The sequence below is a fragment of the Alnus glutinosa genome, chromosome 5 (genome assembly GCF_958979055.1).
Source record: "Alnus glutinosa chromosome 5, dhAlnGlut1.1, whole genome shotgun sequence".
Taxonomy (NCBI): domain Eukaryota; kingdom Viridiplantae; phylum Streptophyta; class Magnoliopsida; order Fagales; family Betulaceae; genus Alnus; species Alnus glutinosa.
The window spans coordinates 5,753,795-5,897,973 of record NC_084890.1 but is presented as its reverse complement, the minus strand read 5'-3'; the positions used below and the strand labels follow the sequence as shown (position 1 = coordinate 5,897,973).

The 144,179-nt window shown below is 35.2% G+C and overlaps 8 protein-coding genes and 2 long non-coding RNA genes across 13 annotated transcripts; 4 read left to right on the top strand and 6 right to left on the bottom strand.

Annotated features, from left to right (window-relative positions):
* Nucleotides 1-1,376: 1,376 nt before the first annotated feature.
* LOC133868886 (uncharacterized) lies at nucleotides 1,377-3,431 on the bottom strand. The gene has a single exon (XM_062305890.1). The coding sequence runs from the start codon at nucleotides 3,429-3,431 to the stop codon at nucleotides 1,377-1,379; it is 2,055 nt and encodes a 684-aa protein (XP_062161874.1).
* A 22,273-nt stretch (nucleotides 3,432-25,704) lies between these two features.
* LOC133868885 (uncharacterized) lies at nucleotides 25,705-27,768 on the bottom strand. Its single transcript, XM_062305887.1, has one exon. It carries the CDS (start codon nucleotides 27,766-27,768, stop codon nucleotides 25,705-25,707), a length of 2,064 nt encoding a protein of 687 aa, XP_062161871.1.
* A 5,316-nt stretch (nucleotides 27,769-33,084) lies between these two features.
* On the bottom strand, nucleotides 33,085-38,782 carry LOC133868071 (uncharacterized). The gene is made up of 2 exons (XM_062304874.1): nucleotides 38,589-38,782; nucleotides 33,085-35,416 (listed from the first exon to the last, which is right to left on the bottom strand). Exon 2 carries the CDS (start codon nucleotides 35,394-35,396, stop codon nucleotides 33,216-33,218), a length of 2,181 nt encoding a protein of 726 aa, XP_062160858.1. The 5' UTR covers nucleotides 35,397-35,416; nucleotides 38,589-38,782; the 3' UTR covers nucleotides 33,085-33,215.
* Nucleotides 38,783-50,913: 12,131 nt separating this feature from the next.
* Nucleotides 50,914-55,307, bottom strand: LOC133868069 (uncharacterized). Of its 3 annotated transcripts, XR_009900281.1 has the most exons (3): nucleotides 52,655-55,307; nucleotides 52,485-52,541; nucleotides 50,914-51,212 (listed from the first exon to the last, which is right to left on the bottom strand). XR_009900281.1 is itself a non-coding variant. In XM_062304872.1 (2 exons), the coding sequence occupies exon 1, from the start codon at nucleotides 55,161-55,163 to the stop codon at nucleotides 52,659-52,661; it is 2,505 nt and encodes an 834-aa protein (XP_062160856.1). In that variant the 5' UTR covers nucleotides 55,164-55,307; the 3' UTR covers nucleotides 50,914-51,212; nucleotides 52,621-52,658. The 3 variants fall into 3 exon arrangements, 2 of the variants coding, with proteins under 2 accessions (XP_062160856.1, XP_062160857.1); XM_062304872.1 differs by lacking the exon at nucleotides 52,485-52,541 and having other exon boundaries at nucleotides 52,621-55,307; XM_062304873.1 differs by lacking the exon at nucleotides 52,485-52,541.
* A 3,400-nt stretch (nucleotides 55,308-58,707) lies between these two features.
* On the bottom strand, nucleotides 58,708-69,252 carry LOC133868884 (uncharacterized). The gene is made up of 4 exons (XM_062305886.1): nucleotides 68,490-69,252; nucleotides 67,495-67,651; nucleotides 61,753-62,061; nucleotides 58,708-60,095 (listed from the first exon to the last, which is right to left on the bottom strand). The coding sequence occupies exons 1-4, from the start codon at nucleotides 69,223-69,225 to the stop codon at nucleotides 58,886-58,888; spliced, it is 2,412 nt and encodes an 803-aa protein (XP_062161870.1). The 5' UTR covers nucleotides 69,226-69,252; the 3' UTR covers nucleotides 58,708-58,885.
* Nucleotides 69,253-84,400: 15,148 nt separating this feature from the next.
* On the top strand, nucleotides 84,401-92,725 carry LOC133869553 (uncharacterized). Its single transcript, XR_009900472.1, has 3 exons — nucleotides 84,401-84,676; nucleotides 85,760-85,864; nucleotides 92,599-92,725. It is a non-coding gene; the product is annotated as an uncharacterized LOC133869553 (long non-coding RNA).
* A 4,273-nt stretch (nucleotides 92,726-96,998) lies between these two features.
* On the top strand, nucleotides 96,999-98,611 carry LOC133869426 (probable disease resistance protein At5g45490). Its single transcript, XM_062306418.1, has one exon. The coding sequence runs from the start codon at nucleotides 97,096-97,098 to the stop codon at nucleotides 98,416-98,418; it is 1,323 nt and encodes a 440-aa protein (XP_062162402.1). The 5' UTR covers nucleotides 96,999-97,095; the 3' UTR covers nucleotides 98,419-98,611.
* Nucleotides 98,612-101,600: 2,989 nt separating this feature from the next.
* LOC133869446 (uncharacterized) lies at nucleotides 101,601-107,494 on the bottom strand. Its single transcript, XM_062306452.1, has 2 exons — nucleotides 107,376-107,494; nucleotides 101,601-104,108 (listed from the first exon to the last, which is right to left on the bottom strand). Exon 2 carries the CDS (start codon nucleotides 104,071-104,073, stop codon nucleotides 101,794-101,796), a length of 2,280 nt encoding a protein of 759 aa, XP_062162436.1. The 5' UTR covers nucleotides 104,074-104,108; nucleotides 107,376-107,494; the 3' UTR covers nucleotides 101,601-101,793.
* Nucleotides 107,495-117,390: 9,896 nt separating this feature from the next.
* LOC133867583 (uncharacterized) lies at nucleotides 117,391-121,198 on the top strand. Of its 2 annotated transcripts, none has more exons than XR_009900114.1 (2): nucleotides 117,391-117,662; nucleotides 120,034-121,198. It is a non-coding gene; the product is annotated as an uncharacterized LOC133867583 (long non-coding RNA). The 2 variants fall into 2 exon arrangements; XR_009900113.1 differs by having other exon boundaries at nucleotides 117,391-117,666.
* A 3,815-nt stretch (nucleotides 121,199-125,013) lies between these two features.
* On the top strand, nucleotides 125,014-126,201 carry LOC133868883 (probable disease resistance protein At4g19060). The gene has a single exon (XM_062305885.1). The coding sequence runs from the start codon at nucleotides 125,014-125,016 to the stop codon at nucleotides 126,199-126,201; it is 1,188 nt and encodes a 395-aa protein (XP_062161869.1).
* The last annotated feature ends 17,978 nt before the right edge of the window (nucleotides 126,202-144,179 follow it).

The window sequence follows — 144,179 nt, the reverse complement described above, 5'->3', positions numbered from 1 at the left end:
TTTTTATTTTTAAATCGCAAACCCCCGGTATACCGTATTCGTAAGCAAATAAGCTACAATTGTGTACATACTCAAAAGGGCTGGCCACATGTTACTAAGCCCAAGCCTGGAATTGCCCCCAAAAGCTAAGTCTTGATCGAAAGCCGGACCATTCCCTAAATCATAAGGATATTAGTGTAAAGTAAGCGAGTAATGCTACACATCATCCATTTGTCCTCCTTTTGTCCCTTCAAAATTGATGTGTCTCTTAAAATCAACATTGAATTTTTGATATATGACTATTGGATTTTGATCCAATGGTGATTTTAAGAGGCACATCAATTTTGGGAGGACAAAAAGAAGACAAATAGATGATGTGTAGCATTCCTCAAAGTAAGCATTGAGTTCTTCCTTGCCCTCAACAATTATATTTGTAAAATCAAACAATTTTATACGTAAAAGTTGTGAGTCTGGCCCATAAGCAAATACTGACCATTTGCTTTGTTTGTACATATAACGCAAGTTAAGCAATACTTGCCTTTTTTTTTCTTTTTTTAATTACAAAGTTTGGAATTAGGGATAATAAATTGTCATGTCATGCATATTACTCCGTCTTCTAAATTATTTATGAATTTGATGCTGGGAAGAAACAGATCGAAGAAGGGTAAAATTAGCAATACTTTTTGTAGTGGATCATAATCGTAAACAATTATTTGTTCGAAGTGTAAAGAATTAGAGAGGTGATTATGAGAGACTATTTATGAGACTCACTTAACCAACTAAAAATTAAATTGCCTAACCGCTTAGTTGATTCTCATAAGTGGTCTTTTACAATTACTTGCCTGAATTTTGTGTACTTCGTACAAATAATTATAGACCATAATTCCTCTATATTCTTTTGTCTCTTAATTTTCTTAAGACTTGTAGGATACGTTTGGTCCAGAAAGGATTATTTCCTTAGAAAAGATAAATAACTTTTATTATGAATAAAAAAAAAAGATTGAATAAAATAGTCGTTTTATATACTTAATTTAAGGCATAGTCATTTTCTGATTGGCAACCAAAGTAATTATTCCAAGACTATTCTAATCCAGTCTTTAATTCTTAATAAAATTAAGTTTTTATTTATTTTTTTAATAGAAATATCCATCGGTACGAACCAATCGTACTTCTACAATACAACCACGTTCACCTAGTACCATTTAAAGCAAAAAAAACCTAAGTACATCAACTACAAGAACTCATCTTTATACTATTTAAGCGAACATCCAAACAAGCTAAAACGGTTTACCACAAGAGCTGAGGGAGACACAGGCCAAATAAGGAACATAAGCAGAAAAGAAGCTCGGAAAGGCAATATACTGATGTGAACTGCTAGCTTCTCAGTCAATTTTAGCCTACTTCTGGGGGACCATTTTCGTTCCAGCTTGGCGTTCCTGCTCGTAGAATTGTGTTCCCAAGCCTAGATGATTCATCAGTAACCAAATGAATGTCAAGAGCTCCCCACCCCGGCTGGGTTGCTGTGCATGTACATTTGGTCTACAATTAATGGCAGCGTAAGACATCAATTCCACCCAAACTTGGCTCATTAGCTTCCATTTGTTTATCTCCAACTTCAAGAGTTCTTGTGCCAGCATACATGCATCAAACAGCACAGATTTGCTTTTATTTCCCTTCACAGCAGCTGGTCTGAATTTCGTTTCCACTCCAAGGATTTTTTCACAGGCTTCAAATTTATTCGATATTGGTGATTTTTTGCCAAAGAATCTTTTGGCTTCTTCGCAAGTGTCCTGGAGGACAATTTGCCAATTACCCAGCACAGGGGTCATCAGATCAGGCTTCATGACAAGAAGATAAAACATATAATCTGAAAGTAGTTTGCATATTTCTCTTCTATCTTCATGATTATCAGCACTAGATTTGATTCTGATTTCCTGGAGATAGCAGAGTTCGGTAGCCAAGTGCCAGAGGAGAGGGCTTTCCGCGTATTGATACTCCACGATGCTCCATTTTAGTTTGAAATAGATATCTCTAGAAGTGTGCAGAAGAGCCCAAGCACCTCTTTGCGAACATGCATCCATGGCAGCTCTCAAGTTGTTTGCAGTCAGGGATTTCATTCTCAGCTGATCGAAAATGAACTTCTTCAGATCTTCGTCGACCGTCAGTGAATGTGAAAAACGCAAGATTGTTATCTTCTCTAGAATTACCCCAGCACCCACATAACCAACCAAATTGTACGTCCATTTTGGAGGATCATTCAAGCAATAGCTTATCATATCATACTGGGAAACAGACCTAGACCACCTTCTTCTTTTCAAGTTGATTCTTCGAAGAATGAATTTTTTTATCCGGCTACTCTTCAGGGCAAGGAGGGTCCTGTCAGAAATAATAAGCATGAAGACGGATATGGCCTCGAGGCCTAATGCCCCAATGAGCAAGGCGCAAGTAAGTATGACATCGAACAACTTATTGCGAAACACAGTCCACTCCTCCTTAAATATTGAAACTGCCAATATTAATGCTCCTAGGATTAAAATAAAGCTAACAAAGCGGAGCGTGTAGCCAGTTTGGCAACGAACAACATTAACCTTGGTGTGGAGAACCTCATTTATGAAATTAAGCTCACGCTCCACTAGTCTGAATGCGTCGGTCGCAGTTCTAGTGAGAAAAAAATCTCGGCTCAATTCTCGGTCTTTGGAGCTCAATAGGAGGCCTGCAATAAGCCCCTTGAAGATTCCAAAGAGGCGATATGCTTCTTCCAGTAATTGCATGTCGTCTAATGGCGACGTAGAACCCACAGGATTACAAACCTCCGGGGTAATTGGCATCACCTCCACATGTGATGCCTCCGCCTTGACCTGGACTGACCTCATAGAAGAGTATATCTCCATGGCTTCTTCATAGTCAAGCCCAGGTTCTGGCTTCGGCAATACTGAACCTCCGAATTGGCTCAAGCTCGCAAGATAGAGAGCACGCGTCCGCTCTGCGTACTTGATAATTCCCACAACAAACACCATTGTAGTGGGAACCCGTAGCTTGCTTTGATGATCAGAAAGCGACTGATAGAAGATATAAGCAGTTGCCAGAACCTGTAATGTAAGCCCAATCAAGTGCCTGAGCCAGAACTCATTATCCTCAAGAGAAAACGAAGTAATGGTATCAGGGCCGCCAAGATGCAGCAAAAGAAAGGAAGCCCAGAATGCCATGAGGTCCTCTCCCCCTTTTGATTCACGAGTGCCATCTTGGCTGTTGGAGACGAGTCCAATGGCAAAGGCAGCAATCCAGTCGGCAACTAAGTATGCCAGCCATATGAACACGAGTAGCAATTTGCTTCTCGTCCGCTTTCTGAAGGGCGACGCTAAAACTAGAAGCGCCTGCAGTAAGAGGCTTAAGATAATACAGACCTTGAAATTCCATGCCTCCCATAGCCTGTTGACATCGTTGAAGCCCATGCTATCTCTCTGAATATCCCTCGTTTTGGTTTATTTCCTCCCCCTCTAATTGCCCTGCTTAGACAACAATATTTATCGTCATCCTAAGCAACTGATCAATTAAATCTTGATCACTCAAATCATGATCCAAGGAAAGAGAATAGTATCTACAACTACCAAGGAAAGAGAATCATATATACCAGGAAGCTGTAGCGTGCCATATATTCAACACAAGTCAATGCAAATGATCAATATATGTTGTATTTTGTATAGAGAAATGCTAAAGCACTTTTTAGTGATTTTTTTGAAGTTTTATGCTGACATGACATTCTGTTTTAAATAAGAGAAATGCTAAAGTATTTTCTAGTTTTCTCCCGACATACATCTGAAATGGTAAGATGTAATTCAAAAATTTACAGCTTAATTTCGCTCTCTTATTTTTATTAAAAAAGGCTGGGCATGTCATGTCAGCATAAAAAAACTCTAAAAGAACATTAGAAAAAATTTTACCATAACGTATTAGGATTCTCTCAAGTTCAACCGACTTGATACCATGTTATAATAGAAAACGGATCCTTTCTAGTTAATTATAAAAAGTGTAAGAATATTTTTGTCTTTTTATATATTTTGAGACAAAAATACCCCCCACACTACAACTACTAGAAAGAGCTCTACGATCCTCATTTCGTCTATTTCTCCATTCCATTGAAAGCACATGCAAGTCTTGGTCGTTTCTTTTTTTCTTTTCTTTTTTTCATTTTCATTTTCTTTTCATACAAATGTCTGGAAACATCATAAAACAGACAAAAAAAAAAAAAAAAAACAAACAAACAAACAAACTAACAAACAAACAAAACAAAACAAAACAAAAATCACACGGCTAGCTAGTGATCGTCGGCTACTAAAAAAGAGCCACCTCTCTTGCCTAAACTACCCCTATAGGACTATATGCTTTTGTTGTAGACGGAGAAAAGTATAACAGTCAACTACGACGACCAGAAACAGATCGATGTGTGTTGCATGTCAATTTTTTTATTTTTTTTTTCCCCTATAAATAAAAAGAATAAGGTCCCCCATAAAATTTGGATAGTTTCACAGAAATGGGTTATGACGCCCAATTTTCATGAACAATTCAAGATGTGGAATACACTTGTTCGGAACATATAAATAATACAGTTATCTTTTATAAAATTATTTAAATTACATGAAATTCGAACAATCAATTATAAATGTAACTTGGATTCAAATTCATTTATAAGTCTGCTAATATATATATATATATATATATATATATATATTCATTTATAAGTCAATAATAGTGTTAGCTAGTCTCCTGTACGTCTCAATCCCTGTTCGACTTTTCTCATCGGTCCCCAAGCCCCCACCCTCTTTTTCTTTCTTATAAAAGTTTGTCTATTTTCATTTTGATTGGCTTGCCCCAAGTTGACTGTATGGCTTATATGATTGAGTCAACAGAATATTGTACAATCGAATAAGATATTTGCACACAACTTGACCCTTTTCTTCCCCTATTTGCCCCTCCATTTTTCAAATTTATTATTAAATTTGTAAGTCACACAAAAAAAAATTAAAAAAAAATTGAAACCAATCAAATTTTTTATGAAAAAATAGTATTAATTCTCTTCTTGAAAACGTACATAGACTATAATAAATTAGAAAAATGATAACAATAGTGAAGACGAGTTAGCATTATGGACAAACTATAAACAGAAGGCGGTAACACTAACACAGATTATAGACTATAATATATATTTTTTAAATTATTTTATTCACATTCGAGTCGCTTTAATTTATTCACTATTGAAACGACTCTAATCATTTGGAGCATTTTTTAGTATAGAACGACTCAAATCATTTGAAGTCATTTAGCTGTTCAAACGATTAGAGTCGTTTTTACCAAAACGACTTTAATAAAAGCCATTTTAACAATAAAACGACTCTAACCCGAAGCCCAAACCTTATGTTTTAAGTCGCTTTCCAACCAACACTATTAAAATGACTCAAAACGAATAGCGTCTTTTTTAGCCCAAAAACGACTCCAAACAAGCTATTCAAAACAGTAATTTTTTTGTAGTACTGATATAAACAGAAGGTGGTAACACATATTATAGGAGAGAAAAAGAAAAAACCATACAACCTTTTGCTGACTGCTAAGAAAATTGATGCAAAGGATAGGGAGGTGAATTTTGAATCTCACGTTTTGTCGTTAAAGAATTGGAAGTTTAAGCTTATAACCTCAACTTGGCCTTCAGTTCACCGACAATATTAGGCTATTAGCTATGTCAGGTCCCAAAGTTCTCTCCATTAATTAATTTCCTATCTTCATAATTTGGAAATGGTTAGGGTTCTACAGAGTTTACTATAATTCCTTTTCAAATTAACGTGATAGTTTATAATCTATAAAATGATTAAAAATGTATTGTTGACAAGTCAATCATTAACTAATTAAATTGATAAGTCAACAACTAATATTTCACCAGTTAAAAACGTCACGTCAGTTTATAAAGAAACACGTAGTAAACGCCACATGCACCTAATAACACTATTCATAATTATTCTGCAAGGAGATGGAGCATTTGGTTTTTTCAAAAAAAAAAATATCAGCTCATGATAAGAACTTGCTTATCTTTATAATGCTATTACCCACGTCTAAAGGAATGGTAGGAATTAAAAATAGTTAAAAACCCAATTTTGTTTAATGCAAATTAGAAATTTCTATGCTACCAATTGAGGAATTAAAAGCAATTAATTAGACCCACCCCAATTTTCTTGATGCAAATTGGAAATCTCTATGCTGCATACATCAGTGACGTTTCATTTAAAAAGCACAAGTGGAAGTCTAGGACCCAATGTAGACAGGGCCGGCTTGACCACTAGGCCAATTAGGCAACTGCTTAAGGCCCCCAATGAAAAAAGGCCCCCAAAATATGAAAAAATTAAGCCAGATTTGTTAAAAAAAAAAAAAACAATTATAGTGCACAAAGATTTTGCTAAAGAAAGGAAAAAAAATGCATTAATTCTCCTTTGAGAGACTCTAAATCTCACGAAAGTCAACTGTAAGCCCAAAAACACAAGATTTTGTCAAAGAAAAATAGGCCTTGTTTGATAAGCATGGTTACGGAACAGGATAGTGCTTGGCACTAGTTATTGTACTTTTTTTTAACAACAATTCACATCAAAATATTCTTATTGTTTTTCACTTTTTATATCACATCAATAATTTTTTATTATTATTCAAATAAAAAAATTCACTACAATACAAATTTTTTTTACTTTTTTATATGAATTTTTTTTATTTTATATCACATCATCACTTTTTACTAATTTCAAAACTAACAACCCACTACTTTGTTCTGTTCTTTGCCAAACAAGCCCATAAATACAATGATTTATCTTTTTAAGAACTCTCGCATAGAAAAACCAACCGTCAAATGCCTAGGAACACAACAATTTTGTAAAAAAAAAAAAAAGTAAAAATAAAAATAAAACATTGCATTATCCCTCCAGTTGAGACTATTACTCCCGTATAGAAAAATCAATAGAAGAAGCAAATGACTTTTTATTTGTTTTGGAAAAAAAAAATACAAAACAATCTCTCTTAGCAAATTACCAAAAGTTTCCGTCGGCAGCCAACTGAGCCAAGAAGGAGCTAGGAGGCGTAGGACCACTGCGTCATTCGGCAATCTCGCACCCAGTTAAAGTGAGGTATTGAACACCGTTGGGCTCTGCTATTTTATTTTTTTAACATCTCTTACACTTTGTTTTCGATCATGGGAAGAGCTTGATTTTTTTGATGGTGGGTTGTATCAGTTCAAATAAAACGTGTGGACGTAGGGATAAGATGAAAAGATGTGGCTGTGAAAGCCACACCTTTTCTTTGTTTTCCAATGCAACTTCAGAAAAACAAAATTTTAAACCAAAAAAAAAAAAAAAAGGGAAAGCCGGAAAGAAGTTAGTTCACTTATAAAATAGTAATTACAATTTTTTTTTTTTTTTTTTTTTTTTTTTTTTTTTTTTATAATTGCACCATTAGTCCCTGTAGTATGCCATAATTATTTTTTACTCCCTATGGTTTAAAAAGTTCATGGGAGGTCCTCGTGATATGCAATAATTACAAATCAATCCCTAGCGTCAAATTCTGTTAAAATTTTTAACAGATTCCGTCAAATGCTACGTCAGCGACACGTGTCGCCATCATGTTCATCTTAATAAAAAAATATAAATTTATTAAAAAATAAATAAAAATATTTATTTTTAAAAAAAAAATTCAAAAAAAAAAGAAAGCTCAAAGGCCACCCCTGGATCTTCCAGGCAGGGCCGGCTCGATATATTATAGGGCCTTAGGCGACAATTTTAGACGTGGCCTTTTTTCATATTTAATATTTTTTTTTAATAATTATTTTTCTTGCTTTTAAGATTTAACATTTTATTGCTAGTAATAAATTTTTCGGCTTATATTATTTAATTCAATTATATTTTTTTTATTCTTCTATGTTTAAAGCTTTTCATAACTAATGCATATTTCTAGCATACATTTATGATTAAAAATATTAAAAATAAAAAGATGACATAAAAAAAATAATAGAATAGAACCTGGTTTATCAAAGATGTTTTTCTCTATAATGAAATTATGTAACACTTTTAACCTGCATAAGACAATTTTGTAATAATTAGTAATTAATTTAATACAGATAAAATAAGAAAATAGCATCCTTTCATAGTTCCATTTGCCTAATATTAGTTTATTAATATAAGTTTTTGTTGAAAAAAAAATGGATAATTGCACCGTTAGTCCCTGTGGTATACCATAATTATTTTTCACTCTCTATGGTTTAAAAAGTTCATGGGAGGTACTCGTGGTATGCAATAATTACAAATCGATCCATGGCGTCAAATTCTGTTAAAATTTTTAACAGATTCCGTCAAATGCCACGTCAGCGACACGTGTCACCAATAAGATGGCGACACGTGTTCATCTTAATAAAAAAAATATAAATTTATTAAAAAATAAATAAAAATACTTATTTTTTTAAAAAAAATTCAAAAAAAAAAAAGAAAGCTCAAAGGCCACCCCCAGACAACTCTGGGGTGGCGCGCAGCCACCCCCAGTGGCTGGGGGCGGCCAGGCACTAAATTGAAGGGAGTTAATTATTGCTCTAAAGTGAACGACTAACACACAGTACACAGCCTAATTATGGGAGAGCGAGCTCCGATCCTTGGTGGAGCTCTCGGTCAGACGATGCATCTAAGGTTCATGGGTTGAGTAATGATAGGCAGGAGCATTTTGCTCGGCTCCTGCCCACCCCTTTTTATTAAAAATGTATTTTTTTAATCAAAAACAATTTTTAATATCACATCAAAAATTGTTTTTATTAAAAAAAATAATTTTTTATTAAAAAAGTCGGGCAGTAGCCGGGGCAAAATGCTCCTGCCTATCATTACTCTCATGGGTTTGATGATGATATTGATCAATACACATGAGGTGATCATGGCTGGACTACTTTCCACTTTCCAGACCCAGAACAGTACTGAGAATATATGAGCCAGTTTTCGGACAAAGAACAAGAATCCCAAAGAGACACCAATAACTCAACAATATTATATATAATTGGTGAGATTGTTTTATTATCTTATATATTCATTATTATTATTATTATTCTAAAAAAAAATATCGCGTTAATTAATAGAGGGAGTTGTCCCTTCAACTATTTCTTATTTTTCCTATTTGATATGTTCAAACCTTTTCTAGTAGAGTTAGTAGAATAAGTACTTGTTGATCCAGCCATTACGCGCGCTTAATTGATTCAGTCTTTCCGGTCTCTGTGAATTCAAATGAATGTGCTTTTTAATCCAAGATTTCTGTACGTAATTTAATACATTAATTAATCTTATGCTAAGTCCACATGCATAGACTCTCAGTTTTCAATAGGTACAGTCACACTCAAGTTAGTCATGAATAAAAAGAATAAGGTCCCCCACAAAATTTGGATAGTTTTACAGAAATGGGTTATGACGCGCAATTTTCATGAACAATTCAATATGTGAGATACACCTAGGGCTGAGCATGGGGCGGGGGGGGGGGGGGGGGGATGGGGTTTTTCTTCCCCCGCACCCCGCAGATTACCCTATGCACCCGCATGGGGCGGGGGGGGATGGGGCGGGGTTGCGGGGCGGGGATCCCCGCGGGTATGCGGGGATCCCCACGGGTTATGATTCATAAAAAAAAAAAATTGGGAAAAAAAAAATAGAACCAAATTTTCAGAACTTAATCACCAATTCTCATAACCGGCTAAAACCCAGTAACAATTCCACAATTAGTATAATAAGGCTAAAATCAATTCACAGGAAATTACACCACAACACTCAACACACACACATACACCGGCGGGCTGAAATAGGGGAGGCACCAATACAGTTCAGCCGTGAATCAACAACAACAAAATACCCATCACCGAAACTTCACCCAAATCAGCCAATAATCATCAACAACCCAACCATAATCACTACATCAAATAAATCAACAATAATCCAAATTAATTAAGCCAAATCACAAGAAATTACCTAGGGATTTTCTGTTGAAACACAGAGAAATCCACCGTGTAAGACCTACTGAAATCGCCAAAAAAAATACTCGGGTCGCCGGAAAATTGCCACTGGAAGTCGCCGAATTTCCCGCCAGAAATCGCTAGAAGTCGACGGATTTCCGGCCTTCCCCTTCCTCTTCTGCGGCCTGCCGATGTGTGAGTCTGTGATGTGTGTTCGTGTGACCATGCGTCCGGCGAGGTGACGACTAGCGAGTGACAGAGGGCATGACTTGTGAGCCGTGAGGGCATGACTGTGTGAGGGCCGGTGACTGGTGAGGGGCCGAGGGCTGTGAGGAGAGTGACCGGTGACTGCTGCCGTGCGTGGGGCGCGCGCAGCGCTTAGGGACTCAGGGAGACAGGGAGGGCCCTCTTTTTGTAGAGAAGAGAAGTGTTAGGGTTAGGTTAGAGAAGAAATTGGCCTTTTGCCCTTTTCTGCCTTCTTCTTTTTCTTTCTTTCTTTCTTTTTTTTCTTTTTTTTTTTTCTTTTTTTTTTTTTTTTTTTCAAAATATGCGGTGCGGGGCGGGGCGGGGACTCGCGAAATTTTAAGGGTCCCCCCCGCAACCCGCCCCGCCCCGCTTCGGGGGCCCAAAAATCGCCCCTAAACCCGCACCATGAGTGCGGGTTTTAGGCTTCACGGGGCGGGGCGGGGCGGTGCGGGTTCTGCGGGTATTTGCTCACTCCTAGATACACCGGTTCGGAACAGATAAATAATACAGTTATCTTTTATAAAATTATTCAAATTACATTAAATTCGAACAATCAATTATAAATGTAACTTGGATTCAAAATCATTTATAAGTCTCTGTTCGACTTTTCCCATTGGTCCCCAAGCCCCCACCCTCTTTTTCTCTCTTATAAAGGTGGCCTATTTTCATTTTGATTGGCTTGCCCCAAGTTGCCTATGAAGAGTGAGGGTAGAAACACACTTTTATTTCTCTTTTATTATTATTTCTAGATGCGTTAGTGTCGACGTAAAATTTTTAATTTATTTTTTTATGGCACTGACACATCAATAATTGTCATACGTAAATGATTGAGTCAACAGAATATTGTACAATCGAATAAGGAGAAACGATACTTACACTCTTTCTTCAGAACAACGGTACAACAGGTTGACGTGGAAAGTGATTTTAATTTTTTTTTTTTAATTTTCTTTTCTTTTCTTTTGGAATTGAAAACCGGTTGGAGGGGATTGAGATTTTCATTTCCCCTCCAACGCCGCTCTCTCTCCAACTTCTGTACAAAACTGCCGTTGCCGCCGCCCACTTGCCGGTCTTCCCCTTCTCGGCGCCGCTTCACTGGCGTTCGGTCTCCTCCGTCCGAAACCGCGGCCTCTCTCTCTCTCTCTCTCTCTCTCTCTCTCTCTCTCTCTCTCTCACCGGTCGTGACCGACCCTCTCGGCGGTCGGCTTCTCTCTCGGTGGTTGGCCACCCTCCACCGGGCCATCCTTCACCAGCGTTCTGTCTCCGGCGGATTTGGCGGCCGGATCTGTCTCCGTCGACGCTAAAAAAATGTACTCTCCGGCGACGCTCTCTCTCTTTTCTCCGACCGGCCGTCCATCCTTCTCCACCAGCCTGCATCTCTCTCTCCACTCGTCAGTTCTTCACCGATGGTAAGATCTGGTTATAACTCTCTCTCTCTCTCTCTCTCTCTCTCTCTCTCTCTCTCTCTCTCCAGTCGTCCTTCACCGGCACCATCTCCACCGGCAAGTGAGACGGAACCAGATCCAACGGAACCAAGGTTAGGTTTTTCTGAAGTTTTTTTGTTTTTTTTTTCTTTTTGTTTTTTTACGCAAGGCACTATGTTCTGGGTTCGATTTGGTTTTTCAACATTCAATGATCTTGTTTTTTTTTTTTTTTTTTTTTTCCTTTGTTCTGGTTTCTCTCTGAATGGACTAGGATTTCAAGACAACCAAAATTGGAGCAGGCTTGGGCTGGAAAACCTTCCATCTAGAACTATGAGGTCGGCATCTCCAACGGTAGGCTCATTTTCTACACAGGTTTCCATGTTTCTTTTATATTGTACAAGTTTGTGAGATGTGCATTTTATAGTCACTTTACCCGAATGTCTAATAATGCAATAATTTTGTGAAGGAGCAATTTTGTGGTTAGTAGTTTCCCGTATATTTAATTAGTGATTCATGTGCAAAGCCTTTATTACCATTTATTAAATTGTTCTTGAGGTTTTTTATTACTTGAAACATCGGTTCAGATTTGTGCAAATTCTTAATATATTGTGGGTGATAGGCTTCTAGTTTTCCTCAAAATTTGGATTATATTGTCAAGTTAGATGCTTTTAAGGTTATTAGCTTAGCTTTTATGTAGTTTAGTTTTCGTGTGGAGTCTGGATGCAGAGCCTTATGCAGGTAAAATAAATAGCTTGAAGGATTTGAGGTTTAATTCAGCTTTCAAAGTAATGGAATCTTTATGTAATTTCACTTTTTTCATTAATTTGTTTGGGGGAAAAGATGCAGGAAGGGATAAAGACTCCAATTTGAATGTTCGATTTTGCATTAGTTTGATACTATGTCATATTTGCTCTTTTCAATTCGAGTACTACCAAAACTTGCTAGCTGTAGCTTTGTACCTTGCTTTAGCTCTAGCTTCCACACTATGCTAGGTTCCACCAAATAATGAAGGGAGCCATTTTCAGATCCTCCAAGTGCAAAGCTAGCAGCAGAGATGTATTAGTTGTTGTTGGTGTTCTTATTCTTTGTTGCCCCTTTGTGATTTTTACATGTAATAGTTGGTTTTTTTTTTACATGTGCTTTTATTTTAAAATTAACATAATGGTTGTTTCTTGGTCATATAACCATTTTCTGGCTGCTATGATGAAGTTGCTCTTGTTTCAAACTCAACATTATGGTTGTTTCATGATTTATTTTATACTTAACATAGTTCCATTTCATTTTGGTTATTGTCAATTTTTTGAAATTATTAGCAAAGTGAATTGATTATTGCAGGTTCTCAGCAATCCAGAAAAGACACATATCCACACTTTCTTTTGTAATAAGAAGAAAATGCATTTTTTATGAACTATGTCTTTAGCTTTTGGCTGAATTGAATTGAAAAGGATTTTGGGATCTATCGATTACTACTTATATTTTTTTGTAAATAAATTTTAGGTGGTATTTTTTCATTTTTGAGTTGAACGAGTGTACTTCTTAATTAGAGATCTTTAAACTAGATTGTTCTATCATGTAACTACAATTATTATCTCTATATGTACTCACCTTACAGAGATATTGGCAAAAGTATAAAGAAAGAAGACAACAAATTTTGCAGGCCGGGATATGGCAGAAGTATGAAGAAGGGAGAAGCTAGATCCTAAAGTATTTAAAAGATAGAAAGCATCGGATTTCTGTGTAATGCTTATTGAGAGATCTTATTTGTAGTGGATAGAAGTTTTGCAAAAATTTAATATATGGAAAGGTTTTGTTGCTGTGTTGAGAGTGTTGAACAAGTTGATCCCATGTATTTTGTTGTGATGTTGAATATTGTGATAGGATGAGAAGAATATAATCAATGAAGTAAGAAAACTCTATTTTTGTAGTTCTCATTCTCTAAAAGACGTGCATTTTTTAGATCAAGACAATTTCTAAAGCTCTTTGAGCAATTTCCTTGTGAATGAGATGAAAGAAACTACAAGAATCATTTTATTTGCTTAGCCATCTACTAATTGTTCGTCAGACATCTACTAATTTTTCACACCATGTATATTCCTCTTTGCAGCAGAGATAAGAAGAGTTTTGTTCATAATTCTTGCCTTATCATTATCCTTGTGCCTTATCACCTGGACCACATTATTCCTCCCACTAGGAACACGATCCATGTTAAAGCCTCATATCCAGTGGAACATGCAAGTTATTTACTGGTGTACATTGTTCACTTTTATGCAACTTAAAAACAGTGTATAGAGAGGTATGCACTAATTTAAAAGGTGCATAATAGTGTGTGCATATTTTCTTTACACTTGTACACAAATGTAGGACACTAAACATCCAACTCCAATTACAAAACAAATCAACTCCATTGCTTGAGTATCAACTTTCAAGTAGAACATAACTTCCAAGATAAAGTGCACAACTGATGCACCAAAAAGATGCCAAAAAATAACCAAAATTTACTAGAAAATGCATGAACTAAGATATGAAAGAATCCATAATATGAAAACATCATTCTAACTTTGAGGCTTCCCATTGGCTGATGAACCTGTTAGAATTTTTAGTTGATCAAAGAAACCAATTAACATGCATCTTGAGGACTGGATTGATAATATAAAATAAACCCAATTAACATGCATCTTAAAGCTAATTACAAGACAAAATAGCATCTAATACTTCAGCATACATATTTCAGCATCTAATTGTACTAGTACATATGAAAATCTACAAATTACAACATAAAAAAAATTCACTTCTCCATAAACAAAAAAAAAAAGAATAAAAAATAACAAAATAACAAAATACATTGTAACTTGCATTCCTTCCATGTACTAGTACTTACAATGCACCCCAAACAAATATGATCTCTCAAGTTTTGACCTCTATTCCAAAATAGTTACAATAAGCAAAACACTAAGAACTATGACCTTCCAAAATGCCAAAATCGGCATGCAAGAATAATACTAACAAATTTATACATAATAAATTCTACTAGTAGTGCAGAAGCTACTAGTATATATGAAAATCTAGTAATTACACCACAAAAAGGCTAAATAGTCAATACAACACAAAATAGTTTCAAAACAACAAAACACATTGTAACTTGCATTCCTTCTATTCCACTTATTCCATTTACCGTTCAAATAGCTCAGGTGGCCATATATCCTGCAAAATTGTGAGCAAGATTTTAGATAATACAAGCCACTTACAAACCACACCGTCAAAAATAGCAAGCAGAAAATCACAGGAAAACAATCAATGTGTGATCATGGTTTCCTAACATGCATTTGGACTATTAGATGTGACATGGAGGGATTTAAAATAATTCCATCATAGCAAATTATAATAAAATTCAGACAATTAAGTTTCTTGAAATCCAAAGGAGTAAGGTGAAACATGGTTTCAAATGCATCTAATGGCTTCAACATGGAAATGATGCAACTTGGTCTCAAACTTAGGAAAGCAATGATGACATTTTAGTTCTAGACTAACCAATATATTTTGTGAAATTTCTAGTTAGTTGGAACAGGAAAGCAGCATCAGGAATGCAATCAAATGTACAAGGACAAGAAAAATGTGTAAATAAACCATAAGAAGACAAGAAAAATTTTCTATAAAGATTTTTTCCCCCAATGTTTAAAATTTTCTACTAAAACAAAATCCAATTTCAAAAACCCATCTAGTAGAAAAAAAAAAAAAAAAAAAAAAGTGAATCTCAAAATGCGGACACTCTGCAGACAGAAACGGACAATATGTGGACACTATGCGGACAAAGAACCTTGAACAAAACCACCCCAACGATATGCAATTCCAGATATGCAATTACAATTATATCTGGACAAAAATTAACCCCAAGACTTCGACGAAATTCAATCCATGCCTCAAGAACAAAGCCAACAAGAATAGATCCTAAGATCTCATACCTTGTAGCCGAAAGGAGAGACAATAAATAGGCAGACTACAATGTGGATTATATGCTCTCTTTTTTTCTGCATTAGGAAAGGTCAGTGTAGGATAATACAGAGATAGTGCAGTTGAGATTAGCTTTAATTAGAAAAGTCATATCTATCTCTATTAAACGAAACCGACACTAACTGAATCATAGTTTGAGAATTAACTAGCATTGGTGGTTGTGAAAGAAATTTTATAAACTACCAAAGAAAGAGACTGCTGATCAATCACCAAAAAAATAGTTTGAAATGTCATGATTATATGCCTCAACAAAAGAGCTTTTTCCCAATCTTCAATTCTCCAAGCCACCCTCTACCTTCTAACAATTCCATCTTCTAATATATATATTTTTTCTCTCATTAATTTCTAAAGAATCGGTTTTGAAACCAACAAAAATTAAAGAGTTCATCTTGAATAACTGCACAAATTAATAGAAAAAAAAAAAAAAAAAAAAAAAAAAAAAAAAAAAATATCTTCAGTGATCTCTACAATCTCAGGTAAAGGAACCTGAGATTTCTTTACCTTGTGTTTTCATTTTCTTGAAAACCCTTAGTTTTGATTACTCTGAGAGAGAACTTAAAACAACACTAACTTATGCAAATTAAACACTAAAACATTTCAAAAAAAAAAAAATTAGACTATTATTTAAGGGCATTATAAAAAATGGGGTTTACAATTTATCTCTTCTCCTAAATATGCATGTGAAATTCAATATGGACATAGATTATGTGTTATTTTTGAAATTTCTCAACTATGATAGTTTTGAAATTTTCACATTATACCCTACTGAACAACATAAGCGGAAAAAGGGAAAAAAAAAAAAAAAAAAAGAAAAAAAAAAAAAAAAAAGAAGAAGAAGAAGAAAAGAAAAAGAAGTTAGTGTTGTAATAAGCCACAATTTCTTTATTTGCATATATATGAGGATCCGAAACTGTAAGCGCTACCCTTTCCTGCAACCAAAATAACACACCAAGCCTCGGCCAAATCTAAATTGGAGATTCCATGCAACAGACACAACCCACATGATAAATTTGAAAACCCATTTGGCCAAATATACAAAGAAGCTAAACTTGATCATAATGTTTCAATTCATGACATTTACCAAACCTAAACAAGTTTTTAGTGTCGGGGAGACAGATTCGACCGCCAAATCCGCCTGTTCAAAATCTTCCAAGTAAGGCAAGCTCACCAAAGGCAATATCAAGCAAAGATCGTGGTCCAGATCATTCAGCCAAGATCTGGTCTAGATCATTCAACCAAAACTACAATCTCAACAAAACAGAGGCAAAACAACCCAAAAGAGCAAAACAGCTAAACCAAAGCTAGACACACAGTAGTTTCTCTAACACCAGAAGCCAACCCCCTACCAAAATAGACAACCGGCAGCAGAAGATATTTACAAATTAGAGTTTGGAAAATGGTTTTGTTATGCCAAAATGGAGAGAGAGAGAGAGAGAGAGAACCCTTTTTATTAGCGTCGCCGAAGACAGATCCTGCCGGAGATGGAACGCCGGTGAAGGGTGGCCGACCGCCAAGAGAGAAGCTGCCGAGAGGGATGGGGACGACCTGCGAGAGAGAGAGAGAGAGAGAGAGAGAGAGAGAGAGAGAGTGCGTCAAAGACAGATCCGGTCTCCAAATCCGCCGAAGAAACTAAACGGCTGGCCAGAGAGAGAGAGAAGGACGATCGTTTCAGAGAGAGAGAACGTGTGCGCCGGAGACAGAGAGAGCCGTTTCAGAGACTGTGGGCGGCGGTTTCGACGAAGGAGGAGACTCCGGTGAAGCGGTTCCGGCAAGGGGACGATCGGACGACGGACTGTACAGTCGTTACAGGGAGGCTGGCCGCTGAGAGAGAAGCTGGCGGAGAGACGACCGGATGAGAGAGGAAATCTGCCGGAGAGAGAGTGAAAATCTGATGGAGAGGGACGCCGGACAACGGATGAGGCCGACCGCCGAGAGAAAAGCCGGCGAAGAGACGACAGTACGTGGGGACTGTACGACGCAGATTTTTTAGAGAGAGAGCGTGGGGGGGGGGGGGTTGCGTTGGAGGGAAAATGAAATATCATTTCCCTCCAACCGGATTTGAAGCTCCAAAAAGAAACGAAAAAAATAAATAAATAAAAATAAATAAATAAATTAATTAAAAAACTGCCTTTCCACGTAGGCTGTTGTGAGAAATGAGTGCAAGTATCATTCCTCTCGAATAAGATATTTGCACACAACTTGACCCCTTTTCTCCCCCTATTTGGCCCTCCATTTTTCAAAAATTTACTATTAAATTTGTAAGTCCCATGAAAAAAAATAAAAATAAAAATTGAAACCAAACAATTTTTTTTATGAAAAAATAGTATTAATTCTCTTCTTGAAAGCGCATTCTTTCCCTTTTCATTGGTGAATGGACAAATCCTTCTCCGCGCGACTGTCAAATATTGATTAAATAATAAATTTACATTTTTCTATTAGATTAAGTTTTTAGGTTAAATTGTGATTTAACATGGTATTAAAGTTAAAGGTCTTGAGTTCGAATATTATCTCGATCAGTTAAGTCACCTCCAATTTCGATTAAATATTTCATTTGTTGGGTCTTACCTATTAAACTATTATTTAAACTCATACATGAAGAACAGTATTAAAGTATTTGTTAAATGGTAAATTTACCTCTTCTTATCAGTTTATAAATTTATCAGTTTATCAGTTTATAAATAATAGTGTTACACATTTTGAATGTGCTACTTTTATTCCACATCTCTCATTCTTATCAATCCTTTGATATATTGTATTGAGATTGAATTTTGAAAAACCTAAAATTTCATATATATTTTTGAATTTGGGGTTTTTCCTCCCTTTGACATGTTTGGATATATGATTTGAGTTGATTTTTCACATGTTGTGTATCTTGTTATCATATCTTCCATGTCAATTTGGATGCTTGCATGGTTCTCCCATTGCATATGTCGTTAAGTGTTTTAAATATCTTAAGGTCTTTATGATTTCAGTTTGATGATTTTCACATTGAGATGTTATTAGGTGATATGTTTTATGCCTTCTCATATTTGAAAATAAATATTGACTTCTAAATAACCAAGTGTGTACTCGTGTGTAACAAAATATCTTAAATACGAAAAATAAAAGAGACAAGATATTTGTTGACGAAGTGGAAACTTTGCGAAGAGAAAAATCACTCTGGGGCGGCCAAACCCAAGAAATTCACTATCCAAAGACAAAGCAAGTTACAAAGCACTCGTACTCACAAAACTTATTGCAGTAGTCATACATTTAACTATAACACGAAACTCATCATGAACGCTTCACAACCAAATCTTCTACTTGAAGGGGTCTTTGATGAATTCCTTTATTTTAGGGCCGACCCCTAAAATATATTTCACACAAACAAGGAGCACATACCGACAACGGCTTGAGAGATAGCGAATCTTCAAATCTCCCTAAACACCCTCTCAAAGTTAAGAGAATTCAATACCGAATTTTTACAATTAACAAGCCTAGAGCCCTCTATTTGTAGGCTTAAAGAAAACCTAATTCTGCTCAAAATCATACTTTGGCTGTGTAGCGTCCGGGCGATCTTCTGTGACTGCCTTCCAGAATAGCGCAATTCTTTCCATAACAGGTCCACGTCCAGACGGCTTGGCCGAGCGTCTAGACGGTCTTCGCTATATCTCCTTTCTGCACTTGTAAAGGAAACCCGGAATATTCTGAAATGCTGGATAGCATCCGGATATGTTGCCACGTCGTTCGGATGACTTGCAGTAACTTTCCAAATAAGTGTCAACTGAAATTCAACTCCGTATAGAAATTGGAGAAGTTTGACCTAGCGTCCGGACAGTGTTGCCCTGACGTCCGGACGTCTTCCTGAAGCTTCTAAACATTACGGGGCGTCCGGACACCTTTAAAGGCCCGTCCGGATGGTTGAATTGGAACCGATTTAGCTGACTTGAAATTTCATATAGAATCTTTATGGATATCTTCTAGAAACTTGTGACAAGGCACATGGATACTGCAAGCATTATTTTTACCAGGCACGCCCTCACACTTCGCAGAAATTTGCAGTTGGATTTCCCTCTGTATCGAAACAGATGGACCTAGCTTCCTTCGCAAGCTCAATTACAGCATAGCAAATTGACGGCTTCATCTTGCAATTCTCTGAGCTTGGTCTGCGCTTATTTTTATTAACGGGCTCAATGATGCCTTTGGAGATAAAATCTCTGAAGAACTCGTTCCCAGTCTCCTCCGCGGTCTTCCCTTCACTACTCGGGGAGTCTATAAATCACTCGCCGACCCACCAGTGGACCAATACTTTCTTCTTTATCACAGCGTTTTCAGGGAACATTGAGAAACAAGCAAACACTTTTTTGATTTCTCATCTAGACCGTCGAAGACCCTCTGAATCATGTTTTGGTCTCGATGCTCGACCGGCCGATCGTCCCTCATAGAAAAGCGGGAACGTTTCAAGCTTTTAGAATCTAAATTAACTGAAGAGAGTTCTGGGGGTGAAAAGATTCGGTTCTTTAACATTGAAACGACATTCTGGATTTTTTCAAGATTATCTTGAAGGAAGTTGGTTTTGGGGGAATTTTGTAGTTCATCTGCTCCATCTTTGAAGGCATCGTCAAAGCACTGGATAATCAACTCTTTGATCTCTTTGTTGACCAGGTCTTCCCATTGCTTTACTCTCCCACAGGCCTTTTTGATGTGATCAAGATCTTTCCCGATTTTCTCAAACATTCCATTTAAACGATCACGTTCCGAATGAGGATGGAATTTGGATAAATTGTGTAGAAAATCCGGCATGACCACGTCGGCAAATATATGAAACGGCATGGTCTGCTCAGATTCCAAGTATGAAAGAAGATCCAGAGATACATAACGCTCAGAAGAAATTGGAGAGGTTTGTCTCAACATGGTGGACGTTTTTTTTTTTTTTTTGAAAATCAACATGGTGGACGTTAACGACAAGGAAATGAACAAAAAATTGACCTAATTAGCTCTGATTGACAAGAAACAATGGAACGGCACAACCAAATAAAGAGAACAGTGGACCAAGAGCCTTCACTTGACAGTAAAGATTGAACAGAACAATGACGCAGGCAGCAGCCTTTGTTTGACTGCAAAATTGTGACAGTCAAAAATGACCCAAGATTCTTTGAATGACCATTAGCGACGGGAGAAGAGACAAAATGATCATATGGTATTAAGAAAAGTATAAAGTATTATTTGTATACTTTCCATAATTTACATGGTATGAAGAAAAGTATAAAGTATTATTTGTATACTTTCCACGAACCCTATGTAAAGTTGACAATTAATTAGTGCCGTCCACAATTTTATTTTTATATTTTGAAATACCCGGATGATTTCTTCATCCTTCCCGATATACTTTTTTTTTTTTTTTTTTTTTTTTAACGGGAACTGGAACTTTCATTAATAAAAGCCCGTAGGCAAATAAAACAGCCCGAAGGCAAACAACCAGCGCGAAAGCTAAAAACACAAGCCCGTAAGCTCAAGGTAGTGACCAGAGATACAGAATCCCTAACCAATAAGCTAGGAAAAAACCTAGCTTGAAGCAGCTACCTAAGCAACAAAACTAAAATTACATGAACATACAATTGAGTCCTTTTTTAACACTCAAGCACAACTCAACTAAAATAAGAGAACCTGGTCTAGCATACATGCCACCTAAAATGTCCAAGTAAATTAAAGTTTATTATAAAGGTAAGCTGTGAAAGATAAGAATATACAGAAAAAAAACAACAAAACTGCCAGAAAACCACAAAAACAGCAGCAACAGAAAATGACGTCTTCGGAGCTGGCGCGTGCAATGCACGCTCCATCATCAGAAGCCCTCCAGCAGCGGACAACAACCGGAACCACCGGTCGACACCAGCCACCACCGCACACGACAGGCAGTGGCCCTCACGCGCAAGTAACAGAAGAAAAGCACCCAGGCGCGTGGTGGCCACGCGCCGAGCAGGAGGCACCACCACGGCCGTGGCTGAACACTACCCAACCGGAAGAAGCCGACGACCACCACGGAAGAGCGCGTGATGAGAGAAAACTAGCCGAAAGCCACAAATCTAGCTCTAAAGAAAATTGCAAATATTACACAGCCAGCCGTAACCTTCGCTAGAAAAACTCACCAGACGACCACTTCCTTCTACCAACAGCAGATGTAGTTTCTGCCAGAAACCAAGAAAGAAAACAACAGAAAAAAAAAAAAAAAAAAAAAAAAAAAAAAAAAAGAAGAAGAAGCTCCATAGCTCAAAAGCTAGGAGAAACAACAGCCACCACCGGCCAAAGCCAGGGGGAACAAAATCCACAGCCCTAGAGGCTAGGAAACATCTAGCCTCCACTGGTTCACACCAGGGAGGGCAAAAAAACCACCATAGCCCAAAGCTAGGGGGGACAGATCCGGGAGGAGGGAGACGAAAAGCCTCCCTCCCCCGGCACAAAGACTTCCAAATCTAACTTTCTCTCTCTAGAAAAGAAAACGAGACCCTCAAGAGAGAGAACCTTGCTCTTAAGTACTAGCAAATCACTTTTAATCCTTCCCAATATACTTAACAAAACTGTGATCTACTTTCTCTCTTTTTTTCTTTTTTTTTTTCTTTTTTTTTTTTTCCAAAAAAGCTAAATTCAAAAATTCATTTATATGTTTATTTTTTTTTATTTTTTATATCACATCAATCATTTTTTATTATTATTCAAATAAAAAATTCACTACAAAACAGTTTTTTTTTTTTTACTTTTTCATAAAATAATTCTAAATTTTTTTATACTTTATATCACATTAATCACTTCTTATTACTATTCAAACAAAAATTTCACAATACAACCATTTACCAAACACCTCCACAATCATTCATCCACTCATTTTTGAACTGAATTCTTTAAGTTGCAGCTTTTGCACAAAATCAATGACAGTGTCACAAATGAATAAGTACTTAATAGAAATGGATAATTGCACAATTGGTTCCTATAATCTTGGGGTTTTAATCTCTATTATCTTCTCAGCAAGTTATCTTTCAAGTTGGTTATTCAAAGTGACAAGTCGAACTGCTGAAAAGTCATTAGGATAAAATTGAACAAACCAAATTAATTTCTCATTGTTAAAAATAGCAAATGTGTAACACACCGCCAAATGCAATTGTTTTATTTTGCGTTACTCATGTGACACTAATACTAATACCTTAAATAATGCAGCAAGAATTTCCTTGTATCTTCTTCTTATTCTTCTTTTCTAAAAAATAATAATTTTTTTTTTTTAAAAGAAAAAAAAAAAAAAAAAACCCTTAACTGAACTATATACTTCAATAACAATCACCAGAGCACCTATCTAAAATGTAGTTTCATTAAAACACGACTTAAATACATGTTCTACCTTGGGTGCGTTTGGTATTGTGCATGCGATTTCGTAGATAAAAAGTACGTTTTAAACAAAATTACAAAAAATGAATCGTTTAGAATTGCGTTTTTAAAAATTAGGGGTAATTACCTTTTCCTCTAAAAAAACTACCAAAAAATGCGCGATACTCCTATGAACTACCAACTCGACCAAAATAGAGTATTCAATTACCAAAGACAACCATTTTCCCCCATTCCGTTAGTTAGAGGGGTTAAAAGAAACAGTCAACGGATCATGTGCCGTTTTACATGGGGGCATGTTGAAAGATGGTGGTAGTTCATGGGGGGAAAAGATGAAAAAAAATGAGGGTAAAACGGTGTGTGACGGTCACGTGGCCCGTTGACCGTTTGTTTTAATCCCTTTAACTGACGGAAGGGGGGAAAATGGTTGTCTTTGGTAGTTGAATACTCTATTTTGGTCGAGTTGGTAGTTCATGGGGGCATCGCCCATTTTTTGGTAGTTCATGAGGGGAAAATGTAATTAGCCCTAAAAATTATAATTTGAAAAAACAAATTTTCTGTATTTTCAAATCGCACACAATAAAATGTATTTTTTTTTTAAAAAAAAAAAAATGTACAATTTAAAAGGCTAAATTGTGATTTTAAATGCCAAACTGCGATTTTGTCAAAAACTTAACTTAATTGCTTTTTTAAAAATCATATTTTCAAATTATACATTTTAAAATCGTTATTTTTAAATCACACTTTTCAAACCCAAACGGACCTTAAATATACATAAGCAAATAAGCTACAATTGTGTACGTGCTCAAAAGGGTTCGCCACATGTTACTAAGCCCAAGCTTGGAATTGTCTCCAAAAGTAAAGGTCTCGTTTAGTTTGCGAAGTAAGTATTTAATTAAGAAATGAAATAGTTATTACTGGAAATAAAAGATAATGGAATGGAATATATATATATATATATATATTCTTTAGTTTAGTTACAACACATATACTTTAGTTGGAATTGAATCAAAATTACTAAAAAAAAACCCCACATTATGTTTAAAAAAAAAAAAAAAAAAAAAAAAAAAAAAAAAAAAAAAAAACCCTGAAAATATGGGTGGCTATCCACCACGAGGTGTTCTAGGGGTGTCGTGGGACCACCCTCAACTCCAATGGGTGGTCGGCCAGCCATAGTTTAACGTTGGTTTGTTTGTTTTTCTTTTTTTCTTTTTTTGTTGAAAAAAAAAATTGATAGAAAATAATAGACGACTTTTTTTTGGAAAACGTAGTCTATTCCTTTAAGAATAACTATTCCTTTAATTTTTTTTAGAGAAATATGTATTCTTTTTAGTAAGAGAATATCTAGTTATTTCAATTGGAATAATTATTTCAAAGAATAAACCTCTAGCAAATAAAGTAATAACTATTACTATAAAATAATTATTTTATTATATGGATGTATTTCGCGAACAAAACGAGGCCTAAATCTTTGATCGAAAGCCAGACGACTCCCTATATCCTAAGGATAGTAGTGTAAGTAAGTATTGGGTTCTTCATTGCTCTCAACAATTATATTTATAAAATCAAACAATTTTATACGTAAAAGTTGCGAGTCTGGCCCATAAGCAAATACTGACCGGCCATTTGCTTTGTTTGTGTATAGCAATACTTGCCTTTTGAGCTTCTTTTTATTTTTTATTTTTATTTATTCTTTGTGTACAAAGTTTAGAATTAGGAATAATAAATTCTCATGTCGCGCATATTACCCTGTCTTCTAAATTATTTGTGAATTTGGTGCTCAGGTAAAATTAACAATACTCGATCTCGGTATCAGATCAGGATCGTTTACAGTATCTGCTCGAAATGTAAAAAATTGAGACAAATGATTGTGATAGAATACTATTTATGAGATTTACCTGATCAACTAAAAATTAAAATGTCCAATAATTCTAGTAAATTTTATATATGATTTTTTACAATTACTTATCCAAATTCTGTACACTTTTGAACAAGTAATTATAGACGATCATAATTCCTCTCTTAATTTTCTTAAGACTTGTAAGATATGTTTGGTACACAAATAACTATTTCATTGAAAATAAATAAATAACTTAAAAAATAAAAAATGAATAGAATAGTCGTGGTGAGTACATGATATGGGTCTATATATCCTTATTATATACTCAATTTAAGGCAGTCATTTTCTCATTGGGCATGAGAATAGCTATTCCTAGACCAATTTATTTCGGTTTATAATTCTTAATAAAAATGATTTATTTTCTTAATTGAGCATTGTTCGCAATGTATTAGGATCATTTCCGGTTCAAAAGGACCGAATAGTATCCGATCTCTTTTAATGCATGGGTATTTTTATCAAAAATAAAATAAAATAAAATAATGAAAAAACAAAAATGCCCCTGCATTATAGAATTTGGGACCGTATTCAAAACCGAAGAGCTAGGATCCATTTCGGTTAGCGACCAACATTCCTTTTACCATACGACTAGGCTCACCTGCTGGTACCATTTAAAGCAAAAACCCAAGTACATTAACTACAAGAACTCATCTTTATACTATTTAAGCCAAGATCCAAACAAGCTAAAACGGTTTACCACAAGAGCTGAGGGAGATACAGGCCAAATAAGGAACATAAGCAGAAAAGAAGCTTGGAAAGGCAATATACTGATGTGGACTGCTAGCTTCTCAGTCAATTTTAGCCTACTTCTGGGGGACCATTTTCGTTCCAGCTTGGCGTTCCTGCTCGTAGAACTGCGTTCCCAAGCCTAGATGATTCATCAGTAACCAAATGAATGTCAAGAGTTCCCCACCCCGGCTGGGTTGCTGTGCATGTACATTTGGTCTACAATTAATGGCAGCGTAAGACATCAATTCCACCCAAACTTGGCTCATTAGCTTCCATTTGTTTATCTCCAACTTCAAGAGTTCTTGTGCCAGCATACATGCATCAAACAGCACAGATTTGCTTTTATTTCCCTTCACAGCAGCTGGTCTGAATTTCGTTTCCACTCCAAGGATTTTTTCACAGGCTTCAAATTTATTCGATATTGGTGGTTTTTTGCAAAAGAATCTCTTGGCTTCTTCACAAGTGTCCTGGAGGACTATTTGCCAATTACCCAGCACAGGGGTCATCAGATCAGGCTTCATGACAAGAAGATAAAACATATAATCTGAAAGTAGTTTGCATATTTTTCTTCTATCGTACACTTCAGCACTAGATTCGGTTTCGGTTTCCTTGAGATAGCAGAGGTCGGTAGCCAAGTGCCAGAGGAGAAGGCTTTCCGCGTATTGATACTCCACGATGCTCCATTTTAGTTTGAAATAGATATCTCTAGAAGTGTGCAGAAGAGCCCAAGCACCTCTTTGCGAACATGCATCCATGGCAGCTCTCAAGTTGTTTGCAGTCAGGGATTTCATTCTCAGCTGATCGAAAATGAACTCCTTCAGCTGTTCGCTGACCGTCAGTGAATGTGAAAAACGCAAGATTGTTATCTTCTCTAGAATTACGCCAGCACCCACACAACCAACCAAATTGTACATCCATTTTGGAGGATCATTCAAGCAATAGCTTATCATATCATACTGGGAAACAGATCTAGACCACCTTCTTCTTTTCAAGTTGATTCCTAGAAGAATGAATTTTTTTCGCCGGCTACTCGATCTCTTCAGGGCAACGAGGGTCCTGTCAGAAAAAATAAGCATGAAGACGGATATGGCCTCGAGGCCTAATGCCCCAATGAGCAAGGCGTAAGTAAGTCTGCCATCGAACTTATTACGAAAAACAGTCTGCTTGGCCTCCTCAATTGAAACTGCCATTAATGCTCCTAGGATTAAAATAAAGCTAACAAAGCGGAGAATGTAGCCAGTTTGGCAACGAACAACATTGACCTTGGTGTGGAGAACCTCATTTATGAAATTAAGCTCACGCTCCACTAGTCTGAATGCGTCAGTCGCAGTTCTAGTGAGAAAAAAATCTCGGCTCAATTCTCGGTCTTTGGAGCTCAATAGGAGGCCTGCAATAAGCCCCTTGAAGATTCCGAAGAGGCGATATGCTTCTTCCAGTAATTGCATGTCGTCTAGATCTAATGGCGACATAGAACCCACAGGATTCCAAACCTCCGGGGTAATTGGCATCACCTCCACATGTGATGCCTCAGCCTTGACCTGGACTGACCTCATAGAAGAGTAAATCTCCATGGCTTCTTCATAGTCAGGCCCAGGTTCTGGCTTCGGCAATACTGAACCTCCGAATTGGCTCAAGCTCGCAAGATAGAGAGCACGCGTCCGCTCTGCGTACTTGATAGTTCCCACAACAAACACCATTGTAGTGGGAACCCATAGCTTGCTCTGATCAGAAAGCGACTGATAGAAGATATAAGCAGTTGCCAGAACCTGTAATGTAAGCCCAATCAAGTGCCTGAGCCAGAACTCATTATCCTCAAGAGAAAACGAAGTAATGGTATCAGGGCCGCCAAGATGCAGCAAAAGAAAGGAAGCCCAGAATGCCATGAGGTCCTCTCTCCCTTTTGATTCACAAGCGCCATCTTGGCTTTTGGAGACGAGTCCAATGGCAAAAGCAGCAATCCAGTCGGCAATTAAGTATGCCAGCCATATGAACACGAGTAGCAATTTGCTTCTCGTCCGCTTTCTGCAGGGCGACGCTAAAACTAGAAGCGCCTGCAGTAAGAGGCTTAAGATAATACAGACCCGGAAATTCCATGCCTCCCATAGCCTCTGGACATCGTCGGGGATAGGGAGGTCCATACTATCTCTCTGAATATCCCTCCTTTTTGTTTATTTCCTCCCCCTCTAATTGCCCTGCTTAGACAACAATATTTATCGTCATCCTAAGCAACTGATCAATTAAATCTAGACCACTCAAATCATGATCCAAGGAAAGAGAATAGTATCTACAACTACCAAGGAAGCAGTCTCGAAAGAGAATCATATATACCAGGAAGCTGCCGGGTGCCATATATTCAACACAAGTCAATGCAAATGATCAATATATATTGTATTTTGTACGTAGAAATGCTAAAGTTTCTTTTAATAATTTTTTGAGGTTTTGATTTATACTAACATGGCATTCTATTTTAAATAAAAAAAAAAAAATTACAACTTAATTTTTCTCTCTTATTTTTATTAAAAAAGACTTGGTATTATGTCAATATAAAAAGATCTTAAAAGAACACTAGAAAGAGTTCTACCATAAAGTATTAGGATCTTCTGCAGTTCCATTGAACCGAAGAGTATCCAGTTTGTTGTAGTGTATCGGTATTTTGGTCACAAAAAATATAAAAAGACAAAAATACCCCTACACTTATAACTTACTCCAGTTCAGTTGGATCCTTTCCTACCATAACAGAGTATCATGTCAATATCAAATTGTTATAAGTATAAAACTATTTGTCTTTTAATATTTTTTTTTAGACAAAAATACCCTCACACTACAACTATTAGAAAGAGCTCTACCGATCCTCGTTTCGTACATATCTCCTTTCCATTGAAAGCACATGCAAGTCTTGGTCGCTTCTTTTCTTTTCTTTTTTTCATTTTCATTTTCATTTTCTTTTCATACAAATGTCTGGAAACATCATAAAACAGACAAAAAAACAAACAAAACAAAACAAAAATCACACAGCTAGTTAGGGATCGTCGGCTACTCAAAAAGAGCCACCTCTCTTGCCTAAACTACCCCTATATGCCTATATCCATTTCATGTAGACGGAGAAAAGTATAAGCCAACTACGACGACCAGAAACAGATCGATGAATTGTGTTGTTTGTCAATTTTTTTTTTCTTTTCCCGATGAATATATATATATATATATTCAGCGAACCTTGGTGGAACTTTAATCGTTGAAATTTCTTCTTGAAGGTGATGGTGGGAGGTTTATATATAATTGGTGAGATTGTTTTATTATTTTATATATTCATTATTATATTATTATTCTAAAAAAATATCTCGCTAATTAATAGATGGAGTTATCCCTTCAACTATTTCTTATTTTTCCTATTTGATATGTTCAAACCTTTTCCAGTAGAGTTAATAGAATAAGTACTTGTTGATCCAGCCATTACGCTTAATTGATTCAGTCTTTCCAGTCTTTGTGAATTCAAAATGAATGTGCTTTTTTATCCAAGATTTCTGTACGTAACTTAATACAGTATTAATCAATCTTATGTTAAGTCCACGTAGACTCGATCTCAGTTTTCAATAGGTACTGTCACACTCACGTTTGTCATGAATAAATATATCGAATAAGGTCCCCCACATAATTTGGGTAGTTTCACAAAAATGGGTTATGACGCCCAATTTTTATGAACAATTCAGGATGTGGTATACACCTGATCGGAACATTTAAATAATACAATTATCTTTTATAAAATTATTAAAATTACATGAAATTTGAACAATCAATTATAAATGTAACTTGGATTCAAATTCATTTATAAGTCTGCTAAAAAAAAATTATATATATATATATATATATATATATATATATATATATTCATTTATAAGTCGATAATAGTGTTATATAGCTAGTCTCCTGTCTCAATCCCTGTTCGACTTTTCCCATTGGTCCCCAAGCCCCACCCTCTTTTTCTTTCTTATAAAAGTTTGTCTATTTTCATTTTGATTGGGTTGCCCCAAGTTGACCGTATGTCTTATATGAAGGAGGCTTGTTACACAGGACACTCATCTGTCTCCCTGTGAGTATTTTTTAATAAAAAATTAATTTTTTATTACAAAACATCAAAACCAACTTTTTTAATAAAAAATTATTTTTTTTTATTATAAATGGATGGTGGTATGAGGGTAGAAACACACTTTTATTTCTCTTTATTATTATTTCAAGATGCGTCAGTGTCGACGTAAATTTTTAATTTTTAATTTTTTTGTTATTTTTTTATGACATCGACACATCAATAATTGTCATAGTTAAATGATTGAGTCAACAGAATATTGTACAATCGAATAAGATATTTGCACACAACTTGACCCTTTTCTTCCCCTATTTGGCCCACCATTTTTCAAATTTACTATTAAATTTGTAAGTCTAACGAAAAAAAAAATAAAATTGAAACCAAACAATTTTTTATGAAAGAATAGTATTAATTCTCTTCTTGAAAACGCATTCTTTCTCTTTTGGTTGGTGAATGGACATATCGTTCTCCACGTGACTTTCAAATATTGGTTAAAGGATAAATTTACATTTTTCTATTACATTAAGTTTTTAGATTAAATTGTGATTTAACATGGTATTAAAGTCAAAGATCCTGAGTTCAAACATTGTCTCAGTTAAGTCACCTCCCATTTCAATTAAATATTTCACGTATTGGGTCTTACCTACTAAAATATTTTTTAAGCTCATACGTGAAGAAAAGTATTAAAGTATTGGTTATATCGGTTTATAAATTTATAAATAATAGTGTTACGCATTTTGAATGTGCTACTTATATTCCACATCTCTCATTCTTATCGATCCTTATATTTATGGTAATTAATACTCACAAAATACACCCTTATATTTTATTATCCATGATTTAATGAGCATAACAATCAAGCTAGCAAACATAAAAGAACATAAATTACAAATCCAACATAAATAAAATTATAAATTATAAATTAAAAACAATAAATTATAAAATTATAAAATTATAAAAAATAATAAAATAAAATAAAGGGAAAATTACATGTTAGCCCCTCAAAATATCAGTCGTTTTGGAAGTAGCCACAAACTACCAACCCTTGGACTTTAGCCCCCAAACTACCAAAAAGTTTCAAAAATATCAATTTTGCCAAAATATGCCTATAATACTCATGCTACGTGTCATTTTTCAATTAAAAAATAATTAAAATTAAAAATTGGAAAAATTATATTTTAGTCCCCAAATTACCACTCGTTTTACAACTAGCCTCACAAACTGCTAACACTCTGACTTCGGCCCCACAAACTACCAAAACCTTTGAAAAAGAACCTGTTTGACGAATATCCCCATATTACCCTTGGCACGTGTCATTTTTCAATTAAAAAATATAATTGTCGGAGTCAGAGTGTTAGCAGTTTGTGGAGTTAGTTGCAAAATGGGTGGTAATTTAAAAGGCTAAAATGAAAATTTTCCTTTAAAAATTTAAAATTAAAAACTAAAAACTAAAAAAAATTAAAAAAGAAAATATGGGGGTGGCCAAAAAAAAAAAGGGGTTAGGGATCGGCCTTGAGGGTGGTCTGAACCTTGGGGGTGGCCGAACCACCCACGACAAACGGGGGTGGCTCCAAGGGCCAAAAAGAAAAGAAAAAAACAAAACAAAAAATGTTAGGGTTTGGCCTTGGGGGTGGCCGAACCCACCCGCAAGCCAAACGAAAGTGGTTCAGCCACCTTTAAGGGCCAAAATGATGAAAAAAAAAAAAAAAAAAAAAGAAAAGAAAGAAAGAAAGAAAAAAGAAAGAAAGAAAGAAAGAAGAAGTTAGGGTTTGGCCTTGGGGGTTACCAAACCACCCCCCATAAGCCATGTGAATAGTTCAGCCAACCCCAGATCGACCGTTTTAGGGTAGTCAAACCCACCTCTAGGCCATACGGGGAGTGGTTCGGCCACCCCAAGGGCCAAAAAGGGAAAAAAAAAAAAAAAAAAAATGTAAAGGTTTGGCCTTAGGGGTGGCCGAATCCACCCCCATTTTGCTCCTTGGGGGTGGCTGAACCACCCCCGAGGGCCATGGGGATGGTTTAGCCACCCCCAAACTAGCCTAGGAGCCATCCCCTTGGCCAAATGGCCACCCCCATATTTGTTTTAATTTATTTATAGTTTATTTTTATTATTTTTAAATTTTATTTTATTATTTTTTAAATTGGAAAATGATATGCAGCAAGAGTATTATAATCATATTTTGACAAAAATGAATTTTTTTTGAAGCTTTTTGGTAGTTTGGGGGGCCAAAATCTAAGGGTTAGTAGTTTGGGGGACTACTAGCTTCCAAAGCAGCTAGTAGTTTGAAAGGTTAAAATATAATTTTTCCAAAAAATAATATTACAAATTCATAACATAAAAAACATAAATTAATTGTCTAAATATTACACATTCATAAGTGGAATATATATATATATATATATATATATAAAGGGTATGCAGATGCGATTATTATCTGCATCTGCATACCCTAAAACCGCTATCTGCACTTGTAAATAATAATATTTGTTATCCACATTCGCATTTGCGGTTAGAGGATGTGTGCGGTTAATATCCGCTCGCTTATACACCCCTAGATAGTTGGGTCTAAATGGGTCTTCAAGACCAAGTGCGATTCCCATAGCAATATCGAATGATATAAAGCCAAAGTTATGGCCAGAGGTTTTACTATAAAATAGGGCATTGCTTATTAGGAGATATTTTCTTCCGTATCCAAGAATGGCTCACTTAGAATCATTACAGCTTTAATAACTCATTATGAATTAGAGTTGCACAAAATCAATGTGAAAACTGCACGCCTTTCTGAATGGGAGTTTAGAGAATGTCGGATTTTGGATAAATCACACTATTAAATTTTGATCCAATAATAATTATTTTAAAAGCTACATTAATTTTGGAATGATAAAAAGATAGCCCCTAACATTATTTTAAGTTGATCAATATATTCATTGCAACGTGCAGTAACATAAACTATTTTTATTGCCTTCCTCGCTCAATGTCTAACCCTATCCCTATCTCTATGGTGGGAAAATAAAATCCAACACTAATTGGCGGAAGGCATTAAATTTAGGACGTACCAACAACTTCGTTATCGCTTACAAAAAAAAAGAAAACATTATTAAGAAATTATAAATTGATGCCAGGCAGCTGTAGCTTCACATGATTGCATTTGTAATGCACAATAGGTCAGCTAAACGACACAGACAAAGGTGACAACGACGGCTACTCATTTGATTGATTACACCCCGGCTCTACTTTTCGTGTGTGTGTGTGTTTTGAAGGCACGAAATTTGCAGCATTTGATCAGATCCCCAATTTCCAGTAGAAAGTTTTCCGCGCAAACTACTAAACAGCCAGCGTATATTTGCTTCAAGTTAAACTTAGCTGCAGGAGTGCAACCAATACTACTATTTTCACATACATCACAAACATCTCTAATAAATAAAGATATCAAATCTTCTGCCCATCCTCCAAATACATAAAAAGTTCTACACATGCAGAAAGAAGCTAATGGATTGACCAGTTTACTTACCCACAATCAGTTTTGCTCTTGCATGGCCCTCATTTATTTGGAACTGATCCCCTATGCCCAAATGAGCCATTAATAACCAGACAAATGTGATAAGCTCTCCTCCTTTGCTTAGTTGAGCAGCATGGGTATTGGCCCTGCAATGGCTTGCAGCATAAGACAACAATTCCACCCACACTTCACTCATTAGCTTCCATTTTTTCGGCCCCTTCAAATTTTTTAGCTCTTTGGCGAGAATACAAGCATCAAACAGCACAGATTTGCTTCTGTCACCCTTCAAATCAACAGGTCTGACATCAGTATTTACTTCAAGGATCATTTCGCATGCCTGTTTATGTTCTTCTCCTGATCCTCCTCGTGGATTCTTTCTTTTGAAGAAATTTTTGGCCTCGGCACAGGTATCGCGGAATCTTATTTGGCCAATACCCGCTACAGCCGACATCATGGTTGGCTGCATAACTAGAAGATATAACATATAATCCGAGAGGACCTTACAGAATTCACGACTAGCTATAGTACTCTCATCGTCATTGATGTTGCCGCTCTCGGTACTATAGCAGATATCTGTAGCAATATGCCATATCATAAGGCTCTGATCATAATCAACATCAACAACATAAGACATCAGCTTACTACTATCACTATTCCAATCACTATCCTGTAGAACCCAATCACCTCGAGCCGAACATATCCTCTTCGCAGTGTCAGGATCATCTGCGAGATTGGATTTCTTTTTCAACTGATCAAAGATGAACTCCCATAACTCTTCTGCAAATGGTTTCTTGGAAACATACTTCATCAAATCATAGAAATCCTTAAGGCCTAATTCCTCAATGGGATAAATCCATAAACGTTTAATTAAACCTTTAATTAAACGTTCTTTCAAACAATAATCTATCAAGTTGTATTGATATAGAGATTCAGACCACCTCCGGAATAGGATTTGTCTAGCCCGTCCCAACCAACTTGTCTCTGTCCCCCAGTTTATCTTCTTGAGAGTGAGAAAGTATTTGAGGAGAGGGAGGAAGCATCTGTCTATAGAAGCTTTACAGATAGTTTTCCAGATATTTTCCCTCGACAAGTTCTGGATGGAAGCAGCAGTCCAATCAGAGAAAGCCAGCATAAAGAGAGCAATTGTATCCAATGCTATGGCACCAAAGAGCAAGGTATAGGTTATTCCAACGTCAATCTTGCGAAAACCTTGCTTATCTAATTTATAGAAGATTGAAAAGGCGGCCACAACCGCACACCAGGATATAAACCGGACAAAGTATCCAAACTTTGAATGCACCACAACAACCTTCGTATAGAGAACTTCATACATGAAGTTGAGTTCAACCGCTAGCACCTTAAAAGCATCTTTCGATTTTCTCTTTTGGAAAAATAGTCGGCTCTCATCGCGCTCGCGGAAACTAAAGATGAGATCCACAATGAGACCCTTGAAGATTTCGAAGAAGTGATAAGCATGTTTCACCGTCTTAAGATCATCTAGCTCGCGATCGCCTTCATCAATTGCATAACGTGCAGTCTTGGAATCTTGATTAGGCTCTGCTATCAATTCTATCTGAGTTGGGAGTTTGGCCTCTTTCTTCGCAGCGTATTCCTCCATGATCTTTGCATAGTTAGGCCCTGGGTCAGGTGGTTTAAGCATGGATTCCCGAAATTTATTCAGGTTTGCGAGAAATAAAGCACGCGTTCGCTCACCAAACTTGATGGTTCCAGCGACAAACAGAAGGACAGTAGGGATCCATAAGTACTTGTTTTCGGGAAGGGCTTGGCCGAAGACAAGAACAGCTGCAGAAACCTGGGTTAGAAGCCCAACCAAGTGCCTTAGCCAAAGTGCATTATCCTCCAGAGCAAAAGCAGTTATGGTATCTGGACCACCAAGGTGTAACAAAAGAAAGGGTGCCCAAAATGCCAGAATGTCCTCACGAGTATTAGGTTTCGAAGAATTTCCTTGACTATTGGAAATAAGTCCGACCGCAAAGTTCGCAGCCCAATCGGCCAGCAAGTAAGCTGACCAGATCAGCCATATTACCATTATATTTCCTGACCGTTTTCTGAATGGTGCAAACAGAATTAGAATGGTCTGTAGTGAGAGACTGAACAGAATGAAACTCTGGATATTCCATTTATCATAGAAATTCTTGATTACGGTTGGGATTAAGTTAACCATATCCTTCTCCTTTCTTTCACCTATTGAAGAAAACTTAAAAAGGTTAATTAATTTCTAAGTTGCTAAAACAAAAGCAGGAGGCATATATAAATTTACATTCGGTTAGTTGCGGATAGCCCACACAGCCATATTACGATAAATCAATTCATAGTTGTTTTGATAATTAAACATGATTACCCATATAATAGTTGATAAATGTTGACTGCATAACGTAAGAGTTCAATATGGAACCACCATCAATAAGATTGTTAAAGCCTTTTTTTCATAAGAATAATTCTGTCCACGTGCATATATAGACTATCATAAATTAGAAAAATGATAACAATAGTGAAGACGAGCATTATGGACAAACTATAAACAGAAGGCGGTAACACTAACACAGATTATAGACTATAATATATTTTTTTTAAATTATTTTATTCACATTGGAGTCGTTTTACTTTGTTTACTGTTGAAACGATTCCCAATCATTTGGAGCCTTTTTTAGTACAAAACGACTCAAATCATTTGGAGTTGTTTTACTATTCAAACGATTAGAGTCATTTTTACCAAAACGACTTTAATAGGAGCCATTTTAAGAGTAAAACGACTCTAACTCGGAGTCCAAACCCTATGTTTTAAGTCGCTTTCCAACCAACACATATTATAGGAGAGAAAAAGAAAAAACCTTACAACCTTTTGCTGACTGCTAAGAAAATTGATGCAAAGGATAGGGAGGTAAATTTTGAATCTCACGTTTTGTCGTTAAAGAATTGGAAGTTTAAGCTTATAACCTCAACTTAGCCTTCAGTTCACCGACAATACTAGGCTATTAGCTATGTCAGGTCCCAAAGTTCTCTCCATTAATTAATTTCCTATCTTCATAATTTGGAAATGGTTAGGGTTCTATAGAGTTTACTATAATTCCTTTTCAAATTGACATGACAATTTATAATCTGTAAAATGATTAAGTGTATTGTTGACAAGTTAATTATTAACTAATTAAATTGATAAGTCAGCAACTAAAATTTCACCAGTTGTAAAACGTCACGTCAGTTTATAAAGAAACATGTAGTAAACGTCACATGCACCTAACAATACTATTCATAATTATTCTACAAGGAGATGGAGCATTTGGTTTTTTTTTTTTTTTAAAAAAAAAAAATCAGCTCATGACTAAGAACATGCTTATCTTTATAATGCTATTACCCACGTCTAAAGGAATGGTAGGAATTAAAAATAGTTAAAACCCAATTTTGTTTAATGCAAATTAGAAATTTCTATGCTACCAATTGAGGAATTAAAAACAATTAATTAGACCCACCCCAATTTTCTTAATGCAAATTGGAAATCTCTATGCTGCATGCATTAGTGACGTTTCATTTAAAAAGCAGCAAGTGGAAGTGTAGGACCCAATGTAGACTATGTAGTCATGTGATGATGCGGAAGTATCAACCAATAACATTATAAAAATTAAGAAAAAATACAAATACCCCTTAAATTACTACCAAATTGTTAATGTGTCTTCAAACTACTAATTGTGTCAATGTCTCCCCCTAAATTACCAAATAATGTAAATGTTCCTCCAATGACAAAAACACCCTTCGTAGAATTATAAAAATTCTTAAAATTATATAAAAACAAAACAATTTTTTTTTAAAAAAAAAAAATAATAATAAAAACCAAGGTTTTCAATTTTTTTTCAATTTATTTTTTTTAGATTTTGTTTTATATTTTTCAGTTTGGGACACCCCCTTGATTTTCATTTTTCTTGTTTTTTAAATCAATCTTTCAAAAAAGAAATATTTGTTTTTTAATTTTTTTTAATAATTTTTTTTTTTTAAGTTCTAGTTTTTTTTTTCCCGAATTTATAAAGACATTTTTGTCTTATTAAAATTTTTTAAGGTTATTTTTATCTTTTTGTTTGCTTTAGTGGGATATTGACAATAATTTGAAGAGCACATTAACAATAGAGTAGTAGTTTGAAGGGTATGCATACTTTTTTCTAAAAAAATTATTTGCCCCCAAAATGTGAGGAGATAAAGGAGAAGAGTTGCCAAGTACCCAGCCCCACCCATCTCAACTTTCTCAGATGTCTTTACGAATCTAAATACTGGTAATTGGTAAAGAATATTCAACATTGGCTCCTCCCTTACTCCAATTATTGAGCAAAGTCCGGACAAAAGTTTTATCATGTCGTTCTTATGTCCCATTTTTAGCCTTTGGATTCCCTTTCACCAAACTTTTTAAATAGTATTTTTTATTTTTTATTTTTTTTTTTGCTCTTTGTTGTGAAATGATATAAAACTGAAAAGGAACATGATTGAGGAACAACTCCAGCATAACTTAGGACACAACTTTTACTTACATGGTATGGAGCCCACGTGTGTGGGGTCCTACCCTATTGTGAATGGGGTTGTGTTCAACTTGTACAAAAGAGTTGTGCTTTTAGCATTTTTTAACTAAAAATTATTTTAAGTGTTTTGTATTTTGAGTTGTTTATTAATATTTTATTTTATTTTTTTATTTTTGGCTAAATGATCCTTACCTACAACCTTTAGACTTGAGAGGAAGGATAATAGTGGATCTAAATGTTATGATGCGACTTAAAAATGAAAGTAATTTTGAATGTATTATGTTTTGAGTTGTTTATTAATATTTTTATTAGAGAAAGAGAAATTAAAAAGGAAACAAAAAGAAATTTCCAGTTTATCTTCCCATGGAGATTCCGATTCCAATCAGGAAAAGCTTATTACTAATTCAACAATGTTTGGACTGACTACCAGCTGATGTCAAAGAGCGACCGACGACTAATCCTTACGAACATAAGGAAGAAGTTAATCAAGATCGATAAAGGTGGGGGGAGCTCGAAGAATTAATTGAAGGGAGTTAATTGCAGCTCTAAATTGAACGACTAGCTAACACACAGTACACAGACGATGCATCTAATTAGGTTCATGGGTTTGATGATGATATTGATCAATAAACATGAGGTGATCATGGCCGGACTACTTTCCGGCCAGACCCAGAACAGTACTGAGAATATATGAGCCAATTTTCAGATAAAGAACAAGAATCCCAAAGAGACACCAATAACTCAACAATATTATTATTTGCGGCAAAAAGCACTAATATTTCAGATCCACAAATCCAACTAGCATAGATTGAAAGAAATTCTAACGTTGTGTAATATGCAGAGCACTGAATACCAACCTGAGCGCCAAGGTTTAAGCCCGAGAACGGAGACTGTGTGGCTTGAGACTCTCTTTTAGTTGAACCGGATGTGTTGGGGTTTGAGAGCTTCGGGGATTCAGCATTAATGGCGAAAATAGCTTGAATGAAGACCAGAAGCTGAACTGAAGTAGACTTTGCTTTTTCTAAGTCTTCTCTTTTTCTTATTGCCTTCTTCTTCTACTTTTATTGAATATTTAAAACGACTCTTTTTTTAAGCTATTTAAATTAGTATTATTCACTCGCGGTTAGCCAAGATAATATGCAAATTTGACCGAAAATTTACTCACATTCGGCTAATCACTCCAAAAAATAAATATAAAAAATTGGTGAGTTGATACAGAATATGTATATTAAACAAATTTTCCTTTCGAGTTTTTTTTTTTTTTTCCTCCTCTCCTGTGAAGCATATATACGCTCTCCCTCTGCACAATTTTTTAAAATATGCCTATTAAAAAAATAAATTTTAAAAATATATGAATGTCCCAAAAAAAAAAAAAGACAATTTTTTAGGAAAAATATGACACTTAGAAAAATATAAAATTTGAAAAATATTACTCTTAATAAAAGATGAATTTGTAAAATAATGACAGTTTAGAAAAGCTGAAATTTTGAAAATATGATTGTTGAAGAAAAAATTAAAAAAAAAAAAAAATTTAAATAAAATAGTGAAGATAGATACTAAAATAGAATATGTGATGTTAAGTTCTTTTTGAAAAAACAAAAAAGTAGTTAAAAGATGTGATTTTTTTATAATTAAAATAAATATGAAATTTGTTGAGGTTCTGTGGGATTAGTAGCATCTTTGAAGGGCTACAAAATGACAGATGTGACCCTCAATGTGGTTACTGTATTTGGCTGCTATTCGCTAACCATTTCTCAGAAGCCGGGAGTGGATGAAAGAACGAGGAAGACGTTTCCCTCAGCCACCTGGCCGGGTGCTGTTGGGTAATGTTCTTCATACCAGATATGGGGTGGAATCATTTATATTTATGTACTAATTATGGTAATATTTAATATGAAACCTAATCCAACATGGTCTCCACTTTCCATCAAGGAAACTTTATCAAAAGTTTTTGAGGAGAAATTATAGAGAGGAAACGTTCCACTGTTTTCTCTCGGTCACTTTTTAATAAAAAAAAAAAAGTGTTTTTAAATTAAAAAAAGTATATTATTTTTTTTTTATTTTTTTAATAAAAGTTACGGAGAAGGGACGGTTGAACGTCCCGTCTATCATTTTTAGTTTTTGAGAGAGTTAGAGTAATGTAGCAGTTTTTTGTTCTCTTTTTTTTTTATTATTTTTTTTTAAAAGAAATAAAGAATAAAACTATTTTTTGCTTTCATATTCAAATACACTTCACAATAACTTCTTTTATATCATTAAAATATTATTTCTTTACAAAATATAAGTTCTCTACCTGCTTTTACTTTTTTCACAAAATTTCAACACAATAACTGATTAAATGCAAAAAGAGTAAAAATTAGAGATGAAAGATAAATATTTTGTATTAAAATAATTGATGGGAAGCTAAAGTGTTAACCCAATTCATTGGGTAATACTGTAGCATTTCCAATGTTTAGGAAAACAATGGAGAAGCTGTTGCAGGTAACTTTTTGTGATTTTTTTTTTAATATATTTTTCCTATATTTAGGTAAATGAAGAGGTTAGAGCATTCCTAGCCGCCAATGAGGCAATTTGAGGAAAACATACAAAAACCACTCCTAACAGCCTCACTATTATAACCAAAAAAAATTTATGAGTGAACGGTACTCACCAACAATAATGAGTACTGTTCATTCACCAAATCATTAAAAAAAATTATAAAAATTTGGTCATTTCTCTCTTCTTCTTCTTCTTCTTCTTTTTCCTCTCATACAACTCTGTTTCGTTCTACAATGTTTTAAGCTAAAAATGTATTTTTTTTCTCTTAAACTACAATATTTCTACACTTAAAGACATCCAGTGCTGTACAAATTTCTTGTTCACATATTCCAACAGGTTTTGTGGAATTGAAGGAGCATGTTTGAGTAGCATTTTTTTAAAAAAAAAAAAAAAAAAAACAAGTTTGGGTAGGTTTTTTAAATTCAAATTCTACTCAAGTTTTATCAAATTTTTTTCAATTTTGTCTCGGATTGTCTAAACCATCAAAACATAATTTTAAAAAACAAATTTTCTCGATATTCGCAATTTTAAATATAGTAAAGAATAACATAATATAATACAATTTTTTTAAAATATAACCATTAGAATAAGACAAATATTCAAAAATATAACCGTTAGGAAAAGACAAACATTCAAAAAAAGATTAAATAGGAAAGAATATAGAAATCTGGAAATATATATATATATATATATATATATATATAAATGGAAATCTAAATGGAATAATGTTACTGAATAGTTAAAATAGTGAGGTTGTTAGGAATGCATTAAAAAAATGTCTCACCAGAATATTGAAAAGTAGTTTTTAGCTATTTTGATTAGTAAAATATAGCAAGGTTACTAAAAATTCTCTTATAGAGAAACTGTTGCTAGTACATACATATTTTCACTTCTACACTCTTAAGTCACTTAAGACATAATGATATAAATCATTATTAGATTCAAAATTCAATAGTGATTCATTCAAAATCTAATAGTAATTTTTATTATTACGTCAATGAATAAGCACTTGAAAGTGTTACTATGTGTAGTATTTTTTAAAAAAATTATATATCTTTCCTCAATTGTTTACACTCTTAAGTCTTCATTTAAGGCTTTAATATAATATATTAAGATACTAATTAACTAAATTAAAAACTTGAACCTAAGATTTTGAATCCAATAATATTATATTAAAAAATTTACACTTACATATTAGTTGATATGATTTTTTTTTATTTCATTCATCTTTAAAATTAAGAAAAGTTCAAATATTTTCTCAAACTATTACCTTATTATCAATGTAGCCGAAACTACTGACCGTGTCAAGATACTTTCACAAATGAGGCAAAATTGTCCCAAGGTTGAGACAATTTTGCACCTCATTTTTCAACAAATCGGCTGAAATGGAGTGGGCAATTTCCAAATTTTTCTTTTTACCACTGCCCGGGACAAGCCGTTAGTTTTATTTAAAGGGTAAAATTATCATATTCCTTGGCAAATTATTAAAGCTGGTAAACATTGACTACATAATTTAATGTTTGAAGTTTCAACTATGCAACTACCAGCAAAATCATGATGAACCGCTTTTTTATTAGAATAATGCTCTATTTGTACGAAAGATTCTAGTTAACCGGAGGAATTGATTTAAGACAACAAATTATATTTTTATTTTACAATTTTACGTGGCAGCTATGTGAACTAAAATAAGTCTTTTTAAAAGAGTAACAATTAATGGAAATTGGGAAATTAGTATTGGGAGACAATTTTAAAATGAATCAAAATTCGAATGTCAAAATTGAGTTAACATCCAAATGCAAGGTATAACCGCTTTCCAAAATGAACCCAAATTTAAACCTCGGGCAAAAACTAAGAAACTTGTCATAAAGCAATATAGGCACCAAAAAAGAAGATAGTAAAGGCATAACTCTTATAATACCCTTCAACCTATCTGAACTCCCAATAAAGAGGACACGAGCAAGGCATGACCTTCAAAAAACCCTTCAACTCTGCCTAGACAGACATTAGAATGACCATCGCAAGACTTTTCAACCTTACATGAACCGACAAGGGCATGACTCTCGAGAGACACTTTAATCATACTCAAACATTTGCCAAGTAAAAATAACAACACCAAGAGGGGGTTGAGGAGGGGGAGACACCACCTTTGAACTTGAATCAAAATTTGTCGGCGATGAATGACATACCCAAGAAACAAACGTCTCCTCCATAGGATAAAACATCAAGATCTAAGGAGACCATAATCCACAAACAACAAAAAGAAATAAATAAAAGCATAAAAATACAACACAAGGACAAAAGAAAAACCAACAACAGCAAGCCACAGAGGATGGCGGAGAGTCGGGTTGTCCTAGGTATGCAAGCCATGCGTCGGCGAGTGGAGGCCTGTAGGAGTTGCGAAGTAAGGCGATGAAGAGCATAGTGGTAGGCGAGGTGATGGTGAGGCGCATCGGAGAGCGGCAACGACGATGGAAACCAGAGTCTGGCTTGAGCAAGCAAGCCATGTGTAGGCAAGTGTTGGCTCGATGGAGACGGGGAGAAAGGCGGTGAGGAGAAGATAGGCTGTTAGAGATGATGGAGAGGCACGTTTGGTGGCCGGATTGGCGTGGAAAAGTAGATCTAGCTTTTGGGAAACCATATTTAAAATACCCAACTAATTCGAGTTAGATGGCATCGATGAGTGGATAAGGGACAAAGGGGAGGCTGAGATTTATGATAAAAAAGGTGTGGGGTAGGAGGAAGACCAAAGAAATCCACTAGAGAGCGTGTCGACACTATGCTGAGACTATGGTTGAAAAGGCGGGTGGTTATTAACCGCCCTAAACCGCCAACTGCTAACTGCTTTTAAAGGTGGTTGGAAAATCGCTAACCGTCTACTTATATATATACACAAAACAACGTCATTTTACCCTAATGTTTAAACCTAAACATGGTAATCGTTTATAGATTCACTCATTGTGCCGCACTTTCTCATCTCTCTCATATCAGCATCGCTCTCAGCTCTGCATCTCTCTCATCTCTAAATCATTCACAGATTCACTCATTATCAATGCCCTGCTCCTTATGCAGCTTTTGATCCTTCTCCTTTTCATCATCCTCGCTTACAAGCCATGGCGCTTCATCTCCTCCTCTTCTCGTTCTCGCACCATTAAGGGTTTATTGTTGTGTGCTTGTTTTGAGGTGCATAGACAAGTGTGATATTTTTTTCTTTCACAAATGATGAACATGTCATTGTGGGATTGAATGAAGTATCTTTTGAGTGAGAATCGACTTAGGGGCTTTGTTTATTTGTTTGTTTTTTTTTTTTTTTTTTTTTTTTTTCTTTGTATGTTAAAATTTTTGTAAAATTAGAATTAAAAAATCTTTTGAATTCATCTTTTGTGAATTTTGATTCGTAGATTTTAGGACCTGGACATTTTTGACTCATTTACGGTCATTAACACAACAATTTCCTGTTTTTTGTTTCGAAATTCGGTACTGTATCTTTCATTTGAGTTTGTAGTTGGGAAACCCATCCTCCTTGAACTTTTTGTTCCTTGTAACCCATCACCCTTTTATTGAATGATGCACTTACCAATAAATAAATAAATAAATTTTTGATTGTAAAATACATCTCTTCCATTTTACATGCAAATCTTGTGAAATGATTACAAAGGTAGGAAAATGATAGAATTTAAGCTTTTTTGTTAATGTGTTTTGAGATTTTTGTTTGTTTGTTTGTTTTTGGTTTTGGTTTAAAAAATTATTCTAATCTAACGTAAATGTGATTTTTTTTAATCAATGTTTCACACTTAGAGTTTTTATTAATTAGTACTTCTATTTTATTTATTTTATTTTTTATTTTTTTTAAAAAAAAAAGAAAGCAAAAGAGAATATATATAAGAAATGATATAGACACATCTCATACACATTATTTTTAAATTAACCATTAAATTTATGAAACTTAAAGTGAATCTTAAAAATTTAGTAATAAATTTAAAACTTAATTGTACGAAAATATATGTCTATATGACTATATATATATATATATATATATATATATATATATATATATATATATATATATATATATATATATATATATATATATATATATATATATTAACAAACCGAGTGATACAAGATACATAATACTTCCAATGAACCGAACTTATATGGCTAAGTTGAGATAAGTTTCAAGTTTTTGAGAAAGAGTATTTTATTCTACTATTTAGCATATACCTGGGACTACATAAATTTCCTACCTGGGACCACATTATATATATATATATACCATTATATTTGAAAACCTTACTCGAAATTATAAAGTAAATCCTCTCTATTCGTGATTCCGCATCTGTTCAATAGAAAGTGACCCTGAAAATAGCACTTGGGAAGTGTACGTACGTAGGACCCTCGGACCCCCCGAGCAGACAGTCATGTGATGTCGAAGGAGAAAAGTTAAAAGAAAAATATATATAAAAAAAAAATAAAAAAATAAAAAAAGGAGAAAAAAAATGAAGGAAGAGACGTGGACCACTTATGCCAGCTGTTTCATTCGTCTTTAATAAACTACACAATTACCATTTGCTCCTCCCACACCCACAGTCTGCAGAGACATTATTGAGCGAAGTCCACGGTAAAGTTTAACCAAGTCATCGTCTTAGTCTTCGTTCGTTGGAGCCTGTATCCCTTTGTACAAGAGAACTTAGAGGGGCTCTAAAGAGGAGGGTAGATAGACATGGCGTGTGAGATGGATGATTTTCTCATTACAAATTTTCGCAATCGCGTACAAGATGGTTCCAAAATTCGCCTGCAAAGCCACTTTCAGGAGATAAAGGATTTGCTTGGAAGGGTTCATCCGCCTGATCAATCTTGGCCTGCGGACATTAGGGAAACCCTTCACAGCCTGAACAGTGTTTTGGAGGAGTGCGAGATAAAGCCAAAGAGCAAGTTACTAACATGCAGTGATCCCACAAAGGATAAGTTAAACAAGATCAAGGAGGAAATAAAAAACTTCACGTCTTGTCCTAAATCTTCAAATGAAACAGAAGTTCCTCGGCAGAGCTCTCGGTCAGTTGATGCATCTAAAGTTCATGGGTTTGATAACGATGTAATCTCGCTAGAAAAGGTACTTCTCAGCCAAGAAAGTAAGCATCGTTTCAAGGCAATAGGCATCACAGGTATAGCCGGTATAGGAAAAACAACACTTTGCCAGTTCTTGTTCAATAAAAAGGAGGTGAAGGACTACTTCCTTCCAAGGATCTGGGTGTGCATGTCCAAACAGCCTGAAGACGATCCGGACGGAAAAGTAGCAATCCTCAAGAGAATGTTGATGAACCTTGGAGTAGAAGAGGAGATCATCAACCAGATTTCCGGGGATCAAGATGAAGTCATGAAAGGGCAACATGAAGTCATGAAAGGGCTACTATATGCTCTTCACCTGCAATTACAGGGGAAGAGGTATCTGATTGTGTTTGATGATGCCAGTGACACAGACGAATGGTACGGGCAGTTGGATTCTTCACCAACTCGTGAGGGAAAATGGGATCGTCTTGCGCATGGACTGCCAAAAGGGTGTGGGGGAGCAGTTATTGTCACAAGCAGGGACGAGAAATTGGCAAAGACGATGACTGGTCCCAAGGGAATCCCACATCGAGTTCTACCCCTTTTAGACCCAGAGTGCTGCTGGTCCATATTCAAAGACGCAGCTGAACAAGGCGGAAAACCCTTCAATCTCCCGGACAATGCGGAAATTAAGAAAGAAATCTTTAAAAGATGTTCGGGCCTTCCATTGACTGCAAAAATGATGGGTCAGATCATCGCAAAAAAACCCGCAGAGGAAGGCGCTCCAAATGAAAGCCATCAACCACATCCAGAGGGAGCAGCGCCAAATGGTCAAAGCAATGAACAACTCCCAGAGGGAGCAGCGCCAAATGATCAAAGCGATCAACAACTTCCACTCCCAGAGGGAGCAGCGCCAAATGATCAAAGCGATCAACAACTTCCACTCCCAGAGGGAGCAGCGCCAAATGATCAAAGCGATCAACAACTTCCACTCCCAGAGGGAGCAGCACCAAATGATCAAAGCCATCAACAACTTCCACTTCCAGACGGAGCAGCGCCAAATGATCAAAGCCATCAACAACTTCCACTCCCAGAGGGAGCAGCGCCAAATGATCACAGCCATCAACAACTTCCACTCCCAGAGGGAGCAGCGCCAAATGATCAAAGCCATCAACAACTTCCCCTCCCAGAGGGAGCAGCGCCAAATGATCAAAGGCATCAACAACTCCCAGAATAAGGAGCTACAAATGAAAGCCATCAACAACTCCCAGAAGAAGGCGCTCCAAATGAAAGCCATCAACAACTCCCAGAAGAAGGCGCTCCAAATGATCAAAGCCATCAACAACTCCCAGAGGTAGCCGCTCCAAATGAAAGCCAACAACATGTCCCAGTGGATGCCGCTTCAAATGGAAGCAAACCGTAATTAGTATTCTACGAGTGTCAAGTAGTACCTGCTTCTTTACTTGATATTGTCTTGCTTTCGATTTCTCTTCGTTTTGAAGTGTTTAGCTGTATGTGTCATTTCCTTTTGAATTCAGATAAATGTTCCCTCTGTGAGGTGATCACCCTGTCTTTCTTTTATTTTTATTTTTTTCTCTATTTGTGTGAAAATATGGAGTAATATATGCCACATATTAACTTTGTGTTTTTTGTTATTTTTTTTTCAATTAATATAGCTCTTAAAATTATTATTTGATCAAAATTTAATAATAATTTATCGTAAATTCGATAGTAATTTTAATAGTCATATCAATTTTAAAAGAAAAGAAAAAAAAAAAAACACGAGAATAATATATAACATTATTAGAAAATATGAGCGTCAATTTTTAAGATGGAAGGTGTACTGCGATGGGTCAGGATTATTGTAATCGGGCTGTAGCAATAAAGACGATTGAGGTTTCGGCAATACATTGATGTCAACCTCATTCTCGTATTTAAATAAAGAAAAAAGAATAAAATGAATTGTTATATGAATTCTGTGCAAAGTTTTATATTCACTTTTTATTATTTATTATTTAACTTTATAAGTGACTTTAAAAAATTACAAATTGACTAATTTTTTTTAAATTTATAGTTCCATTGTAATTAGTACTTTCTCCCGTTCATCACCACCTCAAATTTATCATTAAATATGTAGAACTCATATGCACACTTGCGCTATTATCAATAAATACCTTTAGGTTTATTGAGGCTGAATTGATTTTACTTTTTTAAATATTTATTCAAGATATTTTCACTTTGTCACAAATCTCTATGTATATCTTTTTTTTTTTTTTTTTTTTTTTGTGCATATTTTGATTATGGTGACTTTATTTGTGGTAATTGGCTTAATAATCGGTTTGGTAATCTTATTTGTCAAACTTGGGGTCAAAATGATATTCTGCGCATAGTATTATTGACTTCTATGAAATTTAATGACAGCGCGAACCATTTATTGGGGGGAGATAAAACATGCATGTGGTGTTTGGATAGCGAAATTTAATTTAATTTAATTATTTTTTTTTTTTGCATTCATGTTTTTAAAAATGTGTTGCCTGTGAATTTAGATTCTCATAAATATGGTTATTCTCCCGTTTGAAAATGAAAATAATTATTCATTCAAAAAAAGAAAATGAAAATGATTATAAATCTGATATGATTCTCTTGAATGTGTGATTTCCTAGTTAACTCCTCAACAATCTGAAAAAGAATTATTTATTTCTCTCAAAATATTCTTATGTACGTTTCGTCCAATTTTTTCTTACAAATTGCACGCTTTGCAGCCACCGAAAGACACATGTTTTGGTCATAAAGTTAGAAAGAGAAACCCGGTCAACGAGAAAGGTATTAAGATCTGTCCAGTTTAAATGAAATAGAAAGTATTTTTAGTTTCTTATGGTGTAAAAGCTTTTTGTCAAAAAAGAAAAAAAAAAAAAAAAATACAAAGGGTGGCTGTCGTTGGGGGTGGCCGGCCAATGATTTACCACATGGGAAGCGCTTGCTGCAGAACTTGCATACCTGCTTTAATCCTCGACCTTCTTCCATTGAATTAGAATTACAATTTGCAAAAGGAAAACACAGATCAGAGTAACAATGCTAAAAAAGCCAAAACGGTAATCAAACAGAGGACCACAAGGAAAAGAGAAGAAGACCCAGATCAGAAAATTAAGGTGAAAGCTCAAATCTGGTTAGAAAACTGCGACAGATCACTGTTTCTTGCTTTCTGAACCAACCAGAGAAAGAACCCATCTGGGATTTCACAGAATTCTTCCCTGGCTTGTTCATCGCCATTATCATTAGCAAACAAAGGTATAAGAACCTCCACCTTCTTCAAGGCCACCCCCTTTTTTTTAAAAAAAAAACAAAAAAATAAAAAAAAAACAGATATTTATATTTTTATTAGATTTTATATATATATTTTTTTTGTAATGGACACGTGTCGGCTTCTTATTGGGTGTGACGCGATTGACTAACGAAATTTGTTAACTTAGTGGATGAAAAATTGGTCTAGAAAATGATTCGTAATTATTGTTTACAACGAGGACTTCTCATGAACTTTTTAAACCACAAGAAATGAAAAATAATTATAGCCAATCCCGATAACCAACAGTGCAATTATCCCTAACAATAAATACAGGTGGACATAATATTTGAAGATTGTTTTTATTTTGGTCTACAAAAGTTTTACTGTGTCCAAATTCATGGATATTTTTTGTTTTTGGTTTTTTTTTGCTTCAAGTAATGTTTTTTTAGAGCACCTAACCTATATAAAAGCATTTAGTCTGTATTATTTTTTGAAATACCAATAAAAATTCAGTCTTTCAAACTTATTTCTGTTTTTCTGTAGGTCGATTAGGATCTTCATTTTTCCTAATCGTATTTTCTTTCTTCTTGAGTTTTGTTTTTGATTTGTTTGTTTTTTTTTTTTTTTTTTAATTTTGGATTTTTAATTTCTTCTACTGCATACACTGTCAGAATAATCATAGATATCTCAGACCTCATGTTTGTTATCTTTTTATAGGGCAACAACGTAGAAAACCCATTAAAAGAAACAAAAACCAAAAAAAAAAAAAAAAAAAAAAAAAAATTGTCTGTAGAGGGCAGCCTTGAGTGAGATAAATTCGTTGACTAACAGCAATTCTAACATAGTAGCCTTTTTTTCTTTTTCTTTTTTTAAAGAAAAAAAAAAAAAATTTCTCTTTCCTCTTCTCTCCCCGATCGCACAACCTTCAGCAGCCAACCAAATAGCCATGGCCGCCCACCAAAACGCTCCATCTCCCTCCACGCTCTCTTCTTTCTCTTCTCTTCTTAAAAAACAAGTCTCTCTCACAAGAATCGGCTATAACCACCAAACCAACCCACAAACAATATTTGACGAGGAGAGTGTTGTAAAAATGAGTAATTCTATGTGTACATTAATTGTTTATAAAAAAATGAGATGGCTTTTAAAATCATAATTTGATAGTGATTTTAAAAGCTACCTTAATTTTTTATGGACACTTAATATACTTGTATAATTACTCTGTAAAAAGCTAATGATTTTAGTACATCACTTTGGTGTACATCAAGTACACACCAAGACACATTAAGTGTGAGACCCATGCATTTAAGTTCTCCTACACCCAATGTATATTGCTGTACATCAATGTGATGTGCAAATAACACATCTCGTTGTAAAAGGTGAGTTGATCTCGGTTGTGGTGACTCATAAATATTTTAAGATTATATCACCTTTATCTAAAAGCCTCAGTAGAGTATCCAGATCGGTTCTTGATATAATAGGAAAATGATATTCCTACATCACATTATCCTATATCAATCTTACACCAAGACACATAAGATGTGAGACCCATGCATGTGGGTTCCATATACGTTTATAATCTTTGTATAATTTTTATACAATTTCAACAATTTTTTTTTTTTTTTTTAAATCAACAATTAGATATGTAAGACCCATATGTAGAAAAACAGATTCAATGATTTGTTTGAAAAAAATGTTATACAAGAATTGTAAAATGATTATAAACGAGTCATATCTCAGCTTTTATGACCCGTATGGTCCTCCCTCCCCCTCACTAATTTCATCTTGAATCCAGTTTTCACTGTAATTGTTTTTGAGTTCATCTTCCCTCATTCCGCGACAGCGCCCATATGCATTCCGGTCCACCTTTTAACGGCAAAAGCATAATCACTCATAAAAACTATACACACTTACGGTTTCTACATGTTAGAGTATATTATGGAGTTCAAAAAATCCAAATTCCACTTGAAGATTCTCCAAGTAATCTCAAATATGCTCTAATACCTTTGGCGGCAATAGCTTCTCCATCACCCAATACACATAAAAAAAAGTGTTATTTGCACATCACCTTGCACATCACCTTGTTGGACATCAAGTGTACCAAGATGATGTACAAGAATCATTAGCCTACTACAATCATCTAATGTTAATTTGGTTGATCCACCAAAGAGTATTGCCATATACCATATTCTCGACACAAGAACTTTTTTCGACTATGTGACTAACTTCAACGTTCATAATGAAATTCTTTGTATAGTCCTATCATATATAAACAATTAAAAAAGACGTAAATTAAGAAGAAAAAAAAAAAAATCCAATTTATATTCAATGCCAAACACAATTTATTCCAAATATTAAAGTTCTCTCATAGTCGTGTCCTCAAGAGCAAGCTTGGATCCAACACATCTAAAGTCTATGAACTCCAATATCCAACCAACACCAACAATAATAAACTAACACAACCAAACAGTGAAAATAAATCTCCAGATTCACTGTATTACAATTAATAGAAAACTATAGGCAACCAAAGTCACAAAGAGTATCTTCCAAATTATCCATCCACAAGTTTGGGCAGTTGCTTGCAATAGACTTCAACTCTAGGGATCAACATTCAACTCTGAAAAGACAACATTAAACATGAGAATTTTCAAGTAGGAAATGCATTAATTTTTTTTTCTTCCACTAGATTACTTACCTCACTAGGGCTTAGAACTCCCCATTGAGTCCCTCAACTGAATTCAATTAGAGTCTAACTAAGAAATGAATAAATCTACCACAATAGATACCATAACTAAATTTTATCATCTTAAACGAAAATGAAGCAAACAGAAGAAAAAATTATTTACCTAACAAATATAAGGCTAAACACTTAGAATTATGGGGTTAATTCTTTTAACTCTTTACGACAGCCCCTAAAACCAAAAGAATGCATGCAGCACCTAAATTTCCATTCAAAGCAAATCAAAAGCTAAAATATATAGCTACCCCAAAGAAACATATATCAGTTTTAAAAAACAAACTTAATCATTCCTTCAAATTTCTCAAATACCGTCAAATCAACCTCATTCTCAATTATGTAGGCTCAATTTTGATTAATTAACTTCCAGGTTTTAAAAAGCCCCAAATTTCACTTGAAATCCCATCTTCATTAACATAAATTCTCAATTCAACAATGATCTATTTTTAATATAATCTCATTGTAGTTTTAAACCTTAAATCATAGAACACATATTCATGTTTGAGCCTCCAATTTTTGGAGCCAGCAATCAGATCAATGATACCCCAAATGGGCCTAACCATATAACCATTTGAATTCTTCAATTAATCTCAAATCACTCATAACCAAAATCAATTGAAGATCCAACACCTGTTTTAAGACCTCAATTCCATAGTAGCACAGTCAATTTGAAGAAAACCAAACTGGAAAAATAAAATCCCTAAATCATGTATGCTAAAAGTCCTAACCACAATATTCCTTCAATTGACACCAATACAATTTAAATCAAGCTGAATAATCATCATAATGTAAAATAACGAGCTTAAAAGCATAGACAGTATATTCAGGTTGACAAAAACAAATCCAAATGAATAGGGAATGGGGAACAGGAAACAAGAACAGAATCCATGCAGGCTTCCTTACGGGTTGCCTTTCATGTCACTCCCACTTGAAGTTCGTGACAATCATTCCTGACCCTAACATCATTTCTGAACTTGATCTATTAAATTTTTATTCTATTTCTTAGTAGTGAACATGCATTGACAAATATAAGCATGTAAAGCAAAAACATAAATCCAAGGTTTTTCTGATAAAGTTATCGATCCAACCACTATGTTTTAGTCATATGCAATTTCTTCAAAAGAATGTCACATGCTCCAATGCTACAAATACCTTTGCACATAGTTCCAAATAAGGAGGGATGGAGATATACAAGAAGCTACTGCAAGTCTGCAACTTAGTAAAATCCAAAAAAGCACAAACATGAAACAGAATTAAATCCAAAAATTGGGCCAGAAACATAACATACTTTTGATAGTCTGAGTTATCCTGGGAGGACTGACCGAGTTAATGCACAATGTTATATCTCTCGGCTGCCTTCCTTCCATCAACAGTTCTTGGCTCCAGCCTGATTCCGTTCTCATTACATGGAAAGAAAGTGAGTTTGGGGCATTTGTATGTCTCTAAGTAAATCAAGTCTGGAAATGATGACAGGAGTTTTTTCCAATCCATCTTTAAATTACTCAAGAACTTCAGACGTAGTATGTTAACTTTCCACTTGTCATTCTCCTGACCTGGACTTAGATTTTGGAGGTTCCCTCCTCTGATGTAGAGTTTCTCTATGTCCGGAAGTTTTTCAGGCAGCAACCATCTGGGTGCTTCCATCCAAGGGTAACACTTGAGATCCAGTTTCTTTAGTTTCTTAAAGCCTTCGAGATCTGTTGGTCCCAGCTTTCCTTGCTTAAAGGTGAATTTTTTTGACAAAGTCTTAGCATATGCTGCTGGTCCCCTTTCCTTCTTTTTGTTATCTCCACTATTCTCTGGATTCATGGTGTTTCCTGCCATTGGTTCCGCTACACCCCTGTCTTGATTTTTCTTACCCCCAGAGTTCTTTGGAGTTGTGGTGCTTGGTTGTGCCGCACCCTTGTCTTGCATTTGGTTATTTCCACGGTTCATAGGACTCGTGTTAGTTGCTGAAATTGGTTGTGCCACACTCTCGCCTTGCTTATTTTTATCTCCACTCTTCTTTGGACTCTTGGTGGCTTCTGCAATTGGTTGTGCCACATCCTTGTCTTGCTTTTTCTTATCTCCCCTCTTCTTTGAACTTGTGGTGGCTGGTGTCATTGGTTGTTCTTCACCCTTGTCTTGCTGAGGATCGCTGTCTGTATTGGTGGGAAAAGCTCCCCACTCAATTGTAAGTTTCTCAAGATTTTTAAACTTTTGAAGATTGATTACGTCTTCGGCATTGGGGAAAGCCTTCGTGTTTGTGTAGATGCTCAATTTCCTCAGCTCCTTCAAGTCTAACATATCAGCAAGAGTACACGAATCTTCACTTAGACGGTCACCAATTACAAACCCTTTAAGGACTCGAAGTTTTGAGAGAGACTTAATCTTTTTGGGAATGTAATCGAGCAAGTAACACTCAGATATATCCAAGTGTGTCAGATTCACGAGTGAACCTATTCCATCTGGAAGTTCCTCTAGACTGTGACACGCTCTAAGATCCAAGATCCTCAAATTTAAGAGCTTACATAGGGAATCAGGAAGCTTGGTAATTCTAGAAATTCCTTGAAGGCTGAAAAACCTTAGGAGTTTCATACTTTTCAACCCTTTTAAGAACTCAACGCTCTCTACTTCAATATGATGCTTAGCTGAGGTCTGCCACCTTCCCAGATAAAGAACCTTGATAGTCTTCAACTTTGAGAACCACTCCGATTTGAAGAAGTCAGGATAAGGCTCATTGACATTGAATATTGTTTGCAGTTTCTCTGGATCCAATCCAGCGTTCCTTTTCTCTTTCTCTGTAACGGATTCGGAGCCACTTTTCTCTGTAATCGATTCAGATCCACTTTTCTCTGTAACCGATTCAGATCCACTTTTCACCAACTCCTGAGAAAATCCATCGACTAAACACGCCCGGTAAGACGTCTTAAAATTGGCACTGGGATTCCATTTTTTGTCATCAAAATCAAAGAACCTAGCTTTTTTGGCAAGCAAAATCACCGCCGAACGGATGAAAGGATTCATCTTATAACTGTCCACGACAAACCTGTGCTTCTCATTTACGGGCTCAATGCAGTCCTTGTTCGCCAGCTCTTTGAAGATTCTATCAGCAACTTCCTCAACCGACAAGAAGGTGTCGGTTCCATCATCAGCTTTCTCACCCTGTGGGCTAATAAATCCTTCTCCAACCCACCAATATGTCATAAACCTCTTCTTCACAATCTCATTTTCCGGAATTAAAGCAAAACACAGCAAGCACAACTTTATTCTGGAGTTGGGCAATTTATCATATACTAACCGGAAGTCTCGGAAAGCCAAGCTATTCCCAAATTCCTCGTCAACATGTAGGACAGGCAATTCATCAACCCCCTCCGAGTCATCAAACTCGGTGGCACCCCGTGTGAACCGGTGGGCGTCGGAGGACAACTTATGGGGTAACGGGATCCGGAGCTTCAACTCGATCACAATCTTGTTGATGGCGCTAAGCTTGGCTTGGAGCTTCTTGTCTTGGAGCTGCTTGTCTTGCAAATTGTTGAAGGAGCTGCGTTCTTTAAGAAGTTTGAAGAGGTCACTGGATCTGTCCTCGAAGCCCTTGAGATTCTTGAAGGATTCTCCTATGTAAATCAGATCTTTCCTTAACTTCTCCACTTCGTTACCCATTTTCTTATAGTCGACCGGGCTAGAATGGCTGCTGCCGTTGTTGCCAACGTTGCTGTCAGGTTGTTTTTGGACCAGGAAGTCCACGAAGTTTTTGAGGCTCTCGACAACAACCGGTATAACGGTATCGTTTATCTCCGTAACGTTCAAGTTGCCGGAACCTGCGACAGAAGACTGATCGGGCGAAGACATCGTGTTGAAAACTTTTCGAAAAGAAATATCAGTATGGGTGACACGAAATTTCGGAGCCAAGATCTGCCATCAACGGATTTCAAAGCTGGTTAACTCCAATAATTGACACAGAGGTCCGAACGAAGAAAGTTTGTTGAAAAGTCAAAAAGGCAACATATTTCCTTCCTTTATATTTACTTTTTTCAAAATTAATTAACGTCAAAACATTATTACATTTTTAATTTTTTATATCATATCACTAAATTTATTTTATTACTATTCAAATAAAAAAATCAACTACAATATACAATTTTTTCACTTTTTTATATAATTTTTTTTTAATATATATATGATATTAATCACTTCTTACTACCACTAAAAGAAAAAAAAAAAAAAAAATCAATTTAACAATTTTTTTCCAAACACCACCAAAGCTTTGGGTACGCAGAACTGTGTCCGTGTTCATACTATTGAGTAGTATGGATCGGAGTACATGAAAATGACTCATCGGGTCAATAACGTAAAAAAAATAAAAAATAAAAATTGATTTTTACTTTATTTGTGTAAAGACCAAGAAAATAAATAGGTAACTTGACAAATTAATAAATTATATTTATTTATTTATTTTTTTTTAACAGAAATGATAGTCTATCATTTATATGGTGAACATCCCAAGGCTTACAACTTGAAAATAAGGGACAAGCCCCCCATTCTCTAAGCCAGAAAAATCTGGCTTAATAAACAGCTGCCTAAGCATAAATACAATTTTTAAAAGAAAGCATTTGAGCCTCTTTACATTAACGCTCACTTTCTAAATAAAAGAGACCAGATCTAGCAATTAGCCAACAAATATTCCCGTAAAAATTGAACCTAACACAAGCAGACTGTGACCCAAGAAAAGAGAAAAAACACATGACACTGAAGCAGAGACCACCCAAAAAACAAGCTGCCGACAGTGGAGGAAAAGGGCCAAGAAGCCAGACGGCGGCGCGTGGGGGACACGCGCCGACACCTGCGCCACCCAGACGGAGGACCGAAGCCGGACAACCGAAAACCGCCGAGATCGGCCAGAAAAAAGCTGCGCGTGGCCCACACGCGCACCAAACAACTGAGAGCCCACTGGCGCGTGGTTCCCACGCGCCGGTCACCTGCAACCGACAGGGCCGGATCTAGCGGCGGAAGGGGCGGAAGGCGACGGAGAACCTGGCTGGAGGGCGCGTGTCAGTCATAAATGGGCGAGGAAGAGCAGATCTGGCTTCCAAAATCTGAAGAAAAAAGGTGAAAGAATGGGCCAAAAAAACATCCCGCCAACAACACGAACGCTCGGCCAATCTCCCAAAGAAGACAACTTGAGATGAGAAATCCTGCCAAAACAAAAGAAAGCAAACAAATAACAACCCATAAAAGCCACCATAGCCCAAAAAGGCTAGGGGAAGACCAGCCTCCACCGGATCTAGCCGGGGGGAACAAAAGCTCCATAACTCTAAAGGTTAGGAGAAAACCTAACCCCACTGAACCAACTAAGGGGGAACAAAAAAACTCTGACTCACGAAGAGTCAGAGGGAAATCACCACCGGGAGGGGGAGGCAAGAAAACCACCCCCTCCCGGCGAAAACCAAGCTCTCAAGACTTTTTCCTCTCCTGGCGGCTAATAAATTATATTTATTAATTAGATGGAACCAATAGTTATATTTTAAGTAACAATATTTATATTATGAAAATAAAATAAGTTTGAAGTAAATAATGGAATAAGAATAATGAATAATAATAATAATAAGTCATAGAGTAATAAATAATTAATTGTATTGGTATAATGTAGTTAAATTAAATGTGAGGCCAAATATTAATTGTTAAATGATAGGATTAATTAGAAATGAGGGTCCTATTGTAATTAATAGAAGTTTGGGTTTTAAAATAAAAATGAGGTTTTTCTTACCACATGTCAGCACACGGTTAGCTAGGAAGAGATGACATTATCTCCTCCCAACTACCCACAATATAAATGGGACAAATGTCCCACTCACCCTCTCTCTCCTCTTTTTTTTCTTTTTCCTCTTTCCTTTCCTTATTTCTTCCCCTTCTCCCTTGGCATTCACCCACAGGCCACAGCCACAAGTTCACAACCCCCTATTCCCTTTATTTCCTTTCCTTTTTCTTTTCTTCTTCCGTTCCTCTCTTCTTCTCATCACACATGCACCACCCTCTCCATTTCGTCCTATCTCCTTTCTTCTATACACGCGCGACAATATACAATTTTTTTTTTCTTTTATTATTATTCAAATAAAAAAATTCATTACAATACACAATTTTTTTTTTTTTTCATTTTTCGATACAAATTATTTCTACTAGATATTACATCAATCACTTCTTACTACTACTAAAAAAAAATCAAATTAACAATGTTTTCCAAACACTACCAAAGCTATGGGTACGGCATAAATATGTCCGCATTCGTACTATTGAGTAGTATGGATCGGAGTGCATGAAAATGAGTCATCGGGTCAATACCGTAAAAAATAATAATAATGATTGATTTTTACTTTATTTGTATTTGCACCTATTGAGGTATAGGCATAAGATTATATATGTCAATTTTAATTCGACTCATTTAATGAAACGGGTCAAATTTTCCAATATTAACCCCCTAATTTTATATTGATTTCGTATCATATCCGCAAGTCATGCAAAAAATGACCTGCCGTTATGTCACGTTTCAAGTTTGAATCTCTAGCCTGACTCATTTAATTAAACGAGTCAGACTCTTCAATTCTAACTTTTAATTTTATGTTGGGTTCATATCAGGTTCGTGAATAATATAAAAAATTATTTGCCTAAATTTTAGGGCCACGTCATCTTAATTATATAGTAATGCACTAAATAACATTATTCTTTTCAAAATTGGATTCAAGTGAGATATTTTCTTTAATTTTGTTCAAAAATACACTTTTAACCTACAGAATTGCATAGCCAAACGGACTAAAGATAGGGGTTGGAATTTTCTATAATTTGGATCTTGATTTGTAGCCATCAAACTGTTTTTGGATAAGAATTTTTTGAGATGGGAGTCTTCTGTTCAAACAGAATTTTTCCCTTTAGGATTTCTATAATTTGAAATGTATGAGAAAGAATCCAAAACATACACTTTTCAAAATTCAAAACATTTTTATAAAACTTTTCGCACATTCTTCTTGTAAGAATATTTTGACAACTTATATATTACTAAAAAAAAAACTTAGAGGGGCTATTCTGACAATCCTTAGTTGAGGAGACCGGGGTGGTTGGACGGCCATCCGATTTTGTCGTGGGGTGTATGAAAATGAGATTCAACAGTCTCTTTTTTACATGATTGACATATAGAGATCAGACTGTACATATATTCCAAAACAATAGTCAGGATTGAGAGAATAGCAGTCCCATTGCAAGGGCGTGAAATTTGCAACATTTGATCATGTCCCCAAGTTCTGGTAAAAATATTTTGGACTAGGCACCGGAAGTCACAGTAACAAATTCATGATAGTGATGAGAAGCATTTGCGTTGAGTTAATAAACTTAATTAGCTGCGGGAACTTATTAGATATACTGGTGTTTTCACATACATTACAAACATCTCCATTCCTAGCGAAGGAAAAAAAAAGAAAAGAAAAGATACAGCAAAATATTATGCCCATCCTCCAATTAATTGAAAAAAGGAAAAAAGAAAAAGAAAAAATAGTACATAGAAAGAAGCCATTGGATTGACCAGTTTACTTACCCACATTCAATTTTGCTCTTGCATGGCCCTCATTTATTTGGAACTGATCCCCTATGCCAAAATGAGCCATTAATAACCAGACGAATGTGATAAGCTCTCCTCCTTTGCTTAGTAGAGCAGCATGAGTATTGGCCCTGCAATGGCTTGCAGCATAAGACAACAATTCCACCCACACTTCACTCATTACATACCATTTATTCGGCGCCTTCAAATTTTGTAGCTCTTTGGCGAGAATACATGCATCAAACAGCACAGATTTGCTTCTGTCACCCTTCAAATCAACAGGTCTGACATCAGTATTTACGTCAAGGATCCTTTCGCATGCCTGTTCATGTTCTTCTTTAGCCGGTATGTTCTTTCTGGTGAAGAATTCTTTGGCCTCGGCACATGTATCGCGGAATCTTATTTCGCCAATACCTGCTACAGCAGACATCATAGTAGGCTGCATAATTAGAAGATATAACATATAATCCGAAAGCATTTTACAAATTTCACGACGATTATTACTGTCGCCATCCCTCTGATCATCATGAATATTAATATTCTCCGTATGATAGCAAAGATCTGTAGCAATATGCCATAATATGAGGCTCTGATCATAATCAACGTCTAGAATATATTGCATCAACTTGCTACTACTCTCAATAGTCCATTCAGTATTCTGTAGAACCCATTCTCCACGGGCTGACCATATCTTCTTCGCAGTGTCAGGATCATCTCCAAGTTCCGATTTATTTTTCAGCTGCTCAAAGATGAATTTCCATAGATCTTCTGTAAATCGTTTCTTGGTCTCATATTTCATCTGATCATACCAATCTTTAAGGTCCATTCTTTTAATGAGACCAATCCATGTACGGCCAAAACAATCAAAGAGTAGTGTAGCGTTCCTTTTTGGACGTTCTTTCAAAGAATAATGTATCAGGTTGTATTGAGATAGAGATTCAGACCACCTCCGGAATAGGATTTCTCTAGCCCGTCCCAACCAACTTGTTGATTCTCCTTCTTTCCACCAGTTTATCTTCTTGAGAGTGAGAAAGTATTTGAGGAGAGGGAGGAAGCATCTGTCTATAGAAGCTTTCCAGATATTTCCCCTCGACAATTTCTGGATCGAAGCAGCAGTCCAATCAGAGAAAGCCAACATAAAGAGAGCAATTGTATCCAAGGCTATGGCACCAAAGAGCAAGGTGTAGGTAATTCTAGGGCTGGCAAAACGGGTCACCCGACACGACCCGTTTACGACCCGTTAAGACCCGCGACCCGTTTAGCCTAGACCCAGACACGACCCGTTTATGTTAACGGGTCGGGGCTCCAGACACGACACGACACGATAATTTCACGGGTCACCCGACACGACTCGCGAGACCCGTTTACCATAATGGGTCGAATCGGGTCAACACGACCCGACACGACCCGTTTGACCCGTTTAGCTTAATTTTTTTTTTTGTTGTTTAGTTTTTGTTTATATATATATATTATTTTTTTTGGGGGGGGGGGGGGGGGTTTGTTGGTATTTAAATGAAATAATAATAATTTTAGCAATTCATCTCTAAACTCCTACTCCTAGTCTCCTAGTAGGCTAGCACCAAATCACTTAATATGTTTAATTGTCTAATCAAATAACCAAAAAAAAAAAAAATACTACATCATCATTACAAATTTACAAATACAAAAAACTGCATCATAATTGTCCACTCTTGAGTCTTGATTTCTTGAATGACCTACATAAGCTCATTGTCCATCAGATTGGGTCCAACGCAGGTTAGTTTGACATGCCCATCTTTGTGATTCAACTCCAATACTTAAAGGAAAAAAACAGAATAATTGCATTGGGAGATGAAAAAGTTTAAGATGTCAACTAACATCATTTACTTTCTACAATTCAATATCGATCTAACAGATTGTACCATTCTGCTTCACATGCTAAATTACAAACAATAACATAAGAACAAAAGAAAGAATAGGGGATCTCATAAGAACTGCTACTATCAAATGTCAAAACATCCTCTTCTTCGTTATCCACCTTCATTGAAGTTTGTTCTATATCAAAAGATAAAAAGAAATTAATTTCATTAAAATAAGATGAAAAAATACAAGTAAATGAAGAAATTAAATATGCAAATAACTTATATTACCTTGCTCTCCATATAACCAATTTCTAGTGCAAACCAATGCCTCAACAATATCAGGCTTGAGTGAACTCCTATACTGATCAATCACACGTCCACCAATACTAAAAGTGGATTCTGAAGCAATAGTAGAAATAAGAATACTCAAAACATCTCGAGCTATGGCAGCTACTTCAGGATAACGAAATTCATTTTCTTCCAAAATGAAAGAATGTCAAATGTCGTGTTCTTCTCCAAATACTTGGGTTCATCCAAATAAAGTTTCAATTGAGTCTTTTGTGCATCAGGATAGACTCCATCAAATGCTAGAAAATTCTACATAAAAAGAGATAAAATAAACATAAAATTAGTAAGTGATTATGAATATATATATTAAGTATATATATATATATATATTTGTTTGTGTTTTCACTTTTTTGATTCTTTTGAGTTTTGAATCTTTTGTTTTCAACTTTTCACTTTTCAAATCATTCCCTCCAATTTGACAATTTCTCATTAGGCCATTCTCCCTTTTTTTTTTTAAACCCAAAAAAGAAATAAGAAAAAAAAAGAGAAGAAGTTAATCGTGTCTGGCGTGTCACCCGCGGGTGACCCGCGACCCGACCCGCCAAACCAATATAAACGGGTCATAAACGGGTAGACCCGTTTATGACCCAAACCCGTTTAAGGTAGACCCAAACCCGCTAATTTCGTGTCGTGTTCGTGTCGGGTTGTCGGGTCGTGTCAAAATTGCCAGCCCTGGGTAATTCCAACATCAGTCTTGTGAAAACCATTCTTATCTATTGAATAGAAGGTTGAAAGGGCTGCCACAACCACACACCAGGATACAAACCGGATAGAGTATCCAAGCCCTAAATGCACCATGGCAACTTTCGTATACAGAACTTCATAAATGAAGTTGAGTTCAACCGCTAGCACTTTCAAGGCATCTTCCGGGGTTCTGTTCTTGAAAAACAGTCGGCTCTCATCTCGCTCGCGGAAGCTAAAGATTAGATCCACGATGAGACCATTGAAGATTTCGTAGAAATTGTTGGGGAAATATCTGTCCCCTCCAATCCAGTCAGAGATGATATTAGACTTCTTGACCGGATGATATTAGACTTTACATGGAATATTATGCTTGACAGGGGTAAAACGGACATATAACATGTATGAGTATAAAAGGGAGTATCAGGATCTAGGATTCTCTCCAGAGAGCCATTTGCTCTCTCTCTCTCTCTCTCTCTCTCTCTCTCTCTGACTCTCTCCTTCTCCCTCTTCTTTAGACACTGGACTGACTTGATCGTCAGAGGAGGCTTCGCCGGCCAACCCCCGGCGGGTCTTTCTTGTTTTGCAGGCCAACGCCTAGAAGAAGGGACGTCTCTGATTACGCCACGTCACCCGGCTCAAAAATATCGTCAACAATTGGCGCCGTCTGTGGGAACGATGTTGTCGCTCATACGAAAACAAAAACTCAAAATGGTGACTGGTGGCACGAGGCCTCCTGCATCAACAAAGGTCGAGTGGAGCAGATCTGGATCCACATGCGAAGCTGTGTGGTTTCATGAAGATCTAGGCTAGTGTGGCTTCCTGTTAGCAACCTAACCGGAAGCAAAGCTGACTTTCGCCGAATATGAGTATGTGTAGCAACGGGTCTATAAATCTGGATTCATTGGCATCGGACTGGCGGTCGACCATGCATGGCGGAAGATGAGTCTTCTATTTTTCTTTTGCCATGGTTTGAATATAAAAATTTGAATTTGCACTCTTAATAACCCTTGTAGAAGGAAACAACTTCCTGGAAAGACTCTTTAATTTACACGAATTAGGTACCTAGTGCAGTGATGTTTAGTTTCGCATGTGTAGAAGAGAAAGTACATGGTATTTAATTTACTTGTCATGGAAGTGACTTTGTCATGAAATGAAGGGTGAAGGAATGGCCACGTCTTAAACTAAAGAAAAGCCATGAGAAAGGTGAGTTTTGCTTTGTCGGTCTTTGTGCGACATAATGTTCTCCTGGCAACGTCATTTAATGAAGCTAAAAGGAAAATGGAGTAAAATTCCTATATTGCCCTTACCTTTATAGGCTCTCTCCTCCTGGGAGCCTGGAGGGTAAGATCGGTAGATACTTGTCCGGTGAGACCAGAGGACTTTCTCGCGGATTCCCAAATTTTTCTGGGACCACCTGAATATGCCTGATCTTGGCGTCATTGATGAGCAAGATTCCGCAAAGAAGAAGAACGGATCTTTCAGTTGATGTCTCTTCAGCACTTTAATCGACATTACCTCGGCGCACTCCATGGCAGTCAAGCCTGAGGTGTGGAAGTTCTGTCCCCAGGCCTGGGATCTCCACGGTGGGGAGACGTCATTTCCGGTACTTGGCATTCAGGAAGATTGGTTGGTCGTCGAAGATTTGCATGGTTCTTGCTAAAGAGCCATAATGGGTAAGCCTATAGGCTTCTTGAAGTAGTTAACCGAAAACCTGTTCGACCGCTTCCAGAAATGGACTTCGAGGAAGTTACTGGAGGGGCAGTCTATGAGAGTTCAACGGTTTCTTGCATGGAGTACAGGAGCAAGCACCAAATTATCGAGTGCAGTAGTCGAAAATCCGGTCGGAAATGGCCTGGGTGACTCCATGACTTGTGGCAATAAATTTGTTTAAAGAAAAAGAAGTCTAACCAACGGTTTGTACAGGTATTCATCTATTTATTGCCTGGACCTCGGACTTTGGAGACGGCGAGCTCTACTGTAGATTAGAAAGCCGTTAGAGCTGCTTGAGGTACACTTCGGAATAGGAGGAATAGGACTCGGTACTTAGACTCCCCTCCTGTCCGAAGACTTGCATGGTTCTCGTGCATCATGGTTTATTTCCGGGATCGTAGCCAAGAATATGTCCGAAGTTGATTCTTAAATCTTTTCCGATAACGTGTCTGAGACCGGCCACTTCTTACACAGTGGAGGGCTGCCTTCTGCTGAAGAAGTAGCTTGAAGCGGTTGTTTTTATAGCAGTCGAGGGTCCGAAGCAGCATAACAACAAAGTCCATGAGGGATATGGTTCACGAAAGAAAAACAATCACTTCCGAGATCATTTACGAGGTCATCTCTGGAGTTGTTTCCAAGATCATGTCTGAGGTTGTTTTCGGGGTCCGGGGGCCACAATTATTGTAACACCCCCGGACCGGTATCAGATTGGTGATTTTATGTGAGTCCGGACTTCACAGAAGCTCGCAAATAATCAAGGGTACCCCAACTACACTGCCACATTGTAGTCCCCGGATCGTCAGTGCATGCAAGCTACGTGGTCGGACTGAGAGCGGATTGCCAACATGCTAAAAGACCAAGGTATTTGGAAGTCAGTGCCTGAATGAGTAGACCCAGGACAACGAAACTCACGGTAGTTGGTGAAAAGGGATTCTCGAACGAACATGTCCGGGATCAGTTCCGGGGACATTTTCGAAATCCATTTGAGTGCCCGAACTCCTGATTTATTTACTTGTCAACTGTCGATATGAGAAACGCGGTTTAGGGTACGGAATCTTCAAGAAGGCCTTAAAAAGAAAAGAAAGGGCGTTCGAGCAGCAAGAGCAGAGGCATGGCGTAATCATCGGAGCCTCACTAGAGCAGCTGAGGGCATTGAGCCAACGCACCGTGTCGGCCAGCCACGAAGGCCACAAATCCTCCAGAGGTCCGATCGGTCTGAGAAGCCTGAGCCCTTCCTACTCCAACCAGTTCGGGCAATTCTCTGAGGCCTCCCCCGAGGACCACATGCAACTCCAGGACATGGATGTCCTTGTCAACTATGCCGAAATCAAACAAGGAGCTGTTATGGTGTCGCATTACAACTCCAGGGCCACAGTCGTCGCGTACGTGGTAAAAGGAACTGGACGCTTTAAAATGGCGTGTTCACATTTTTCAAGACAGAGCCGGGAATACCGGGGGAGAAGAGAGGTAGAAGAAGAAAAAGAAGAGAGCAGGGGAGAATTCCACAGGGTCAGCGCTCGTTTGTCTCCTGGAGACGCTTTTGTAATCACGGCGGGTCACCCTGAGACGCGACTACAGCAAAGACGCAACCTCGGATCAAAGGGACTCTACTGTAGACACCATCTTTGTCTGAGTGTGGGCCCAGAAGTTCAACTTCATAATAAACGTGGAATATCGGGAAAGGAGGTCTAGGCAGGAGAAAGGATTATTGTAGGTATGAACTTGGAATCCACGAGTGCAGGTATCTGAATCACTATTTGAATGGTGGATTTTGGAAGATTCATTGTTGGTTTGCAGGCCGGCAGAGGCAAGTTGGTAACTATAACACAAGGCGCAAGCGCCGAGGTGGCACAGCAGATTTTGCACTCTGTCTGGGTGCCACCGTGTCCCTTCTCAATTTTAAACACGTTTCCTGTTTCGAGATTTCCAGTTAATAGCATCTTCGTTATTTGGTGCTGAAAAAATGAGGCAGAATCTTACCGCCGCGTAGCCATAGCCATCTGTCCGGATAGTCTGCTTTGGGGCAGCTCTCGGTCTCAGGGAAAAACTTCTCTAATTAGTTAAGTCAGAGATAGACTTCGGAAAATTATTCCAGACACTATCTACGCTACAGCCGGACAGGAATTTCATCACACCTATCCATATAGAATGTTTCAAGAGCTACTGAAGGAAAGAGGATGGTCGGAAAGGTGGAATCTCGAGGACTTTAACAAGAATAAAGAACAAGAATCGAAGAGCCTAGGTCCTGTTCCTCAATGTTATCCGGAGAAGTCTTCAAACTCGAATGGAGGGGAGACTTTGCACGCTCTTCAAAAACCGGAGGGGTTGAGATAAGTTCCCTTTTCTCTTTTTATTCCATTTTATTAAATTCTGGATATTAAATATTGATGTCAGGGATACATGAATATATGCATATATATATAAATATATATGTCAGACCTGGGAAGGTCTCCCTTTGGATTTATTAATCTCTTTCTATAGCATTTTTGCAGGAGCTTTATTTTTATTGTACAAACAAATAAAGCGAGAAGGAAAGCTCTCGACGTTACATTCCGAGAGCATTGTTTGAGGGCAAGAGCTGGATTAATTTCCGATGATATTCTCATAATATAATAAATAAAAAATCTGGCGAGGAGGTGACCTCGTTAAAAAACTATGGAAGAGGAGTAAGAACCTCGGAAAAAAATCAGGAACCCGCCCTTAACAGGGGATTACCGGGGGAATCGAGGAGGTGACCTCGTTAAAAAACTATGGAAGAGGAATAAGAACCTCGGTAAAAAATCAGGAACCCGCCCTTAACAGGGGATTTCCGGGGGAATCGAGGACGTGACCTCGTTAAAAAACAAAGGATTAATTTTTACAGGCTCTTGTTGCCACACAAGCCGTTCGGGTCTATGTTCCCAAGACAAATCACTCCGGCCAGCTTTCCTCAGACCGGAGTGCTTTGGGGGGGTAAGAGCTTGGAAGATTGATTTGAAGATTGGTTGTCAAATATTTGATATGTAAAATCCCGTTAACATTTCTGATGACATTTTCGATAACTTCCGGATTAGATTAAAGGAAGAGGAGTAATAACCTCGTTAAAAAATCGGGAGAGGAGTAATAACCTCGTTAAAAAATCGGGAGAGGAGTAATAACCTCGTAAAAAGTCCAATTTTGGACAAAGGATCACCCCTCTTGGTAGAGGACAGGGGGGTGATGAGGAAAGTCCGATCTCGGACAATGGACCACCCCTCTCGGTAGAGGACAGGGGGGTGATGAAAAAAGTCCGATCTCGGACAATGGACCACTCCTCTCGGTAGAGGACAGGGGGGTGATGAAAAAAGTCCGATCTCGGACAAAGGATCTCCCCTCCTGGTAGAGGACCAGGGAGGTGATGAGAAATGTCCAATATCTTGGACGGGGGGTGATGGCAGCCGGAGTTGACACTGGTTAATTTGCCGATATTAAAGACAGAAATAATTATGGCAGCTCGTCTGTCATCGGGAGCTATCCATGCTTGGGGTTATATCAAGGACGAGAAATTTCCAATCTAACTACCCGGAAGTCGAATAGGGAAATTGGGGTGATTACCTCTTCTTTGAAGAAATGGAAAGGGCAACTGCGCCTCTAGCAGTCCCCGAACTTCAGGCGTGCCGGTTAACGGGCATCCATCTACCAAAAGAAATTAATAGTCCGACGAAAGGTTTCCGACTTTTGGGAACGGTGGATACGTTAAAATGCCATCGGAATTATTGTCCAGGGAAGCATAATGCTAATGCCTGGCATGATGTTGTGCGGGCGTAATTTTACGATTTATGAGACATCCATTTCGGTGGTCATCCGAGGAAATTATTAGAGATTGATTTGGGATTCACGTCGTAAGTGCGTAACTTTTGTCAAAGAAGAAGATTTTATTAGATGTACTCAGAGGGCACACGTACATGAAGACGAAGAGAACAGACAACCCTGAAAGAATATTATGCGGGGTAGTCATTTGATTACAAGTAATCCTAATACAGCGAAGAGGAATTGCCCGAGAATCTTGAAGGGATCATCCGCACAAATTCCAGGCACGGCTTGAACAGTTGGGCTCCCACGAGCTGTTTGGGAAAATTTTGGGTGCTGCACAGTTCCTGTAGGCTGGACAGGAACAGGTTGGCGTAAAGCCGGGGTCGCACACCCTTGTCTGTCTAAAGCCGGAGATCACACATTCAGTAAAATCGTCGTGGAGAGTGAATACTCCAGGGCCATCCATGACGAATTGGTGGATATGCTCAGTCATGAGAACCGCACCAGGAATAAAAGAAAGGAAGATCTACTCAAATGGGCACTCTCAAGGCCACTGACATTCCAGCGAAGGAAAGTGCGAATATATAGAAAAACAATAGTGATCATTGCATGCACGATTTACGGGGTGTTAGGTGCGCCTAACTGATGGTGAATTTATGACGGAAATAAATTCTCAATTGCTTGCCGTAAATGGCTTGGAGCCGCGTAGTGCGGCAGTAGAGGAAACGCTTGAGTTTTCCCGGGGTCCGAGGAGAGCACTACGTGGATTGGATGAAGAATGGCCGGTGGGATTGGTCGGATTATAGAGGCTCCATTGGGTAAATTCTCTCTACCTTTATAATAAAGATAGGAGAATTGGAGGGTAATTGTTGGGGAAATATCTGTCCCCTCCAATCCAGTCAGAGATGATATTAGACTTCTTGACCGGATGATATTAGACTTTACATGGAATATTATGCTTGACAGGGGTAAAACGGACATATAACATGTATGAGTATAAAAGGGAGTATCAGGATCTAGGATTCTCTCCAGAGAGCCATTTGCTCTCTCTCTCTCTCTCTCTCTCTCTCTCTCTGACTCTCTCCTTCTCCCTCTTCTTTAGACACTGGACTGACTTGATCGTCGGAGGAGGCTTCGCCGGCCAACCCCCGGCGGGTCTTTCTTGTTTTGCAGGCCAACGCCTAGAAGAAGGGACGTCTCTGATTACGCCACGTCACCCGGCTCAAAAATATCGTCAACAGAAATGATAAGCATGTTTCACCACCGAAAGATCATCATCTAGCTTGCCTTCACCGACTACATAACCTTTAGTCCTGGATTCTTTATTAGGTTCTGGTATCAATTCTATCTGGGCTGGGAGTTTGGCATCATTTTTCTTCGAAGAGTATTCCTCCATGAGTTTTGCATAGTTAGGCCCTGGGTCAGGATCTTTAAGCTTCATTTTCCGGAATTTAGCCAGGTTTGCAAGAAATAAAGCACGTGTTCGCTCAGCATACTTGATGATTCCAGCGACAAACAGAAGGAAAGTAGATACCCATAACTTGTTTTTGGGAAAGGATTGACCAAAGACAAGGAAAGCAGCAGCAACCTGGCTTATGAGCCCAACCAAGTGCCTTAGCCAGAGGGCATTATCCTCGAGAGCAAAAGCAGTTATGGTATCTGGACCACCAAGGTGTAACAAAAGAAAAGGAGCCCAAAATGCTAGAATGTCAGCATGATCATCAGGTTGACGAGAAATTCTTTGGCGAATATCTTTTTGACTGTTGGAAATAAGTCCCACTGCAAAGTTAGCAGCCCAATCGGCCAGCAAGTAAGCTACCCAAATCAGAAAGACTACCTTCCCATTTCCTGTTCGCTTTCTGAATGGTGCAAATAAAATTAGAATGGCCTGTAGTGAGAGACTTAGCAGAACGAAAGTTTGGACGTTCCATTTATCATAGAACTCCGTGGGTGCGTTAAGCATAGACTTAAACATATTCTTCAATTCCTTTGGTTGCTTAATCTTCTTTCTCCTTTCTTTCGCCCTGTTGAAGAGAACTTTAAGTGTTAGTTTTTAAGTTGCTAAAACAAAACCACGCCAGGAGGTAGATATAGATTTAGAGAAAGACTAGAAACTTCAATTTTATCTCATAACTATTTCCTAATGGAAATACTCATATTTCACATTGGGAACATGAGAAGTAACCGGCATAAAGTGAGTTATTTATAAAGATAGTCATGAGTGTTAAGTCACACAATATTTAGTTATTATGTGAAATTGGACTTTATAAGAATTTTAGAAAAATTTTAAATTGACTAGTAATTTTGAGATAATAGTAAAAATATGACTAACGTTTTTCGTGGGGTCGTTGCACACAATTAATGTAGTGTTGCTTAATCCTTAGGCAACTTAGGCGGTTGCCTAAGGCCCCCAATCATTAAGTGTACAATAAAATATTTTTTTTTTTCTAAAAAGCTCCAATATGGTAAAAAGTTAATATATATAGTCTCTAATTAAGACCCTCCACTAATAATTGTACAATTAAGGTTGTTTCAAAAAAAAAAAAAAAAACTCTAATATTGTAAAAATTTAATAAATTATTTCTAATTAAGGCTCTCAATTGTGGTAAAAATAATAATTAATTCTACAATATTAGGGCCTTAAAAAAGGACAAAAATTTTCTACAATCCATTTTGTAGGAAATTTTATACAATCTACATATAAGAATGACATGTGTCCTTTAAACATGTGAGAAGTACATATTTTTTTTTTTTATTAATGCTATTAAAAAAGCATGTGAGAAGTACATACTATTAAAACAACATGTGATTTTCACATGCTCAGGGACACATGACAATCTTATATGTGAGTTGTATGAAATTTCTTACAAACTAGTTTGTAAAAAAATTTTGTCCCTTAAAAATCTCTAGATCGACTTGAAAGTGAGAATTAGTCGACCATAGACATATATAATCATTCAATTTCTTCTGATGTGTACAATTCACGATTATAAAGAATGAACTTTTTGTGCAAAATTAATAATTAAGGCCTCAAATGTCATTGATTTCTCAACATATATAAATTCTTGGAATTTTCACTAGTTTGCTATCTCATTTTCATTTAATTTTCATGGAAGTCCAACGTGCATTTCTCCAAGGTGGCAACACCAATTTCAATTAATTTGTCAGTTATATGGAAAGTCTTAAATAGAAAAATTTAATTAGTAATTTTGCATCCCAAAAAACGTGAAGAACTTTTAAATAAAATATAATATGAAAATTAAAATTTTAAAAATTATTTAATTAATATTTACATATAAGAAAATGGCACACTTAAACTTATTGCCTTAAAGCATCTCCATTGAGCTCTTCAAAAGTGACGTTTAGCCAAAATTTGGCTAAAATTCACAAAAACCATCATCTATCAAGCTTTCTTTTCATTCTTTATTATAATCCTTGTCAGATTTGTACTCCATATTTGGAGAAACAATTTTCAACCTTATCTCATTTTTATACATTTTTATATTCATTCTCTCTCTCTCTCTCTCTCTCTCTCTCTCTTTCGGTTTGTTGGGGTGATTTTGAGAATAAAAAAAGAATAAAAATAGTATTTAAATAGAATAGAGTGAGATTTAGAGAGTTCATTGTGTGATGCTTTTATAAAGTTGCTAGTTAAACTAAAAAATGTGAGCTTTTTAGTCAGATTTTATCTAAAGAATAGAGAGTTCACTAGCTAAGGATGCTCTTAGGCCTCAAAATGTATCTAGTCGGCTCTGCCACAATGTTGATGTGGCATTCTCAACCAACCTTTAGATTAATCTTTGTTTTTTTTTTTTTTTTCTAAAAAACAATTTAATAAAATAAAATAAAATCCATGGGCTACTTGGAATTGCTATGTCAGCATTGTAGAATATTTGTACGATAAAAATATGTTTTCTAACATTACTCAAAGGTTTACATTATGCTATTTTGAACGACAATTCGATTTATATATAGTTATTTATGATAGTTCAAACATGAATACTCAATAGAATAGTTGGTAAGAGTTTACTGCAAGTTAGAATATTAATCAAATGATTAAATTAATAATTTCTTATCAGCTTAAGTTTCTGATATTAATGGAAACTTAATATGAAATCAGAGTAAAAGTCTTGAATTTGAACATTGTCTCTGTCATTCACCTTCAATTTTTAATTAAATAATTCATGTGTTGTGCTTCATTTATTAAGGGAAAGTGCTAGAATATAAATTAAATGTTTACTCCCATTTCAATTAAAATAGTTCATGTGCTGTCTAGCTTACACGTGAGTGAAAGTATTAAAGTAATAATTAAATGATTAAATTGACAATTTTTTATTAGTTTAAGCTTTTTGGGCAACTGGTGGTTCATTTTGGTATCAAAACAAAAGTCGTAAGTTCGAACATTGTTGTTGTAATTGATCAACTCTCATTTCAACTGAATATTTCATGCTTAAATTAAACTTAAAGTGATGATTTAACACTGCATAAGATAATTATTTAATTTTGGTTTATGTTGAGTATACATGTGTGAGTGTGAGTGTGAGTGATTAATATAACATGGTTGGTTTTGTGGTATCTCAATATGTTATATTATAGGCTTATCAAAAACACTCTCCAAGGTATCAATCTCCCTTACAAGTGGTATCAGAACCGATGGTGGTGTGCAGTATAGTACTAACGCATGTAGAAACAAAGGTCTCTAGAGTACGGACAAAAAGGTATAAGGTCAGAGCAAGGATGAACATTCTTGGAGTGATGGGCAAAGGTTCATAGCATGAGCTTGTACAAGGGTTTCTGGAGTAGGAATAAAAAGTTCATGGCATAGGCACAAATTAAATGAGAGACCATGGAGTAGGCCAGGGACAAATTAGGTGCGTGCATGGCACAAACAAAAACCCATATAGCCTACGAGCGATCTTGAAGAGAGCCCATAACATTGATAAAAGACTTCAGTTTGAAGGGGAGTGTAGCAATGTGGTGATGGACTAACGGATGAGGACTGAGGAAAGGATTAATTATTTAGTATACATGTTGAAGTGTGAACTGTTAGAGTCTCACATTGAAAAGATGTAAAAAGTGTGAATTGATAATATAGCATGGTTGAACCCAAATTTATAGATTTAAACTTTTAGGTTGTGTGGTGTCTCAATATACTATATTATGAACTCATTAAAAGTCATCTCCCTAATAGTTCAACTGAATATTTTGTTTACAGCTTTCTATAAGAATAATTGTATCCACAGATAGACTAAAATAAATTATAAAAATGACAACAACAACAACAGTGAATTTTGGTACTTAATTTATGGACATACTATAAACACAAGGATTGCATAAATACAATATTGTTGTACGTATGGTAGCCCTTATATATATATATAGAACATAAAAAGGAACAACCACGTACCTCTTTCGGTTTCGGATTGCTGAGAAAACTAATGCAAAGAATAGGGAAGTGAATTTTGAATCTCCAGTTTTGTCGTTATCTAGATAGATTTGATATGAAGTTTGAGAAAGTTGTATATCTCAAAGACCAAGTACTTAGCTTGTATTCGCCACTCGGTGACACTTATATTATATAGCCTCAGTGCACCGACAGTTCCATGTCAGCTGGTCCCAATGTTCTCTCTGTTTCCTACCTTGTCCTTGATAATTGTTCTACAAGCAAATGGAGCACCTGGTGATCAAAAAAAGAAAAAAAGTACGTACTAGCTCATGACTTGTAATACTTAAAAAAGAAGATTATTTGTTCTTTTTAGTCCTTTAGAAATTGATGTTGCTTTAAAATTTACAATTAAAAATATTTAATAAATTCTTGTTAAATTTTGATCCAATAATAATTTTAAAAATTATATTAATTTTGAGAAGACTTAAGGAGAACATAAGTCCTCTTTAATTATAGGATTACCAAGCAAATGATATAATCTTTTAACTATTAAATTGTGGCCCACATGCCACAAATGCTTTAACTAGACACAAATTAAAGTGTTTGGTAATTTATTCAAAATAAATAAATAAATAAATAATATTTGTGGAATCATAATTGAAATTAACTTTATTCTTATTTTCTATTCCATTATGGGAGGAATAATTAAGAAAAAGTACTTTTAATTGAGGATCACTGACCTAGTCTATAATGACCCACCCCAATGACAGAATATTGTCCGCTTTTGGCTCCTCTAAACCAGGCTTCCCAAGAGGTTACCTATCTTGATACTACTCTTGCATAAGCACGCTTAACTGCGGGGTTCTGATAGGTTCATGGTTATCATGGCTTTAAAACACGTTGTGTCAAGAAGGGTGCGAATATACATATAAGCACATACACATTTTCATACCCAGACAATGTGGGACGTCACATAGTTATAAATGTAGAACATGTGTATTCCATTTACAAGGCATTAGTGGGCATAGGTTAATTAGAAGACACCTCTTCAATTTTATTTATTTATTTTTAGATTTTTTGTTGTTGCTTGAGCAAAAATGGCAGAAAGTAATTCTTAATCTTTTTGTATTTTAACATATTATTGTTTTAAATATTACAAGAAATTAGTGTTAGCAAATTTTGATACGACTTGCGAATCCGACACAAAGTTGTAGGGTTTGAGTTTATGTTAAACTGGTTCGGGTCGAGCCGTTTATGTTAAACGAGTTCGGGTCGACCCGTTTATGATACAATTAACCCGTTTATAACATGTTTATGACCCTAATAAACGTATCGTATTCGAGTTTCATATCTCAACCAGTTTAGCTAATCATGTCGGATTCGAGTTGGCAGATCAATCGAGTCAACCCGAAACCGATACGGTAACTTGTTTTGCCAACCCTATGAGAAATTAATCATTTTAGAATGCTATTTTCCACCCAAAGAATCCTAAGATTTATAGAAGTTTTTGGTCCAAAATAATTGGGTATTTGGTTTAAATTAGATGTCCGAGCATTTGTATTGAATTAGCTAAAATGAACTGCTATCTAACATTTAGATAGAACTCCCCTAAAAGCCCCAAATCCAATTAGTCATCCCCACTCTACAATAGAGTTGAGCTACGTCTCAATTTAAAATTTTTGCACTTAAAAAAAATTATCTCCCTCTCACTTTCTCTATCTTCCTCTTAAATAGTATAGAGAAATAACAAATAATGGCAATTTAAAAGCTTTTACTAAAATAATAATAATAAAAAAGCTATTAGTTACAATTTAGAGAAAAAAGATGGGAATGCTGTTAATATTTAATGGTATTCGAGACAAGTTTGAATCACAATTCACAAGTGATATCTCATGTACTTCTTGCAATAGAGGTGACCTCTTTAGGCATGAGATGTAGAAGGGTGACACCTTAAAGCTAAAGGGTAGGAATAAAGAGAAGAGTTATCAAGTACATGGCCCACCTATGTGGACTTTTTCTTTATCACTTGTCTTTAAGAAACTACCGGACTGCTAAAAGATCTTTACCATTGTTCTCCCGCAATCCGATTATTGAGCATAGTCTAGATAAAAGTTTGGGTTAATTTTATTTGTCCTTTTCTAGCTCTCTCTTTTTTCTTTTTCTTTTTTTTCTTTTTTTTTTTTTTTTATGTTAAATACAATTTTTTTACTTAGTGGTTTAAAAACTTTATTTTTTGCTTATGTGCTTCAATTTGTATCGTAGATAGTATTTGAGTTTTGAAAAGAGACGGAGATAGTACCTCCATTAGTTTTTTCGTCCAAAAACTAACGGTTGGACATATGTCAACTCTTAAAAGTATATACGTGTCATAATATAAAAAATTTAAAAAACAGAAAATAAAAAATTTAAAAATTAATAAAAAATTTAAAATAATAAAACTTAAAAAAATAAAAGTAGTTAAAACAATAAAAAAAAAAAAAAAAAAAAATGAAGAAGAGGAAGCCACCCTCTTGGCCACCCCAAGGGCCAAAGAGAAAACAAGAAAAAAAAAAAAAAAAAAATTGGGATGTTTGGCTTTTGAGGGTAACCAAACCACTCCCGTGGCCCATGTGGGTGGTTCGGCCACCTCCAAGGGCCAAGGACAATTAAAAAAAAAAAAAAAAGAAGGTATGGTATTCTGAGGTGGCTGAACCACCCCGTAGCCCACGGGAGTGGTTTGGCCCCGAGGGACAAAGAAAAAAAAAAGGTTTTGGCCCTTGGGGTTGGCTGAACCACCTCCAAGGGCCATGGGGTGGTTCGGCCACCCCCATACCCCATCTCTTTTTTTTTTTCTTTTTTTTTTTCAATTTTTTCTTGTAAGGAACCAGTGTTACAAACAAAACAACAAAACAACAAGAAACAAATAGAACAAGAAGCAAAGTAGAGAAACCTGCTGCAGATTTTTTTTTTTTTAGTTTTTTAATACTTTTTTTTTTCAAAGTTTTCTTATTTTTATTAATTTTTAAAGTTTTTTTATTTTTTGTTCTTAAATTTTTTACATTATGACATGTGTCTACTCTCAAGAGTTGACACGTGTACAACCGTTAGTTTTTATATGGAAAAACTAACGAAGGTATCATCTCATTTTTTTCTCAAAACCCAAGTATCATCTGTGATACAAATTGAAGCACATAAGGCAAAAAATAAAGACTTTAAACCACAGGTACCAATACCTTTTTTAATTTAGCCCTCTTTTTTTTTTTTTTTTTTGCAATTTCTCTTCAATGTTTTATTTTTTTGCAATATCATGCAAATCTACTATTGAGATTGAAATATCTCTATCTCTGATCTAAAATGACAAAAATACAATTCATAAGATAAAAAATGATCCCCCCCCCCCTCCTAAATCTTTTGCATAATAGAATATTGCAACCTCAATGATAGTTTGATAGAAACATTGTAAAAATTAAAACATTGAAAGGTACTATACAAATAAAAGATAGTAGTTAGGGACAAGTAAATATAGTTTTCGCTAAAAGTTTTAACGGAGGCTATACTCTTAGGAGTTGACATGTGTACAACTGTTAGTTTTTATATGGAAAAACTAATGAAGGTATCATTTTCATTTTTTCTCAAAACCTAGGTACCATCTGTGATACGAATTGAAGCACATAAGGCAAAAAATAAAGACTTTAAACCACAGGTACTAATACCTATTTAGCCTTTTTTTTTTTTTTTTTCGCAATTTATCTCCAATGTTTTATTTTTTTGCAATATCATGCAAATCTACTATTGAGATTGAAATATCTCTATCTCTGATCTAAAATAACAAAAATACTATTCATAAGATAAAAAATGATCCCCCCTTCCTAAATCTTTTGCATAATAGAATATTGCAACCTCAATGATAGTTTGATAGAAACATTGTAAAAATTAAAACATTGAAAGGTACTATACAAATAAAAGATAGTAGTTAGGAACAAGTAAATATAGTTTTCACTAAAAGTTTTAACGGAGGCTATACTTTCATTTACCGTTATGTGGTTGTGGGTGACTCAATTCGCTGACATAGTAGAAACTTGGTTAATAAGTTGGATCGAATTAATGCTAAAGAAGGGAGTAACTTTTAAAGTGATTATTTGTGTTCCTGTTTTGGGGTTTGAGTAGCGTTAAAGGGTCTCGTGACAGTCATGTCTCTACATGTATCTCTTGTTTTAGTGATTTATTAGCTACTTTATGCACCCCTTTCTTGGCTTTTGCCTAAAATATAGAGGTCACGTCTTATGGTTTCTTGAGATAATTATTGGATCCATAGCTTATTTTTTGTTTACAATTACATCAATTTTTTTCTTTTTCTTTTTCTCATTTGGATATGTTGTTGGAGAGCCCATCATTTTTTTTTAAAAAAAAAAAAAAAAAACTGGAAAAGGTTTATTTATTTATTATTATTAGTCATATTACTTATTTTAAATCATTTTATCTCTTTGTTCATTTGAGTTTATTTTTTAATTAGAATTTCGTACGGATGTCCGTCCGTCCTTATGTACACAAGAAATGCCTAGCTTCCAGTGTCTAGAGAAAAGAAAAAAAAAAAAAAAAAAAAAGTGCAAAAGGTGATATTCCTAGTGGAATAAATCTTTATAGAAAAAAAAAAAAAAAAAAAAACTGAAATATGACTAAAATAATAATCATCATGCCCACGCTATTCACGTTATAACTTATCTTCACTTGCAATATTTGAAAAAAAAAAAAAAAAAAAAAAAAAAACCCCAAATCAGGTTGAGTTTAAGCCTTTTGGAATCTAAATATGTTGGCAAAGTTATTTTATGATGCCTACAACTTCACTTTATCTTATTCCTTCATTTCTTTCAACGTGCCTTCTCCCAACTCCCATAAGCAAGACAAATATTGTTTGAAAAGAATCACATGTGAACTTTATCTTTTTCATATGCATGTATATATATGTCTTTAACTTTATCTTTACCATAAGTTCAAGCAAAGCTGAACAAAAATAGCATATAATATATATCTTTTAGTCCCATTTCACTATCTTTTCCCTTTATCCTATTATTCAGTTTTGTATCCTCCAACCTTTATTCCTACTCTCTTATACGCAAGAAATTGTTTTGAAAAGAATAAAAGATGGAAGAGAATGTTAATTGTGTCATACAAATCTTGAGTCTAGCTAGATAGGCTAACAATTGAAACCAAGCTCGGACTTCTTAGGGTTCGTTTGAGTTTGCGATTTTAAAAAAAGTCATTTTAAAATTACAGTTTAATATTTAAAATCATAATTATTTAAAAATACTATCACAAATTATCTATTTTTCACGATTTAGTTTAAAATCACACTTTTTATGTGCAAAATTACAATGTCAAACACATTCTTAGTTATTTTGTCCAAAATTGTTGGGAATTTGGGTTTAAATGAGTCCTAATAATCTTAGTGCAATGGACTGTATTATCAAGCTAGTTGGCTATGTGTTTATAGTATTTATCATTGTTGAGTGTACATACTCACCAGCTAATAGAAAATATTTCATTTTTAGTGAAATAAAACGATCATATTATCTAGATTAGATTTCAGAGATCTAATAATCTATATACCACATGATGAATATGTTTCTACATTATTTAAATTCTTTTTGGCTCAACTTCAAAATATGTAAAATTGGAAAAAAGAGCCGAGAGTGGTGCAGTGTAGTTGTTGAGGTAAATTTAATTGATCACTTAATCAACACTTTAATGAAAATGTGGGTAAAAGACATTGTCAAGGTTAGAACTCAGATTTTTTGCTTTAAAATCATGTTAAATTACCACTTGCCCCGAAAGCTTAAGCTTATAGCATATGTAACTTTAATCACTTAATCAATACCTTAATAGGCTCAAACACTTCCTCCAAAATTTACAACTCCATACTTTGATGATAAATTCCCTTTACACATAAAATTCACAATATCACAAGATTATGCATAAAGTATCCAATATATTTTATAACAAATTGTAGCGGCTGGGGATGGCGGCAGGCCAGCCCCAACCACCTTTGGGGGGTGGCTGTCGAGCCACCCTTGGTTTTTCCTTGTTCTTTTTTTTTTAAAAAAAAAATAATAAATAAAGAAATTTTTTAAGTTTTTAATTTGTTAGTTTTATATTAATAGTTTTTTTAATTTTTAATTTTTTTGTATAAAAAATTGTTTTTTATTAATTTTTTTTATATTAGTTTTTAAGAGAATATGGTATTATAGGAAGATAATAAAAAAGTGGCATTTTTTATAAACTTTGGTAGTTTGATGGGTCAAGCACACTTGAAAATTCATGAGGTTATTTTAAATCGATTGTTAGTTGATGAGACTTTTTTTTTATATTTTTCTCTTATACTTATCTCAAAAGATTAAGCTGATAGTGCTAAAGTATTGATTAAAGAGAAATGATTAAATATAATTTAGCTCTTCTTTTGACCTTAATTTTTTAGTATAAGTAGTTATTTAACATTGTATTAGAGTAGAGGTCCTGACTTCGAACACTGTTTTCGTCAATTTATCCTTCATTTTAATTAAATATTACACGTGTTGAGATAAATTTAATTGATCACTTAATCAATACTTTAATGAAAATATTGGTAAAAGGCATTGTCAATGTTAGAACTCAAGACTTTTGGCTTTAAAACCATGTTAAATTACCACTTGCCTCGATCGAAAGCTTAAGCTTATTGCATAGGTAAATTTAATCACTTAATTAATACCTTAATAGGCTCAAACACTTCCTCCAAAATTTACAACTCCATACTTTGATGATAAATTCCCTTTACACATAAAATTCACAATATTATATTATCCATAAAGTATCCGATATATTTTATAACAAATTGTAGCAGCTAGGGAGGGCGGCAGGCCAGCCCCAACCACCTTTGGGGGTGGCTGCCGAGCCACCCTTGGTTTTTCCTTCTTCTTTTTTTTTTTAAAAAAAATAAAAATAAAAAATAATTTTTTTTTTTTTTTTTTTTTTTAAGTTTTTAATTTCTTTAATTTGTTAGTTTTATATTAATAGTTTTTTTTTAATTTTTTTTTTTTTTGTATAAAAAATTGTTTTTCTTAATTTTTTTTTTAATATTAGTTTTTAAGAGAATAGGGTATTATAGGAATATAATTAAAAAGTGGCATTTTTTATAAACTTTAGTAGTTTGATGAGTTGCATTGGCACACTTGAAAATTCATTAGGTTATTTTAAAATCGATTGTTAGCTCATGAGACTTTTTTATATTTTTTCCTTATACTTATTTCAAAAGAATGAGCTGATAGTGCTAAAGTATTGATTAAAGAGAAATGATTAAATATAATTTAGCTTTTCTTTTGACCTTAATTTTTTAGTATAAGTAGTAATTTAACATTGTATTAGAGTAAAGATCCTAACTTCGAACACTGTTTCTGTCAAATTTATACTTTTTTTTTTTTTTTTTTTTTTTTTTTTTTTTTTTTTTTTTTTTAATCAGGGTATCCCACAGTCTTATAGCTATGATGTACCTCGTTCGCTGAACGACTGGCCCACACAAAGTGGTAGTCGAACCTTCCGAGCGTAGTGATCACCTGCCAGGAACTGCAGACTAATCCCTTAGCCCAATGTCCGACGCCACTCCAAGCATTGGGCCTTAAATCGCAGGCAGATGGTCAGAGGCCCGAGGACCCCCCCCACACAACCTGGGTGGCTGGCCCCAAGAGGGAGTTTGCACCTATGAGGTTTCGAACTCATGACCTCATGGGTAGCACACTCTAGAAGCCCTAAGCCTTAACCACTAGGCCAACCCCTTGGGGTTAAAAATTGAGTGTCGAGCCTCGCGTATTAAAATTGAGTGTTAAAATATTAATTAAATTATTAAATTTACATTGTTTAAAGTTATAGGAAGATATAAGATAATTTATATTCGAACCATTACTACGGGTTCTTTCGTGAGGATTTGATCAAATACTACCTATTACGGTGAGATCGATGTTGGTCTTGTATGGAATCCATAATGTTACATGCATAAATAATATATACGATTTATGGTATTGCAAATTGTATGGAATTAGGGAAAAATTATAAGTAAATGCACTCGAAAGTTAGAATCAGTTCAGAGAAGAAATCAAAAATAGCTTATGTCTTTTTTGCAGAGCTTTCATGGAGAGCCAAAGCCATCTTTTCTTTTATTTGAATGTAGTTTCAGTAAAAGGTTTTGGAGGTCTCTTATGAGTGAGTGTTTGGTGAGTAACTATCCATCTGATTGAGATGAGATTGTTGTTTGGAGTGTTGTAGCTTTGAAGGGCAATAATATGGTGAGCTGTATTCGGAAACTATGCTTGGGGGCTGCTGTTTATCATTTATGGCTTCAAAGGAATGCTATTCGATCTTCATGGTAAAACCCCTAGAACTGAAGAGCAAATCATCTCCAGAATTCAGTGGGAGGTTAGAGCTAGAGTGATGGTCAAATTTTCAGGTCGAATGGTTCACTACCACTGATCTGTTTTTTTTTTTTTTTTTTCTCTGGTTTGTATATGTCTGGTTGTGTTTTTTGTTCGTTTGTTGATGTTGCTCTGTTTTGAGCTTGAGTTTGTTGGTTTGCTACTTTTCTAGCAACCAGGAGGGTTTGTTGAAACATTGATTCCAATTTTTACTGGAGTGTAGTTTGAAGTGTTTGGTTATAAAGCTTTTAGTTCATAAAAAAAAAAAAAAAAAAAAAAAAGAAAGAAAAAAGAAAAAAAAAAGAGCATGTAATATGTATCTTTCAGTCAGATGCATGTGTGTTTTTATAATCACTAGAACATATATACCGTTTTTTCTTTATCTTATGATCCAGATTTCCAAGAATTCTTGTATTATATGTAGTTTTCTTTAAATTACAACCATCGTTTTCAAAATTAAATTATGGAGATTTTTCACACCAGCATTTATCACTTCACTATATATTTGCCATCTTATATATAGCACCATTGTAGTTAACATTTTTTAAGTATAGTTTTCTCTTCCTTGCATAAGTTTCCACAGTTGATAGATAGCCTCTTGATTCGACAATATTTGTGGTGGCATATGGTGATAGTGGCCAAAGCAAGGGGTCGAGAAGGATTATAAGTGAAGTTTTCTCAAAGTGCTTTTAAGAGAAATGGTATATTTACATATCCTATACATCTCTTGTACATTTTGTTTTTAAATCTGTCTTTGGATTTATGAGACCCACATTGAGTCCTACAAATTTAATGATGGATTTGAAATTTGGTTGTATGTAAATGTACAAGAGATGTATAAGAAATGTAAGTATATCATTTCTCCTTTAAGAAACTACCGGACTGCCAAAAATATCTTTACCATTGGTTCCTTCCACAATCCGATTATTGAGCATAGTCTAGATAAAAGTTTGGATTAGTTATATTTGTCCTTTTCTTAGCTATTACGTTTTGTTTTGTTTTCTCTCTTTTTTTTTTTTTTTTTGCAATTTCTCTCCAATGTTTTAATTTTTGTAATATCATGAGAATCTACTATTGAGATTGGAATCTCTCTCTCTAACCTAAAATGATAAAAATACTCTTATAAGATTTTAAAAAAAAAAAGAAGAAGATTTTCCCCCCTAAATTTTCATGTTATGGAGGGCAATTTTTATTTATTATTATTATTTTTTTTTCATTTTGAATCACATAATAGAATATTGCAACCTCAATGATAATTTGGGAGGAATATCGTAAAAATTAAAACATTGGAGGGAACTTTACAAAAATAGATAATAGTTCAATATATATATATATATATATATATAATTTTCCCTATAAGTTTTAATCCAACTATATTGTCATTTACCGTTATGTGGTTGTGGATGACTCAATTCACTGACATAGTAGAAACTTGGCTAACAATTTGGATAGAAAATCTAATGAAGGGAGTAACTTTTAAAGTGATTATTCGTTTTCGTTTTTGGAGTTTGGGTAAGGTTGAAGGGCCTCGTGAAAGTCATGTCCCAATTTGTCTCTCCTATTTTGGTGATTTAGCGGCTTTATGCGGCCCGTTTCTTGACTTTTGCCTAAAATATAGAGGTCGCGTCTTTTATAGTTTCTTGAGATAATTATTGGATCTATTGCCTATTTTTTGTTTATAATTTAGTCACTTTTTATTTATTTATTTATTTGAATTTGTTGTTTGGGAGCCCATCATCTTTTCTTTTTCTTTTTCTTTTTTTTTTTTAAAAAAAAAAACCCTGGAAATATTGTTTATAATTGACTTAAAACGCAAGGAATTTTTTTTTTTGGTTTTCCAAATATTGTAAGTGCATATAAGTTATAACTTGTTCAAAACAGAACTAAACGAGAATAGCGTGTGCATGACGTGTATTTTTTTAGTCATATTTCAGTTTTTTTTTTTTTTTTTTTTTTTTTTAATAAAGATTTATTCCACTAGGAATATCACCTTTTCACTTTTTTCTTTTTTTCTAGACACCGGAAGGCATTTCTTGTGTACATAAGGACGGACGGACATCCGAACGAAATTCTAATTAAAAAAAATAAACTCAAATGAACAAAGAGATAAGATGATTTAAAATAAGTAATATGACTAATTAATAAAAGAAAATTCAAAAAACAAATCACGTTGAGTTTATGCCTTTTGCAAATCTATGTTGGCAAAGTTTTATAATGCCTACAACAAGCTAGTTTTACTTTTATCCTATTCCTTCATTTCTTTCGACGTCCCTTCTCCCAAATTTTGTAAGACAGAGTTAGAAAAGAATCATATATTCCATGAATCAAGATTTACACACCAGTTGAAATCAAGCTGTGGTCTATTAAAATAATTGGTTACTAAGGTTTAATTAGATCTTAACAATCATTGATAGACTTTATTATCATTTATATTTTAATCTCTACATGCTTTATTATCCAGGCCCCAATTAAATAGATCAAGGAGAAGGAATAAAAAAAAGAGTTCTCAAGTGCACGACTAATATATGCACCTATATAAACTTTATCTTTTTCATATGTATATATTAGGAAGTGTTAGTTTTACTATAACAGCACAACATATGTACAACACCCCCTCATGTAGTTCAAGCAAAGATGAACAAAGATAGCATGTAATATATATCTTTTAATCCCATTTCACCATCTTTATCCTATTCTTCAGTTTTATATCCTCCAACATTTATCCATACTCTCTTATAGGTAAGACATTGTTTTGAAAAGAATAAAAGATGGAAGTGAATGTTAATCATGTCACAGTCACACAAAATCTTGAGTAAAGCTAGATGGGCTAACAATTGAAACCAAACTCAGACTTTTTAGGGTCTATTTAGGCTTGCGATTTCAAAAAGTGAAATTTTAAAGTTATAATTTAGTCTTTAAAATCACAGTTATTTAAAAATACAATCCCAAATTATCCATGCTTTACGATTTAGTTTAAAATCTCACTTTTTATGTGCGAGATCATAATGTCAAACATACTCTTGGTTCTTATGCTCAAAATTGTTGGGAATTTGGGTTTAAATGGGTCTTAATAATCTTAGTGCAATGGACTGTTTTTTCAAGCTAGTTGGCTATGTGTTTATAGTATTTATCATTGTTGAGTGTACGTATTCACCGGCCAAGAGAAATTATTGCATTTTAAGTGAAATTGTAACGACCAAAAAAATAAATAGAAAATTTTGTATTTAATAAATTATATTTATTTAATAAAATAAAATTATTATATATGATTGGAATAAAATGAGTTTAATATAAAATAATGAAATTAAAATAATAAAATGCACGCATTTTCCTTTCTTTTCCTCATTTCTCCTCCTTTCTCCCGATTATTGCTTTTGTTTCTTTTCTCTTCTTTCCTCTTCCTTCTTTCTTCTCGACCGAACAGCGACAGGGAGAGAGATCAGAGACCGAGACACCAGATTTACCGGTGGATCATCGGTGGGTCGGAGCTGACGACGCCGGTTAAGTCTGAAGAACGTTTTCCGGTGGGTTAAAGTCTGATTTCCGGTGATTGGGTGGAGGATTGTTCCATTGCCAAATTTAGCATTTTCCGGTGGTTCTTCTCAGCTTCAAACGAAAATCCTCAAGTAGGTAATCCTAGTTACTTCATTTGATTCGTTTGGGTTATTCTTATTTAAATATGAAGTGGGTGTTTTGGATTGGTGATTCTTGGCCGAATCAGTGGGTTCTTGGAAGTTTGGATCGATTCCCCTGTCTTAGTTGTGTTCCCTGTTTCAGTTATATGATATTCTGGAATTACTTGATGTTTGTTTTGGTTAACAGAATGAGTTGTTATTGATTTTGAATTGATACTTAGCCTTGATGATGGATTTCGGTTGTTTCGGCTTTTGAGTATGTAATTTCTGTAATTTATGGGTCTTGGCCGATTGGATTGAGGATTCTGTGGTTCTGTTTGAGATGATTTGTTATTGTGGATTAACAGGTTTTATTGGTATCTTGCTGACTGATTTTGTACTGGTGGAGTTGGGTTTTGAATTAGTTAAATGTTGATTTTATGGTGTTGGCCGAGGATGGGAGGTTTTGATGGAATTTAGTTGTGAATGGGGGCTGATTTGGGGTTGTTGTCTTGATGCTAAGCATTGAAAGAATTAGTTGTGTTGCTTGAATTTGAGTGGAGAGTTTGAAAATGTTCAAGACTGGATGCACATGTATCACGGAGTGATTTGGGAGTAAATATTGAATAGATGGTTTAATTTTCTGTAAGTGACCAAATGAGTATTTTGGGTTCTTGGTTCTAGGCTACTTATTGGTTATTTTCCTCAGACGTTGGGTTATTATAGCCGAGTACAGGTGTGACTTGGTTGAGGTGGTTATGTGTGTTGACTTAGTTAATGTTAGGGTGTATAAGGAATTTGGGTAGAATATGAAGAAAAGTGAGTGAAGTATCAAACAAATGAGTGTTAATAGTAATAGGTTGTAATAGAAAGCAAAGGATTAAACTAAATAGTAAAGTAATCAAATGGATGGGACTATGGAATTATAGTTAGCCCGATTTAGTTATTAACCAATGGTTAGCCTAATAATAGCTTAAGGTACTTAGCTAGCTTTAGAAGTGGGTAATGTTACGTGAGAGCACGCAAGTAGCTGTATGTGAAGTGGTGTCTAGGGATTGAAAGTCTAATAGAGTCTAACGATGCAATTAATTGCAGGCACGTGACACGAGATTAGAGGCTAAAACTAGTTCTCCAATGTATAGTACGAGGTGACTAGATCGAGGAAGAGTATTTGAGTCATGAGTCCAAAGCGGTCTACAGGTGAGTATTTTACTCACTAAGAAAAAGATACTATGCTTTAAGTATTTTATAGAAATGAAATGATATGTTGTTTTTATATCGAACCGACAATATGTTGATTATGTGTTTTGGATGATTTCAATATCTTCAAGTATGTTGAGATATGACAATGATGTTCATGCGATTTGAGATTAGAGTATGAAAGTATGATTTGAGTTATGTTTTGAAGTGTTTTATTGCCTGCTGGAGTTGAGAGATAAATTATATGAATTGATAATTGTTTAACTTGTTATAATTGAGTTTTAAAGTATGATGAAAATTAGACATGTTTTATGTGATTTGTGTTGAGAAAATAAATTGATGAAATGTTTATGTTTTATTAGAAAGTTATGTATTGAAAGCATAAGCATGGAATATAAATGTATAAAGATTTGGGCATAAGTATGAAATGAGATTGTAGACGCTGAACGTAAGACCAAGGTTGAAAGATATCTTGGCAGATCACGTGTAAGACCCCTGGGTAGAGAGAGCCTTGGGGCATCAAAACAGAAACAATGTACATAAGACCACCGGGTTGAAGAGCCTCGGGGCATCAACATCAAAATCTAGAACAAGTACGTGAAAGACCATCGGCAAAGTGCCCTGGGGCATCGGAAAGACCATGTCTAAGACCACCGAGTTGAAGAGCCTTGGGCATCATAAATAGAAACCAAAGAAAATAAATGATAAGCATACATAGCATTGATTTATGAGATGTTTAAGATGTTTTCATGATTATATGTATTAGTTTTCATCCTAGACGTATTAATATACATGTGAATTTTAATGGAAAAGAGTATATGTATATTTCTATTTGACTAGTCTGCATAAATGTTTCAAAGGCGCTAAGCTTGATTGTGCCTAGATATTTGTGTTTCCCAGAATTTGGAAATACTTGTATCTCTGTATAGCTATGCTTGATGCCAAGTGTTTTCTACCTAGACGTACTTGTATACTAGTGTTTCTCAACCAGGAATGCTTGTATACATGTATGGCTGAGCCACTTAGTATAAAAGTAATATGTGTAGATGAGCTTGTATGTATGTACTTCCAAGCGGTAGATTGGAATGCTTGTAAACGATCACAGCTACATAGTATGCTTTCACGTGTTTCTGAAATATCGGTGTTTATCTTATCCGTTATGATATGTTTCAAGGGACGGATTTTCATAATTAAAAATAGTAGCTGTTATTGTAAACGAATGATAAAATGAGATGTCGGTTCTATACGAAAACTTAGTAAGTTTTATACTGCTGAGGTCTTAGTTTTATACTGCTAAGGTGGTAGATTCATAATTTCAGCTATGCGGACGTGGCTAATGATGTGGTCTTTTGTTTACCAAAATATATCAATAATAAATAACCACTCGCAATAGGACGAATCCTTGTAGGATAAGGCTATAGAGAGGGTGTCGAACCTCAAGGACTACAGGGGTATTGCTATCAAGTTTATGAAGATTAAAAATAACTAATGAAAAGATTGTTGAATTTGTAATTAACTAAAGTGCATAAAAATAAACGTAAAAGAGAATTGAAATATAAGAGAGAGAAAAAGAGTAGAGTATTGACTTCACCGCTATCCGCACATCAATGGTTAATCATATTTAATTAGAGAAATTCATTCTATGCATGCTATAAATAAACAAGAAATTACCATATTAAAGCATAAGTATAATCCATCTTCGGTTGGCACGGACCGTCCACCTAACCACTAAGATGCGGTACGACCCGTCTTCCCTAGGCATGGATTAGCTACGTCTTTAATAGGATACATACAATCAATGAAAAAGTATAACCCATCTTCGGTTGGCACGAATCGTCTACCTAAATTACACTAAACTAGGGTGTAGTACGATTCGTCTTCCCTAGGCATGGCCTATCTAATCCTCTTGATCATATGTCAATTAAACCCGTTGTATAATCATCATTCTCATAATCACAGAAAATAAGAATGATTTGAGTTCAATAAAGGTAAAAAGCTTTCTAAGACAAGAGAAGAATTCTACCAATATTGATTATGAATTGAAGAACAATTGCATTAAAAGATGAAGAACAATATCAAATTGTAGCAATTCTCATAATTATACAACCAACATGCATAAACTAAATTCTCTAAATTAAAATACAATCAAACCATTGTGCTTGGATAGGGCTACATCAATACCCTACAAAGGTTTTTAGCCGCTCATGAAGTTACTGCAATGACCTCTTGCCATGATTACTTCTCTTCAACTCTTCAAGCCTTCAAGAAGTTTTTCTCTCAATTTTCTCTAGGTAGCAGTGTCTTTTTTCCATGTTTTGAGGCCAAGAAGCTCTTGCAATTCCAGAAAAATCGTCTCTTGAGTCTTCTTGTCCAAGTAGGAGATTGAAACTTCAATCCAAGTAGGAAAAGGATTCCAAATTCGGCCAGAATTGTGGTCCTTTATTGCGAGGCGATTTTGATATAGTAAACGTCCGAATTTAGGAAAAGCTATTTCTGACATATTTGTTGGAATTTTTATTAGCTTTCCAACGCCACCAATTTTATTACAATCCGATATCTGAAGCAAAAGTTATGATTCAAACACTGAGACATATGTAGAATCCAAATTTGAATCCAATCCGATTTTTGACTCTTAATAGAGAAATTCCGATTTAATCCTTCACTTGATTTGATTAAACTTAACCACATCATATATGTATTCTATTATGATTGGTTAAGCTTAAACATATCTTCTAGGTCTTCTCAAAGTGTACTTTAAGCCCAAAAAGCATGGAATTAATTGCATCTTTATTTAAAACCTGAAAACAATAAAACAACACAAAATCAAACAAATAACAATGCTAAGGAATTAACATATATAAGTTAAGGGGCTTGAATGTGTAACATTCAACGCTTATCACACCCCCAAACTTACATATTGCTAGTCCCTTAGCAATACAAAACAAGAAATAAAACTGAAAAACAACGGAATAAATCATTCTTTCGTGGGATGTACGATTGCATTTAGCGTATGCAACAAGCCTTTTAAACCTCTAGGACTCCCTAGTGGACGAGTGAAGTCTCGTGAGGGTTTGCCAGAAATGATACTCACAAACATTGTTCCTACCATGTTATCCCCAAGAATGCAGCATCATAAAAATAATGGTTCTCATTCATTAGCAAGTTTAACAAAATAAACTCCATCTTCACAATTTCAGGGAATTAAAAATTAAGCTACTAACATGGCATTATGAGATATCACAAGATTCAACTAGTGTAAAGTGAACTTAACACATAGCCATGAGGTTTCAAAACTAATCTCAATCATAAATGGTTCAACACTCAAAATTCGCTGGACTCCCCATTAGATAAAACAACCAAAGCATATATATATTTTATTATTTTTATATATGCAGGCTGTGCAATGCTTAGCTCTCTTAAGCTTTCTAATTGACCCATGTAACGAGTGTTAGGTCAATGACTCCCAAACCAGATAGTTTTAGGGCACTAGGTGTAAAACACCCTAAAGACTTACTAACTCGAGTCAAAAAGGCTACGAAGCTAAACTTAGTCATTTATCAATCAAGGTAAACTTCCACCTTTTGACGCGAATACTCAATGCTTAATGAGGCAAGAGATCCGGTTACTCAGTGAAAAGCTCAAAGTAATCAATATTATTATTCTTTTATTTCTTTCTTTCTTTCTTTCTTTCTTTTTTTTTTTTATTTTTTTATGCCAAGGTTATTCCTCCAATAAGTTACCCAGCTGCATCTAAGATATTGATAATAGACATAACTGATTTCAAATTTCATACCCCACAGACTACATGCTAGTGTGCTTGTGAGAATCAAATTGAAACAAGTAATATCTCATGCTGCCAAAGAAATTAACAAAACTTCTTAATTCCCTAGTCAAGTGATCATGTATTCATCATATTAAGCTCACCAATGAAATACGAATCAAAATTCAAAATTCAACCAAATTCTTAGAAATAGCATGATCAGGCAGTCACAATATCTACAAGAGGACAACAAAATGTTTTTCTCACCCCCAAACTTAAACGATACATTGTCCCCAATGTATAGATAGAGATACAATACCGGGTGGAAGGAAAAAAATAAATGGGACTGGTTGTACTCCCCCAATCTTCAACGCAAGAATGCCTGTCCTAAAAAAAAAAAAAACAAAGCACTACTCCAGCTTTATAATAAGAATCAAGAAAATCAACAAGAGAAGTGTTAGTAAAGTGGGTTGCCTCCCATTAGCGCTAAGTTTAACGTCTTCAGCCAGACAAACTAGATCCACAAACAAATCAAAAATAAAAATGAGGAAGGGTAAGAAAAACTCCTCTAATCCAAGTAGATGGGATCCGTCAAGTGGATGGAAGCAGCATTTTCATTCTGTGCAACGCCCTCTATGTAGGGCTTCAATCTTTGGCCGTTGACTTTGAACAAAGTGCCATCCTTTGGGTCCTGTAATTCGATGGCGCCATGTGGAGACACTGACGTGACTATGAAAGGGCCATCCCATCTGGAGCGAAGCTTCCCAGGAAAGAGCCGGAGTTTGGAATTGAAAAGCCATACCTTTTGTTCTGGCACAAAGGATTTGGGCAGAATATGTCGGTCATGAAATGCCTTTGTCTTTTCCTTGTAAATGCGGGCACTGTCATATGCATCATTGCGCAGCTCCTCCAATTCTGTCAACTGAAGTTTTCGGTGAGAGCCAGCTTCTTTCATGTCAAAATTGAACTGCTTGATTGCCCACAGAGCTTTGTGCTCTAGCTCCACAGGAAGGTGGCATGCCTTACCATAAACAATCCGATATGGAGACATACCTATTGGTGTCTTGTAAGCTGTGCGATAGGCCCATAGTGCATCATGGAGGCGCAAGGACCAATCCTTACGATCTGGCCTAACTGTCTTCTCTAGAATGTGCTTCATCTCCCTGTTGGAAACTTCCACTTGGCCACTAGTTTGAGGATGGTAGGGAGTGGCTACTTTGTGTGTGACGGAATATTTAAGGAGCAAGGTCTTGAGAAACCGGTTGCAAAAGTGCTTACCTCCGTCACTAATGATGGCCCGTGGGGTACCGAATCGGCTGAAAATGTTAGTCTGGATGAATTTGACCACAACCTTGTGATCATTAGTCTTGGTGGCCACAGCCTCAACCCATTTAGAGACATAATCCACTCCTACAAGAATATACTCAAACCCAAAAGATGGCGGGAAGGGTCCCATGAAGTCGATACCCCAAACGTCAAAGATTTCAACAATTAGGATAGGGTTTAGTGGCATCATGTCCCTCCGAGACATAGCTCCAAGGCGTTGGCACCTCTCACAAGCTCGACAAAACCCATAGGCATCTTTGAACAAGGTAGGCCATGTGAATCCGCTCTGTAGAACCTTGGCTGCAGTTTTCTTGGCACTGAAGTGTCCTCCACATGCTAATGAATGGCAGAAGGTAAGAATACTGTGGAATTCACTCTCGGGAACACAACGGCGGATTATCTGATCAGCACAATACTTGAATAACTCCGGATCTTCCCAAAAATAAGATCGAACTTGCTTGAAGAAGCGGTCTTTGTCTTGTTTGGACCAATGAGAAGGGATCCGACCTGTGGCTAAATAGTTAACAGTCAGCATACCACATCCGATTTTTGACTCTTAGTAGAGAAATTCCGATTTAATCCTTCACTTGATTTGATTAAACTTAACCACATCATATAGGTATTCTATTATGATTGGTTAAGCTTAAACATATCTTCTAGGTCTTCTCAAAGTGTACTTTAAGCCCAAAAAGCATGGAATTAATTGCATCTTTATTTAAAACCTGAAAACAATAAAACAACACAAAATCAAACAAATAACAATGCTAAGGAATTAACATATATAAGTTAAGGGGCTTGAATGTGTAACATTCAACGCTTATCAGCTAACACTAGGACCGTGTAGATGTTGTTGTGTTGCATGTTTAGGTGTGGTGCGGTAGATTGTGTGCGAGCCTAGAGGTTGTCGAAGGGGATTCCTTTGTTGTACTTTGGAGGTGTAGACTTTGCCTAAGTCAGTTTCTCCTCATTTGTAGTAATTTGTATATTGTGTTAGTAATTGAGATGTAGTGATATTGTATAATGATATAGATGCTCAGGTTAGTTTCATGTATATGTTTATGACGTTTATGAGGTCAATTCAAAAGAAAAAATTATTCAAGTTTTTCGCTACCTTATTTGTTTGAGGTTTTAGAAGTAGAGTCATGTGGATAATTGATTTTAATTTCTTACTTCGCCCTTGACTTCTGGGCGGGACGTTATAAAAATAGAACGATGATATTATCTAGATTAGATTTTAGAGATCTAATAATTTATATATTACATGGTGAATATGTTTCTACGTCATTTAAAATATTTAAATGGCATGATATCATGTATACAGTTAAATGCAATTAAATAAAATCTAAACCCTAAAATAAAACATGAAATTGAGAGGATCCTATTCCTAGCCTAACCAGGTATAATGCCTACAACAAGTTCACTTTATCCTATTCCTTCATTTCTTTCAAAGTAATCTTCCAACTCGATTTCATAAGCAAGACATTGTTTGAAAAGAATCACATATTCCGAGTCAAGATATACACACCAGTTGAAATAAAGCTAGGGTCTATTAAAATAATTGGTAATTAAGGTTTAATTAGATCTTAATAATCATTGATAGACTCTATTGTCGATTATATTTTAATCTCATACAAGCTTTGTTATCCAGGTCTCAATTAAACAAATCAAGGAGAAGGAATACGAAGAAGGAATACAGAGAAAGAGTCCCAAGTTCACGACTCATATATGCACCTATGCGAACTTTCTCTTTTTCACACACACACACACACATATATGATATATATATATGTCTTACACACACACACACACATACACACACACACACACACACACACACACACATATACACACACACACACACACACACACATATATATATGTCTTTAACTTTATCTTTACCATAAGTCCTTATCCTATTTAGTTCATGCAAAGTTGAACAAAAATAGCAGGTAATATATATCTTTTAGTCACATTTCTCCATCTTGTCCTTTTATCCTATTCTTCTGTTTTGTATCCTCCAACCTTTATCCCTACTCTCTTATAGGTAAGACATTGTTTTTAAAAGACTAAAAGATGGAAGAGAATGTTAATCGTGTCATACAAATCTTGAGTAAAGCTAGATAGGCTAACAATTGAAACCAAGCTTAGACTGCTTACGGTCTGTTAGGGCTTGCGATTTTAAAAATTGTCATTTTAAAGTTATAGTTTAGCCTTTAAAATCACAATTATTTAAAAATACAATCCCAAATTATCCATTCTTTAATATTTAAGGCAACCCATGAATCGTAGATACCATCTCTAATAAGCAGGGGTCAACTACAATCGCACTTTTTATATGCGAAAACACAATGTCATACACACTCTTAGTTCTTTTGTCCAAAATTGTTGGGAATTTGGGTTTAATGGGTCTTAATAATCTTAGTGCAATGGGCTGTATTGTCAAGCTAGTTTGCTATGTGTTTATAGTATTTGTCATTGTTTTGTGTACATACTCACCGGCAAAAAGAAAATATTTCATTTTAAGTGAAATAGAACAATGATGTTATCTAGATTAGATTTTGGAGATATAATAATGTATATATCAATTGGTGAATTTGTTTTTATGTCATTTAAAATATTTAAATTGCATGATATCATGTATACTGTTAAATGCAATAAAACAAAATCTGAACCCTAAAATAATACATGGAATTGAGAGGATCGTATTCTTAGCCTAACCAGGTATAATGCCTACATCAAGTTCACTTTATCCTAGTCCTTCATTTCTTTCAACGTACCTTTTTCCAACTCTCATAAGCGAGACATTATTTGAAAAGAATCACATATTCCGAGTCAAGATTTACACACCAGTTGAAATAAAACTGGGGTCTATTAAAATAATTGGTAATTAAGGTTTAATTAATCCTAATAATCATTGATAGACTCTGTTGTTGATTATATTTTAATCTCGTACAGGCTTTGTCATCCAAGTCACAATTAAATAGATCAAGAAGAAGGAATAAAAAGAAGAGTTCCCAAGTTCACGACTCATATATGCAACTATGTGAACTTTATCTTTTTCATACGTATATATATAGATGTCTTTAACTTTATCTTTACCATAAGTCCTTATCCTATTATCCTATTTAGTTCAAGCAAAGCCGAACAAAAATAACATGTAATATATATCTTTTAGTCTCATTTCACCAACTTTTCCCTTTATCCCATTCTTTAGTTCTGTATCCTCCAAACTTTATTCCTACTCTCTTATAGGTAATGCATTGTTTTGAAAAGAATAAAAGATGGAAGAGAATTTTAATCGTGTGACACAAATTTTGAGTCAAGTTAGATAGGCTGACAATTGAAACCAAGCTCGGACTTCTTAAGGCTCGTTTGGGTTTGCAATTTCAAAAACTGTCATTTTAAAATTATAATTTAGTCTTTAATATCTACATTATTTAAAAATACAATCCTAAATTATCCATTCTTTACTAGTTTAAAATCATATTTTTTATGTTCGGAATCACAATGTCAAACACGCTCTTAGTTCTTTTGTCCAAAAATTTTGGGAATTTGGGTTTACATGGTTCTTAATAATCTTAGTGCAATGGGTTGAATTGTCAAGCTAATTGGCTATGTGTTTATAGTATTTATCATTGTTGACTGTACATACTCATCGGCTAATAGAAAATATTTCATTTTAAGTGAAATAGAACGATGATATTACCTAGATTAGATTTTTGAGATCTAATAATGTATATGCCACATGGTGAATATGTTTTTACGTCATTGAAAATATTTAAATGGCATGATATGATGTGTACTGTTAAATGCAATAAAACAAAATTTGAACCCTAAAATTGAACAAGAAATTGAGAGGATCCTATTCTTAGAATAAAACGATATAATGACTACAACAAGTTCACTTTATCCTATTCCTTCATTTCTTTTAACATACCTTCTCCCAACTCTCATAGGCGAGACATTGTTTGAAAGGAATCGTACATTCTGAGTCAAGATTTACACACCAGTTGAAATCAAGCTGGAGTCTATTAAAATAATTGGTAATTAAGGTTTAATTAGATCTTAATAATCATTGATAGATTCTATTTTCGATTATATTTTAATCTCATACAGGCCTTGTTATCCATGTCACAATTAAACAGATCAAGGAAAAGGAATAAAGAGAAGAGTTCTTAAGTTCACGACTCATATATGCACCTATGTGAACTTTATCTTTTTCATATGTATATATATATATATATATATATATATATATATGTGTGTGTGTGTGTGTCTTTAACTTTATCTTTACCATAAGTCCTTATCCTATTTAGTTCAAGCAAAGCCGATCAAAAATAACATGTAATATATATCTTTTAGTCTCATCTCACCAACTTTTTCCTTTATCCTATTCTTCAGTTCTATATCCTCCAATCTTTATTCTTACTCTCTTACTGGTAAGGCATTGTTTTGAAAAGAATAAAAGATGGAAGAGAATGTTAATCTTGTCACACAAATCTTGAGTCAAGCTAGATATGCTAACAACTGAAACCAAGCTTGGACTTCTTAGAGTCCGATTGGATTTGCGATTTCAAAGAGTGTCATTTTAAAATTTTAGTTTAGCCTTTAAAATCAAAATTATTTAAAAACACAATCCCAAATTATCCATTATTTACGATTTAGTTTAAAATCGCACTTTTATGTGCGAAATCACAATGTCAAACACCCTCTTAGTTCTTTTGTCAAAAATTGTTGGGAATTTGGGTTTAAATGGGTCTTAATAATCTTAGTGCAATGGACTGATTATCAAGCTAGTTGGCCATGTGTTTATAGTATTTATCATTGTTGAGTGTACATACTCACCGACTAACAGAAAATATTTCATTTTAAGTGAAATAGAACGATGATATTATCTAAATTAGATTTTGGAGATCTAATTAATAATGTATATACCACATGGTGAATATGTTTCTACATCATTTAAAATATTTAAATGACATGATATCATGTATACTGTTAAATGCAATGAAACAAAATTTGAACCCTAAAATTGAACAAGAATTTGACAGGATCCTATTCCTAGAATAATACGGTATAATGCCTACAACAAGTTCACTTTATCATATTCCCTTTTTTTTTTTTTTTTTTTTTTTCAACATACCTTCTCTCAACTCACATAAGCAAAGACATCGTTTGAAAAGAATCACATATTCCGAGTCAAGATTTACACACCAATTGAAATAAAGCTGGGGTCTATTAAAATAATTGGTAACTAAGGTTTAATTAGATCTTAATAATCATTGATAGACTCTATTGTTAATTATATTTTAATCTCATACATGCTTTGTTATCCATGTCACAATTAAACAGATCAAGGAGAAGGAATAAAGAGAAGAGTCCCCAAGTTCACGACTCAAATATGCACCTATGTGAACTTTATCTTTTTCATATGTATATATATATGTCTTTAACTTTATCTTTACTATAAGTCTTTATCCTATTTAGTTCAAGTAAAGCTGAACAAAAGTAGATTGTAATATATATCTTTTAGTCCCATTTCACCATCTTTTTCCTTTATCCTATTCTTCAGTTCTTTAAATTATACTCTCTTATAGGTAAGGCATTGTATTTATCCTACTTTATAGACAACTTCATCTCCCCTTTGTCATTTTTTTTTAGCTATTTCTTTTAAAGGTTAAGAGTGTGTAATGGAAGTGCCCAGAGATAAGCCAACCCTTTATTAACTAAGAATATAATTTCATATTTTTATTTTTATTTTTTAAAGCTTCAACTTTTTTTCGTTTAAAAAGCAAAGGCAAACGCCATTACGATAATTAAATTTTATGCTGTGATTTTAGAGTACGATCGAAAACTAGTTGAGAAAAAATTGAATAAATTAACACGAGGCTTGAGAAATTAAATTATAAATTATTTGTTTATATTTCAAACAATAATATTTTTATTTTTGTATATTTATTTATTTCATTAGTTATTTTATTAAATATTATTTAATTAATTTGTGTTGGATTCTATTTTATTAATTTTAAATTTTCTCTCTATAGATTAAAATCCTAACTCCGGCAAGCATGATTCTTGTCATTACAAATCGGAAATCTTTATGCTATACTTGGAATTGAGGTGATCCTCTCTAGCCGGCCATGTGATGGAGAAAGAAAGGTGGGATACCAATTGTAAGGTTTGGAAATTATATATTCCCCCAAACCGTGAAGCAAGGAATAAAGAAAAGAGTTACCAAGTATATATATATATATATAAACAAAGCGCCAAGGCAATCTTCTCGCGGCTCCAAAAACTGCAGATAGACATGGCCAAGGAGATTGATGAGTTTCTAATGATGAAATTTCGCGATGGCCTTGATGAGATTGAGAAATCCAAAAATGCAGTCTTCAGGCCCAACTTTTTGTTCGATAAACATTCCATCCACAACAACTTTCTGGAAATAAAAGATTTGCCTGGACTCTTTCGCACACCCCCCCCGCCTGCGGAGCACATTAAAATCAGGGAAAATCTTTACTGCCTCAACGATGTTTTGACGGAGTACCAGATGATGTCAAAGACCGACCTAATAACCGGTAGGAACATATGGAAGAAGTTAACCAATATCAAGGCGGAACTAAACCGCTTGAAGAAGGATTCTAATAGAGGTTCCAAACAGCCTGATGATCATGACGTCAAAGCGGGCTCACCAACAGCTCTGCCATTTGATGAGTCCAAGGTTTATGGGTTTAAGGACGATGTAACCTCACTGGAAAAGGTGCTTGTCAGGCAAGGAAGCGAGGATCGTTTCAAGAATGTAGGCATCATCGGTAAGGCTGGCATAGGAAAAACCGCACTTTGCCAATCATTGTTCAATAAAAAGGAGGTGAAGGACTACTTCCATCCAAGGATCTGGGTGTGCATGTCCAGACAGCCTGCAGGCGACGATCTGGACGGAAAAGTAACAATCCTCAAGAGAATGTTGGTGAGCCTTGGAGTAGAAGACGAGATCATCAACAAGGCTTGCGCGGATGATCAACAGAAACTCACAGCCACAGGGCTACTATATGCTCTTCACTTGCAATTACAGGGGAAGAGGTATCTGATTGTGTTGGATGATGCCTGCCCCTGGGATTGGGAGACAGACGAATGGTACAAGCAGCTGAATTCTTCGTCAACTTGTGAGGGAAAGTGGGATCGCCTTGCGTATGGACTGCCAAAAGGGTTTGGGGGAGCAGTTATTGTCACAAGCAGGGACGAGAAATTGGCAAAGGAGATGGTTGGCCCAGAGGGAATCGTTCATAGCGTTCTACCCCTTTCAGACCCAGAGAGCTCCTGGAATATATTCAAAAATGGGGCAGCTGAACCGGACTTCGATTCCTCAATTAATAAGGATATTCTAAAAGAACAAATCCTCCGAAAGTGTGCGGGCCTTCCATTAACTGCACTAATGATGGGTACTGCGTATCAAAATCGCCCAGCTAAATAGAAGGACTGAAGTACTGCCAACGTGGCACTCGTGTTATATGGATGCTTATGCATAGATTAAGAATTTTATTTGGCATGTAATAAAAGGCTGGACTAAATTATCTATTTACTTTTTTATATAATATAGATTGTATTGGATCTCTATCAAGTTATATTTGGAGATTACCCAATGTATTGAAATTTGTGTCTTTAATATGCATTTGGATTTTGGACTACCTAGCTAGTACTTCAATTTTTGTTTTTGAAAATTACACAAGAATTAATATTAAAAATAATATAAAGTAGAGGTTTTTCTCCCATTTTTAAAATGGGAGGATGCCACAAAGACAAAAAGGAGATAGAGTTCAAATATATATATATATATATTTTTTAAAAATAAGAAAATAAAATTGAGAAGGGGTTGCTTGAGGTCTTTCGGTGGTGGTTTGGTCACCTAAAAGGAATGGTTTAGATTAAAAGAAAAGATATAAAGAAACTTAAAACGGAATAAAGAAAATAGAAACGAAATTTTACGGGGTTCGGTCTATGACCTATATTCATGTGATAAAGCTCAAACAGCTATATTGTACTCTTATTTTTCTTAATGAATTTACAATACAAATTATTCCTATTTATAAGGGTGTAGGGAAAATACAAAAATATATAAAAGAAGATCAAATTAAATCATACAATCTTATAAAATATAAAAAAGTATTACATTGCGTGCAATACCTTAATTATTGCATGCGATCTGAATCCGACAGAAGAGGATCTAACGGTAGATATGCAATTGTATTTCTAACGTCGTTTTAACTCTTATGTTAATGCAATAGAGAGAGAGAGAGAGAGAGAGAGTTATTGTTTGGTTTCTCAGGAAAATTGAGGGAAAGGGGAAAAAAAACTTAGTTTGTTGTAAATCATATCTTTCCTTAACTTCTCCACTTGGTTACCCATACTCTAATAGTCGTCCCGGCTAGAATTTTAACTTCAAAACACTATTAAATTTTAAATTTTTATATCACATCAATAATTTTATTTTATTACTATTCAAATAAAAAAATAAACTACAATACATTTTTTTTTTTCACTTTTCCATATAAATTCTTTCAACTATATATCACATCAATCATTTTTTACTACTACTTAAAAAAAATTCAACTCAACAATCTCTTCCACACACCACCAAAGCTACGGGTACGCATAACTGTGTTTGCGTTCATACTATTGAGTAGAATGGATCCAAGTGCATGAAAATGACTCATCAAGTCAATACCGTAAAAAAAAATAAAATAAAATAAAAATTAATGATTGATTTTTACTTTATTTGTGGTTGCGCCTATTGAGGTATAAGCATAAGATTATATATATATGTCAATCTTAATTCGACTCATTTAATGAAACGGATCAAATTTTTCAATATTAACCCTCAAATTTTGTATTGATTTCGTATCATATTCGCAAGTTATGTAAAAAATGACATGTTATTATGTCGCGTTTTAGGTTTGAGTCTTTAGCCTAATTCATTTAATTAAACAAGTCAGACTCCTAACCTTTAATTTCGTGTTGAGTTCATATCAAGTTTGTGAGTAGTTTAAAAAATTACTCACCCTAAATTTTAAGGTGCCGTCATCTTAATTGTGTAGTAATACACTAAATAGCATTATTCTTTTCAAAATTGGATTCAACAGAGATATTTTCTTTAATTTTGTTCAAAAATACACTTTCAACCTATAGAATTGCATGGCCAAATGGACTAAAGATAGGGATTGGAATTTTTGATAATTTGGATCTTGTTAAAACCTTCGTCCCTTGTTTTTGGATAACAATTTTTTAGAAGGGAATATTCTATTCAAACAGAAAAGCCATGCTTGAGCAGGGGATTCCAATCCAGCTAAGCGGTGGCGGACCAAACTTACAATTTGGGGGGTTAAATTGAAAAAATAAAATTAGGAGGGGCAAAACTAAAAAAAAAAAAATTATGGGTAAAATCTTAATTTTAATTTTTTTTTTTTTTTTTTTAAAAAAAAATTTTGGAAAAAAATCTTGGGGGCTAGGCCCCTGGCCCTTAATGGATCCGCCCCTGTAGCTAAGTTATGCCATCAATTGAAATCTATAGTGGGTTTACAGGTGTTTTGTCCAAAATAATTGGAAAATGGGGTTTACACTTTTTTTTTTTTTTTTTTTAAAGATAAAAACTGTGGTTTACTTGGGTCTTAATAATTATGGAGCTAGAGGTCAACCAAAGCCATGGAAGAGGTCAGTTGGCCCGGTTGGTCCACACTATGATCAAGGTTTAAATATTATGATACTAGGTACACCGTACGTGGTATACTATATAATTTAATTCAGAGCATAAAATAGTTTATCTTTCATTATATATATAAAACGTTTTTTCCGTACCAACTGAAAGCATTTCTTCCTTAATAATATATATTTTAGGTGTCATCATCAGCTTCTTTCATAGCTAAATTAATTAGAGTATCCCCATTTAGTGAATGGGAATTTGTGTTTGACTATCAATTAAAGCATAATTATGTTTTCTTGATCAGCTCGTTCCTTTTGCACAAAACTTTTAAATCCAAAGCATCTATTAATCTATATATATTTTTTGATGTAGATAAGTTATTTTCTTTAAATTTTAATGGAAACTAGGATCTTATTTTGTTTTATTTTTAGGTTTTTCTAGTAATATCAGAATTTCTCCTTTATATATATATTCTAAGATCGATCTTTAGGATTTCTATAATTTGAAATTTTCCAAGACACTGAAGGTTTCAAGTTTTTTTCTTTTTCTTTTGTTTACTCAAATGCATTAAGAAAGAACTCAAAACAACATAAAAACACTTTCCAAAATTTAAAACATTTTTTTATAAAAAATTTCACACATTATTGTAAGAATATTTTGAGAACTTGTATATTATTAAAAAAAACTTACGAGTGGCAGGAGGAGATCAGGGTGGTTGCACCGCCATCCGATTTAATTTGATCATGGGGTGTTTTGAAAAATAAGATTCAAAAGTCTATTTTTTACGTGATTGACATATAGAGATCATGTTGTACATTCCAAAACAATATTCAGGATAGAGAGAATTGCAGTCCCATTCATTGAAAGTGATCTCAATCCATCCTTTTGAAAGTGCGTGAAATTTGCCACATGAATTTGCCCAAGTTCTTGCAAAAAATAAACTTATTAGCTACGGAACTTATTAGATATATTAGTGTTTTCACATACGCGTACATCACAAACATCTCCATTCCTAGCGGAAGGGAAAAAAAAAAGAAAAGAAAAGAAAGAAAGATACAGCAAAATATTAAGCCCATCCTCCAAATTAAAAAAAGGAAGAAAAAGAAAAAAGAAAAAGGTAATACATAGAAAGAAGCCATTGGATTGACCAGTTTACTTACCCACATTCAATTTTGCTCTTGCATGGCCCTCATTTATTTGGAACTGATCCCCTATACCAAAATGAGCCATTAATAACCAGACAAATGTGATAAGCTCTCCTCCTTTGCTTAGTTGAGCAGCATGGGTATTGGCCCTGCAATGGCTTGCAGCATAAGACAACAATTCCACCCACACTTCACTCATTACACCCCATCTCTTCTGCCAGTCCAACTTTTCTAGCTCTTTGGCGAGAATACATGCATCAAACAGCACAGATTTGCTTCTGTCACCCTTCAAATCAACAGGTTTGACATCAGTATTTACATCAAGGATCGTTTTGCATGCCCGTTTATGATCTTCTTCTGATACTCCTTTTGGTTGCTTTCTGGTGAAGAATTCTTTGGCCTCGGCACATGTATCGCGGAATCTTATTTCGCCAATACCTGCTACAGCAGACATCATAGTAGGCTGCATAATTAGAAGATATAACATATAATCCGAAAGCATTTTACAAATTTCACGACGATTTTTACTGTCTTCATCGCTCTTAGGACTCTCATTATTATAATAGCAAAGATCTGTAGCAATATGCCATAAAATAAGGCTCTGATCATAATCAACGTCGAGAATACATTGCATCAAGGTTCTACTCTCAATAGCCCATTCAGTATTCTGTAGAACCCATTCTCCACGGGCTGAACATATCTTCTTTGCAGTGTCAGGATCATCTCCGAGATCCGATTTCATTTTCAGCTGCTCAAAGATGAAATTCCATAGTTCTCTTGTAAGTCGTGTCTTGGTCACATATTTCATCATATCGTACAAATCCTTAAGGTCCATTTTTTCAATGAGACCAGTCCATGTAAGGGCCTTACGGCCAAAACAATCGAGTGTAGCTTTCTTTTTCTGACGTTCTTTCAAACAATAATCTATCAAGTTGTATTGAGATAGAGATTCAGACCACCTCCGGAATAGGATTTCTCTAGCCCATCCCAACCATTGACTAGGATGTCCCAAGCATTGTCGAGCCCGTCCCAATCTAGTTGTTGATTTTGTATCTGTCGGCAGCGGCCAGTTTATCCTCTTGAGTTTGAGATAGCATTGGAGGAGAGGGCGGAGGAGAGGGCGGAAGCGATTCTTTATAGCGGCTGTAAACATATTACCCCTCGATGACTTCTGGATGGAAGCAGCAGTCCAATCAGAGAAAGCCAGCATAAAGAGAGCAATTGTATCCAAGGCTATGGCACCAAAGAACAAGGTGTAGGTAATTCCAATATCAATCTTGTGATGAAAACTTTTCTTATCTATTGAATAGAAGGTTGAAAGGGCTGCCACAACCACACACCAGGATACAAACCGGACAGAGTATCCAAGCCCTGAATGCACCACGACAACCTTCGTATACAGAACTTCATAAATGAAGTTGAGTTCAACCGCTAGCACTTTAAAGGCATCGTCCGGGGTTCTGTTCTGGAAAAACAGTCGGCTCTCATCTCGCTCGCGGAAGCTAAAGATTAGATCCACGATGAGACCATTGAAGATTTCATAGAAATGATAAGCATGTTTCACCACCGAAAGATCATCTAGCTCGCCTTCATCGACTGCATAACGGCGTTTAGTCCTGGATTCTTTATTAGGTTCTGGTATCAATTCTATCTGGGCTGGGAGTTTTGCATCATGTTTCTTCGAAGAGTATTCCTCCATGATTTTTGCATAGTTAGGCCCTGGGTCAGGTGCTTCAAGCTTCCTTTTCCGAAATTTAGCCAGGTTTGCAAGAAATAAAGCACGTGTTCGCTCAGCATACTTGATGATTCCTGCAACAAACAGAAGGACAGTAGATACCCATAACTTGTTTTTGGGAAAGGATTGACGAAAGACAAGGAAAGCAGCAGCAACCTGGCTTATGAGCCCAACCAAGTGCCTTAGCCAGAGGGCATTATCCTCGAGAGCAAAAGCAGTTATGGTATCTGGACCACCAAGGTGCAACAAAAGAAAGGGAGCCCAAAATGCTAGAATGTCAGCATGAACATCAGGTTCACGAGGATTTCTTTGGCGAATATCTTTTTGACTGTTTGAAATAAGTCCCACTGCAAAGTTAGCAGCCCAATCGGCAAGCAAGTAAGCTACCCAAATCAGAAAGACTACCATCCCATGGCCTGTTCGCTTTCTGAATGGTGCAAATAAAATTAGAATGGCCTGTAGTGAGAGACTTAACAGAACGAAACTTTGGACGTTCCATTTATCATAGAACTCCGTGGGTGGATTAAGCATTGACTTAAACATATTCTTCATTTGGTTGCTTAATCTTCTTTCTCCTTTCTTTCACCCTGTTGAAGAGAACTTTTAAGTGTTAGTTTTTAAGTTGCTAAAACAAAACCAGGAGAGGGAGATTTAGACTAATACTAGAAACTATATTTTTATCTCATAACTATTTCTTAATGTAAATATACTCATGTTTCATATTAAAAAAATGAGAAGTACTAGCCGATATAGAGTGGGTGATTTATAAAAATAGTCATGAGTGCTAAGTCACACATGATTAATACATTAATACGTGAAATTGGACTTTATAAGAAATTTTAGGAAAATTTTAAATTAACGAGTAATTTTGAGATGATAGTAGAAATGTAGCTAACATTTTTCTTGGGGTCGTTTTATACAATGCAGCGACATCTTAATCCTTAGGCAATTTAGGCGGTTGCCTAAGGTCTCCGATTAATAAGTTAATAAGTGTACAATAAAATATATATATATATATATATATAGTAGAAATGTAGCTAACATTTTTTCTAGGGTTGTTATATACAATGCAGTGACATCTTAATCCTTAGGCAATTTAGGCGGTTGCCTAAGGTCTCCGATTAATAAGTTAATAAGTGTACAATAATATATATATATATATATATTTTCTAAAAGGCTCGAATATGGTAAAAAAAAAATTAATAAATAATCTCTAATTAAGACCTCCATTGATAATTGTACAATAAAAGTTCTTTAAAAATAAATAAATAAATAAAACTCTAATATTGTATAAAGTTAATAAATTATCTCTAATTAAATCTCTCAATTGCGGTAAAAAATCAATTCTACAATATGAAAGCCTTAAAAAATCTCTAGATTGACTTGAAAGTGGGAATTCGTTGACCCTAGACATGTAATCATTCAATTTCTTCTGATGTGTGCAATTCACGATCAAAAAGAATGGACTTTTTGTGAAAATTAATAATTAGGGCTTCAAACGCCATAAATTTCCCAACATATATAAATTCTTGGAATTTTCAATAGTTTGGTATCTCATTTTCATTTTCATTTTCATGAAAGTCCAACATGCATTTCTTTAAGGTGGCAACACCAATTTCAATTAATTTGTCAGTAATATGTAAAGTCTTAAATATATAAATTTAATTAGTAATTTTGTATCTCAAAAAGCGTAAAGAATAATTTTTAAATAAAATATAATATGAAAAGTAAAATTTTTTAAAAAAATTAAATATAAGAAAATACTACACTTAAACTTATCGCTTTAAAACATTCCAATTGAGCTCTCCAAAAGGGATGTTTAGCCAAATTTTGGCTAAAATTCACAAAAACCATCATCTATCAAGCACTCTTTTCATTCTCTATTATAATCCTTATATCAGAATTGTACTCCATATTTGGAGAAACAATTTTCATCTTTATCTTATTTTCATACATTTTTATATTCATTTTCTCACTTTTTTCTCTCATAAAGCTAGAATAAAAATAATATTTAAATAGAATATAGTTACATTTAGAGAGTTTATTGTGTGATGTTTTTGTAAAGTTGTTATTTAAATTAAAAAATATGAATTTTTTTAGCCAGATTTTAGCTAAAGAATAAAGAGTTCACTAACTAGGGATACTCTTATGCCTCAACATGTATCTAGTTGGCTCTGCCACAATGTTGATATGGTAATTTCAACCAACCCTTAGATTAATATTTGTTTTTTTAAAAAATAAATAAATAAATAAAATCCATGGGCTAGTTGGAATTGCCATGTCAGCATTATGGAATAATTATGAGATAAAAATATGTTTTCTATCATTACTCAAAGGTTTATATTATGCTATTTTGAACGACAATTCGATGTATATATAGCTATTTATGATAGTTAAAACATGAATACTCAATAGAATAGTTGGTAAGAGTCGTTGACTGCATGTTAGAATATTAATCAAATGATTAAATTAATAATTTCTTATCAGCTTAACATTTCGGTAATAATGGAGACTTAATATGAAATCAGAGTAAAGGTTCTGAATTTGAACATTGTCTCCATCATTCATCTTCAATTTTCAATTAAATATTTTACGTATTGATCCTCATTTATTAAGGGAGAGTGCTAGAATATAAATTAAATTTTTACCCCCATTTTAATAAAATAGTTCATATGTTGTCTAGCTCACATGTGAGAGAGTGTTAAAGTAATAATTAGATAATTAAATTGATAATTTTCTATTAGCTTAAGCTTTTTAGACAACTGGTTGTTCATTTTGGTATCAAAGCAAAGGTCTTAAGTTCGAACATTGTTGTTGTAATTGATCAACTCTCACTTCAATTGAATATTCATGCTTAAACTTAAAGTAGTGATTTAACATTACACAAGATAATTGTTCAATTTTGGTTTATGTTGAGTATACATGTGTGAGTGTGAGTAATTAATATAACATGGTTAGTTGTGTGGTATCTCAATATGTTATATTATAGGCATACCAAAAACACTCCCATGTGTATCAATCTCCCTTACAAATGGTATCAGAACCAATGGTGGTGGTGTGCGGAATAGTGGCCGGAGTGGTGCATGTAGAAACAAAGGTCTCTGGAGTACAGAAAAAAAGGCGTAAGGTCAGAGCATAAATGAACATCCTTGGAGTAAAGGATAAAGGTTCATGGCATGAGTTTGTATAAGGGTTTCTGGAGTAGAAATAGAGAGGGTGCAAGCTATGAGTATGGAAAATCGTCCCATGGAGAAGGAAAAAAAAAAAAAGGTTCATAGCACAACAAACAAATGAGAGACCATGAAGTAGGGACAAAGATATGTGACACAAACAAAAACCCACATAGCCCACATGTGATCTTGGGGAGAGTCCATAACATAGATCAAAGGCTTCAGTTTGAGAGGAAATATAAAAATGTGATGATGGACTCACATATGAGATGGAGAGATATTTATTGAGCATACAAGTTTAAGTGTAAAAGGATAGAGTCTCACGTTGGAAAGATATAAGAAGTGTGAATTGTTGATATAGTATATATGGTTGGGCCCAAATTTATAGACTTCAAACTTTTAGATTAATTGTATGATGTCTCAATATACTATGGTCTCATCAAAAGTCATCTCCCTAATAGTTCAATTGAATATATATATTTTGTTAACAGCTTTCTATAAGAATAATTGTATCCACACATAGACTAAAATAAATTATAAAAATGACAACAACAACAACAACAGTGAAGACGAACTTAATTTATGGACATACTATAAACACAAGGATTGCATAAATACAATATTGTTGTACGTATGGTAGCCCTTATATATATATATAGAACATAAAAAGGAACAACCACGTACCTCTTTCGGTTTCGGATTGCTGAGAAAACTAATGCAAAGAATAGGGAAGTGAATTTTGAATCTCCAGTTTTGTCGTTATCTAGATAGATTTGATATGAAGTTTGAGAAAGTTGTATATCTCAAAGACCAAGTGCTTGTATTCGCCGCTCAGTGACATAAATAGCCTCAGTGCACCGACAGTGCCATGTCAGCTGGTCCCAAAGTTCTCTCTATTCCCTACCTTGTCCTTGATAATTGTTCTACAAGCAAATGGAGCACTTGGTGATAAAAAAAGAAAAAAAAAAAAGAAAAAAGTACGTACTAGCTCATGACTTGTAATACTAAAAAAAGAAGATCATGTGTTCTTTTTAGTTCTTTTAAAATTGGCGTTGCTTTTAAAATTACAATTGAAAATGTGTGACAGATTATTATTAAATTTTGATCTAATAGTAATTTTAAAAGTTATATTAATTTTGAGAGGACTTAAGGAGAACATAGGTTCTCTTTAATTATAGTATTACCAAGCAAATGCTATAATCTTTTAACTATTAAAGTGTGGCCCACGTGCCACAAACACTTTAACTAGACACAAATTAAAGTGTTTGGTAATTTATTCAATTTTTTTTTTTTTAAAAAAAATATTTCTGGAATCATAATTGAAATTAACTTTATTCTTATTTTTTAGGGTTAAATACCCTAGAGGTACCTGAGTTTTACGTGTTTTTAAATTTAGTACCTCAGTTTCATTTCGTATCACAGGTAGTACCTGTCAGATTTCTCGTCCAAATTTCAACTTCTCGCCACGTGTCAACCGCTGAGGTTGACACGTGGCACCACATAAAAATAATTAAAAATTAAAAAATTAAAAAATTAAAAAAATGATTAAAATTAAAAAAATGAAAAAAGAAAAAAAAAAAAGAAAAAAAGAAAAAAAAAAAAAAAAGAGGGGTGGCTGAGCCACCCCCCTTGGCCACCATGGGGGTGGCCCATTTTGGCCAAGGAGGGGGCCCAGCCACCCCCTTGGCTGGTCTAGCCGGTTTGGGGGTGGTTCGGCCACCCCACAGTTGAAAAAAAAATAAAAATTAAAGGGTTTTGGCCCTAGGGGGTGGCCGAACCACCCCCGTGGCCTTAGGAGGTGGCCGAGCCACCCCCTAGGGCCAAAACCCTTCAAATCTTTTTTTTTTTTTTTTTTTTCAACTGTGGGGTGGCCGAACCACCCCCTAGGGCCAAAACCCTTCAATTTTTTTTTTTTTTTTTTTCAACTGTGGGGTGGCCGAACCACCCCCTAGGGCCATGGGGGTGGTTCGGCCACCCCCAGACCGGCTGGATTGGGGGTGGCCGAACCACCCCCGTGGCCCTAGGGGGTGGTTCGGCCACCCCCGTGGGCCAAAACCCTTCAAATATATATATATTTTTTTTTTCAACTGTGGGGTGGTCGAACCACCCCCTATGGGGTGGTTCGGCCACCCCAGACCGGCCAGACCGGCCACCCCCATGGTGGCCAAGGGGGGTGGCTCAGCCACCCTCTTTTTTTTTTTTTTTTTTTTTCTTTTTTTAGTTTTTTTTTTTTTAACTTTTTTTAATTTTAATCATTTTTTTAATTTTTTAATTTTTAATTTTTTTTTTTGGTGCCACGTGTCAACCTCAGCGGTTGACACGTGGCAAGAAGTTGAAATTTGGACGAGAAATCTGACAGGTACTACCTAGGGTTTTTTTCTTCCAAATTCAGTTACTACCTGTGATACAAAATGAAACTTAAGTACTAAATTTAAAAACACGTAAAACTCAGGTATCTCTGGGGTATTTAACCCTATTTTTTATTCTATTATGAGAGGAATAATTAAGAAAAAGTACTTTTAATTGTGGATCACTGACCTAGTCTATAACGACTCGTCTCAATGACACAATATTATCCGTTTTTTGTTCTCCCAAATCAGACTTCACAAGAGGTCACTCATTCAGGTACTATCGCAAAAGCACACTTAACTGCGAAGTTCTGATAGATTCATGGTCATCATGGTTTTAAAAGGCGTTGTGTTAAGAATGATACGAATATACATATAAGCACATACTCATTTTTATACCCAGACAATGTGGGACGTCACATAGTCCATAAATGTAGAATATGTGTATTCCATTTACAACGCATAAGTGGCCATAGGTTAATTAGAAGACACCTCTTTAATTTTATTTATTTATTTTCAGATTTTTTGTTGTTGCTCGAGCAAAAATGGCGGAAAGTAATTCTTAATCTTTTTGTATTTTAACATATTATTGTTTTAAACATTACAAGAAATTAGGGCTGTCGATTTTTTATACGACCCGCGAATTTGACATGAAGTTATAGGATTTGGGTTTAGGCTAAATGGGTTCGGATCATACACGGGTTGACTCATTTATGATACGTTTATAAACGGGTCAACCTGTTGGTGACACGTTTATGACTCTTATAAATATGTCGTGTTCGGGTTTCGTGTGTCAACCAATTTAGCTAATCGTGCCGGGTTCAGATTGACCTGAACTAGACACGGTAACTTGTTTTACCAATCCTACGAAAAATTAATCATTTTAGAATACTATTTTCCACCCAAATAATCCTAAGATTTATAAAAGTTTTTGGTCCAAAATAATTGGGTCTTTGGTTTAAATTAGATGTCAGAGCATTTGTATTGAATTAGCTAAAATAAATTGCTATCTAACATTTAGATAGAACTCCCCTAAAAGCCCCAAATCCAATTAGTCATCCGCACTCTACAATATAGTTGAGCTACATCTCAATTTAAAATTTTTGCACTTAAAAAAAGTTATCTCCCTCTCGATCACTTTCTCTATCTTTCTCTTAAATAGTATAGAGAAATAATAAATAATGGCATTTGAAAAGCTTTTAGTAAAATAATAATAAAAAAAAGCTATTAGTTACAATTTAGAGAAATAGGATGGGAATGCTGTTAATATTTAATGGTATTCGAGACAAGTTTGAATCACAATTCACAAGTAATATCTCATGTACTTCTTGCAATAGAGGTGAGCTCTTTAGCCATGTGATGTAGAAGGGTGATACCTTAAAGCTAAAGGGTAGGAATAAAGAGAAGAGATCAAGTACATGGCCCACCTATGTGGACTTTCTCTTTGTCACTTGTCTTTAAGAAACTACCGGACTGATAAAGAGATCTTTACCATTGGTTCCTCCCACAATCCGATTATTGAGCATGGTCTAGATAAAAGTACAGGTTACTTTGATTTGCCCTTTTCTAGTTATTATTGGTTTATTATTATTAAATACATTTTTAGTATTTGTGATTTAAAAACTTTATTTTTTGTCCTTGTATTTCAATTCGTATCACAAATGGTACTTGAATTTTTGGAAGAGAAGGAGATGGTACCTCCATTAGTTTTTCTGTTCAAAAACTAATGGTTGGACACATGTCAACTCTTGAGAGTAGACACGTGTCATAATGTAAAAAAATTAAAAAACGTAAAATAAAAAACTTTAAAAATTAATAAGAAATTGAAAATAATAAAACCTAAAAAAAATAAAAGTATTTATTATTTTCAATTTTTTTTAATTAATTTTTAAAGTTTTTTATTTTCTGTTTTATGAAACGTATGTGTCTACTCTCAGTAGTTGACACGAATCCAACCATTGGTTTTTGGATGGAAAAGCTAATAGAGGTACCATTTCTGTCTTTTTCCAAAACACATGTATCATCTGTAATACAAATTGAAGCACATGAAGCAAAAAATAAATACTTTAAACCACATGTACCAATATCCTATTTAACCTTTTTTTTTTTTTTTTTGCAATTTATCCCCGATGTTTTAATTTTTTCCAATATCATGCAAATCTACTAGTGAGATTGAAATATCTCTATCTCTTATCTAAAATGACAAAAATACTATCCATATAATAAAAAATGATTCCCCCACCTAAAAAAAATCTTTTTGCATAATGGAATATTGCAACCTCAACAATAATTTGAGAGAAACATTGCAAAAATTAAAACATTGAAATTGACTGTACAAATAAAAGATAGTAGTTAGAAGCAAGTAAATATAGTTTTCGCTAAAAGTTTCCGGAGGCTATACTGTCATTTACCGTTATGCGGTTGTGGGTGACTCAATTTGCTAACATAGTCGAAACTTGGTTAACAAGTTAGATAGAAATGCTAATGAAGGGAGTAACTTTTAAAGTGATTATTTGTGTTTCTTTTTGGGAGTTTGAGTAGTGTTGAAGGGTCTCGTGACAGTCATGTCTCTACATGTGTCTCTTGTTTTAGTGATTTGTTAACCACTTTATGCACCCATTTCTTGGCTTTTGCCTAAAATATATATAGAGGTTGCGTATTTTATGGGTTCTTGAGATAATTATTGAATCCATTGCTTATTTTTTGTTTACAATTTCGTCAATTTTTTTTTTTCTTCGTTTGGATATGTTGTTGGGGAGCCCATCATTTTTTTTTTTTTTTTTTTTTTTTTTTTTTTTTTGTTTCGTGCCATCTTTCTATTGCACCAAAAAAAAAAAAAAAAAAAAAAAAAAATAAATACTGGAATGTAAGTGAAGATAAGTTATATTGTAAGTGAAGATAAGTTAAAACGGGAATAGCGTGTGCATGATGATTATTATTTTAGTCATATTTCAGTTTTTTTTTTTTTTGATAAAGATTTATTCCACTAGGAATATTACCTTTTGCGCTTTTTTCTTTTTTCTAGACACCGGAAGGCATTTCTTGTGGACATAAGGACGGACGGACATCCGTACGAAATTCTAATTAAAAAATAAACTCAAATGAACAAAGAGATAAAATGATTTAAAATAAGTAATATGAGTCATATGACTAATAAAAGAAAAAAAAAATAATAATAAAAACAACTTCACTTTATCTTATACCTTCATTTCTTTCATCGTGCCTTCTCCCAACTCCCATAAGCAAGACATATATTGCCTAAAAAGAATCACATGTGAACTTTATCTTTTTTATATATATATATATATATATATATATATATATATATATATATATATATATATATATATATATATGTCTTTAACTTTATCTTTACCATAAGTCCTTATCATATATAGTTTAAGTAAAGCTGAACAAAAATAGCATGTAATATCTATCTTTTTGTCCCATTTCACCATCTTTTCCTCTTTTCCTGTTCTGTATCCTCCAACCTTTATCCCTACTCTCTTAGGTACGCAAGGCATTGTTTTGAAAAGAATAAAAGATGGAAGAGAATGCTAACGTGTCACACAAACCTTGAGTCAAGTTACATAGGTTAACAATTGAAATCAAGCTTGGACTTTTTAGGGTCCGTTTGAGTTTGCAATTTTAAAAAGTATCATTTGGGTTTAAATGGGTCCTAATAATCTTAGTGCAATGGACTGTATTGTCAAGGTAGTTGGCTATGTGTTTATAGTATTTATCATTGTTTTTTTTTTTTTTTTTTTTGAAATAAGTATTTATCGTTGTTGAGTGTACATACCCACCGGCTAATAGAAAATATTTCATTTTAAATGAAATAGAACGATCAAATCATCTAGATTAGATTTCAGATATCTAATAATGTATATACTACATAGTAAATATGTTTCTACATTATTTAAATTCCTTTTGGCTCAACTTTGAAATATGTAAAATTTGAAAATGTTGGTAAAAGACATCGTCAAGGTTAGAATTCAAAACTTTTGGCTTTGAAATCATGTTAAATCACCACTTGTCCCGAAAGTTTAAGCTTATAGCATAGGTAAATTTAATCACTTAATACCTTAATAGGCTCAAATACTTCCTCCAAAATTTACAACTCCATACTTTGATAATAAATTCCCTTTACACATGAAATTCACAATATCACAATATTATGCATAAAGTATCCGATATATCTTATAACAAATTGTAGGGGCTGGCTGCCGAGCCACCCATGGTTTTTCCTTGTTTTATTTTAAAAATAAAAAATAAAAATAAAAACTTAAGAAAATTAATTTTTTTAAGTTTTTAATTTCTTTAATTTGCTTAAACTTATCTCAAAACATTGAGCTGATAGTGCTAAAGTATTGATTAAAGAGAAATGATTAAATATAATTGAACTCTTCTTTTGACCTTAATTTTTTAGGATAAGTAGTGATTTAACATTATATTAGAGTAGAGGTCCTGACTTCAAACACTGTCTCCGTCAATTTACCCTTCATTTTAATTAAATATTACATGTGTTGAGCCTTGCATATTAAAAATGAGTGTTAAAGTATTGATTAAATAACTAAATTTACATTATTTAAAGTTATAAGAAGATATATGATTATTTATATTCCAACCATTACTACATGTTCTTTAGTGAGGATTTGATCAAATATTGCCTATTACGGTGAGATCGATGTTGGTCTTGTATAGAATCCATAATGTTACATGCATAAATAATATATACGATTTATGGTATTGCAAATTGTATGGAATTAGGGACAAATTATAAGTAAATACACTCAAAAGTTAGAATTATTTCGGAGAAGAACTAAGAACTGATCAAAAATAGCATGTAATATGTATCTTTCAGTCGGATGCATGTGTGTTTTTATAATCACTAGAGCATATATACCGTTTTTTCTTTATCTTATGATCAAGATTTCCAAGAATTCTTGTCATATATGTAGTTTTCTTTAAATTACAACCCTCGTTATCAAAATTAAATTATGGAGATTTTTCATACCAGCATTTATCACTTCCCTACATATTTACCATGTTATATATAGGACCAATGTAGTTTAACATTTTTTTAAGTATAGTTTTCTCTTCCTTGCATAAGTTTCCACACTTGATAGATAGCCTCTTGATTCGACAAAATTTGTGGTGGCATATGGCGATAGTGGCTGAAGCAAGGGGTCAAGAGGGATCCGGAGGAGTATAGTTTTCTCCTCCGGATCAATGGCTGGATCTGGCCAGAGCCGGCCGGAAAAATGGCTGGATCCATCCAGTTTTGGCCAAATCCAAGCCATTTTGGCCAGATCTAGCCGAATCAATGACCGAATCCGGCAAGAGTCGGCCGGATTCCAGCCATTTTGGTCAGATGCGGCCGCTTCTGACCATGGCCGGAATCTGGTCCGAAGGCGATGGCGACCGATTGTCGCCGGATTCCAGCGCCGGCAGGTTCTCGATGGCCGTATGTTGCCGGATTCCAGCGCTAGCTAGACCGATGACCTATTATTGCCAAATTCCGGCAATTGGATATCAAACGTGCGTGCAAGAATGAAGCGTTTAATTTTAGAAGCTTTTATGGTCAAATTGAAAATGATTCCCGTTGACCATTATATTCGCCCATACCAAACACCGTAAAATGTCAAAATCATTTTACGCCAAAACAAACGGAGTATTAAAGTACTTTTAATTGAGGATCACTGACATAGTTCTCAAGTACATAGCCCACCTATGTGAACTTTTTCTCTTTATCACATGTCTTTAAGAAGAGAAATGATACACTTACATATCTTGTACCTTTCGTTTTTAAATCTACCTTTAGATTTATGGGACTCACATTGGACCCCACAAATTTAATGGTAGATTTGAAACTTGGTTGTATGTAGATGTACAAGAGATATATAGGAAATGTAAGTGTATCATTTGTCCTTTAAGAAACTACCAAACTGTTAAAAATATCTTTACCATTGGTTCCTTCCACAATCCGATTATTGAGCATAGTCTAGATAAAAGTTTGGGTTAATTATATTTGTCCTTTTCTAGCTATTATGATTTCTTTTTTTCTTTTTTTTGTTCAATTTCTCTCCAATGTTTTAATTTTTGTAATTAATATCATGCGAATCTACTATTGAGATTAGAATTTCTCTCTCTAACCTAAAATGACAAAAATACTCTTATAAGATAAAAAAAAAAAAAAAAAATGATTTTTCCCCCTAAATTTTCATGTTATGGAGGGCATTTTTTATTTATTAATTTTTTTTTTTTTATTTTGAATCACATAATAGAATATTGCAATCTCAATGAAAATTTGGGAGGAACATTACAAAAATTAAAACATTGGAGGGAACTTTACAAAAAAGATAGCAGTTCAAATATATATATATATATATATATATATTGTTTTCCCTAAAAGTTTTAACTCAATAGCTGTCATTTACCGTTATGTGGTTGTGGGTGACTCAATTCGCTGACATAGTAAAAACTTGGCTAAGAATTTGGATAGAAAATCTAATGAAGGGAGTAACTTTTAAAGTGATTATTCGTGTTCATTTTTGGGGTTTGGGTAGGGTTGAAGGGTCTCGTAAAAGTCATGTCCCAACCCGTCTCTCCTATTTTGGTGATTTAGCCGCTTTATGTTGCCCATTTATTGACTTTGGCCTAAAATATAGAGGTCGCGTCTTTTATAGTTTCTTGAGATAATTATTGGATCTTTTTTTTTTCTTTATTTGGGTCTGTTGTTGGGAAGCCATCATCTTTCTTTTTCTTTTTCTTTTTTTTTTTTTTCTTTTTCTTTTTCTTCTTTTTTATTTTTTTATTTTTTTATTTTTTTTTCGGTTTTCCAAATATCAGAAGTGCAGATAAGTTATAATTTGTTCAAAACAGAACTAAACGAGAATAGCGTGTGCATGATGTGTATTTTTTTATTTAATAAAGATTTATTCCACTAGGAATATCACATTTTTCACCTTTTTCTTTTTTTCTAGACACTGGAAGGCATTTCTTGTGTACAGAAGGACGGACGGACGGACATCCGAACGAAATTTTAATTAAAAAAATAAACTAAAATGAACAAAGAGATGAGATGATTTAAAATAAGTAATATGACTAATTAATAAAAGAAAATTCAAAAAACAAATCTCGTTGAGTTTATGCCTTTTGCAAATCTATGTTGGCAAAGTTTTATAATGCCTGCAACAAGTCTCACTTTATCCTATTCCTTCATTTCTTTCAACGTGCCTTCTCCCAAATTTCATAAGACATAGCTAGAAAAGAATCACATATTCCATGAATCAAGATTTACACACAAGTTGAAATTAAGCTGTGGTCTATTAAAATAATTGGTAATTAAAGTTTAATTAGATCTTAATAATCATTGATAGACTTTATTACCGATTATATTTTAATCTCATATATGTTTTATTATCCAGGTCTTAATTAAATAGATCAAGGAGAAGGAATAAAAAGGAGAGCCCCAAGTTCACGACTGATATATGCACCTAATTAAACTTTATCTTTTTCATATGTACATATATGTCTTCAACTATATTTTTACCATAAGTCCTTATCCTATTTAGTTTAAGTAAAGCTGAACAAAAATAGCATGTAATATATATCTTTTAGTCCCATTTCACCATCTTTTCCCTTTATCCTATTCTTCAATTTTGTATCTTCCAACCCTTATCCCTACTCTCTTATAGGCAAGGCATTGTTTTGAAAAGAAAAAATATATGGAAGAGAATGTTAATCGTGTCACAGTCACACAAATCTTGAGTAAAGCTAGATAGACTAACAATTGAAACCAAACTTGGACTTCCTAGGATTTGTTTGGACTTGCGATTTCAAAAAGTGTAATTTTAAAGTTACAGTTTAGCCTTTAAAATCACAGTTATTTAAAAATACAGTTCCAAATTATCCATTTTTTAGTTTTGGTTTAAAATCTCACTTTTTATGTGCGAGATCACAATGTCAAACATACTCTTGGTCCTTTTGCTCAAAATTGTTGGGAATTTGGGTTTAAATGGGTCTTAATAATCTTAGTGCAATGGACTATTTTTTCAAGCTAGTTGGCTATGTGTTTATAGTATTTATCATTGTTTTTTATTTTTTTTTTTGAAATATAGTATTTATCATTGTTGAGTGTACATATTCACCGGCTAAGAGAAATTATTGCATTTTAAGTGAAATTGTAAAGACAAATAAATAAATAAATAATTCTGTATTTAATAAATTATATTTATTTAATAAGATGAAACTATTATATATGATTGGAATAAAATAAGTTTAATATAAAATAATGGAATTAAAATAATAAAATGCACGCCTTTTCCTTTCTTTTCCTCATTTCTCCTCCTTTCTCCCGATTATTGCTTTTGTTTCTTTTCTCTTCTTTCCTCTTCCTTCTTTCTTCTCGACCGAACAGCGACAGAGACAGAGATCAGAGACCGAGATACCCGATTTTCCGGTGGATCATCGGTGGGTCGGAGCTGACGACGCCGGTTAAGTCTGAAGAACTTTTTCTGGTGGGTTAAAGTCTGATTTCCGGTGATTGGGTGGAGGATTGTTCCATTGCCAATTTTAGCATTTCCGGTGGTTCTTCTCAGCTTCAAACGAAAATCCTCAAGTAGGTAATCCTAGTTACTTCATTTGATTCGTTTGGGTTATTCTTATTTAAATATGAAGTGGGTGTTTTGGATTGGTGATTCTTGGCCAAATCAGTGGGTTCTTGGAAGTTTGGATCGATTCCCCTGTCTTAGTTGTGTTCCCTGTTTCAGTTATATGATATTCTGGAATTACTTGATGTTTGTTTTGGTTAACAGAATGAGTTGTTATTGATTTTGAATTGATACTTAGCCTTGATGATGGATTTCGGTTGTTTTGGCTTTTGAGTATGTAATTTCTGTAATTTATGCGTCTTGGCCGATTGGGTTGAGGATTCTGTGGTTCTGTTTGAGATGATTTGTTATTGTGGATTAACAGGTTTTATTGGTATCTTGCTGACTGATTTTGTACTGGTGGAGTTGGGTTTTGAATTAGTTAAATGTTGATTTTATGGTGTTGGCCAAGGATGGGAGGTTTTGACGGAATTTGGTTGTGAATGGGGGCTGATTTGGGGTTGTTGTCTTGATGCTAAGCATTGAAAGAATTAGTTGTGTTGCTTGAATTTGAGTGGAGAGTTTGAAAATGTTCACAAGACTGGATGCACATGTATCACGTAGTGATTTGGGAGTAAATATTGAATAGATGGTTTAATTTTCTATAAGTGACCAAATGAGTATGTTGGGTTCTTGGTTCTAGGCTGCTTATTGGTTATTTTCCTCAGACGTTGGGTTATTATAGCCGAGTACAGGTGTGACTTGGTTGAGGTGGTTATGTGTGTTGACTTAGTTAATGTTAGGGTGTATAAGGAATTTGGGTAGAATATGAAGAAAAGTGAGTAAAGTATCAAACAAATGAGTGTTAATAGTAATAGGTTGTAATAGAAAGCAAATGATTAAATTAAATAGTAAAGTAATCAAATAAATGGGACTATGGAATTATAGTTAGCCCGATTTAGTTATTGACCAATGGTTAGCCTAATAATAGCTTAAGGTACCTAGTTAGCTTTAGAAGCGGGTAATGCTATGTGAGAGCATGCAAGTAGCTGTATGTGAAGTGTGGTCTAGGGATTGAAAGTCTAATAGAGTCTAACGATGCAATTAATTGCAGGCACGTGACACGAGGTTAGAGGCTAAAACTAGTCTTCCAATTATAGTACGAGGTGACTAGATCGAGGATGAGCATTCGAGTCATGAGTCCAAAGCGGTCTATAGGTGGATATTCTACTCACTGAGAAAAAGATACTATGCTTTAAGTATTTCATAGAAATAAAATGATAAGTTGTTTTTATATCGAATTGACAATATGTTGATTATGTGTTTTGGATGATTTCAATATCTTCAAATATGTTGAGATATGACAATGATGTTCATGTAATTTGAGATTATAGTATGAAAGTATGATTTTGAGTTATGTTTTGAAGCGTTTTATTGCCTGCTGGAGTTGAGAGATAAATTATATGAATTGATAGTTGTTTTAATTGAGTTTTAAAGTATTATGAAAATAAGACATGTTTTATGTGATTTGTGTTGAGAAAATAAATTGATGAAATGTTTATTTTTTATTAGAAAGTTATGTATTGAAAGCATAAGCATGAAATATAAATGTATAAAGATTTGGGAATAAGCATGAAACGAGATCATAGACGTTGAACGTAAGACCAAGGTTAAAAGATATCTTGGCAGATCACGTGTAAGACAACCGGGTAGAGAGAGCCCCAGGGAATCAAAACAGAAATAATGTACATAAGACCACTAGGTTGAAGGCCTCGAGGCATCAACATCAGAATCTAGAACAAGTATGTGTAAGACCACAGGCAAAGTGCCACGGGGCATCGGAAAGACCATGTCTAAGACCACCGGGTTAAAGAGCCTTGGGGCATCATAAACAAAAACCAAAGAAAATAAATGATAAGCATGCATAGCATTGATTTATGAGATGTTTAAAATGTTTTCATGATTATATGTATTAGTTTTCATGTTAGACGTATTAATATGCATATGAGTTTTAATGGAAAAGAGCATATATATTTTTATATTTGGTTAGTTTGCATAAATATTTTAAAGCCACTAAGCTTGATTGTGCCTAGATACTTGTGTTTCCCAGAATTTGGAAATACTTGTATCGTTGTATAGTTATGCTTGATGCCAAGTGTTTTTTGCTTAGACGTACTTGTATGCTAATGTTTCCTAAGCAGGAATACTTGTATATGTGTATGGCTGAGCCACTTAATATAAAAGTAATATGTGTATATGTCGGTTCTATGCGAAAACTTAGTGAGTTTTATATTGCTGAGACTTCAGTTTTATACTGCTGAGGTGGTGGACTCATAATTTTACCTATGCAGACGTGGCTAACACTAAGACCGTGTAGATGTTGTTGTGTTGCATGTTTAGGTGTGGTGCGGTAGATTGTGTGCGAGCCTAGAGGTTGTTGAATGTAACGACCCACTCCAACAACACAATATTGTTTGCTTTTGGTTCCCCTGAACTAGACTTCCAATGAGGTCACTTATCCTGGTACTACTATCGCAGAAGCATGCTTAACTACAGAGTTCTGATAGGTTCATGGTCATCATGGCTTTAAAACGCGTTGTGTTAAGAAGGGTACGTTGATACATATAAGCATATCATCATTTCCAGGCGATGTGGGAAGTCACAATCACCCCCTCTTGGGATTTAACGTCCCTGCTGGCGACCCTCATGGGATCTCCTCATTTTTGACGTCCCAACGAGTGCCCGCTGGCAACCCTCATGGGCTTCTTCACGCTCCCCCATCTCAGGCTGAGCAATGGCTCTGATACCATTTGAAACGATCCACTCTAACAACACAATATTGTTTGCTTTTGGTTCTCTCGAACCAGACTTTCTAGAAGGTCATCCATCCTAGTACTATCTCAGAAGCACACTTAACTGTGGAGTTCTGATAGGTTCATGACCATCACGACTTTAAAACGCGTTGTGTCAAGAAGGATGTGTTGATACATATAAGCACATTCCCATTTCCAGGCGATATGAGACGTCACAATGGAGGGAGCATGCACAAGCCTATGAGGGTTGCTAGCGGGCACACTTGTTGGAACCCCATGAATATGGTGATCTCATGAGAGTCGCCAGCGTCCCCGCTGGGTCTCAAGAGGAGATGATTGTGACGTCCTAAATCGCCTAGGTATGGAAATGAGTATGTGCTTATATGTATATTTGTATTATTCTTGACATAACGCGTTTTAAAGCCGTAATTGCCATGAACCTATCACAACTTCGCAGTTAAGCGTGCTTCTGCGAGAATAATACCAGGATGGGTGACCTCCTAAGAAGTCTAGTTCGGAGGAGTCAAAAGTGGACAATATTGTGTTGTTGGAGGTGGGTCGTTACATCGAAGGGAATTCCTTTGTTGTACTTTGGAGGTGCAGACTTTGCCTAAGTCAATTTCTCCTCATTTGTAGTAATTTGTATATTGTGTTAGTAATTGAGATGTAGTAATATTATATAACGATATAGATGCTCTGGTTAGTTTCATGTATATGTTTATGAGTTCAATTCAAAAGAAAAAATTATTCAAGTTTTCTGCTGCCTTATTTGTTTAAGGTTTTAAAAGTAGCGTCATGTGGATAATCGATTTTAATTTTTTACTTCACCCTTGATTTTTGGATGGGAAGTTTCAGAAATAGAACGATGATATTATCTAGATTAGATTTTAGAGATCTAATAATGGATATACTACATGGTGAATATGTTTCTAGGTCATTTAAAATATTTAAATGGCATGATATCATGTATACTGTTAAATGAAATTAAACAAAATCTGAACCCTAAAATAGAACATGAAATTGAGAGGATCCTATTCCTAGCCTAACCAAGTATACTGCCTAAAACAAGTTCACTTTATCCTATTCCTTCATTTCTATCAACGTACCATCTCCCAACTTGATTTCATAAGCAAGCCATTGTTTGAAAAGAATCACATATTCCGAGTCAAGTTTTACACACCAGTTGAAATAAAGTTGGCGTCTATTAAAATAATTGGTAATTAAGGTTTAATTAGATCTTAATAATCATTGATAGACTCTATTGTCGATTATATTAATCTCATAAAGGCTTTGTTATCCAGGTCCCAATTAAACAGCTTAAGGAGAAGGAATAAAGAGAAGAATCACCAAGTTCACGACTCATATATGCACCTATAAAGTTATATATGTCTTTAACTTTATCTTTACAATAAGTCCTTATCCTATTTAGTTCAAGCAAAGCTGAACAAAAATAGCATGTAATATATATCTTTTAGTCCTTTATCCTATTCTTCAGTTCTATATCCTCCAACCTTTATCTCTACTCTCTTATAGGCAAGGCATTGTTTTGAAAAGAATAAAAGATGGAAGAGAATGTTAATCGTGTCACACAAATCTTGAGTAAAGCTTGATAGGCTAACAATTGAAACCAAGCTCAGACTTCTTAGGGTTCGTTTGAGTTTGCGATTTCAAAAAGTGTCATTTTAAAGTTATAGTGAAGCCTTTAAAATCACAATTATTTAAAAATACAATCTCAAATTATCCATTCTTTACGATCTAGTTTACAAGTGCACTTTTTATGTATGAAGGCACAATGTCAAACACACTCTTAGTTCTTTTGTGCCAAATTGTTGGAAATTTGGATTTAAATGGGTCATAATAATCTTAGTGTAATGGGCTGTATTGTCAAGCTAGTTGGCTATGTGTTTATAGTACTGATCATTGTTGGGTGTGCATACTCACCGACTAAAAGAAAATATTTCATTTTAAGTGAAATAAAACGATGGTTTTATCTAGATTAGATTTTGGAGATCTAATAATGTATATATCAAATGGTGAATATGTTTCTACATCATTTAAAATATTTAAATTGCATAATATCATGTATACTGTTAAATGCAATAAAACAAAATCTGAATTATAAAATAAAACATGAAATTAAGAGAATCGTATTCTTAGCCTAACCAGGTATAATGTCTACATCAAGTTCACTTTATCCTATTCCTTCATTTCTTTTAACGCACCTTCTCCCAACTCTCATAAGCGAGACATTGTTTGAAAAGAATCACATATTCCGAGTCAAGATTTACACACCAATTGAAATAAGGTTGGGGTCTATTAAAATAATTGGTAATTAAGGTTTAATAATCATTGATAGACTCTATTGTGAATTATATTTTAATCTCATACAGACTTTGTTATCTAGGTCACAATTAAACAGATCAAGGAGAAGGAATAAAGAGAAGAGTTCCCAAGCGACTCATATATGCACCTATGTGAACTTTATCTTTTTCATATGTATATATATATGTCTTTAACTTTATCTTTACCATAAGTCCTTATCCTATTTAGTTCAAGCAAAGCCGAACAAAAATAACATGTAATATATATCTTTTAGTCTCATTTCAACAACTTTTCCTTTTACCCTATTCTTCAGTTCTATATCTTCCACCTTTATTCCTACTCTCTTATTGGTAAGGCATTGTTTTGAAAAGAATAAAAGATGGGAGAGAATGTTAATCTTGTCACACAAATCTTGAGTCAAACTAGATATGCTAATAACTGAAACCAAGTTTGGATTTTTTAGGGTCCGTTTGGGTTTGCGATTTCAAAGAGCGTCTTTTTTAAAATTTTAGTTTAGCCTTTAAAATCAAAATTATTTAAAAATACAATCCCAAATTATCCATTATTTACGATTTATTTTAAAATCCCAGCGAAATCACAATGTCAAACACCCTCTTAATTCTTTTTGTCAAAAATTGTTGGGAATTTGGGTTTAAATGAGTCTTAATAATCTTAGTGCAATGGACTGTATTGTCAAGCTAGTTGGCTATGCGTTTATAGTATTTATCATTGTTGAGTAGACATACATGCTAACAGAAAATATTTCATTTTAAGTGAAATAGAACGATGATATTATCTAAATTAGATTTTGGAGATCTAGTAATGTATATACCACATGGTGAATATGTTTCTACATCATTTAAAATATTTAAATGGCATGATATCATGTATACTGTTAAATGCAATGAAACAAAATTTGAACCTTAAAATGGAACAAGAAATTGAGAGGATCATATTCCTAAAATAAAACGGTATGATGCCTACATGAAGTTCACTTTACCATATTCCTTTTTTTCTTTCAACATACCTTCTCCCAACTCTCATAAGCGAGACATTATTTGAAAAGAATCACATATTCCGAGTCAAGATTTACACACCAATTGAAATAAAGTTGGGGTCTTTTAAAATAATTGGTAATTAAGATTTAATTAGATCTTAATAATCATTGATAGACTATATTGTCGATTATATTTTAATCTCATACATGCTTTCTTATCTAGGTCACAATTAAACAGATTAAGGAGAAGGAATAAAGAGAAGAGTTCCCAAGTTCACGACTCATATATGCACTTATGTGAACTTTATCTTTTTCATATGTGTATATATAGGCCTTTAACTTTATCTTTACCATAAGTCTTTATCCTATTTAGTTCAAGTAAAGCTGAACAAAAATAGCATGTAATATATATCTTTTAGTCCCATTTTACTATCTTTCCCCTTTATTCTATTCTTCAGTTCTTGATCCTCCAAACCTTTATCCTCTTATAGGTAAGGCATTGTCTTGATCCTTCATTATAGACAACTTCATCTCCCCTATGTCATTTTTTTTAGCTATTTATTTTAAAGGTTAAGAGTGTGTAATGGAAGTGTTAGAGATAAGCCAACCCTTTTTTTATCAACAAAGAATATAATTTAATATTTTTATTTTTTAAAGCTTCAACATTTTTCTCTTAAAAAGCAAAGGCAAACGCCATTACGATAATTAAATTTTATGCCGTGATTTTAGAATATGAAAACTCGTTGAGAAAAATTGAATAAATTAACACGAGGCTTGAGAAATTAAATTATAAATGATTTGTTTATATTTCAAACAATAATAATTGTTATTTTTGAATAGTTTATTTATTTCATTAGTTTTATTACTAAATATTATTTAATTTATTTTTGTTGGAACCTATTTTTTAAATTTTAATTTTTCTCTCTATAGATTAAAATCCTAACTCCGGCAATTAAACTTGATTCTTTTCATTACAAATCGGAAATCTTTATGCTATACTTGCAATTGAGGTGATCCTCTGTAGCCGGCCATGTGATGGAGAAAGAAAGGTGGGATACCAATTATAAGGTTATGAAAATTATATATTCCCCTAAACCGTACGTGAAGGAAGGAATAAAAAAAAGAGTTACCAAGTACATATATATATATATATATATATATATATATATATATATATATATATATATATATATATATAAGCAAAGCGCAAAGGCAATCTTCTCGCGGCTCCAAAAACTGCCGATAGACATGGCCAAGGAGATTGATGAGTTTCTAATGGAGAAATTTCGCGGTGGCCTTGATGAGATCATGAGCAGTAAATCCAAAAATGCCGGCTTCAGCCCCAACTTTTTGTTTGATAAATCCCTCCACAGCAACTTTCAGGAAATAAAGGATTTGCCTGCAGAACTCTTTCGCACATCCCCGCCTGCGGAGCACATTAAAATCAGGGAAAAGCTTTACTGCCTCAACGATGTTTTGATGGAGTACCAGATGATGTCAAAGACTGACCTAAGAACCCGTAATAACATATGGAAGAAGTTAACCAGTATCAAGGCGGAACTAAACGGCTTGAAGAAGGAATCTAATAGAGGTTCGAAGACGCCAACAGCTAGCAAACAGCCTGGTTATGACGTCGAAGCGGGCTCATCAAGAGAGAACGACGTTCCCCTGCAGAGTGCTCTGCCATTTGATGAGTCCAAGGTTTATGGGTTTAAGGACGATGTAACCTCACTGGAAAAGGTACTTGTCAGGCAAGGAAGCGAGGATCGTTTCAAGAATGTAGGCATCATCGGTAAGGCTGGCATAGGAAAAACCGCACTTTGCCGATCATTGTTCAATAAAAAGGAGGTGAAGGACTACTTCCATCCAAGGATCTGGGTGTGCATGTCCAGAAAGCCTGGCGATGATCCGGACGGAAAAGTAACAATCCTCAAGAGAATGTTGGTGAGCCTTGGAGTAGAAGACGGGGATCAACATGATCTCAAAGGGCTACTATATGCTCTTCACCTGCAATTACAGGGGAAGAGGTATCTGATTGTGTTGGATGATGCCTGCCCCTGGGATTGGGTCCTTTGGGAGATAGAGGAATGGTACAAACAGCTGAATTCTTCGTCAACTTGTGAGGGAAAGTGGGATTGTCTTGCGTATGGACTGCCAAAAGGGTTTCGGGGAGCAGTTATTGTCACAAGCAGGAATGAGGAATTAGCAAAGGCGATGGTTGGCCGGGAGGGATTCGTTCATAGCGTTCTGCCCCTTTCAGACCCAGAGAGGTCCTGGGAAATATTCTTTAATGGGGCAACTGAACCGGACAGGAAACGCCTCGACTCCGATTCCTCAATTAATATGGAAATTCTAAAGGAACAAATCCTACGTAAGTGTGCGGGCCTTCCATTAACTGCACAAATGATGGGAACTGCGTATCGCCCAGCTAATTAGAAGGAATGAAGTAGTGCCAATGTGGCACTCGTGTTATATGGATGCTTAAGTATAGATTAATAATTTTCTTAGGCATGTAATAGAAGGCTGGACTATATTATCTATTTACATTTTTATATAATAATAATAAAGATTGTGTTAGATCTCTAGCTAGCAAGTTGTATTTGGAGATTACCCGATGTAATTAACTTTGTGTCTTTAAATTAATATGCATTTGGATTTTGGACTACCTAGCTAGCTAGTACTTCAAATTTTGTTTTGAAAATTATAGAAGAATTAATATTAAAAGTAATATAAAGTAGAGGCTCTTCTCCCATTTACTCTCGTTTTTAAAATGGGAGGATGTCACAAAGACAAAAAGGAGATGGAGTTCATTTCAAATGAACAATCCAGATCATACGAACAAATATATATTTTTTAAAATAAAAATAAAAATAAAAACTATTGCCTAAGTATATTAGGGTTGGTTCTAAGTGTCCAAGTGAGAGAGAATAAAATTTATTTTTTGACTTTAGTGAATCTCAACATTGGACGATCTATCGATGCCAACCTAACCCTAACGATCGATCAATTGATGACAGTTGCATGCAAATGAAAATTGGATACCTCAACATTTTGTACTCACATGGCAAACTTATAAATTCATAATGAAGCCCCATTTCACCTGTGGCAGACCTATATATAAAACAATCGATCAAAGTGGGTGCGTTTTCTAAAGTTTTTGGTCCACAATAATTGGGTCTTTGGCTTAAATTATGTGTCATTTGCATTAAGTTCACTAAAACTGATTGCTGTCTAAAATTTAGGTAGAACTTCCCTAAAAATCTCCCGTCCAGTTAGTCATCCCCACTCTAAAATAGAGTTGAGCTACAACCAAAATTTAGAGAGGTACTATAGTTCAATTTAAAAATATTTTACTTAGAGCACTTCCAACGGCTTATGTATTTTTCAATTTAGAATAGCTAATCAAAATCTATTTTATCTAGTTTAGCTAATGAGTTTTAAAATGCATTATACATCTGATTATATATTCTTAACTCTATATTATTTTTATTATTATTATTCATTAATTTTTTTTATTATAGTATTTTTTTTCCACGTGGGTCCCGCTTGATAATTCCAATACTTTACACACTTTCCCTTAGATCTCCACTATAAAGGAAGAAAAAAAAAAAAAAAAAAAAAAAAAAAAAAAAAAAAAAAAAAAAAAAAAAAAAAAAAAGGAAGAATGTGGAGTGGTGGAGGGAAAAAGGAAAAAAAACAAATCTAAAAAGGTGGAGATAAAGAATAAAAAAAAAAAAAATAGATAAGTGAATAGAATAACTCTACTTGTAGAGTTGCACTATTTATGGAATTAAGAAAAATCTATTCTAAAGTTGGAATACATAAGCTGATGAAGTTTCTTTTTAGCACTTTTGTTATCTATTCTAACTTAAAGTTGCAAATAGATAATCCATTGGGAGTGCTCTTAGAAAAATTCTCTCTCTCTCTCTCTCTCTCTAAAATAAAATAAGAGATCTAAATGATATAAAAAAAAAATATGGATATGGAGTCCATTTAAAAATCCTTTAGTTAAAAATAAAAAAGAAAAAGAAAAAATTACACTTAAGCTACCCGAACTAATAACTATTTTTTTAGAAGAACCATACAAATTGAAAGATGTGACACTTTGATACATCAACCCACCATTTTGTAGCAAAAAGACCACTTCGTTATAGTTGATTGTTAGAATGGATGGAAAAACCAAATTTGACCAAAATCTCTTGAAAATACCCCCACTTTGATCATTGAAAATTTTGGTCAAATTTAGGTTTTTGACATCTGGCAAAACTAAGATTGTTCTAACAAGGTATGATAACAGCATAAACTAAGAATTGAAGATTGAAAAGTGAATTCAGGAAGAGAAAAAATAGCGAATAATGAAGAGAAAGACACTAGTTGCCCAAAATAAGCAAACAGATTAATAAGTTTGAATTTCTGATATATTTAATTTATACTTCAAAATTTGATTGTTCTATTGAGTGTCTATCCCTTATATAGACTAAAATATGCTCCAAATTTAACTAGGAAAAGGTAAAGCTAAACAAATCCTAATAGAAAAAGAAAAACATAATCTTAATTGGAAAGGAAAAACTCAATTCTTATTGAAAAGGAAAATTAAAACACATATGAATAAATAAATCCACACTAATATCGGTCTTCTCCTGCATCCGTTTTCCATTCATTCTAACGGTCAATCCTAATGGAGTACTAGTGGTCTTTTTGCCACCAAATGGTAGTTTGATGTATCCAAGTGTCACACCTATCAATTCGTAGTGCTATTTTCAACTGTAAGCGACATTAAATTTTATGTCGTTTGAGTAGCAAACGACATTAATTAATTATTATTTTTCAACTTATCTCATTTTTTTTTCTTGGCCAATTAAAATACCTGATTGGTTGATTCACAAATAATGTATTCACAACCAACATGATACAAAAAACCAACCGATACAACTTGATAAACATTGCTTAAAATTAAGATACACAAATAGTATACTTTAAACAACCAACATGATCACAATTATTACAATTCAAAAAATGATTACACTTACATATAACTTAAACTATAATACTAATGCAAAGAAATTGTTCCATTGTCAATAACATGATTAAAAAAACCTAGCTTGCACTCGAACGTTAAACGATGTCTCCAAACCAAAACACGGGACATTAGCACACAACTTCACAATTCTCTTGTCCAACACGTCACTTAACGAATAACTGCATATAAGAAACAAAGAAAAAAATCATATTTAGATTACACAAGGATAAACTTGAATTTTCATGTACATTAAGATCATCTTGAACAATACTCTTAATTACTTGATTAGTGTCTTCAACAAAAAAAATTCTTATTACTACATAGTTGTCTTCAACATAGTACTATTATTACTTCATTGGTGTCTTCAACAGTTTCAAGAACAAATCATACCTTGGATGAAATGTAAAAAGAAGATAAACACGGAGTATTACCCAAAGTAAGAGAAATGTAAGCAGACATCACAAGATAGCTTATCTACCTCAAAATAAGGTAGCAAATAAGGACAAAAAATTATAAACTTAATAGAAAAATAAAATTTAAAGATAGCAGGAGAGAAATAGCTCAGGTACAAGACTGTTGAGAATATTTCCATTAGTTAGCCACGATCTTAAGTCACGGCTCATAGATCGTGGCTTGCGCCAGAAAATCTGGGATTGAGATAAGTCCAGGATTTTCAGGGAGAGTCACACTTGGAGGATAAGAAGGAGAAGGAGAAAATGGATCCCAAGAGATCCGGGATCCACGACACTCTCCAACCACATCATAAAGCCTATAAATAGGCCCAAGCTCCATGTATGAAAGGATTGAATTTTGGCAATTAAGGAGATTCTTTATAGCAGAAGCTAACTTAGGCATCTGAGAGGACCCTCGAAAAGGTCCCTTAGTGTTTGTTCTTTTGCAAAAATCTAGAAGAGCTCAAAGAATGTGTTGTGTTCACTTCATACCGGAAACTGCACCAAACAGTTTGGTGCTGTTTGTGGGAAATCGACAATCTCTCATAAAAAGAAGAAATCTGCAATGGTGATGAACACACGTTCTGAAAGCCAGAATAACCGAGAGCTTGTAGTCCAACCAGAGCCGGTTATTCAGAGTCATCCCTAGCCTCTACCGTTTCCTCCCCTCAGAGGTGGAGACCAAGATCGGATAGCAGTGAAACTCTTAAGGAATTTGTGGCTCCGCTCAACCGAGAGAAAATGGTGGTTGAAGATCCAACTGAAGACATGGTGTATGCTGCCCTCTATAAAGGCATTTCACCCGAGGAGCCTCTAATGAGAAAGTTGGCTCGGAAGCAATCGAGCAACTTGCAAGGCCTGATGGATAAGGTAGAAAAATATATCCATCAGGAAGAGACACTGAAGGCAATGGCCAATTCAAGGCCATCCCGAGATAAGTCCCCAAGAAGAAAAAAGAAAGATTTCAGGAAGGTTAAAGGAGAAGATCAGAGGCACGTAAAGAAATTTAAGGATTATAACTTTACACCTCTGAATGCCGAGAAAATGGAAGTGCTCATGGAAATCAGGAGAGATCCGGAATTTCGCCTACTAGCGAGAATGCTAGGTAACCCTCATCAGAAGAATGAGGGTAAATATTGTGATTTCCATGAGTAGAGAGGTCATCATACCGAAGGGTGTATAACCCTGAGGTTGTTGATTGAACAGCTCATAAAGAACGGCAAGCTAGTCCGGTTCTTAGGAGAGCAAAGGAATCGGCTCGTATCATCCCCGAGATCAACAGCCACGGGATTACCATCCCCTAAACCATCAGCGAAAAGAGAGGGATTGGGAGAATGATCCCCAAGATGACGAAGAAATGAGGCATGGTCGGAGAAGCAGGAGCCCGCATCATAGAGAGCCAAGGCAACAAGAGATCTTTGCTGAAATCAGGTAGAGAGGACCTTCAGGAGTCCAAGGAAAGACTTTTATTTGTAGTTATATTTTAAGAACAAGGTTATTATTTTAGCTATAATAAAGACAAGAAAATTCCCCATTGGGAATAAGGATTTTTTAGAATAAAAGAATAAAGCTAACTTTAGCATCAGAGCGTTCTCGGTCTAGAGACTGAGAACCCGTTGACTTCACTTCTTTTACAAGAAAGAAAGAGAGAGGCTCTCGGATCAGTCATTGCTGAGAGATAGAAGGCAGAGTCTCTCGGTTATTCCTAGACCGAGAGGAAGAAGGCAAGACGCTCGGTTAGTGCTACACAGAGAGCCAAGGAGAAAACCCTGAAGAACAAACAAAAAGGTTCAGAGGGGGGGGGGGTTAGATTTTACCCTCAGTTCGGATTTTACCCTTGGGTCAAATTTTACTCTCGGGTCGGATTTTACCCTTGGGTCAGATTTTACTCTCGGGTTGGATTTTACCCTCAGTCTTGTAGGTTTTCAGCAAGTAAGACTCTTGGTTAGTCCTACACCAAGAGTCAAGGAGAAAACCTTAAAGAAAAAACAAAAAGGTTCGGGGGATCAGATTTTACCCTCAGTTTTGCAGTTTTTCAGCAAACAAGACTTTCGGTTAGTCCTACACCAAGAGCCAGAGAGAAAACCCTAAAGAAAAAACAAGAAGGTTCGAAAGGGTCAGATTTTACCCTTGGTTTGGATTTTACTCTTGGGTCGGATTTTACCCTTGATCTTGCAGGCAAGACTCTCGGTTAGTCCTACACCAAGAGCCAGTGAGAAAACCCTGAAGAAAAAACAAGAAGGTTTGGGGGGTTGGATTTTACCCTTGGGTCAGAATTTATCCTTGGGTCAGATTTTACCCTCGGTCTTCCAGGTTTTCAACAGGCAAGACTCTCAGTTAGTCCTACACCAAGAGCCAGGGAGAAAACCTTGAAGAAAAAACAAGAAGGTTCGGGGGGTCGGATTGTACCCTCGGTCTTGCAAGTTTTCAACAGGCAAGACTCTCGGTTAGTCCTACACCAAGAGCCAGGGAAAAAACCCTAAAGAAAAAACAAGAAGGTTAGGGGGGTTGCATTTTACCTTCCGTCGGATTTTACCCTCAAGTCGGATTTTACCTTCGGGTTAGAATTTATCCTTTGATCAGATTTTACCCTCGGTCTTGCAGGTTTTCAGCAGGCAAGACTCTCGGTTAGTCCTACACCAAGAGGTAGGGAGAAAACTCTGAAGAAAAAACAAGAAGGTTTGAGGGCTCGGATTTTACCCTCAGTTCAGATTTTACCTTCGGGTTCGGATTTTACCCTCAGGATTCGCAAGCTAAGCGCCCGGGTAGTCCTATCTTGGGAAACAAGAAGGCATGGAGACAAAGAAAAAACCATATTTAGATTACACAAGGATAAACTCGAATTTTCATGTAAAAACCCTTATTACTTTGAGTTGTCTTCAACACAGTAATATTATTACTTCATTGGTGTCTTCAACACTTTCAAGAACATAGCATACCTTGGATGAAATGTAAAAGGAAGATTGAAACTATGGAACAGAGCATACCTTCGATGAAATGTAAAAAGAAGATAAACACGGAGTATCGCCCGAAGTAAGAGAAATGTAAACAAACATCACAAGATAGCTTATTTGCAACAAAATAAGGTAGCAAATATGGACAAAAAATTATAAACTTAATAGAAAAATAAAAATTTAAAGATAATAGGAGAAAAATAGCTCATGTACAGGACTGTTGGGAATATTTCCATTAGTTAGCAACGATCTAAAGTCATGACTCAGAGATCATGGCTTGCGCCTAAAAATCTGGGATTGAGATAAGTCCAGGATTTTCAGGGAGAGTCACGCTTGGATGATAAGAAGGAGAAGGAGAATGTGGATCCCAAGAGATCCGGGATCCACGACACTCTCCAACCACATCATAAAGCCTATAAATATGCACAGGCTCCAGGTATGAAATGACTGAATTTTGGCAATTAAGGAGACTCTTTTTAGCATAAGCTAACTTAGGCATCGTAGAGGACCCATGGAAGGGTCCCTTAGTGTTTGTTCTTTTGCAGAAATCTAGAAGAGCTCAAAGAACGTGTTGTGTTCACGCCATACTGGAAACTGCACAAACAAGGACTATACAATCAAGAGTTCATTATAAATAAGTTCAGAAATATTATGAAAGTTACTTCAACAAAAAAATATTTTATGAAAAGAGGGGAAAGAAAACCCGACCAATATGGAAATAGCATCTGCAGTATTTTCTCTTTTCAATTCTTCCTCAATGGGGCTTTATGATGAAAAAGAAAAAGTCAAATTTGGGATAACTTCATAAAAGGGTACTGAATTACCACACGTTTTGACGAGAGGGTATCAAACTAGTAAACCTTTCGAATTGGGGTATCAAACTATCAAAACGTCTCATGGAAGTATTCCGTCAGGATTCGGTATTAAATCCTAACGGAACCCATAACACATGCATGTCACGTGATTTTTGAAGAGCGACGTACCCGTTTTGCCCCTCATTGAAGACGTTTTGATACGAATCTTGACGGAATACCCTTCCATGAGATGTTTGATAGTTTGATACCCCAATTCAAGACGTTTACTAGTTTGATATCCTTTCGTCAAAACGCGTGATAGTTCAGTACCCTTTTGTGAAGTTATCTCTAAATATATAGACCGATTTAGTTTTACTTAAAGAACCAGTTTAGTACTTAAAGGACCAGTCACTCACTAAAAATTATGAATTCACGCCACATGTCTCAATTCTAGGCCTCTATGGAAGGATTCGGCTTATGTGTGTGTGTGTGTGTGTGTGTGTGTGTGTGTGTGTGTGTGTGTGTGATGTGAATTGTCCCTAGAATTATGCTTACTCTATTTCAAAATAAACTAATTTTTTCTTATTGGCATAATAACTGAGGCATCACTTAGCAATTTTGTAAAACTAATGACATTTTTAAACGAAATTTTAAGGAATACAGTTTGTCATTTAAGGCTTTTCGCATGACAAATTCCATGATAATTTACTAAGTCATTGACTTACACAGTTACTTTTCTACATGTGAAATACTTCGGTGTTTTGCAGATTAGTAGGTTTGACGGACAATTGGGTTAGAGCATTTTGTTGGGCTGAAGATGACTAAGCGAAGGGCTCAATTAGTCAAGTTTGCGCAGCATAGTTAGATGATGTTGATTATTGTAGTTATATTTCCTTGAAAGTTCTATGTTTATATTGGATAATAGTTAATAAAATTATCGAAGTTATTTAATTTGACTCAGATCATTATTATTCTGTTTTTCGCTATATTTTACTTTGATAATTAGTGTTAAAGGTAGTAAATTCAACTAATTACAAGTTACTTAGTATGGAGTCTCTACGAGTAACACTTGACTACCACGCGTTTTGACGGAAGGGTATCAAACTAGTAAACGTTTCGAATTGGGGTATCAAACTATCAAAACGTCTCATGGAAGGGTATTCCGTTAGGATTCGTATCAAAACGTCTTTAATGAGAGGCAAAACGGGTATTTCGCCCTTAAAAAATCACGTGACAGGCACGTGTTGCGGGCTTCGTCAGGATTTAACAGCAAATCCTGACGGATTACCCTTCCATGATACATTTTGATAGTGTTGGGGATAAATCCCACTCAACTCAACCCGATCCAAAGAGGAGATTCAAAAGTCAAATAGGTCCAAACAGGTAAGAATAATGATCAGATCAGAAGTCTAAGAAGATATCAGATCAGAAGTCTAAGAAGATACTCAATTAGAAGTCTAGTAAAGGATTGAAGTCCAATTAGAACTCGGACAGCAGTTCTAGATCAACAAGGAGCAGGAGTCCTAATCCAGGTTTGACTCCACCTCTATGCCTATAAATAGGCCCATACCCCAGGTATAAACTAAGACTCAATTTTTATGCATAGAGCATTATTTTCTCACAAGAAGCTAACTTAGGCATCGGAGCGGGACCCCCCGAAGGGTCCCTAGGTTTTGTTGTTTTGCAGAGTTATTGAGAAGCGTGAAGAACATCAAAGGAACGTGCAGATTCACACCATACCGGAAACTGTACCAACAGTTTGGCGCCGTCTGTGGGAAACGATTATTCGTTCCTCATAAAAGAAAAATAAGATCCAGCATGGTGATGAACACACGTTCCGGAAGCCAGACCAACCGAGAGCCCATAGTCCGAATGGAGCCAGGTATAATCAGCAGCCTCCACCGAACCCTCCCCCGGGGGGTGGAGATCAAGATCGCATAGCAGCGTTGGAAGCCCAGATTGAATCCTTAACACAGCGGAATGCCGAGTTGCTGCGCAGGAGGCCGGAACAGCCCAATCCCGAGATGAACAGGGATGAGCGAGAGGAAGAAGATCACAACAGCAACACTAATCCTCGGAGGGAGGATGACCGCCAAGGAGATCTGAGCAGAGTTATTGCCGAGCTGAAGAGAAGGTGCACGTACATAAAGATGACATAGAAAGAAGAGAGGACCGAAGAAGCAGAAGCCCACAACATAGAGAGCCGAGGCAACAACAGTATCTGCCCGTGATCCCATAAAAAGGACTCTCAGGAATTTCAGGCTTGCTTTTATTTTTTAGCATTTATATTTGCAAAGAACTAGACTTTTATTTTTAATTCAGACTAGATAGAAAATCCCCCAGATTTTGGGAATAAGTATTTTCAGAATAAATGAATAAAGCTGACTTAAGCATCGGAGTGTTCCCGGTCTAGGGACCAGGAACCCGTTGATGTTGTTTCTTTTGCAGGCAAAAACTCTCGGATCAGTCCTAGCCGAGTACAAGAAAAAAACTTCTCGGATCAGTCCTAGCCGAGAAGGAGCCTCTCGGATCAGTCCTAGCCAAGAGCAAGAACAACTTCTCGGATCAGTCCTAGCCGAGAAGGAGCCTCTCGGATCAGTCCTAGCCGAGAGCAAGAAAAACTTCTCGGATCAGTCCTAGCCGAGAAGGAGCCTCTCGGATCAGTCCTAGCCGAGAGCAAGAACAACTTCTCGGATCAGTCCTAGCCGAAAAGGAGCCTCTCGGATTAGTCCTAGCCGAGAGCAAGAAAAACTTCTCGGATCAGTCCTAGCCGAGAAGGAGCCTCTCGGATCAGTCCTAGCCGAGAGCAAGAACAACTTCTCGGATCAGTCCTAGCCGAGAAGGAGCCTCTCGGATCAGTCCTATCCGAGAGCAAGAATGAGCCTCTCGGATCAGTCCTAGCCGAGAAGGAGCCTCTCGGATCAGTCCTAGCCGAGAGCAAGAAAAACTTCTCGGATCAGTCCTAGCCGAGAAGGAGTCTCTCGGATCAGTCCTAGCCGAGAGCAAGAAAAACTTCTCGGATCAGTCCTAGCCGAGAAGGAGCCTCTCGGATCAGTCCTAGCCGAGACCAAGAAGAAAACTCTCGGATCAGTCCTAGCCGAGAGTCTCGGATCAGTCCTAGCCGAGACCAAGAAGAAAACTCTCGGATCAGTCCTAGCCGAAAGCAAGAAGAAACTTCTCGGGGGGTCGGATTTAACCCTCGGGTTTTGCAGGTTTTTCAAGAGACAGGGAGAAAACCCTAAGGAAAAACAAGAAGGTAATGGGGGGTAAGATTTAACCCTCAAGTTTTGCAGGTTAGCAGGTTTTCAGAAGGAGACAAAGATCGGGTTTCCTTAGACATGGAATTCCCATTATTCAAGCAAGCTTCGGATAAGGGAATTGTGGGGTAACTGTTGGGGATAAATCCCACTCAACTCAACCCGATCCAAAGAGGAGATTCAAAAGTCAAATAGGTCCAAACAGGTAAGAATAATGATCAGATCAGAAGTCTAAGAAGATATCAGATCAGAAGTCTAAGAAGATACTCAATTAGAAGTCTAGTAAAGGATTGAAGTCCAATTAGAACTCGGACAGCAGTTCTAGATCAACAAGGAGCAGGAGTCCTAATCCATGTTTGACTCCACCTCTATGCCTATAAATAGGCCCATACCCCAGGTATAAACTAAGACTCAATTTTTATGCATAGAGCATTATTTTCTCACAAGAAGCTAACTTAGGCATCGGAGCGGGACCCCCGGAAGGGTCCCTAGGTTTTGTTGTTTTGCAGAGTTATTGAGAAGCGTGAAGAACATCAAAGGAACGTGCAGATTCACACCATACCGGAAACTGTACCAACAGATAGTTTGATACCCCAATTCAAGAGGTTTATTAATTTGATACCCTTCCGTCAAAAAGTACCCTTTTATGAAGTTATCTCATCAAATTTTTGGATTGCACTATTGGCAACAACTCATCCTGTCACAACAAAGTGAAGAAATAGAAGAGATCAAGAGAAAATTCATCAAAAAGGAGATGTCATACTTAACTCACCAACAAATTAGTAATGCTAAATGCATGAAATACATATACAATCCTACCATATGAGCAGTTCTTTATAAGCAACCCTGCTTCCTAAAGCAGGTTATCAAGATGGTATAACACTCTATCCCGATGATTTGGGTGAGCTGGATTAATCATTTTCCACCATTTAGGGCTAGATGTTTTTATCATTGGCTATAATGACTTGCGATGTTTATGTTAGAGAATATATTTCCTATATTGAAACGAAGTATATTATATTAGTATTGTAAGTTACTTCCCTTTTAAAAGGTTGATTGTAATTAAGTTTGATGGTAAATATCTCAATTCTCTTATAAATATGAGTATTCTGTATTGTAAATCAATCAAGTAATAAGAGCATAATATAGCTCTTTGGGCTTTACCCTGTAAACGTAGATTATAGACCAAACCACGTAAAATTCTCTTGTTCTTATTTTATTATTTTCGGATTTTATCTTTTGTTTTCCATTCAATTATGTTTTCTATCATGGTATCAGAGTTGTAGCCAATGGTCGATCTAATGGTCCTATAAATTTTTTGTTTTCTTGTATTTCATTTTTCTCTTCATAGTTAATATTTTGCAGATCTCCTCACATAGATCTTGCATAGTATCTGGCACAAAAAAAATAAAATAAATAACAATAACAGATCTTGGTTATCTCTCTCATACAACACTTGTGGTTTGCTTGGGTCTTGTTCAAAGAGTACAAGTGCTGTATTGGGTTGCTCAAGCAGGCCAAGGAACTGTCGGTTCTATGCGACGCCGAGGTTGCAGTCGTTATTTTTTCTAGCACAAGGAAGCTCTACGAATTTTCCAACTCTAGATCCGGTTCATGTTCCATACTGCCATCTCTAGATTCCAGATACTCAAGCACTGATTAGTAGCTACTCGGGCAAAATCCGTGGATTCTGGTGGTTTTTGTGACTTTTTGGCAACTTTGTGGTGCTTCCCTGCTCTGTCATGGCATCTCCGGCGAATTCCCGGCCGGTTTGTGGAGTTTCATAATGGTTTTAGTTGTTTCCAACGGCTGTTGTGGTGTTTTTCGGGAAATTTTGTGTTCTCCGGTGACTCATGCGATATTCCTGGCGATCTGTGGACTTCCCCGGCGAGATCTAGTCGTCACCGGCGAGCTTCCGGTTGGTTCTAGCGATTTCCTGCGAGTTGGTTGGAGAAGATTGTTACTGTTTGGTTGTGGTTGCTTGCCTGTTCCCTATGTTGGATAAGGATAGTTGGAGTCGTGTGTGGGTCTTCCCTATCCTGGATAAGAATAGCAGGAAAAATAAAAAATAAAAAATAAAAAATAAAAAAATAAAAAATAAAAAAAATAAAAGAAGAAGAAGAAGAAGACAAGTGAAAAATAAAAAAAGAAAAGAAGAATTTCAATTTAGAAAAAAAAAATAATCAAAAAGAGGCCAAATTGCCCATATTATTTTGGCCCTTTGTTGACTCAGTATTTTGGTTATTGTTGGTCTAATTGTTGACCTAGACCCATCTTTTGGCATTTGTGGTATAATGGTATTGTTTAAAGACTCATGTCTGACCTTTGTAGTATTGTTTAAAACACATGCCAATATTCATCCCATAATTGGCTATTATTTTGGGCCTTTTGGCTCATAATTGGCCCACTTTTTAGTATTTGTGATATTGTTTAAAATTCATGTCCTGTGTAGCCCATCGTTGGTTTTGATTTTGACTTATAACTAACCTATTGAAATTTAAGACGCATCTTTACTCCCCGTCACCGATCACATGTAGTCATTACCATCGACCGTCGTTCATTGTTGTTATCTCCAAAACTGGGCACCGCCACGAAGAGAGAGGCAGAGATCACGGGTTTGGTATCTCTAGTGAGATAAGCATATGGGCGAATATACTCTCAGAAAGGAAAGATATGCTGGACTTGGTAACCGATCACAAGGCACAGCTGGTCTGGAAAGTGGTATTAATTGGGATTGCGGGTATCAAGGGAAGGCTGGAATAAACGTTGCAATGAATCAAAGGGAGGAATTTCAGGAAGACTGCTCCCGAGGATCAATATCTAACGCAAAAGTCGGATCAGAAATTGCGCATCTTTCTCCCACGGACAAGGTAAGCATGGATTTCCATAATGATATCGTGTTACGTGATTTACGGCAGCAGAAAACGCCCAAAATCCATGTGGGCCATGTGGCGTCATCTGGAGTGGTTACCAGTCCTAACCCACCACGTGAAAAAGATGTGATGAAAGCAAAACATGTGGAGGTGGATGTGGCAATTTATCCAGCTGATGCCATGCAGTCCCCACAAACGGTCTCAACGGCCAACGGATCCTGTCCATTCAACTCAAAATTGTTAAAAAAAAATTAAAATAACAATTGTATCCATTGTTTTATAAAGGGCAGCTCCTTTCTATTTCAACTGAAATGGAGAGGATTCATTTCTAGTTGAACGGGGATTGATGCACAATAAATCGGAGTACTAACCAAAAGGGTCCAATTTTTCGGTGACTCCATTGGGAGAATATTTTTTGACCTAGCATCACCAAAACACTAGGAGTGTTGGTATTTATTTTAGTCTTTTCTCTTGTAAGAAAAACGTGTGTGGAGGCACGCCATTGAGAGTTTTTTTCTTGTTTTCGACCTAGCCAGAGCAGTTCGTGCGGCTATTTTGCACATTTTCTTCTTGCACGGTTTTTCTTTTGTAAGTCATTCATATTTTTTTGTGTTTTTAATTTAAGTTATGATGCTCTTAGTCATGAGAGGTTAAAGTCTTCAACTAAGGTTGAATATGAAAATCGCCATTGATTAACATTCAGATTCTAGTTATTTTATTTATACAATTCCAATTAGGGGCGGAGCTAGCATTTGGAATTTTGGAGGGGGGGAAATTGAGGAAAAAAAAGGGGGGGGGGGGGGGCAAAACTAAAAAAATAAAAAAATAAAATTAGGGGTAAATTTTTTTTTTTTTGGCCCCCCAAGACCCAAGGTGGCTCCGCCCCTGATTCCAATGGTTAATCAAGGTGTTGTTCAAATCCAATTCAATTAATTGATTTATTTCTTTTGATTGAATGTTGTAATGATTATTTGTGAAAAGTTTGATATTTGATGTATTTCAACCAATGAATGCATCGAATCATTCGATCGGAATCGAATATCCATTAAGATTCGTATATCAGACAAATACAGTGGATGATTTGATTTCAATTGAATATTCGCTGTGATTTGTTTAATGGTTGGATTCATTGAATGATTTAATATGCATTTTTGTGGAACCTTAAACAATGTATAAGGCTTATTTGTTTGTTGGTTGTATGAGTAAAATACAAGAATGTGTTGTTTGATTTGGTGAGGTAGATTCTGAAAATCTTAATGCTTTCCATAAATTGTTATAATTCAGTTTATTTAGTTTATTATTTTGCACGAGAAAGCCTCAAAAATTCGGAACTAGGTTAAAATATGATTATTTTAAATAGAAATTGATTTTCACAACACAATTTTATGTGGATTCGACCTCACACTTCCACACACACTATATTGCATACGATTTGTGCGCTTTCGAGTATTTTAAAACTCACAACATATAGCGTTCCCTTCTCCGATCTTCTCCAACACAGATCCACCATCCTCTGCCTCATCTCTATCCTCTAGCAGCTCATTGTCACGCTCATCCTTGGTTTGGACTGCTTTCATGGATTTGGTTCTTTCGTAGCCAGATCTACTCATCTCCGCCACTCCGGTTCCCCTACGTGCCTCGCCAACGTCTCCACCGACTGTTCCACCTCCTGTCGTCCGCATTCGATCCTCCATCCGAGTATCACTTGGCGGTGCGTGGACCTTACTCGCCGGAGTGTGGCCTTCACGCACCTTCTTGCTGCCGCTCTCTACCACCGTGGCTTGTTGATTTTGAGTTTTTCTATGTTTACTTGTTGTATTTTCTGTATTTTTTTTTTCTTGTTTATGGGTTATTGTCTCCCTCGTTCTTGTTGTTTTTTCCTGTGGTGGTGACTTTTGTTCCTGGAATGTTTTATTCCTTGACAACTGTAATGTTCAAGCAATTATTTAATGAGTTAATTAGGAATTAAATTAAAGTAGCCCACTTAGTGTGATAAAATCATACTTGAGGATTTAATTAAGAAAAGTGAAGTAAAAATGGTAGAATATTATTAATGGGTTTTTTGGATTAAATAAAAATAAGTTTAATTAGTGTGGTAAAATAAATAAAGTGTTTATTTTATTCTATGGGCTTGTAAATGATAGCCCAAGAAAAGAGATAAAAAATGATGTCTTTTAGGCCCAAACCAGGAATTTTCACTAAAGCCCTCAAAAATCACTTAAAGTGTGGGGCATTTTTGAAATTTCCGCATAACCCTTATCCCCTCTATGTGGTTCACAACACTTCCCTGTCCCAAATCATATTTTCACTCCTCTTCTCCCTAAAACGCTGCAGCACTCGGTCTCTCTTCCTCTCCACTAACCCGTGTGCTCCACCCCCTCTCAACTCTCATGTCTTCTTCACAGAAGCTCGGATTAGCATGGGAATGGGTTGAGGTCGTGTGAAGGACAAAGAACGAGGGTTTCAAGGGATGAAAACAGTAGGTAATTTCTCAAACCCTCTTGCTCTCTCATTCTCTTTCACATGGATTAAGGTTTGAGCATGAATTACACACCTTTGATCAGCCATAGCAGCACGTATGAGTGATTATAGGGCTGATTTGGTGGATTTCAATTCTAGAATTTCTCAGTTTTCTTAACTCATTCACGTGAAGCTTGAGCTTGGATCATGAGTTTTGCTTCCAAGTGAAAGTTCCATCATCTACAAGCCTAGAATAGTGATTATCAACATACCGATTATTTCAATGTAATTTCAAAACCCTAATATTTCTCAAAGTTAGGTTAATTTTGGGAATGTAATGAAATTATTGGAATTGGCATGGGGTCTTTATTTGCAATAAACTCATTCATGATATTCAAGCTTTAAGTTGATTTATTGTTGGACTAAACTTCAATTTTAGTATTGTTGAAGTGTAGGTAAGAAACCCTAAGCTTGATGGGTAGAATTAAATTTGGGACTTTTAGGTGCTTAAACTCTAGATTGTTAATTTGTGGATTAGTTGCATTTAGAGTGTTGAATAATCCCAAATTACCTATAGCTTCCATGAAAAATAGGTATTTATGGGGTTAGGTCTTAATGCTAGTAATTTGCATAAATTGGAGATTTTAATTGTAAACCTATGAATAATTCTATGTATAGGTTTAGTAAATTAATGTGTAATAAAGTAAATCCTTGAATTTTGTGGGTAACTTAGTAACGTAACTTTTCAGTGATTCAAAATGCTACCTAGAGTAGTTATTGGTTAGAATACTAAATAATGTAATGTGTTGTATTTTTAGCGGCATTTTGCGGTTGAACTTAGAGTCGTTTGGAATTGGGAGTATAAGCGATCTGAAGTGCGTATTCTACTTACTGAGAAATTATACTCTTATATATTTTATAGAAATGCAGATTATACATTTTTTTATAAACCGAACCAACATATGTTATGTGTGTGTGTGTGTGTGTGTGTGTGTGTGTGTGTGTGTGTGTGTGTGTGTGTGTGTGTGTGTGTGTGTGTGTGTGTTTTGAAATGATTTGAATAATGAAGAGTATGTTGAAATGTATCAATGATGTTTATGAAATGATGTATGAATGAAAAATGTTGCATGGATTTAAAGTGTTTGAGTGTGTGCTGCGGTTGGGATTTAAATTATCCAAATTGTTTGAAAATATGTTATGTTGAACTGTTTATGTTTTACGAAGAAAGTATGATTTAACAGCCATGATACAATAGTGAAACAAATACTGATCAAGCACAGAGCATAGAGTATGCATACAACAGCAACTTAACAACAGCAAAACGTAGTAAACATAGTAAAACAGCAGCTTAACATCAGCAAACGCAATAAACAGTAAAACAGTAGCTTAACAACAGCAGGGGGACCCAAGCCCCACTGTAACCAATTTCATACATAGCATATATAACATTATTTTCATGAGTGATGTTTTTATGCTATGAGTAGTTTTGCTAAACGTATTGGTATGCATAAGAATCTTAAATGGAAAGAGCTATGTATATTTCTATCAGATGGTTGCATGATTTAATGTTTATAAAAATGCATTGAGCGTCATTGTACCGAGATGCCAGCGTTACCCAAAGCTTAGTGATATAAGTACCTATGTATATGTGCTTTCGAGCATCGATGTATGAGATACCGATATTACTATAGTAAGGAAATACTTGTGTCTTAATATGGTGAGCTAGATACCATTGGTCTACAGCTTAAGACCTATATGTACGCGTATACCCGCGATGGTGCTATCACGTATATGTATGTCTGAGCCACTGATATCAAAGTATTATTGTAGAGGGGTCTATATGTAGAAACTTCAAAGCGGTAGACTGGTACTTCTATATACGTTCATAGCTACATAGTATGCTTTAACTGTTTCCTTGATAGTTGGTGTTTGCTGTATTAGCTATTGGTAAATTGGTGGCTGATATAGTGCTCGCATGACTAAAAATAAATGAAAGGTTGGTTCTTTGCGAAAACTCAGTTAGTTTAAGATCACTAAAGTCTTAGTATTTTTTTTTTTTTTTAATTCAAATTCTATTAATTTTTTTCTAATTTTATCTCAGGTTCTCTAAACCATCCAAATATAATTTCAAAAAACAAAATTTTTCGGTATTCGTAATTTTGAATAGAGTAAAGAATAGTAAGAAATAATACAAAAAATAAAAAATAAATAAAAAAATCTAACACCCAATCGAGCCCTAAATAACACAAAGTGGAGATATGAAGCTCTATATTTCCTTTACGTTCACCTTTAGAGTCAAGGGGGTGTCTCATATCTAAATGATTCCTTGTCCGCACATCAAACGAGCGGCGAGCTTCTGAAATTGGTAGAGCTGGTTGTTGAACGCACGGTGGGGGGAGGGATATTTTGGGTTTGTGGTGAATTTTATTCTTGGTTGCTGCAGCTTTAATGGAAAGGGATGAAATTTTGGGGGGGAGGAGTTATGTTTTGACGAGCTCAAAATTAAGTTTCAATTTCAGTTTTTGTTTTTTGTTTTTTATTATTTTTTTAAATAGGCTGATGTGGCATGGTTGGGACCATGCCACATCATTGGCATGCTCACTA

Bases quoted from the DNA above. Each gene is read 5' to 3' on its own strand.
- LOC133869426 (XM_062306418.1), top strand. From the start codon at position 97,096: ATGGAGAAAGAAAGGTGGGATACCAATTGTAAGGTTTGGAAATTATAT.
- LOC133868069 (XM_062304872.1), bottom strand. From the start codon at position 55,163: ATGTCTTCGCCCGATCAGTCTTCTGTCGCAGGTTCCGGCAACTTGAAC.
- LOC133869446 (XM_062306452.1), bottom strand. From the start codon at position 104,073: ATGAAGAATATGTTTAAGTCAATGCTTAATCCACCCACGGAGTTCTAT.
- LOC133868884 (XM_062305886.1), bottom strand. From the start codon at position 69,225: ATGTTTAAGTCTATGCTTAACGCACCCACGGAGTTCTATGATAAATGG. The intron at 67,652-68,489 runs GTTGACGATATT...CTCCGGCTTTAG, and splicing joins GAAACATGCTTATCATTTCT to ACAGACAAGGGTGTGCGACC. The intron at 60,096-61,752 runs GCAATTTTGACA...CCGTTTTGCCAG, and splicing joins GTTGGAATTACCCAGGGCTG to CCCTAGAATTACCTACACCT.
- LOC133868885 (XM_062305887.1), bottom strand. From the start codon at position 27,768: ATGGACCTCCCTATCCCCGACGATGTCCAGAGGCTATGGGAGGCATGG.
- LOC133868886 (XM_062305890.1), bottom strand. From the start codon at position 3,431: ATGGGCTTCAACGATGTCAACAGGCTATGGGAGGCATGGAATTTCAAG.
- LOC133868883 (XM_062305885.1), top strand. From the start codon at position 125,014: ATGGCCAAGGAGATTGATGAGTTTCTAATGGAGAAATTTCGCGGTGGC.
- LOC133868071 (XM_062304874.1), bottom strand. From the start codon at position 35,396: ATGGTTAACTTAATCCCAACCGTAATCAAGAATTTCTATGATAAATGG.